This window comes from Cryptomeria japonica, chromosome 2, assembly GCF_030272615.1.
Source record: "Cryptomeria japonica chromosome 2, Sugi_1.0, whole genome shotgun sequence".
Taxonomy (NCBI): Eukaryota; Viridiplantae; Streptophyta; class Pinopsida; order Cupressales; family Cupressaceae; genus Cryptomeria; species Cryptomeria japonica.
The window spans coordinates 2989808-3121297 of record NC_081406.1 but is presented as its reverse complement, the minus strand read 5'-3'; the positions used below and the strand labels follow the sequence as shown (position 1 = coordinate 3121297).

At 39.3% G+C, this 131490-nt stretch overlaps 1 protein-coding gene across 2 annotated transcripts; it reads right to left on the bottom strand.

Annotated features, from left to right (window-relative positions):
- Positions 1-19672: 19672 nt before the first annotated feature.
- On the bottom strand, positions 19673-121614 carry LOC131058621 (gamma-glutamyl peptidase 5). Of its 2 annotated transcripts, none has more exons than XM_057992356.2 (4): positions 121011-121614; positions 72309-72464; positions 50401-50568; positions 19673-19951 (listed from the first exon to the last, which is right to left on the bottom strand). In XM_057992356.2, the coding sequence occupies exons 1-4, from the start codon at positions 121323-121325 to the stop codon at positions 19844-19846; spliced, it is 747 nt and encodes a 248-aa protein (XP_057848339.2). In that variant the 5' UTR covers positions 121326-121614; the 3' UTR covers positions 19673-19843. The 2 variants fall into 2 exon arrangements, with proteins under 2 accessions (XP_057848339.2, XP_057848340.2); XM_057992357.2 differs by lacking the exon at positions 121011-121614 and adding an exon at positions 120264-120533.
- Positions 121615-131490: the final 9876 nt, after the last annotated feature.

The window sequence follows — 131490 nt, the reverse complement described above, 5'->3', positions numbered from 1 at the left end:
AGAACTATGGAGACACTGGTAAAAGAAATTCAATAATAATATGTTATTGTTGTTCAAATTGAAAAAACAAATTATATGATTCGAAAGTTCAAAAGATGGGTGAAAATATGGTGGCAATTTAGAAATACCCACTTGATGAAGTGTAAACCTGATGATGACAAAGTCGATAAACTAAGTTGATAAAATAAAACACGTCAAAAATGAGAGGAATGGAGGGAAATCAAACTTCCAAACCGTAGCTTTGTCATCCAGACCTATTTCCAAGCCTAAACAGTCAAAAGCGCGTACGTGCTATTGTATAATATGATATTGTATATATAATATGTGTATATACATATAATATATAATATTTATATATATATTTGTATATAATAATATATAATATATTAAGTATATATATACATATAAGTGTATTGTCTCCCCCTCTCAAACGCATACAAGGTCTCTCCTCTCTCTCCCTACCTCTCTCCCCTTCTCCCTTCCTCCATACCCCATCCCTCCCTCTCTCCCCTTCTCCCTTCCTCCATACCCCATCCCTCTCTCTCTCTCTCGCTCTCTCCTCTTCTCCCTTCCTCCATACCCCATCACTCTTTCTCTTCTTCAATACCTCCCTCCCTCCATACCCCATTGCAATTGTGTATGCACTTCTATAGAAGTAAGTGAATTTAGTTCTTGTCTGCAACTTCCTCTTTGATTTTTATCATGTATGGTCTCCTAAGAAAATTGACTGATGTATTTGTGTGTGTGTATTGAATAGGAGGAATAGGGTTTGAAATTGAACCACGGGTGCATTACAGTGACAAACAAGGAAACCTACAACAATATTCTTCTCGAATGTGTTTTTAATGAGCATAGCAGATGTGTAAAATAGTGTCAACAAAGCAACATGATGAGTCAGAGTACCTGCAATATGTTCTTCAGAAGGAAACAACCGATAGGAAGAGAAAGAGGGAGAGTAACACATATGATGTCCTGGAGAATGATAGTGGTGGGTATGAGAGAGTTCCCATGTTGTTACACAATGCCTATCACCTAAAGAAATTAAAGTTTGTTGTATGCATGGCAGTGGTAGTATATGATGATCATCACTTGTCAAATGGCTTGGAACGATACATACCCATGAAAGAAATCAAGTGTGTAATTCCTATAGTCACAATCGAGATCAGTCATATAACCTTGTGAATTTAATAGCATCATATATTTTAGAACTCAGGCATTACTCTTAGGGTTAGGTCAAGCTCTTACACTTGCTTTTTAGTGAAGCCTCGTTGTTTGTTCGCTTGGAGTCTCTCTTATGCTGACAATGGTCTAACTTAGCTATATCAAAACTCAAACTACTGATGTTCTATTGTATGATGTTCTATTCATAACTATAAATTTAATATATCACTTTATTAGCCCACCATATGACCCCTTATGTGTCATTAGAGGTCGTATTGTTTCCTAAGAGGTCATATGGTGTCATGTGACCCCTTCAGACGCCATATGACCCCTTAAGACACTATACGACCCATAACAACACCATATGGTGTTCTAAAGGGTCATATGGTGTTCTATAACCCCTTAGGACACTATTTGGTGTCGTTATAGGTCCTATGGTGTGCTAAGGGATAATATAATGTCATATGACCCCTTAGATGTTGTTAGGGGTCATATTGTGCTCTAAGGGTCATATTGTGTCTTGGATTCGATCTCTCTTCCTCTCCCTTCTTCTCTCCCTCTCTCACTCTCTCCCTCTCCCCCTCTCTCTCTCCCCTTCTCTCTTCATCCATACCCCATCCCTCTCTCTTCCCTCTTTCTCTTCTTCTCTCCCTCCCTCTTTCTCTTCTTTTGTAATTCCTATAGTCACAATCGAGATCAGTCCTATAACCTTGCAAATTTAATAGCATCATATGTTTTAGAACTTAGTCAGTACTCTTAGGGTTAGGTCAAGCTCCTACACTTGCTTTTTAGAGAAGCCTCATTGTTTGTTCACTTGGAGTCTCTCTTATGCTGACAATGGTCTAACTTAGCTATATCAAAACTAAACTACTAATGTTCTATTGTATGATGTTCTATTCATAACTTTAAATTTAATATAGCATTTTATTAGCCCACCATATGACCCCTTAGGTGTCATTATAGGTCGTATTATTTCCTAAGAGGTCATATGGTGTCCTATGACCCCTTAGAAAACCATATGACCCCTTAAGATACCATACGACACATAACAACACCATATGGTGTCCTAAGGGGTAATATGGTGTTCTATGACCCCTTAGGACACTATTTGGTGTCGTTATAGGTCCTATGGTGTGCTATTTTGTGTCGTTATGGGTCCCTCCCTTCTTCTCTCTCTCCCTCTACCTCTCTCCCTCTCTTTATCTTCCCTCTCCCCTCTCTCTCTCTCTCTCTCTCTCTCTCTCTCTCTCTCTCTCTCTCTCTCTCTCTCTCTCTCTCCCTCTCCCTCTCGCTTCCTCCGTACCCCTTCTCTCGCTTCCTCCGTACCCCTTCTTCTCTCCCACCCCCCCTCTTCTCTCCCTCCCTCTACCTCTCTCCCTCTCTCTACCTTCCCTCCCCTCCTCTCTCTCTCTCTCTCTCTCTCTCTCTCTCTCTCTCTCTCTCTCTCTCTCTCTCTCCCCCTCCTCCCATCCTTTCTCTCTCCCTCTCTCTCTCTTCCTCCCTCCCCCCTCCCTCCCCCCTCCTTCTTCTCTCCCTCTCTCCCTCCTTCCCTTCCGCCGCCACCCCTCTCTCCCTCCCCCCTACTCTCTCTCTCTCTCTCTCTCTCTCTCTCTCTCTCTCTCCCTCTCTCTCCCTTTTCATTCACATTTTTTCTACTACCAATAGTGCGTACGGGGTACTGAACCTATTTTTCGTTGCCTTGCGGTACTTATTACTTGTAAGCGCGTACGGGGTACTGATCCCATTTTTCGCTACCTTGCGATAACATTTTTTAGGCTTAGGAGCATGTACACACTACTTATTAATACAAAATGGGGAAAAAAATATTGTTGGGCTTGCCAACATTTTATGGACTAACAGCGCATACGCGGTTATTAATGTAGTGCGTACACGGTACATAGACATAGTTTTAGTTGCCCAAGAGCCTCAATCGTTGAAGGCCCCATTGGAACTGTGTCTACACTTCTATCACTGTTTTATACATAGAAGTAAGTGAATTTTTTGTTTTTGCATGATTTCAAATAATTGAATTGTTGTTCTTATTAGTTTTGTCAATAGTATTGTGATTGTTTAATAGTTTGATTCCAAAAAATAATGATAAGATGCATATTTATGGTTATTTGTTTGTTTATAAACTTTTGTTTACATATATATGAAATATGATTCTATTTAGGATGATCGATATCAACCATGGGAAAGAACAAGCGAGGAATGATAGAACAACGAGAGGTTGAAAAGGAAAGACAAAGGCGGCGTATGAAGAAATTACGTGACATAAGAACAATCGGAGAAGAAGGTATGTCATCCTCAACATCTCAATTCGATTTACCAAATAAACATAATGCACCTAATGCAATTGAAAAAGAGACATTTGATTTACCGTATGAACCTAATGCACTATGATATATTTCAAGTGTGCTATGTAATAGACATGATGGTTGCATTTATTATAAGATGCCTTGTTTGGAAGGTTCTTGTGCTATATGTGGTGGTTTGCAACGTTTACCAAGATGCATACATGTGGAGAGCACACATGAAATTGGTACGTAACTAGTTTCTTTCAGAAAATACAAGACAATCACATATGGAGTTAAAGATGGAAAAGATTTGAAGAGATGTGAGCTACTGAAAAATGATATATGTGTAGCTGAATTTATGAAAATGTTTCAAGAGAAACTAGTTTATGAGTACATAATGCATACATATAGAGCTCGATGGTTAGATAAGCAATTCAAGTTATGTAAGGACACATTTCCTCTTGGCACCATTGTCTCTATTGTTTATTTCTCTGAAAATTATACACTACAACCTCAAAATGAAGTGCAATCTATGTATTATCACTCTACACAAGTTTCTATTTTTGTACACATAGCATTCATGCATGCAGATGATAGCACAAAGGAGGATAGAAAGGTTGTAAGAGAGTATCACTTCTACATAAGTGATGATCGTACTCATTCATCGAAGTTTGTACAAGGATGATTTAAAGTTTTTTTATGATAGTTTAAGGGAAAGGAACATACGATACAACTGACACTTAATATGGTCAAATAATTACACCACACAATTCAAGAATGTAAGGATGTTTTATTGGTTGGCTAGGATGCATATGACAAGCGATGAACAACATTTTTGGAATTTCACTGAGGATAGACATGGTAAGGGAGAGCATGATGGTGCAGAAGCATGTGTAAAAAGAGCCATAACTAGAGAAGAATTAAAGTACGAAGGTCATGTTGAGTTGATAGATGCAGAAACAATTATGTGATGGTGTAAGTCTACGATGGGTCCAGGTAATCCAGGTACGTCAATGGGTCGTAGATATTTTTGGTTGATCACTGAATCTAACATTGAAAACTATCTAGATTGTTGTACAGTTGTAGGATCGAGTGACAAGCACTCATTTATGAGTTCAAATTCAAGCTCACTAGTAATTTATACGAGACAGATGGTATGTTTTTTCTCTTCATGCATGTATTGTTTGTGGGAACAATGTGAATCACAAAAGTGGGTTGACAAATGGTCTTGTAGACCATTGGTTCCCATTGATTCATATCAAATTCCCAAAGCACTACAATTGAGCTAGATGGAGACATCAGTGGATTTTGACCATGTATCCGACCTAGTAGATTCAGGTGATTTTTTTAGTTAATTTTTTTGCAAGTATTCTTTTTGGTTAATTTTGTTGTACATCATACTTTATTTTGGGTATTAATTAACACTTTATAAAATGCATGTTGTGTATGTAGTTGTTGCAGAAGAGAACAATGAAGAAGGAACAGATTACTATTTGTGTCATTGTGTTGAGCCAAAAAGAAAATTGACAACCACAATCATTGACGGAGAGGGTATTGAGTACCCAATAGGGTCTGTTGTCATGACAGGAACATGGCTTCGAAGATACCCTATCAAGAATTCTGATGTTTGGTTGTTCGAGGACTTTGAAACACACAGACATATTCTTCATTTCTCTAACCTTGTTGTTGCAACAAATATTCATTTGATGAAGTATCGTGGTAGACCTCATAACAAGATTTTATGGAAAGTTTGTGAATCTGACCACGAGGCAATACTTGACACAATACGAGTTAGAGCCAATCCTGAAGGCTCACTTGATTGATTCTACGGTTCAGAGGAATGATTTTGAGAATTTTGTATAAATCGTTGACAAATTGTTCTATATTCTTTTTTTGTATATATAAATGTCTATGAGCTGATTTTTACATGTTTAGGGGCATAATTTTGTATATTTAAATGGCAATGAGCTGATTTGTACATATGTACATGCCAAATTTTGTATATTAAAATGGCGATTAGCTAAATCGCACATATTGTAATGCCAAATTTTGTATAAAAAGCCCATGAGATGATTTGTAAGACATTTTTTTGTATAATCAAATAGCCAAGAGTTGATTTGACTATATTTAGAGGCAATTTTTTTAATAATATGTGACAATATTTTGTGACTATTTTGTGTGTCAATGTTTTGTGACTATGTTTTGAGTATATGTGATGTGTCTCTGGTTAATCATCAGCATTCTTAATTCTTGTATAATCATGAAGAATTATTTGAGTCATTATCGGGTCATAGGGGTCATATATTGAGACTAGAAACAATTTGAGCAAAAATTATCATTGTTGTCAAAAAAGTTGTCAAACAACTTCTACATTGCGTCGATAGGGTATGACTCTCGACGTTTTGGCGCTTTGGGATGCATGACAGTGGCATACCTAGCGTAAAAGTTCCCACTCGGACGAGCTCGTGACGTCGATTTGTGCACACGATGAACCAAATCAATTCTAGCCAATCCTGCAACTTTGCATTGCATGCAACTTACGACTTTTGCAACAGGCGAAAAAATGCTACCAATTAAAAATGGCTCTAAGTCATCAAAAACCAAGATAGGACATTGTAGAGGAGCCTCACACGACCCCACAGGTTCAAATGGATTGACCATATGTGTCCTGGATTTGAAGAAATAGTCCGTCAAAGTTTGATAAGTTTTTGGACTCAGGGCACTTGAGAGATCACACCAGTATGATATGACTCTCGACGTTCCAGTGCTTTGGGATGCATGACAGGGATATGCCTAGCATAAACCTACCCACCCGGATGCACTTGCGACATCAATTTGTGCACATGACGAACCAAATCAATTGTAGCCAATCCTGCAACTTTGCATTGCATGCAACTAATGGTTTTTGAAGCAAGAAAAAAAATGCTACCAATTGAAAATGGCTTTAAGTCATCAAAAACCGAGATAGGCCATTGTAGAGGAGCCTCACGTGACCCCACATGTTCAAACAAATCAACCATATATGTCCGAGATTTGAAGAAACAGTCCGTCAAATTTTGACAATGTTTTGGACTCATGGCACTTGAGAGATCGCCCCGGTACGATATGACTCTCAACGTTCTGGTGCTTTGGGATGCATGAGAGGGACATGCCTAGCGTAAACATGCCCATCCGAACATTCTTGTGACGTCAGTTTGTGCACACGACAAACCAAATCAATTCTAGCCAATCTTGCAACATTGCATTGCATGCAACTGACGGTTTTCGCAGCAGGCGAAAAAATGCTATCAATTGAAAATGGCTCCGAGTCGTCAAAAACTGAGATAGGCCATTGTAGAGGAGCCTCATGCAACCCCATAGGTTCAAATGAATTGACCGTATGTGTCCTGAATGTGAAGAAATAGTTTGTCAAATTTTGATAATTTTTTGGACTCGGGGCACTTGAGAGATCGCACCGATATGGTATGACTCTCGATGTTCCAACACTTTGGGATGCACGATAAGGGCATGCCTAGCGTAAACCTATCCACCCGGATGCTCTTGCAACATTGGTTTGTGCACACGACAAACCGAATCAATTCTAGCCAATCTTGCAACTTTGTATTGCATGCAACTGACGATTTTTGCAGCAGGCGAAAAAATGCTAGCAATTGAAAATGGCTCCAAGTCGTCAAAAAATGAGATAGGCCATTGTAAAGGAGCCTCACACGACCCCACGAGTTCAAATGGATCGACCATATGTGTCCTAGATTTGAAGAAACAGTCCATCAAATTTTGACAATTTGTTGGACTCATGGCACTTGAGAGATCGCCTCCGGTACGGTATGACTCTCGATGTTCCAACGCTTTGGGATGCACAACAGAAGCATGCCTAGCGTAAACCTACCCACCTGGACACGTTCGTGACGTCAGTTTGTGCACATGACGAACCGAATCAATTCTACCAGTCTTGCAACTTTGCATTGCATGCAATTGACGGTTTTTGCAGCAGGAGAAAAAATGCTACCAATTGAAAATGGCCCTGAGTCGACAAAAACCGAGATAGGCCATTGTAGAGAAGCCTCACACGACCCCATGGGTTCAATGGATTGACCATATGTGTCCTGGATTTGAAGAAACAGTCCATCAAATTTTGACAATTTTTGGACTCAGGGCACTTGAGAGATCGCACCGATATGGTATGACTCCCGACGTTACAACGCTTTGGGATGCACGACAGGAGCATTCTTAGCGTAAACCTGCCCATCCAGACGCGCTCACAATGTTGGTTTTTGCACACGACGAACCGAATCAATTCTAGCCAATCTTGCAACTTTGCATTGCATGCAACTGACGGTTTTTGCAGGAGGCGAAAAAATGCTACCAATTGAAAATGGCCTCGAGTCGTCAAAAACCGAGATAGGCCATTGTAGAGGAGCCTCAAGAGACCCCACGGGTTCAAACGGATCGACCATATGTGTCTTGGATTTGAAGAAACAACCCGTCAAATTTTGACAATTTTTGGACTCAGGGCACTTGAGAGATCGCACCGATATGGTATGACTCTCGACGTTACGACGCTTTGGGATGCACGACAGGGGCATGCCTAGCGTAAACCTGCCCACCTAGACGCGCTCGTGACGTCAGTTCGTGCACACGGCGAACAAAATTTGACCATTGCGAGCGTGAGGGTGCTCTCGCACCAAACACATATTGTTGTTTATATTCATATTGTCGATTTTTGTTGTTTATATTCATATTGTTGATTACATATGCAAATATTCATTTAAATTTATAAAAGGGAAACCATCAAATAGAGAGAATACACAATAATGAACTGAATACAAGGAGTTTTGTAAGGTTAATTCAACATTTTAGAAATTTTATCAAATCATATTCCACGATTGCAATGTTTTATATCATATATTTTTGTTGTCTATATTCATATTGTTGATTACATAGGCAAATGATCAATTAAATTTATAAAAGGACAACCACAAAATACAACAAATACAAAATAATGAACTCAGTACACATTTATTGGATCGAATATCGACATTTATATATATTAAAAAAAGCAATGTCTGCCAAGTCAATACAAGTATTACAAAAATGTGGCATATGCCATGTCCAAATCAGTATACAATAAAAATGTAGAATATATCTACATGTATTGGTCATTCTATGACCAAAACTAATACTATATGATCCTAAACTTGTGGTGGATCATCAAAATCAAGCATCTTCGATGCAGTACATGGCTCTGTAGATGGCTGCAAAACCACAATTCAAAAGCCAAGTTAGAATTCTTTTGTAGAAAATAGTTCACAATTAACAACATAACTATGCATTTAACTATAATTCATTTGCAATTGAAATGTAGATTACCTCATCGGTTGATCTAGGAGCTAATGTCTTTGCTCTCCTCTCCTTATCACTCTTAGGAGTTTTCTTGAAGACATACTTAAATGGATCCACATTATGGCCATACCGCAAAGGGGTCTATTGTAGATTAAATGTACAATTAATACAATGTACTAACATAAATATATCAAAAAACACTTAAAAGCTATAATATAGAGAACAATGACGTACCTGTGCTTGAGATGCTTCTCCAAGGGACTGAGGATGGCTCACCATCGATGGAGAAACTGTCGCTATTACCTATACAAAAAATGTTCAAAGATTAAATATAATTAATATAATGATAATTATTGTAGGTAAAAATAATTAATTTTACATATCAAACAAAAGTGTATCAAATCCTGAGATGCTTCTCCAGTGCATGGAGGAGGGTTTGCCATTGATGAAATAGGTATGGATATTTCCTATATGAAAAAATTATAAGATTATAATATATCACAAGTTCACATGTACGCGTGCATATAATCATGAAATCAAGAAAATAAAGTAGAGATACATACCTCCACCCTCTCTTGATCCACAAGCGAATCAAGTGCATTCAACAAATCCACATAGCTCAATGGTCGTTGTACATATAAAATAGACAAAAAACACTAATCAATCTCCAAACCCCAACTGATACTTGATTTCAACATTTTCAAACAATTGTACAACTAAAAATGTGTGCAATTATCTTCTTCCCACGTTTTGGCGTCTTCGAGGAATTCTTTTTCTTAGGACGAGCCCTAGACACGGAGGAGGTACCCTAAAAAAATAAAATTAACATAAGATATTAGTATAGATAATAAATTAAACATAATTTTAAACATCTAAAATGATATGACTTGCATATTCCATCAAAAACAATACATAAAAAGGGTTGTACAAAATATGATACCGTCTAGCCTTGTAGGCCAAAATCGATCGCTGAGAGCGTGATGTCATCAATCTGGAACATTTGGTCCCCTGTCAACACCAACAAACCAAATATGGGACCAAGCATTATAGATAGTTAGTATATCTTGTATTTTTTTTAATCCAAAGTGTACTATTCTATTTTAACATGTTACAAAATTTATACCTCAGGCATCGAAGTTGTAGCTATAGTAACTGGGGGAGGAGTATGGTATACCGTTGCTGCATCCTGAAATGCATATTATTTGTCTCAATTTAAATCGATGTATAAATGAAAAATTAATTTATGTAATTACAAATTTAAAGTGACTGATAAATAAAATGCTATGAATTCAAATCAACACACCTATGTCTGTTGCTCATGGGCAAACACCACGTCCATCAACTCATCTGTCAGTGTGAAATCCTCAGTCGTGCGGGCCTGACATCTACTCCTGCAAATCATGCACAGATGAGATGAGGATCCATCTGCACCGTCTTCATCATCTATCCCCGAGCATATCCCCGAGCAACTAACACACATATGTTGGATGGGCTCTCTGTCGCCACCTAATGGCTCATCATCCAATACAATAGGGTGTGCTAACAACGTCCCATGTTGGATGATGGCACCAGCCAATGTTGTGGTCGTCTGAAGAGTCTGTAGCTCCATCGACTCTTTCAACTCTACTGGGACAGCTTGATGCACCTTAGGTTTGGGTGCTAGGGGGCGGCAACTCTCCATGGGTAATCGTCTATGGGCTCCAGGTCTATCTTGGGCAAAGCCACCACCTCTACCATGGAACTCTCTCATGTCAAAATAGTTTGGGTGCACATTGAGCACAAACTCACAATATACTTTTCTCAAAAAATACAATGGCACCTCATAATTATTACAAGGTGGATCATCAAAGACCATCCACCACCTCTGCCCAAAAAGATTCTTCATCTGCACATTGGTTCACCAATGTATGGGAAACCTCTTTGCATTAAGAGGTAATGACTAACCAATTTTGGGATCAACGAAAAGGGCACATATTTGTTATTTACTAATATTTTTGTTTTTTACTCCCTTGTATGATAGCCCGTTGGCATAGAATTGATGACACCTATCCCTAAAGCTTCCCCATTTGGTAATTTGTGTGGAAACAGTTATGACACCACTAGCTAATGTTTCTAGGCTAGTGGCAAGGGATTGATGATGCTCAAGTTCGGATGTTTTCAATTTAACAATCAGTCTATTGATTTTAGACGTATTTTGTCCTAAATGATTAATTAATTGCTCCTCTACTTCGGGTGTGCGGTCAAAAGGAAGAATTGGGGGTGTATCTTGTGGGTTTTTCAGGAGCTGCATTTGGTTGTTCTTGTGGGTTTTCAAGAGGTGCATTTGGTTGTTCTTGTTGTGGATTAGAAGAATCTGGTTTTTGAAATAAAAAATGAAAAAACCTAATCAAAATTAATGAAATTAAATTCAAAATGTAAAACAAATTGATCAAACGAAAAAGAAAGAAAAAAATAAACAAAAACTAACCTTGATCCATAGTCTGGAGGAGATATCTTGCACACCATTCGCGGTTTAGGAGAGAAAATGAAGAAAAAACAAAGTAAAAACATGCTATTCACAGGAAAATAAGACCCAGTTTTTTTTAACTTTTTTTTACAGGCACCGAGTATGCAGTTCTCTTGGGATTATTAGCACGTACATGCTCTTTTTCCTATAAGTAGTACATACGCGCTCATTTTCCTAGAGGTAGCACGTACGCGCTCATTTTCCTAAAAGCGGCGCATACACGCTACCTTCTCTAGGCTCGGGGACAACAAACCTAAGCGCATACACGGTGAATTCAAATTTTAGAACCGTGTATGCACTGCTTATTTTTCCATGTTTTTTTGAGTGGTGTCCACTTTTCTGACCACCATCTTTGTGCACATACCCTTGCATTTCTTTAGTTCTCCTAATTTTACCATTAGGGTTTGTACCTAGGATTTGATTGGCCTAGATATGTTTTAGACAATCTCCAATTCCATATTGATTCATGCACCACTACTAGGGCTATGTAGCTCAAATTTGAGTAATTTTTTGGGGGTATTAATGAGTTTCATGCACTTCAACTTCAGACAAATTTGACATCATTAACACTTGATTCATTTGCTTCCATTGAGGAATTTCTTAAGAAGTTCAAATCCATCAAACCACATTTTCAAGGTTGTGGCAAGAAGAGGATTAACAAGGAGTGCATTTCTTGATTCGATGCAAGCTTTGAAGCCAATTTTAGTTCTTTTCTTCATCATTTAATTCCACCATGGATACTTTGGGTACCTCATACAATATGCCTTCATTTGATGCATTTTGTGAGCACTTGACATGGGAGTGGGCCAATCTATCACAACTTGATTCAATTTCTTGTTCTAAATCTCAAGCCTTGGTTGCTCAAACTCCTACATCTACAAGCAAACAAAAAAAGAAGCAATAGAACAAGGGTACACAATCTACTCCTCCAACTTCAAAATCACATGGACATGATTCAAATTCTTTCACTTATTCCAAGAGGTCTTCATTTGAGAAGGACAAGAAAAAGTGTTCTTATTGCACCAAGCCAAGACATGATGAGCATCGATGTAAAGAAAAGCAGATTGATGAGTTGAACTAACTTCAAAAGAATAATATTCATTCACCTTCATCTAGCGCATCCTCTTCCACCACTTCAGGACTTGGACATTTTGGGTCTTCATCTATGGTATGTGGTGAAGACAAGATGAAAGGCCATTCTCTCTTTGCATCGACACATTCTCAGTCCTCCAAGTGGCTTCTAGATTCAAGAGCCTCACATCATATGGCATCATCAGAGGGTATGTACTCTTATTATGAGCATCATGCATTTCCATAAATATCGATGGGTAATAACACTTACATGAGTGTTATTGGGAGTGGTTCTATTAAGGTTGGTGGTACATTCAATAATGTTCTTTGTGTCCTTGGATTATCTTCTGGTCTCCTTTTCATTTACCAGTATCTCGCAATGGGACATGCAAGACAATTGAATTCACCCTTGATTCAATGCTCATCAAATATATGCATAATAGAGAGCTTGTTACAGTTAGTAGTGTTGATCATGCATCACAGTTGTATGAGTTCTCTCATTTTGCTCCTATTGAGCATGCATTTGTTCCTAGCTCTCATGCATCGAGAGTGGACCACAAATATGAGGATATTTTTGGTCACTTGAACTTATGTGTGCTTTAGTCATCCACAGTGGTTCCTAAGACTTGTTTTGATCTTCCTCCACCTCCTACTTCTTCAAAGATGAATTTAGTCCAACAAGTTGATTGTTCCCTTCCAATTTTAGTAGAGCGCTTGAGATGAGTACTTGACAGATATTGGAGCATTATTTAATACTTCACACACTGCAAACATTGGGACATGATTGAGGATATTTTATTCCTCCTTGATGACAATTTGAGCATTCCTTTCATTCCAACTTCAATGCCTTTAGAGGTTGTTCAACAAGTATCTTCACAGTAGTTTGGATTTGCTTCATTTGATTTGGCATCTTTTGATTCAGACAGTTAGACACTTGAGCAGTATTCCATGGCACACATCATGAGAATTATCCTTGCATCTCCTTTCATGGAGTTGTTTCAGCCTTGGCCACTTGATTTGTTTCTTCCTAAGGGGAGGAACATGGCTTGCCACTCTTGGATCTTCATTAGCATTTGTCCTCGAGCCATCATCTTTAACATTGGAGCTTCTTCATTATGGGGGGGATACATTGTCTCTTCTTTTCTCTCTTGTGGGGGGATGGATATTCAGTGTACTTCTTAAATCGATCAAGTACTTGAGGGAACATCTTGAGTCCTTCATCTTAGTCACATTTAGTATCTTTTCATTGCATCTCTCGCTTTTGGAGAGGGAATTTTTCCCATGTGGTTTTTCTCCTTTTCTCTGTTTAGAGAGACCTCATTGGTGTGAGTTGCATTGTTTTGCATTGGTTTGTACATGAGTACCTAATCAGGCCTTTGTTGTTGGGACTCATTCATGCATTCTTTTTGCATTCATATTATCTCTTTAGCTTATCCTTAAGTTAATCTTAATCAAAATTTATCTTTAGAATTATTTATTAATTAGGTCTTTTATTACTTTTTTATTTAATCTAAACTTAGGTGCATTTTATTATCTAGAGTTTTATATTTTAGCAGTAGTTCTAGTTGTAGTTGAACTTAATTTAGCTCCTACTTTGCATTGCTTTAATTCTCCTAATTTTAGCATTAGGATTTCCACCTAGGGTTTGATTCATCCTTTATAAGGATCCATTCATTCATTGTAACAATATCTCCAAAATCGTATCTCCAACATTGCTTGTGCAATATTACAAAATTTTCTAATTGTTGTAGAGCATACAAGCTTTGCTTGATCTCTTTTATGTGGCATGCAGATGATTCTTGGCTCCTATAATTTATGATGAACTTTTACAATGGGGAAGTTGTGTTTCTCACCCTCGTTTGGCTTTATGTGCTACCTTTCATTACTCCATTTTTCTCTTCATCTAAGGAGGTTATGCCACATGTTTTAGCATTTACCCAATAGGTAAAACCTCCCACCTTCTATGAGTGGTAGGAGTTAATGCACCTCTTGGATATGCCCTTAAATTTTTTATATATGCCACACTCTCCTCTCACCTTTCGATTTTAGTGATGGTTTAGTGAGAGTATTGAGAATATTCTCAAAATTCTCTTGCTTTGTCTCTATTTTCTCTCATTTCAAATTTTCTCTTTGTTCCACTATTTTGATCTTCAATATTAGTCGAGTGCAGTCACATGTGATCTAGACCGACATCAAGTCCTAGCTCACTTCTCGCTTCTCGCTTCTCACATAATCTAACATGGTGTTATAGCATAGAGTCAATAGTATTTAATTTTCCTTTTCTCTATTGGGATTTTTTTAATTTCTTCATATGCCTATGCGACTATATGACTAAGGTTTCAAGGGCTAAAAATTTTGATTTTTTTCAATTTCTCCAAAATAGGTCAAATTTTATGTCAAAATGTTTAGCTAACCTAGATCTAATGGTGAGGTTTGTTTCGTCTCAAGAGGTCTTTTGAAAAAATTACCCCATAAAACCCTCATATGAAAGCCCATTCTATGAAACCCTTGACCCATTTTTCTGAAACTCCAAATCTGCAGACAACTCATCATAATAGAAAACCTAATACCCTTAAACCTATAAATGTGTTCCATACCTTGTAATATCTCAAATCTTTCATGCATAGCCATGGCTTCAACTTTGCATCTCATTTACTCAAGCTAAGATTATAACTTAAAATCCAACCATGAAAGCTTTGATACCACTTGTTAGAAAATAATGCATCAATACTCCGTTCATGTAATTAATTTACTACATAACCATGAGAGAAAAGCATGCATACAAGCTTACAAAAAAACCATAATACATATATCAAATAGACAAGTCATAAGATAACATGATATATTATGGAAAAACCTTCATGCGGGGAAAACCTAGCCTCCAAAAGCATCCATACTCCATCTTATTATTCAACAATAAAGAAATACAAAGCACTTACAAAGTTATAATGAATACTTTTGAAACAAGAAGCCTCTCCCATGCATCCTCCATGTGTCCAAGCATGAATCCACACATCCCATGCCATGCTTCACTTATCACTCCTTAGAAAGGCTCAATAATGATAACCCACTCAACCAACCAACCTTAACCACTAAACATGTACTTGCTTATATAGAATTGAGCTCACACAAATACAATCAAAATAACCTTTCTTTTTCTCTTTTCATAATTTCTTTATTTTAAATTTCAAAATTTCTATACAAAACAATACCATTTTCAATCATTATAAGATAATATATACCAAAACGATTATATCAAATGTAAAATACAAATTTCCACCCTAGGAATTTTCTAAAATTAATTAACTATAATTTCCTAATTTTAAAGAGAATAACACATTAAGTATAAAACAATATTTTAACTCATTGGATACATTTATGATTAGAAGATAATCTAGGCTATCATTTAAATGTTTATCTTAATCTAATTTCAATTTAATTATGACAAAAACACATATATGCAATCATTTAAAATGTACAATTAAATTAAATATACACGGGCATTCATAATCCAAGGACTTCTCAAAAATACAATAACTTAACTTTATATTTAACCCTCATTTTACCCAAGCCAAATAAAATATTTAAATACACACTAATCATTAATCTATATTTAAACTACAATTAAATTCATATACATACACCTTTCCATTTATTTTTTGAAAACATAAAATTAAACAGAGCATTAAATTAGACATTTACTAGTAATTCACAACATAAAGGAACTCGAAAATCACTTATGATTTATATGAATTTACGTAGGGTCAACAAGACACATACCAAACTCTAATAGAGTATGACGAGGTATAACAATAGGATAACCTAGTGTGCCATCTCAAAATTAACTGCCATTGGGAAATAACTCAAACCCACCAATTTAGGTGGAGAAATTTCTTGTACCTGCGTACACACTTTCCACATTAAAAGTACCTATTACATGTATATAATAGTTGAAGCGCAAGATAACATCTCAATGGGTACAACATCATACATCAAATAATTAAGACCTGCATAATGTCATATCACTATCATATATAAATCACAATCCAAACATAATCATCTAGTCCAATTCTCAATATAACATCTTAGGGAAAGGAATAGGTAGGCTTTACACTTGAGGTGGCACATCTTTATGTGCTCTTAGATCATTGAAGTGATTCCTTATGCATTATTACTAATGTCCCTCCACCTCCTTCCTATAATTGAGGTCATTTTCTCCTCATAGGTGTTGTGGTGAATAAGACACATTCTCATGCTTCCCAACCTCTTACATGAAGAGCTAATGACTAGCCTCAAAGAGGATAGTCCCAACCCATCCACTACCACTCTACTTCTCCCCAAGCTGCTAGCTATGTGTTTGGTGGTTGACTAGATGCTAGCAATTTTCCTCGCCTTGCTCTTGCTAAATCACATGTTCATGACACTCAGCATCCTAATGAATAGAAAAAACATGATGATGATGGTTGATAGGCTCGTGTTGACACTTTGGATCCCACTAATGTATAGGGTAAATCAAATGATACAGACCTTCATCCTCCTACTAGTGCATTAGCTCTTGTCACATAATGACTTATTTTTATGTTTTGTTCCAAGATTTTCCCTATTTGAACTTTAATGTGTGACTTCTTCAACCCACCTTTTTGTGTAAATATGTGTAATATTATTCTATAAATAGTTATAAAGATATCTATTCATTAAAAAATGTCTATCTTTGAGATTTATAATATGTTTAGATAGTTAATTTTAATAGTTATTTCATATTTCATTTATTATACTTAGGATTTATATGAAATAATTTCTACTACAATGGATAATTTTTAAAATAAAAAAGTACAAATGTATTCTATACATTATAGTATATATCTTTAAAAAGATGATTTTATGGAGTTTTCTATTATGTCTTACTTAAAAAAAAAGGCCATTTATATTTCAATGTTAAACTAAAAAAATTATAAAATAGTTTATGTATTAAAATTTTGATTTCAAAATTCAATGTAAGCACTTCAACATGTCTTTTAAAAATATTTTAAAAATAATTTTTATTTTATTTTTTAGAATAACTAATTTTAACCATTTTCACCTAAAAAATAATCTAAATAAAAAATCAATTGATAATTGAGTAAATATATTAGAGATTTTACAATTTTCTCTTACACTATGATAACACAAGTCCCCTATGTTATCATTCCAAATTTAATTGTCCCTGTTTACAAAGATTTTCATTGCTACTTAAAAGCTTCACTTTTGTCCTCTCATTTACTTGCATAGTTTTTAATTAATATAAAGAATGTTTGAAGTATATTTTTCTTACCTAAACCTCTTATTTAATGATTATCTGTTTTATTGTCCCTTTTGGTGTGTGTCGTGGTGTGTTAAGTTGTGACATTTTTAGATCAGCCACTAAGATTCAAAGATTCAAATTCCTCTTGGGCAATTATTCTACTTAAACATCAGTTGGTTCAATGATCAAACAGTCAATAATAACTTACACATCATCCACACCAATAAGTGGTATATACTGGCCAATGGCCAAATTTAACTTTTGATGTTGAACTGGGTGATGTTTAAGAACAGCCTTGAGCCATTGTACTCATAAGTATAAAACTTTTATTGGACTGTTGAACTTGCAGACGTCGAATGCATGATGGAATTGGACTGCATTGATGTTTGGAAAATGAAACCCTCCATTTGTAATCTCACTGACTGGTGTGCTGACCAACAAATAAAAAGTTTCAAGTCCACTAAATAAATTCTTGAAAGAAGGTAAAATGAATCAGATGCTGCCATAAAAGCTAAAATTGAAGTAGTGTCACGAGATCTGTATAAAAAACAAATTATAAAAGTTACATTTGGGAAAGATTGGATTCATACCAATAAGAGAATCTTTCAAAATCTAGTGAAAATGGGCAAAACGTCATTCTTTCGAATCAAAGTTGCAGTCTCTAAAATTGTCAAAACATGTTTAACCTCCCAACGAGATTAATCGTGTTGCAAAAAAGAAAAACAAGGGTAAAATAAATCAAACCTAGTAGTTGGTTGTGCTGACGAAAAAGTAAAGAGGGAACAAAGTTCAGTAAAAAAAATCGTGTTTCCCATGTTAAGGGTGCTGAGAATTCCGAGCAAGAAAAAAAAATACAAACTCAAATTCAAATTAACAGAAGTTGCACAGAAAAACAAATATACATAACAACGTATTTACATCGTTCACCTTTAAATGATACATCCACAGTAAAGCAGGACAAACTCTGTTTTATTAATTTTTGCACCAGCTTACAAAGTTACATGCTTATTGCATAATCCTCAAGTTTATCAAGTCTCCAAAATATGCAACAGGATAATCTAGCAAGTGGTGAAATCCTTCACTATGGAGATTTACAGGCTTGAATCCTGGTTTATCCATACTGAGTTCTCGATATCCTACAGCAAAAATGATTGGCATTTGTTTCTACTTATTATATCCTACCCCAACATATTATACTTGATACATTGGACTCCAATAAGCTGCTAAAATCTCAAATTATGTTAAGGCATCTCTGATTTTGAACTTTACAAACAACTAAGTAATCATAATTTCTTTCCCACCTTTTAGTTTAGGTTTTTAAATAACCAGATTCCTAAGGCATTCAATGTCAAGCTTACAAATCATCTGCTAGAATGGACTTCCAACTAGATTTTTAGACTTAGCAGCCCTTCAGCATCTTTCAGTTGATTATGAATTCCTTTGAAAGTTTGATTAAGCATGTATTCAGAGTTAACATTCCTAATCCCAAAGCTCAGCAGGTTTAGTTAACTCTGGCATGGGACCTTGACACCTCTAGCTAATAAAGAAAAAACGGTCCATGGAATATTTGGGTTTCGCTTAACTCAACGATTTAAGAGTCACACATGACACGTTTCTACTTTTATATGCCCATTTTGGCTGTGACTTGTGTTTAGTTTTCTCAAGGATAGTATTAGGTTAAAATACTCTCCGTGTATCTTATAACAGGTTCCATTTTCCTTTCTCTAGTTTGTTCTTAAAACCTAATAAAAACATTGGCAATGTTGGGAACTTTAACTCTTTGTCTGTGGTTCTATAGCCACACAAGCAGAATTCCACAAAACCAAGTATGAACAGTGTTTTATCCATGTCCGACATAGAAAGTAATCTTTACAAATACATGAATTTTAAAATATTTTGAGGTCTTTTGAATTATAAATAATTAAAATGATCTAGCAATACAAAACAATTTTCAGCATGGATTCACATAAGCTGCTTAATAAAATAATCTATGCTAAAATGCTTAGCAAAGGCTCCTGAAACATAAAAAAGTTTAATATTGTATAGCAACAATACCAGATGAATGCATGTCCATATTAATCCATGTTAAATAGAAGATTATGGCCTCGACAATGCTCAAGGGGCCCCAGCTTGTACATTTCCTTGGAAAAAATAATAAAAGAACACTGAAGAAAAAACTATAATTCATCATATCACTTCTCTACTTTTAAGGAAAGCCTTGCACAAGCCTGTAAGGGCTTCTTCGTCAGGTTGACCATCTTTGAAACTCAATTCTCCTTCCTTGTAAAGCTCCTCCTGTATAATAAGTAAAATGTCAATCCCGACTTGATATTAGAACTTAGCATATAAACAACAAAATTATAGTTCCTCTTAACACGCATTTATGTTGAGCTACTTATCCATCACAACTCTTGCATTCCAATACAAAATGCTCACTTTTGAAAGACTAGAACTTCAAATGGAACATCTGACATGATATGATCGCTAATAACAATGTTCATAAATTCTTTTATGATAATTTTTTAATATACTTACAGTACAATTTTTCAACAATTTTAAAATGTATAATTGGATCTACTTTTACAGTTGACAGTCATCTATTTTTGGCCTTTTTAATAACAATTTTACAATGGATACTTGGATCTACTTTCAAATTCTTTTATTATCAACAGCATTTAGAAGTACAAACAAAAGTATTCTAGTTACAAGCCTATAGCCGCCTTCTTTCTATAATGATCTTCCCACCACAATTCTCCAAACACTAAAACTTCTATGGATGGTAGTTTAACTGTTGTTCATGGAAGTTCAATTGTCATCATAAATGGTCAATCACATTCTGCCATGTTCCAACATGTAGCCAACGTTTCCAAGTATCTACATGTTTTTCTCTATTTTCTTTCCTATTGAGGGTTCCTGTTCTTATGGGAATTACAAATTGAACTCTATGTCAGTGGTTCCTGCCTTCTTGGAAACTTAGTATTTTCTCCTTGATTGAGATTCCAACCCCATCCGACACCAAGCTTTTTATTGAAGATTCCTACCTTCTTAGGAACTCTTGAATTTTTTGTATTTTCACAATTCTTGTTGGGGTTCCAACCTTATTACGAACCAAGAATTGTTGGAGGCTCCTACCTCCTTTAGGAACTCTTGAATGTCTGTTCATTGTAGCTTTTTGTTGTGGGTTCTAACTTCATCAGGAACCAAACACTTTATTAGAAGCTCCTACCTCCTTAGGAACACTCAAAACTCAAGATTACTCTTACAAAACATTAGGTCTTCAGATATGTCAGCAATGCAACTAGGAAATGGAACTATTGGGAGTTCCAATGGTCCCCGAAATTTCTATGAATTACAACTTGTGAAGCTTCGTAGAAAATCAAATTCTTTATTAGCAATCCCAGCAAAAACTGTAACTGCTGACAATTCTAATGGCTCCTAGAACTTCTGTGAGCTCTGACTTATGAAGCTTTGCAGAAAACTTAAGTCTTAGAGACTTGTTGGTGATCACGTCAAGAACTAGAACTTTTAGTGGTTGTGATGGTTCCGAAACTCCTAAAATCTCTGATTTGTTTTAGATTTAGGTCAAACCTATGATTTGTCCTAACTTAGCCAAACTTACTCCAAATCTCACCGAATTTGAATCCTAGGTACCATTGAGCTCTTTAACAAGATGAAGTCCTTACTTGACCAAAAATTAAACTTGAGAATGTCTCCCTAAACAAATCAAAAACCAATTGTTGTAAAACCAAAAATAAGGCAAAGATTGAAAATAAAGTGAGAAAATATTTTTGGGCAATGCAACAAGCTCGTGAGCCCGGATGCTCTTGCATCGAAGTTTGAGTTTCCAAAGATGTTAGAATGGACCAAAGAAAGGGACATTACAAATTCTCCCTCCCAAAAATTTCTTGACCTTGAGCGATACCAACTCAATCTTCCAACTCCTTCCAATTGAACCCTTCTACAAATACCGAATCCCAAATGATTGTTTCATCAATGAAAACATCCCAAAGAGATCTTTACTTGAAAGTAACTTTAAAGTAGAATTCTTCTCAATCCCAAATAAAGAAAGAAAATTGGCGTGACCAACTATTTAAATTTTCAATTTTATTGAAGAGACTGTTTAATGTACTAGATGAGATCACCATCATGCTCACATTGTGCTTTTCTAATAATACTGGAAGTCAAAAATATTCTACCCTCATTAATGCTACTAAGCAATGCTCTCCTTAAAGTGCCAAGCTTCCATCATCTTGGGGGTCTCTATCTCAAGACATCCTCAAGAAGTGAAGCATCAAGTGAACTCCCCTTCACACGCTATTTGCATAAATGCCAAAATACATTCGACTTCTCCTTCCACAAATGTAGAGTTCCCTACATCCAATCACCGAGAGATTTCTCCAACCTCCTACATGACTATGGCCAAAGGCTATATATCCTATAAATATCTCTGAATCCTGCCAAGCTGGTCCTCCTCATCAGGCTTAGCAATTTCTATAATTACTCCTAAGTCACTTGAATCCTCTTCTTGATCCTCATCAGGTGGATCATCCCTAGGTAACTCTTATGAAGCCAAAGGTGGATGTGGTGCAATCTCCTAAACATTCTCCACACTTGGTGGAGTTGCTTGTGTAGGACCACGTTGGGGATTGTCAACAACCATGACCAATTTTGTTTCTTGCTACTCAAGTCTATCAACCATGAGCCCTAGAGAACTTGGTGAGGGAAAAATGTAACCTCTACCAAAATCCCAAGTAGGTGCAACCAATGATCAATCTATTTCGCTTCCTTAGCCAAAGTTGTGTTTGCAAGCAAAGTGGTGTCCCCAAGCAAAGTGCCTTCAACTAATAAAATGGGCTTTGCTAATAGTGTGGCCTCGATGGGTGACGCGGATTCCACTGGCGATGTGGGCGATGTGGCTAGCAATGTGACTAGCAATGTAACTTGCAGTGTGGCTAGTAGTGTGGTTGGTAGTGTGGCTAGCAATGTGGTTGGCAATGTCGTTGTGGTATTTCTAACAAGGATAGCCTCTTCTATCTCAATCTCCAACAAAGATTGTGCATTGGCAGCAAATGGCACCCCATCTATTGGTGTAGTGGCTAATGTGGACAAAGACAATTCTATAGGCTCATAGTTGTCCTCTATGTTGTCTCCACTATTGCCTAACACATCTCGCTACTTTCTTTTCTTCTTGGCCGATTGTACTTCTTCCCTAGCTGGTGCATGTATATCCAAGGTAGTCTAGTAAAATATTGTCAGCCAAGAGGGATCAAGATGAGATACAAGCTAAAAATTGCCCCATTCATTAAGGAACCTGGGTATAAAGAGTATCCAGGATGAAAGCTATGGCATGCTTTGTCATGTAAAATGCCTTGTGTTTCTATGAAAGGAATTCCCTGATTCTCTTAGACAACATACACCCATGCTTAAGTCAATCATGTAGTATATCATCCATATCACCACATCTAACGCTTAGTTGACTCTTGTTAGTCAACATTTCACCAATTCCAGTATGCACCTCCACTTGACAGTAGTTGAGAATTTTTTTTGCAATCCCCTATTTTTGACATTCTGTATGTTGTCCTTTTCTTGTTATGTTAAGTTTGGCTGGCATATTATGCGAAAGGAAGCATCTTTATGTTGTGGATTTATCTTTCCTATGGGCTTGCACATAGCTACGCCTATAGTACGCCAAATACCCTCGTAAAATCAACTGGCCAAAATGAAATGGTAACTTGGAAAACTTTGTAATCAATTACTGATTTATGAGACTGCCTTCTATAAATCGCCACCATTGTCTTCAGATATGGTTCAAACTCATGAGCATTGAAAACTAGGAGTTGCACAACTTCATCTACATATGCATGTTGTAGTACCACCTTCAACACATGGTCATCCCAATTGTTTTGCTACCACATTTGACACTCACTGCTAGTGAGACTCACCCAAGTCATTGAATCAACTCTAGTCTAGTAACCAAATCAACTTTTTAACTTCGCCATTTTGATAATTTTTTGCTTTTTCTTTTCTCTTTCTTCCCCATTTTCTCTTTTTCTCTTCTGATTTTATTTATATTTTTCTTTTATTTCTTTGTTGTGTTGCCACATACATAAGTCATAAGGTCTCCTATAACATTCATTTTCACAACAGGTACCCATATATTCTAAATCAAAAAATGTATCAAAATGGGGAATGATGTCATACCTTTTTCTAATTTTTGTTGATCATCAATAAACCTTCCCCCACACCACTAGCATCACTTCACCGTCTCCCCATGTATTGTCAAGTTGCTTACTAGGTTATTTACCACTTGCCACAATTTGTTTGTGTAGGGTAATGGAGGTGGCAGCATCTCATGTTTCTTTGCATGTTCAATCACAGCCTCATTGTATCCTAACCTCTTTGCCACCATATAGAATTCCTCCATTAATTTAGGTCACAACTTTGGGCCTTCTCCATCCTCATCTAAAGACTTGGGCCATACTACTTGCTTCACACTTTCTTCTTCTAATGTGTCTTCATCCAATTCATGGCTTATGTTACCATTTTTGCCAAAATAGGGAGCATGCATTATCCAAGAGCCTTCATAAAGCCTCATCTGTGTAATCAATGGCCCAAAAAGATGTAGTTAAATGTGGGCCTACCCTTGGTATAGCAATTCATTCAATCTCCTTAGTGATAGGCTGCTCTTCCATTATTGCTCTAGAATGGTTGATAGGTTCCTCTATATAAGTTGGTCCAATCCACCATGTTCGTTGCGACTAGAGTCTCAATTCTCTCCTTATATGGCTTTAGTTTTGACCTGTTAATAGTATCTATTATTGAAGGGCTATCTAAATTCTATAACTTGATAGCCCCATTATCACAAACTTCTTGAATTTCAAAGGGACCAAGCCATCTCACTTTGAATTTTCTTGGTTTAATTTCATTATGGCTGTCGTATTTTAGAACTGACTATCCAAATTGGAAGTTCATCTTTGAAGATGATTTTCATGCCAATAATTCCTTCGTTTTTGCATCGATTTGGTTGCGCACTAGGCAAGCACCCTTTGTTCGTCAAGTTTATTCAACCGGAAGAGTCGTTCCTTTAAACAGTTTGCATCACCCAGTCGATTCTCCATGGAAATCCTTAAACTTAGTACCATTATTCTAAGAGGACCACTACTACCTAATCATACATCAATTGAAATGGTGTGTCTTGTTGTCACCTTGTAAGTTGTTCAGTATGCCCACAGTATGATTGGCAGCTTCTCTTCCTACTCTACTTCTTCGATGGCATACCACTTGTGAATGAGTGAGACAAGAACTTTGTTTGTGGACTGTCTGTCCATTTTTCCTCGGGTAGTACGGACTTGATAGGTTATTAAAAATATAGAACTTTGTTATCATTCGACATATGACGTGGTTCATGAAGTCTCCTCCCCATTCGCTAGTAATTTGTATGGGGATGCTACACCTAGTGACAATTTGCTCATAGATGAACCTCATTGTATTGACCATCATGTTGTCTGGAAGTGCTCTAGCCTCTACCCATTTAGTCAAGTACTTTATGGCTACGACAATGTATCTACATCAGTGTAGTTAGCTCACTTTGAGCGGACCAATGAAATACAATCCCCACCTCTCAAAGAGTTCATGTGTTTATCATGGGAACAATGGCATATAGTCTATTTTTAGTGTTTTGCCAGCTCTCTAACATGTATCACATCCCACCACGCACTCTTAGGCATTCGTGTGCACTATCAATCATCACAAACCTGCCAGTAGAATTTTTTGGGCTGTGGCATTCAATCCCATATGTCCTCCAACAAGCCCTTCATGTGCTTCCTTAAGTACTCTAGGTATCTCTTCCTACATGACACATCGCCTTAGGACATGGTCAAACCCCATTTTATATAATAACCTATTAATGAGCTAGAAGGTTTTACTTTCCAAAACTAGCTTCCTGCTCTCTCTTGGTGCATCTCTTTCAAAAAGGTGGATTTAGATAGATATTCTCCAACATTCTTGTACCACAGAGGTAGCATCTGGGAAATCTCCATTCACTCCCTAAGGTAGTTCACCTAACTTGATCCTTGATAGTTGGTTGGCTATGACATGGATTTTCTTGGGCCAGACAATAATGGTAAATGTAAATTCTTGCAATAATAAAAGCTACCTACTTGCCCAACCTTGGATGATTGGCTTGTTCACCAAGTACATGAGGGCTTGTTGATTAATGTGGAAGGTGAATGGAGTTTCCAACAAGTAGTGCCTAAACTAATGCACTAAATATACCATCCCCAATACTTCCCTCTTCATGTTATTGTAATTCTTTTTCGCCTTCGACAACAACTAATTGTCGAAGAAGATTGGATGGTCCAATCCTTGGGGTCCACCGATTTGAGTGTTGCATAGTTCAATGCATCGACAAGTACATGGAACTTCTTGCTCCAATTTGGATATGCAAGAATTGAACTTATTAATCGTACCTTCAGTTCATCGAAGTCCTTCTCCTAGTCCTTAGCCGATATGAATGGTTGGCCCTTCATTGTCAGTATGTCTAGAAGGTAAGATATTTAAGCAAAATTTATGATATCATAAATTTCTAAAATAGCCAACACAATCCAAGAATGATTTTACTCCTATAGTGTTTTGAGGTGCTTCCATTTGTATGATCACTCTTGTTTTATTAGGGTCGGTCTTTACTCTGGATTTACAGACTATGTGGCCCAATAGTTTGCCCTCTGGTGCCATGAATTGCCACTTCTTTGCATTTGATGCCAATCGTATAACTTTGCACCATTCCATTCATTCCCCGAGAACTTTCAATTGGATGTCTTGATCACTGTAGATCGACCAATCATCTAGGAACAACTGACATTTTATCAAAGATGTGCAAGATGATCCTTTGAAAAGTTGAGAAAGCATTGCACAAACTAAACAGCATCTAGTTGTATGCATGCACCCTATCTTCAACCACAAACGTGGTCTTCATCTTGTCCTCCTCGACTATGCCTATTTAGTTGTGCTCGAAGAATCCCTCCATGAATGAAAGGATGTCGTGACCCATGACCTATTCAAGAATTGAGTCATTGAAGGAAATTGGGAATGGGTCTTTAATGGTTACTACATTCAAACTTCTAAATTCCACACATATTCATATTTGTTCGGATTCCTCCCTCAAGGAGACGACTATCGGGGAGACCCGCTTGTAAGTCTCAACCTTCAAAATTATGCCAAATTCCAACATTTTTTCTATCTCCTCCTGAAATTTGGCAATATAATTCTTATTCATCCTGTAAGGTTTCTTCTGCACAAGTTGCGTTCCTAGTACCAAAGGATCCTATGTACACAGTTCTTGCGGTTTTCCCTTGAGGTCCTTATTCATCTAAGAAAAAGTGTCCTTGTATTCCATGAAGATTTTGAACATTTCTATCTTTAACACTAGATCCCAATCATCTTCGACTGTAATTGTCTGTGGATTACCCCCATCTACCAAGCTCACTTTCTTCATTCTTAGCTCCTCATACTTGATCAATTTGTCCTACTCAAAGCTATGGGTTGGCATGTCACCCAACCAAGATACTCCCTCATTGTATTCTTTGTACTCCAGAGGAAATTTCGACTTCTTGTGGCTTTATCATATTCTTCTTCAATCTCTCAGATCTGAAATATGTTGCAATCGGGCTGGAACACTTCGTAGTCTTCCATTACCAATGAAAACTCCATTGAGCGAGCTTGTTTTTTCCTCGAAGCAATGCTAAAGGTCAAGAACTCCTCCATCATTCGATTCCATGAATCTTCTTTCTTCTTTTCTTGATTATCCTCCTTTTGACTTCAAATCAAAAGATGCCATCTCTTTGCTCACCACCTAATTCCTCAATTCAATAACATACTTCCTCCCAGTTTTTTCTATGGAGAGTGTTCCATTTCCAATTACGCTCCACATTAGCTGCAATAATCCATCCTCTCCTCAACGGTGAATTGTACGCTTTCTTCTACAATGGAATGACCGCAAAGTCCAAGAGGAATTGTTGGGTCCCAATTGTCACCTTTTGCACCATTGGCATACCTAATGGCTTCATTCCATGCTATTCGATGCCTACTAGCTGGAATGTTAGTGGCCAAAGGGTTAGCTTCTTGAGGAATTTCCATGTCTCTTCAAGCAGTACATTCACTATCAATCCTCCACCGACAATGGTGTTCATCAGACTCTTTCGCATGATTTGCATTTGAATGACAGATAGCTTTTTCCCTATGTTCACCATTAGCAGTGTTGTGATGTTTTCACACATCCGCCCATTGCAAATGGGGACCCCCACTTTTTGCTTGTAGATTAGTTGTCTTAGTTTAGTCGTCTGGCTTGGCAATAGTTTCTTTAGCTGTTAACCTCTTTCTTGAGAAGGGATGTAGTGCAACTTCTAGTTCAGGTCGAGATATGGGTCTTAGGTGTGATAGGTAGTTAAGTGAACAGGTGAACTTCCTCGATAGAGCATAGAAGTGATGAACAATCAATTGAAGTGAAGTGATGATGAAGATGCCTTGATGAAAGAGGATAGAGATATTTTTAAATAAATTGAACAAGAATCAACATGATAGTACGGGCTAATTGATAGGCTTGGTTCAGGTTAGTAAATCTAGCCAAAGTGGCAAGACATTCGTCATGCCTCCAAATCCACGACCTTCCTAGGCAAGACATTCCTTATGCACCCAAATCCACACCCAGGTAGGAAGTAATCATTTTGTCCTTATGATCCAAGACATGGGAAAGGAAGGAGCAATATTGATATTTGATCAAGCAAGTGAAGAAGTTAATGAAGGGTAGAGGTGGTTGAAGCAAGCATGACTTGGAAGAGTCCTAGTGAAGGACATTCCTCACTGCCTCAAAAGCCTGACCTAATCTTGAAGACATTTTTCACTACCTCAAAAGCCCGACCTGATCTTGAGGACATTCCTCACTGCCTCAAAAATCCAGCATGTTCCTCATCATCCTAAATACCTGACATAGCAAGGTGACTTGAAATTTTTTGAGAACAAAAGTGTGATTGCCTTGGTGAATCAAAATGAAGTGTTTTGAGGAAAGTTGAATGAGGAACTCAGACAATTGAAGGAGAGAAACAGTGAAAGAAGCACATGCCTTGGTCACAATAATGTTCCTTACACTCCAAAAACCCCGACCATTCCTTAGGAACATTCGTCACTCATCCTTACCCATGGCACATGCCTGACCTCCCTAAATCCCCGACCACATGCTCCACACCTTCAAATCCATGGCAGTACAAATGGAAAATCAGACCTGATCTGAATGATAGCAGACAGACTTGAAGTGAGCAAACTCAGACCTCAATGGTTGACCAATCAGACCTTAAAAGTTGCATATCAGACCTGCATCAAATAAAACTCAGAAGTTAGACCTTACCTTAAAATATCATTTAAACCAACCTGAAAATCAAAATCAGAGCATAGAGGTGAAAGGAGTTGTAAAATTAGTATATATCATATATGTTTGATAATGTCTTGTTTGTCTTGCAGGTATGATTAAGGAAAAGGATGAAGGTGCAGGCCATAGACAGTATCAAGGAGTTTACCATTGCAAAGGAGGCTTGTGGATTGATGAATGAGTGAAGGGGAAGGATATCCCACTGATTGCAAGTGAATTAAGGATCAAGCTCAAAGGCATTCAATCAAGATGGTCAAGACACGAAGATCAAATGCAATGAACATGAGGGAGGGAACCTCACCAGGAATGGAAGGTGGATGAAGGTGCAAATTGCTAGCATCATTGAGGAATTCATCAACAGATGAAGCTGGTATCACGATCATCTAGCTAAGCAGGGAGGCAGATTGTTATACATGAGGAACAACCCAACATTCATCAACATTGCAAAGGAAGCGTAAGGATTCATTGTCACTAAGTTTAGATCAATGTCATGAAAGAGCAAGAAAGTGTAGAGATCAAGGAAGGAATTTTACAAATATCTTGAATCTAATCTGGAAATCCAAAAATCATTGCCAGCATAACAAGAGAGTAATCAAAGACAAAGGCTTCAAGTGAAGGTGGGTCAAAAAGGATGATGCAATTTGGGAATATCCCCCAGCATCATCTCATTCCCTCCATCATCATTGCAGACGCTTGGAAATGTTGAGTATCAAGAGATATGCCTCAATTACCTACACTTGTGATGAGTTACAAGAAGAATAAGATGAGGTGGCGCCCAGTCATCTTCAAGCCAATCAAGTCATTCCAAGTCAAGGCGTCCAAACTCGATGCACTTGACTCATCCAACGAGGAGGATAACTACCACATGTGGGCACAAACTTTGATGTACCTAACCTCATCATTCATTAATCAATGATTTAAATAAGTAAATGTGTCCTATTTATTCTAATTTATCATTGGTCAAGCATTAAATGCTATGTAATGGGCATAACAAACCCTAATTAGGGTTTCTATCTTTCTATCTTGGCCATTGATGTGGATTTAATCTTGGCCATTCAATTATATTGAGAGCACTATATAACGCTGCACTTCCTCATTTGTAAAGGTTAATAGTTCAATAGTAGAAGCAAGTAGTTAGAAGTTAGCAGTAGAGTAGGAGGAGAAGGCAGAATTGTTGCCAAGCTTGTAAACAAACATCCTTTTCATTGAAAATATGTTGGAATGTGTTGTTTCTTCTACATATTGCATGGTTTACTGTTGTATCTTCATGTTAGATGAAGTTCATCAATTGCGGTGGAAAAAAGTGTGGATGTTGATAATTCCTTGTTCATGCTATTTGTAGTTGGATGATTTTCAATTGTAGTGCATAGTTAGCCTAAACATTAAAATGTGCTAAGTTCAATTATGGATGCATTTGTTCAAGTTGCACCAATGTATTGGATATTTGAGTGACCGAGTCATGATATGAAAACCTTTCATTTCCTTGGAAGATCACATCGGTTTTGTGAAGTTGTCGGTAGCATGGTGAAGCAAAGCTCGTTTGAAGGAATGTGTCCATCCAAGCATGATCCATTACTATCATTGATCTTAGGAGTAGATTAGATCTTTCTAAACCCTTCATCTCTTTTATCCTTTCTTTTTTCAAAGTCAAGTAAATTTTCACATTCCAGCAACATTCAAACATTCAAGTTCAACGTAAGTCCCCCTTGTGATTCCAGCAAATCACATCACAAACATTGAGTATATCCAAATATAAAGTCAAGACCTGACTATCGGAACCTTGGAGTCGTCTCGTTTGATCACATTGTTTAGCATCTGAGAGGTCTTTGTTCAAGAGAAGAAAAGATACCTTGGTATTTTATTGTTTGGTCACATTGTTTAGCATCTGAGAGGTCTTTGTTCAAGAGAAGAAAAGATACCTTGGTATTTTATTGTGTATGAAGTGCATAAAAAACATATCAACAAGCAAACATCAGGTCAAAGACTTGTTTTCCCTCAGGTGGCAGCTCTATTATCATCTTTACTTGTGTCTTCCTGTCGCTGACTTTGGTCATCATGGACCAAGTTGCTGATTACCACTCTTAGTAGTGGCATGGAATGAAGAAGATTTATCACCTTGATTGGTATGCTTTTTGTAGCACCTGCCATTATTATGTTCTTCTGTGACTCGGACCACAATGAGGTACTTGTCATTGCTTTAGAGGTTCTCTCTTTTTCCATTGCTTGTTCTACTTCTGCTTTGGCTTCTCAAAGTCATTCCTTCTCTAAACAAGGTTCTAGCCTTCTAGGTATACTTCCTTCTTTGTTAGTGCTTTGATGATTGCTAGAACTCCCTCGTCATGATCCTCCATGTCCAACATGCTAATACGTTTTTCTTGTGACAGTCAATGTCTTTATGGTCACCCAATCCACACCATTTGCACAACATTCCTCCTTTATTTTTGCTTTGACAATCCCTAGTGAAGTGACGTCATTAGCTACATTTTTGGCACTAGATCATCAGTCTTCCCTTGGTGTCATACTAAAGTCTGCTTCTTGGCCCACTATTGTTGAGTCAATTGTTATTTCCCTATCTATTATAGTATTTGCCAAGAGATGCATTAGTATTATTGTTTTGTAGTATTGGAGGTGTGGTTGGTGGGATTGATTGTTCCCCTTGAGTGGAGCACTTGTGTGCTTCTTGCCTTCAAATTATATGGGCATTCCTTGATGAAATGTCCCATCACTAGTCAAATGTTACAAAAGATATTTTTGAGTATTTTACATTGGTGTAACCTACAACCTTGCACTTACTAAACCAAAATTTATTAGTTTCTTTTGAAATCTCTTTCTCGGCTTTGAGCTCTTTTATCACTCTCACATGTCTCACTGTAGAACTTGAACTATCTTTGATTCTTTGTCGCTACTGTCTTTTGTGCGCTCATCGTCATCTGCCTTCTTCTTCCCTTGGGAGGATGTCTTGTTCTCACTCTCAATGTCCATTTCCTGATTGTAGGCATCAGCATATGAGGACGGAGGCACCACTTTCGTCTTTTTATGCTAAGAGGGGATCAATCCCTCAATGAACCATCGTTTCTTTAGTCCATTGGCCAAATAGTTCTCGAACTTCAACAATTCTTTGAGCCTGCAATTATAAGCTTGTACGTTCTCCTGCTTTCCTTGATTGGTGTTGTAGATCTCTGCAATGATCTCATTGTCATCTTGCAGTAATTTGAACTCTACTTGGAGCACTTCCTTCAATGCATCCCATGAGGTTGTTGGCTATGCTTCAAGTTTCATGAACTAATCTATGGCTATACCTTGTAGCATTGCTAGAAATGCTCTTAGCCAATAATCTTTGTCCTCCTGGCCACTGGCTATCCATACTATCTCACATGTATTACAATGTCTCACAAGATTTCTCGAACCCATTCCCCATGAACTTCAAGAGTTATTGTCTTTCAACATTTAACCTCACTAGGGTAGTCAACATTTTCCTAGCCTAAAATTGTCCTTGTGCCTTGGACTTGGTTGGATTGTTTTGACCTCTACATTTTAGTGCCTTCCTCGCACTCTTGGTCACATATGATTCCTCTACACGTCCTCCTTTAGCATCCATTGCAGTCTAGCTATCTTCAAACTCATTCCTGCACTCCCTTTGTCCAAGGTCTTTAACTCAATTCCTCCCATTCTCACTTCCTCTTAAATGAATAGCTCCTAGATGTGGCATATGTTATTCTTCAACGTTTTGGTTAATTCATTTTTGGGGTTTCTTTCTTCCTCCTCTTCATCTAACGTTGATTGTAAACACGTATTGCTTGCTTCATCAGCGAGTTCTTGATATACATTGTTAGAGAGTGGCAGGTGTCTAGCTATCTCCTCCCACTCTAGCTTCGTATGTTCATCAATGAAAGTCTTCCTTTGTTTTTTCCTATGACTTCAGCTGAAGCTTCAGCTTTTCCTTCTTGGCGGCCTTGGGCTTTTTGTTAGGAATCCTTTAGTTTCTTCAACAATTCTTCTCGGTCACCTTCGTAATTCTCCTTGTTTCTTAGCCAGAGGGATCTTCTCACCAATTCTTTTATCACTTCGTGATCGCTTGGAATATGTGTCCTATCTTTGCTAGGTTGGACAAGCATTAATTCCTCAGAATACATATCCTGTTGGTGTCAAGTTTCTCCTCTTCTCATTGGTTCCTCTCTTCATACCGTTGTAGTATTTTTTGCCTTCACTACTCCTAATCCTTTTTGGCTAGAAGGTCTTGTAGGAAGATAAAATGGCATGCAATAAACCTTGGCAATCTATGCAATTGAAAATCAACCTCTTCGTTGACTGTTAGATTGTCCCAAATGGCATCCCGAGGAACCTCTCTACTGAGAGCTTCCCTCCAAACATGTTCCTTTAACGAGATGTCCCACAACTTCACCAAGCCCTATGTAAGTTGGTCTTCTTGTTCCTCATTGGCTTGTACAAGTTCATCTACAAGCTATCCCATTACATCGCCATGATTCGTGTCTATGAGTTATTCTTTGCTAGAGTTTGAATCGACAATGGCACCAAATGTTTACTCAAGTATTCTACTTCAATGGTTCAATGAGAGTAAATGGAAATAATTGAATAAAAGAATATAACAATAAAAATTACTTGGAACAAATTTCTAGCAAGATGTCTTTTTTATTACTCATTCTTAGATGTGCAATAGATACAAGAACTTCATGTATGTAGTCCCCAACTACAAGTACAATAAGAAATATGTTCGCGGTAAATTGCCCACATATGAATAATAATTTGTTATGTTTAGTTAATAAATGGCAATGTAATGTTTCTGTAGGGGTTAGTTGGTAGTTGTCGAAAGTTGGTATCTCGGTCGAAAGTTGGTATCTCGGCCAACCGTAGGTATATATATATATATATATATATATATATATATATATGTCATTGTATCGGGAACGGGATCACTGTTGTATCCATTTACATGTTGGAACAAAAATTATATCTTTCTGCCATAATTGTCTCTATGAATTATATATATTGTTACTGTTGTTAATGTTCATGTACCTATTCCTTTTTGTTTACTTTTGGTAGTCTGAGAACCCACACCGTAGGGAGTAAACATTTTGGCGCCATTGCCAATACAAACTCAGAGATCAATATGGCGGCAGGCGATAGGCACGTATAATGGGCTGACCATTCCAACAACAATTACTAGTAATTGAAAGTGACACCCAAGAAGAAGTGACATAGGTGGAAGTACAGGAAGATCAATTGATGAAAGACTTGGTAGAATTGTGGGGGGTTTCGGTCACCCAGTACATGCGGAGGAAAGCTCGGGAGAGAGGTCCATGAAGGCACGGTGCGTGACGAACTCACAATGAACATTACCATCTTCGATCTTCTCGGAAGTCTTCCAAGGCTGTTGGCACAGAATTTGATCGAACTGCAAGACCAACGGGAGGAAAGCAATCGTGAACGACGTCAACAGCAAATATTGCAACAATACGAAGAACCAAACCGTAGGGAAAAAGAGGAGAGGGATACGAGTAGACAATGTACCCCTGGCAATTAATGCCCCTACAACCGAACAAAGACTAACAACGTACTAGAAAAACCCGAGAGGTAAGGAGGGATTAGCACATAGATCTCTCTGTCTGAGGGAACAAAGTGAGCAGAGACGGCGGTTACAAGAACTTGTTGAAGGCTCGGAGAGTCCGGAAAGAAGAAGCAGGAGTCGGAGTGTGAGTCGAAGCCATAGCCAGAAGTGGTAGAGACCGTGTATGTCAAACCAATTGGTAGAGGTTGCCAAGAACCTACCACTTCCAAACGTAGCGGAGGAAGATCTCGCCAACTAGGGCGCACACTTGACATCGAGTGAAGAGTTTGGAATTGAGTCTGAGAGCAGTCTATCTGTACAGTAGTACATGATGAAGGAGAAGAGTAGAACCTCTAGACTGAGGTTGTCGAAATTTTGGAAATCAATCTATAGAGAATTGAAAATTTATCCCTCACAGAAGAACCATCAAGAATAGGGGGCTTGAGCCAAAGACACCAGGGAGAAGGGAGTCCAGAAACGAGGAAAGTAACCAAGGTGCGGAGGACGTAGACGGTGGACACATGGAGGGCTTGCACGTGGCCGACAATGCAAGTGGAGCATCGGAATGTGGAGAGCAAAACAGTCCAATCTAGTCTTGGGCAGACAGTACGCTTCCCTTTGGGAGGATGGTGACTCCCTTGACAAGTCCAGGAGTGGAGAGGCAGAAACTCCCAAAGTTCATGAGAGACGGATCACAAGATCCTGTAAGGCATTGCAAGAATTGTGAAACCATATATGGCTGTCGATGAGACAAGATGACAAGTACTATTGGCTAAGATCATTCCCGACCACATTGAGAGGAGCGGCCATTGACTGATTCACAAACTTGGAGACGGGGCAAACAAATTCATGGGAAAAATTGAAGGCCTTCCAAGAAGAATTCAAACTCTTGAAGGATGACAATGAAATCATAGCAGAAATATATAATACTAAACAAGGAAAGAACGAAGCTATGATCGTAGGCTCAAGTAACTACTGAACAAAATAGAAAACCAGCCAGCAAATAGATTGAATAATCGATGGATTGTCAAGGGATTGGTCCCCTCTCTTGGGAAGAAGATGAAAGTTGTCCCTTCGTCACCATACATCAACGCTTACAATCAGGCGATGGACATCGAAAGTGATAACAAGACATCAAGGGGGAAGAAAAAGGCCAGTGATGATGACAGTACGGATGGAATCAATGACGGAGAGTCAAAAACCGTACAAGCCCTACAGAGGGCTATGCTATGAATGATGGAGTTGAAGGCAGGGAAGGAAAGTGCCAAGGAGAGCAAGGAATTATGTTGTACTGACTACAAGGTAGGTCATACCAAGGGTACATGCTCGAAAAAATCATTTCGTGACATCTGTCAGGTATTGAGCCATTCCATCAAGGAATGCTCGTGCAAATTGAAAACAAGGAGCACATAAGTGCTCTTCGCCCATGGAGAACAGGCTACCCCGCCAACCACACCACCCAAACAACCGACAAACTCGGGTGCCTCGCCAGGAGGGTACTGCAACAATCGGCGAGGGAACAACCAGTCTAACAACAACACGCTGAGAAGCAAAATCCAGTATGACGCGAAGGGGAGACCCATGATCCAATGCCAAAAGTGCAACAAGTAGGGTCATTTTTCTCGTGAATGCCAAAGCGGTAACAATAATGGGTAGTTGTGTAAGTGGTATGGATCGGGAAACAATGAGGATGAGGATGCAGAACAATGGGATAGCTTGTGGGTGAGTAGCAGGGATCCCATTCCTGATTGTCTCCTTCCTCTCCTTCATTTTCATGCCTATCTTTGCCACCTTCTCCCCTCTATTGGGGATGCCAAATACCTGCTAGAATTACACCAACTTGAAGGACACTGTGATGGTGGAGCCTTGGTATTGCACAATGGATTTGTGTGAATGGTAATCATATCCTGCTACAATGGTTTGAAGAACCAGCTCAAACTCCTTCACATTAAAAACTGGCATTTGTATGGCATGATCCACTTCTTCTCTCCCGAGGGAATTTTTGTGATGATGGTGTGGTGAGTTTTCTTCCCACTAGTTACGAATGCCAGTTATAGTTTCAAAGGTTAGGTTCTCCACAGTTACCCTCTCGTCGCATTGTATCCTCGGTCGCACCTTCTTTGTGCCACTGCCACTGGCTCTTGCTTTGGTCATCATGAGTCTATGTGTGGAGGGTTGGCTCTTGTTTATTTTATTATTGTTGCTAGCATAACCATCATAACAGTCGCTCCCCTTTTTACTAGGGTTGCCTTGACACGCGCATGCCATCTATCCCTCTAGCTGCCACTGTCACATGTGAGCCAGACACCCCTCATACGGTAGTATGTGTTTGCTTGATATCTTGTATGACTTCCCTCTCAACTCGTACGGTCTCTTTGCAATCCCGTACGGATTTGAAATCTCTTGTGTACAACCACCTACGCACTGCACCGAGATTCTATGTGCTTTGTACTGCCTTGCTCTTGCCACAAGTATGGCTCTCTTTACCCGTATAGCATACGCACTACCACACTCTTGCCACCCATTCATATGGCCTACAACATACTACAATAACTTTGTCATGTGCAATCAATCCCTTCTACTGTACAAAACAACAATGTCGTGTGTCTATCCAGCTAGGCTTCCCTTCTATATCCATACAACTGTGCTTTGCTATCTCATACGAAATTGTACGATTAGAACTCAACACCCATACGGCCTCTTCATCACCCCCGTACGGCCTTCTTCTCACACCCCATACAGCCTTTGCACAATCCTCGTACGGTCCTTTGTCTTCCATACGGTGATTCCTTGCCTCCATACTGTGGGCTACCTCTTTGTCATTCGGCCTCTTCTATCTGTCTCACTTCGCCCTTCTCTAGCGTGTGCTACTACACTGAATGATTAATGGATGGATACCAAGTAACTTACAAAGGTTTTAGACTTTCTGGGTTAGGATTAGGAGCATATAACTTATCAACTTTTTAGAAAACATTTTTCTTTTTATTTTATTTAATTCCTCCTTCCTCAATTTTATTATTTTTTCCAACCCATTACTAATTCCCTTTTACTTTTTGACCCTTCCCTTTTAATTTTTTCTAACTTTAATATTTTCCTTGGAACATTTTTTTTCAAATGTGATTTTTCGTACCTTCATCATTCTCCGATAACTTCTAGCTTTTAATTCCTTTCAAGTGCTCTTTCAACATGCTTTTGTTTATACCGCCACCTCTATCCTTGCAGTTGTGTAATTACGCAACTTAATTTTCCTTGCGGATTGTTTTGTCGCCCTTTTTGGCTTTGTCAACTTGCTCCCTGCCCGCTTTTGCTTTTTGTTCGACCCTTCTGTATTGTTGTCAGCCTCTATCTCCCATTTTGTTTCGTGAGGTTCTTCCTATGGTCTCATCTAAACTTCGGACGATTACCTCCACCAACATATTCCAGGAGGTTTTTTTGTAGCACTCATTCTCACAACATGTTCCAAGGTATTCCAAGTCAAAAAATTTATCGCGTAAGGGTGCTGCCCCTACCCCCTTGTACCTTCCATCCACATACCAGCCTCCATACTATTGGTACCATGTCACTTCTTCATCAACCTTCGAAGGTTGTATCACACTCCAAAGTAAGTTCGAGACCAGTAGGGGTGGGGGCTCCTTCCCCTTCACTAAAAAACTCTTCAATGTATCCATCCCTCTCGGCGATGAACATATCATCAACTTTTATGATCATCTTCAACCATGGGCCCAAGGTTTTACTGTACTCCAAGTCAATTTCCTCTTCCAATTCGAGTGGCTCCTCTTCTTTTCTAGCCTCCTCTTCCTTTCATCACGCCTTAGCCTCTTCATCAATTCCATAGGCCATGTACCCTTGGCGGGTCCCTTCATACGGAGCCTTCTGCATCAATGCCCATTGTACCTCACCCACAAGGCTGGGGTATCAAAATATGCATTTGTAAGATGTTTGTGAATGCGTGGTATGCAATACCCTCATTGTACTTCGGCACCAACCTTTCCTCCATAAAGGTTACTGGATCAACCCAATTTTCCTCCGGTTGATAAGGTTGCTCGTGAACCATCGAGTCTTCTTTGAGCACTTTGTTCCTCCCAATTGTCTAGTCGCTGCAGGTTGAATAGCCCAACATGTTGATTCCAATCACAGGATTCTCTCTTTGCTTATATATCTTCAGCTTCGATCCGTTCACAGGGTCTCTTGTTGGACTATCGTCCAAGGTTGATAGCTTTACCGAGCCATTCTAGCCAACTACCCTTACTTTATAGGGTCCCAACTAACAGATTTGAAATTTTCCAAGCTTCAGTTCATTATGGCCATTATACTTGAGGACCAACTGTACTGGCTGGAAATTCATCTGTTGAAGGTGCTTGTCATGCCAAAATTTCCTCTGGCATTCAGCAACCTCCATCACCCATTGTGCCAATACCCACCACTCATCCAATTTTGTCAAGTTTATCCTTCAAGCTCTCTGCCTCCCCCAGGCATTTTCCACTGCCACCCTCAAGCTAGGTATGATATATTCTACCAAAACTACCGCTTCTTGTCCATACATAAGCTGGAGCAAGGTATGCCCCATTGTCACCTTGTAGGTCGTACGGTATGCCCAAAGTACCACCGGAAGCCTCTCCTCCCATTCTTCCTATTCTACTCCACAAGATTTGTCTATTATCAACACCAGGACTTTGTTTATTGATTCGGCCTGCTCATTGGCTCGGGGGTAGTGTTGTGACGATTTCACACATCGCCCCATTGCAAATGGGGACCCCTGCTTTTTTGCTTTCTAGGGTTTGTTTTCTAGGTCTTTTAGGGTTTTGTTAGTTGGCCTTTGCATTTTGAGTGTCGCCAAGGGGATCACCTGGATAGCAGGTCCTACTGGAGTGAAAGTCCTGATCTTGAAATTTGGCTAAGTCTGAAAGTCCTGATCCTCAAATTTGACTAAGTCTGGAAACTGAAAAAAGCTCCAAAAACTAGATTTTGCAATATAACTCCCGGAGGTCTGAAACCACTCTCAAACATCCTGAAAGTATATATGGAATATAACTTAAATGTTATATTCCATAAAATTATCCTGACAGAGAGTTTAAAAAGTCAAATTTCGCTCCCGACCCTCAGAGAAGGCCCACTGCGAAAAATCGCTCCTGACCCTCAGAGAGGGCCCACTGCGAAAAATCGCTCCTGACCCTCAGAGAGGGCCCACAGCGATTTTCTTTGTGTGCACATTTTTGGACCTTTCTTGGACATGAATTTTTATTCATAGCAAAGAACAAGATGACATCTCCCTTGGCAAAGTGATTTTTAGATGAAAAGTGAAGCATTTTGGTCCAGGTAGCAAAAATCGCTCCTGACCCTCAGAGAGGGTCCACAGCGAGATTTTCAAATATGCATTATTCTTGCAAGATCAAAGTGATTTTATGATTGGAGGGGATGAAGGAAAGCATGTTCTATCCGTTGAATATAATTTGGAGGATCAACACATGATGAAATCAACCTAAAATTCAAAAATCGCTCCTGACCCTCACTAAAGGCCCACAACGAGAAATCGTTACGAACCCTCAGAGAGGGCCCACAGCGAGAAACCTAAAATGGGAGATTTTCATCCAAGTTTGAGGAAAGCTAAGGTTAGGCATGGGTTAGAAACGATGTTTGAAAAGCCTTGAAGTAAAAAGAAATCGTTGAGAATCAATATTTTGAAGGCAATTACAAAAATCGCTACGGACCCTCAAAGAGGGCCCATAGCGATTTTCCAGTTTTCTCTCCTTTGTTTGAAGAATTGAGATAAAAACTTGCTTGGACGGGAGGAGAACGTGATGTGTTATGCCTTGGAGGTGATTTGAAGATTAAAAGATGAAGGAATTTGCCTAGAACTAAAAAATCGCTACGGACCCTCACTGAAGGCCCACAGCAAGATTTTCAAAAAATGCATGTTTTCTTCAAAATGGTGCAAAGGCAAGGTTTGGACAAGGAGAAAAGACCTCCAACAACATGATGAATATTATTTTGCATTTAAAACTTGATGATTTTGGTCAGAAAACGAAAAATCGTTACGGACCCTCAGAGAGGGCCCATAGCGATATTGTTGAAAATCCTCATTTTACCTTGCAACAACAAAACGAATTTGGTTGAAGTGGATTAAGGGAAGGCATGGCCAAATGATGAATGAAGTTTGAATGAAAAATGATGAAGAATCAAGCCTAAATTGCAAAAATCGCTCCTGACCCTCAAAGAGGGCCCACAGCGAGAAACTTCAAAATCACACCTTTTCTCCAAAATTGGATTGAGCTAAGTTTGCAATTCAATGAGAGGACCTAATTGAAATATCTTGAAGAGATTTTGGAGGTGGAAAGGTGCTAAACTTGAGCAAAAAATGAAAAATCACTCCTGACCCTCAGAGAGGGCCCATAGCGAAATTTGCATTTTCACCTATTTTTCCTCATAAAAAATGTCAAATTTGAAGTGCAACACGTTAACGGGATATCAATTTACCCTCCAGGAGATTTTCAAGTTGAAATGTGGAAAATTAAGATTAAATTGACATTAAATTTTGGCATTTAATAAATTGATTTTAAGCCTAAAAAAAAATCGAACTTTTATTTTGGAGGCATTTAAAATTAATTTTTATTAAATTAAAATTAAATGTAGAGCGCACAAGGCCTTATTTTCACTTATTTTGCCAAGTCGGCCCCCCTTTTTTGGAAATTTATTTATTTTTAACCTTTTTTTTTGCCAAGTCGGCCTAGAGGGAGCAAAGGGGTGAGCGCTCTATATATTGGAGGTGTTTTTCCACAATTCAAATCATTCAATCATTGCCTTAAGAGCGAATTTGGAGAGCTAATTGGAGGTGCGAAATCTGGTTTGCTTGGAGCGAATTTATTTCAAGTGTTGGAGACTAGAGGAAAGTGGAGTTGATTCTTTTGAAGGCTAAAGGAGGCGCATTTTATCCAAGGGAGAACTTTGATCTACATTTTGCCTAGCGAAATTCATCTATTTTTGCATCATTTCTTAGAGTTTAATACTCAAGAGGAGGTATGGCAAAATCATCTTAACACTCTTGTTGAAGATTTGAATTTTGAACATTTGTTTTGGAAAAATCTAAATATTGCATGGTTAATTAGGAAATGATAACTCTAGATTTATCATGGGGTTTCCTAATTAAAATCTTAAATCTTCCTTTTGAATCCTAATTTCTACACTTCAAGATATATTACTAATTGTGAAATGTTGTGTAGGTATCAAGATGGCGACTCCAAAGCCTGGAGGATCTACAAGTCAGCAGGTTCTCATCAAAGACGATCAAGCAAGGATAAGGGCGACCTCCTCCAGTCTAGCATTGACAAAGACAGCCTTCTTTGGACTAACGTCATCAAGGGCGACCTCTTCCAATCCAACATTCCAAGGCGAGGTACATCAATCATCCTGCACATCAAAGACAAGAGAAGTCAGAGCAAGGGTTCGTTGAAGAAGCAGATAGTTTCAAAAAAGTTAACTAAAGCTAGCTTCTTAGCAACGTCAAGTTGAATATCTACCAAATTACAAGTGTCAGACTAGGTGGCATCCTAGTCATCACTTCTCCAGTCGGTGTGGTCCACCTCAGCATGTCCAGATTCAATGTACCTAACTCATGGGAGGTGGCACAAACTTCGATGTACCTACCCCAGCTATCTATTGGTCGAATTTTCTAGAGAAGACATGTGTCCTTAAAATGTAATTTTATCATTGGTCAAGCATTAAATGTTATGTAATGTTTGTAACAAACCCTAATTAGGGTTTTCATTGTTGAATCTTGGCCATTGATCTCAAATTGATCTTAGCCATCGAATTGTATTATGGGCACTATATAAGCCCCGACTCTTCATTTTGTAAAGGCAGTTAGAGAGGAGTTAAAAAGGAGTTAGTGAATAGAGAATAGTTTGAAGGTGATTAGCCAGTTGATAGAATAGCAATTAGAGTAGAGTAGAGAGAGAAGGCAAAGATTGTTGCCAAGATGTTGTTGTAAAAGACTTGTAAAACTTCATTGAAGAAATGGTGAAATTTATGGGTCGATTCGACAATTTGCATGGTCTCTATACTTCTCATATTTGATTTCATGTTATTAGATGAGTGGAAGAAATGTGCTTGATTGATGGTGAAATTCGTATATCCATACTACTAGCAATTTGTTGATTGCAGACTTGCCTTGTGTAGTCAACTGGAATCATTCAGCTTAAGCTTAACTTCAATTGTCGCTTCTTCATTGATATGCATCAGCCTGATGGTGTCTATCCTGTAGTGATGATTTGAACATCATAAAGCTTTCCTTCGAAGATTGCACTAACCTTGTGGAGATGGTCCTGTGATGTCAAAACAAGACTTAGTTAGAATTTCATCAAAGGTCATTCATTGCTCTTACATTCTTAGTATCAGAATTAGATCCTTTCCTCGCCCTCGTCTTTTTTCCTTTTTTCAAATCAAAGCTAGTAAAATCCTATGTTCCAACAATATTCAAAGCAAATCAGACGTTCAGTCATCAAGTGTAAGTCCCCTTGTGATTCCAGCAAATCACATCATACCACAAAGAGCTTATCCACACATAGAGATCCTAGAACGAAGAACCTTGAAGTCACCCTGATTGATCCTTTTTGCGATATCTTCAACATTCAGAGGCTTTACTCAAGAGAGGATAAGGTACCTTTAGGTATTTTATTCTGTGTTCGCATGTGCGTAAAAAACACATCAACAGGTAGTAAGGATTTGACAGGTTATGGAATATCTTGAATTATGTCATCATTGCCCAGATTACATGGTTTACATTTACAAAGTGCACCCCCTGATTACTTGTGATTTGTATAGAGATGTCGAACCGTGTCACAATCTACTCATACAGAAACCTTACCGTGTTGATGGCAATGGTCTGGTAGAGCTCTTGCCTCTGCCCATTTTGTAAGATATTTCATCGTCGCAACGATGTATTGGCACCGATGCATACTACTTGCCTTCAGTAGCCCTACAAAGTCCAGACCCCATCTTTCAAATAATTCTTGTGGCTACAATGGTTTACCCGCCTTTTGGCAGGTGTCACATCCCAATACCCACTCTCAGGAGTCAATATGTAGAGTTGGCCACCACAATCCTACCAATAGCACCTTTTGTGCCATGGCATCGGGTCCCATGTGTCCTCTAGCCAACCCCTCATGAGATTCCTTCAGTACCCCTAGAATTTCTTCTTGCATCACACACCTTCATAGGAGCTAGTTGGGCCCCATTTTGCACAATAGCCCATTTATTAACTGCTCTCGTACCATGGTGGCAGTGCTCCTATTGGGAAAAGATGAGCATCCGGAAAGTCTTCATTCACTCCCTCTACTAGCTCTCTAGACTTGACTCTCAACAACTAGTCCACGATCTCATGGTTCTTCCTCGGCTGTAATATAATGGTGAAAGTGAATTCTTGAAGCAACAACAGCCATCTACTCACTTGCCCCTGAATGATTGGTTTGTTCACCAGGTACATGAGGGCTTGATGGTCCACATAGAATGTGAACGGTGTCTCCAGGAGGTAATGTCAAAACTTTTGTATGGAGTACACCATGCCTAGTGCCTCCCTCTCGGTCAAACTATTGTTGTGTTTTGCATTCGAGAGTAGGCGATTGGCAAAAAATATTGGATTATCTAGTCCCTGCATCCCTACTTGTGCCAGTGTAGCGCCAATTGCATAATTTGATGCGTCAACGTGCACATGGAATTCTTTATCCCAATCCGGGTATGCTAGGATCGGCAGACTCACCAGCCTAGACTTGATTTCACTTAACGCTTTTTCCTGCTCATCTCCCCATGTGAACGGTTCCCCTTTCCTTATTAGTAGGTCCAATAGGGAGGAAATGTGTGTGAAGCCCTTGATAAACCTTTTGTAATAGTCCTCGTGCCCTAGGAAGGACTTCACCCCTATGACATCTTTCGGGCTCTCCATCCTGACAATGATGCTTATCTTATTTGGGTCGGTCTTCAGTCCTTCCCTGCATACTATATGACCAAGCAATTTCCCTTGTGGCACCATAAATCTACACTTCTTCGAGTTCAGTGCCAGTCGTGCCCTTCGACACCTTTCCATACACACCCTCAGTGCAGTGAGGTGGGTTTCCTGCCCACTGTATATTGACCAACATCCAAGAAGGCTTTAAAATTTCCCACTGACATTTCATCAAAAATATGTAGAATGATCCTCTGGAAGGTCGTTGGGGCGTTACACAAGTCGAACAGCATTATGTTGTATGCATACACCCTGCCCTCCACCACGAACGTAGTCTTCAACTTGTCCTCCTTTGCTATACTTATATGGTTGTACCCCGAAAATCCATCCGTAAAGGAGTACATTTTGTGGCCTGCCACTTCTTCCAGGATATTGTCAGTGAACGGAATCGGGAAGGGGTCCTTGATTGTGATTGCATTGAGGCACCTGAAATCTACACAAATCCTTATTTAATAGACTTCCTTCTTCAAAGATATCATTATTGGCGAGACCCACTTGCTCGTTTCCACTTTCAAATTATTCCTGCCTCCAACATCTTGTCTATTTCTTCGTTCACCTTGGCAGCATAACTCTTGTTCATTCGGTACAGTGCCTTCCGTATAGATTAAGCACCCAATACGAGAGGGATTCGATGCACACAAAGTTTCAGAGGGATCCCCTTCAATTCCTTGTACATCCAAGCGAACACATCCTTGTACTCCATGAAAATTTTAAACGTCGCCGCCTTCACTACGGGGTTCCAATCATCTCCGACCAAAATAATCTTTAGCTTATCTTCGTCACCAAGGTTCACTTTCTATATACTTAGTTCCTCATATTTTATTGCTTTGTCCCTTTCAAACCGATGGGTTGGTGTGTCATCCACCCGTGCCACTCCTTCCCGGTATTCTCTGTACTCCAGGGGGAAAGCAACTCTCTTTGTACCTTCACCAACCTCTTCGATCTCCCTGATTTCCAACATGTTACACTCCGGTTGGAAGACCTCATAATCCTTCATCTGCTAGTGGAATAGCCCATTAAGAGAGTTAGTTTCATCCTCCGAGCAGCCTTCCAGTTCCAACACCCCTTCGTTGTTGGGTTCCATCTTTTCCCTTTCACTCTCGAGGTCCCACTCATTCATTTGAATCATACGAGTCTGAATCTAAGGAGGCCAATTCCTCACTCACTGGCTGGTTCTTGAGATCAATGACGTACTTCTGCCCTTCACTCTCGATGCAGAGTGTGTTCTTCTTCCAGTTATGGTTCGTCTGGGCAGCGATTAGCCAACCCCTTCCAAGGAGGGCATCGTATGCCTTCTTTTCCAATGGGATGAACACAAAGTCCACGAAGAAGGGTTGAGTGCCAATAATGACCTTCAATGCCATGAGCATCCCGAGCGGTTTGATGTCGTGTTGGTTGGCACCTACTAGTTGTAAGGTTGGTGACTAAAGTGTTGGCTTGTTGAGGCCCTCCCAAGTCTCTTAGGGCAATACATTCACTCCGGAGCCTCCGTCAACGATTGTATCGATCAACTTTCGTCCCATGATTTCCATTTCTACCACCGTCGACTTCCTTCCAACCCCTACTGTGAGTAGCATGGGATCAGTAGGTAGGTTGCGGAGTGATTTTGTTGTTGGTTTACAGTGTTCTTGGCTAACTGGTTCAACCTCAACTGCATTGTTGAGGGCCACCTTTAATTGTGACATAGTTTGTAGGAGGTCTACCACCCATACAAGTACAGTGGCTTGCATCATCTGCCTCATTATAGTTTTCTCAAACTCCACCCATAGAGTACTGGCGACTTCATGTGAGACCCTTCTTGCTTCCATCATTGCTCGTTCAACATGTGCCTTTGGCTCTTGGAGTCTTTCCTTCTCCGTACGTAGATCAAGGTACAATGCCTTTTTTGTTTGGAGCCTGGTGATCACCAGTACTTCCTCGCCTGGCCCTTTTATGTCCAGAATGTTTACTCCTTTTTGCTTGGGGCAGTCCACATCGTCATAGTTTCTCGGTCCACACCACTTACACAGCAACCCATTATTGTTACCACTCTGGCATTCACGAGTGAAGGACCCCACTTGTTGCACTTCCGGCACTGGATCATGGGTCTCTCCTTCACGTTTTACTAGATCTTGCTTTGCGACGTGTTGTTGTTAGATCGGTTGTTCCCTCGTCGATTGTTGCGGTACCCTCTTGGCGAGGCATCTGGGTTTGTCAAGGGTTTGAGTGGTGTGGTTGGTGAAGTAGCTTGTTCCCCTGGGGCGAGAGCACTTGTGTTCTCCTTGTTTTCAAGTTGTATGGGCATTCCTTGATGGAATAGCCCAGTACCTGACAGATGTCATGGAATGATTTTTTCGAGCAAGTGCCCTTGGTATGACTTTTTGCCTTGTAGTCGATAGACTCGGTATACCATACTTCCTTGCTCTCCTTGGCACTCTCCTTCCCTGCCTTCAACTCCATCATTCATATCATATCCCTATGTAGGGATTGTACACTTTTTGACTCCCCATCGCTACTTCCATCTGTATTGTCATCATCACTAGCCTTTTTCTTCCCCCTTGATGTCTTGTTCTAATTTCAATGTACATCGCCCGATTGCAAGCATCGGTGTACGATGACAGAGGGACAACTTTCATCTTCTTCCTGAGAGGGGACTAATCCCTCGACAAACCACCGCTTCTTTAATCCATTTGTCGGCTAGTTTTCCATTTTGTTTAGCAGTTCCTTGAACCTACAATTGTAAGCTCGCACGGTTTCATTCTTCCATTGTTTGGTATTATATATTCCTGCTACGATTTCATTGTCATCCCTCAGGAGTTTGAATTCTTCTTGGAAGGCCTTTTTCAAGTATTCCCATGAACTTGTTTGCCCCATCTCCAAGTCTGGGAACCAATCAATGTTGCTCCTCTCAATGTGGTCGGGAATGATCTCAGCCAATAGTACTTGTCATCTTGTCTCATCGATAGCCATATGGTTTCACAGGTCTTGCGATGCCTTACAAGATCTTCGGATCCATCTCCCATGAACTTTGGGAGTTTTTGCATCTCCACTCCTGGACTTGTCATGGGAGTCACCATCCTTCGGAAGGGAAGCGTACTATGTGCCCAAGACCAGATTGGACAGTTTTGCTCTCCGCGTTCCGATGCTCCACTTGTAATGTCAGCCACGTGCGAGCCCTCTACGTGTTCACCGTCTGTGTCCTCCACACCTTGGTTACTTTCCTCATTTCTGGACTTCTCCTTGGGGTCTTTGGCTCAGGGCCCCCTATTCTAAGTGGTCCATCTGTGACGGATAAATTTTCAATTGTTTGCAAATTGATTTCCAAAATTTCGACAACCTCAATTTGGAGATTCTGGTCTTCTCCTTCATCACATACCGACTATACAGACAAACTGCTCTCAAACTTGGTTCTGAACTCTTCACTTGATGTCGAGTGTGTGGCCGGGTCGACGAGATTTCCCTCCGCTACGTCTGGAAGTGGTAGGTTCCTCGCAACCTCTACCAATTGGTTCCACATACATAGTATGTGCCTCTCCCAACTACGGCTTCGACTCCTACTTCCTCTTTCCGGACTCTCCGAGCCTTCAGCAAGTTCGCGTAACCGCTGTCTCCACTCACTTTGTTCCCTCACACGGAGAGATCTTTGTACTGATCCCTCCCCTACCTCTCGGGTGTTTCTAGTACGTCATTGGTCTTTGTTCGGTCATAGGGGCATTAATTGTCATGGGTACGACGTCTGCTCGTATCCCTCTCCTCTTCTTCCCTATGGTTCCATTCTTCATACCATTGCAATATTTGCTACTGATGTTGATGGTTGCTTTCCTCCCATCGGTCTTGCAGTTTGGTCGGATTTTGTGCCAACGGCCTTGGAAGACTTCTGAGAAGATCAAAAACAGTTCTCCTGAGCTTCCCTCTGCACGTACTGGGTGACTAAAACCTCCCATAGGTCTACCAAGTCTTCTATCAATTGATCCTCCTGTACTTTTGCCTGTGTCACTTCTTCTTGGGTCTCACTTTCAGTTACTAGTAATTGTTGCTGAAATGGTTGGCCCATTATATGTGCCTACCGCCTGCTGCCATATTGATCTCCGAGTTTGTATCGGCAATGGCACCAAAATGTTTACTCCCTATGGTGTGGGTTTTTAGACTACAAAAAGTAAACAGAAAGTAATAGGTACATGAATAGTAACAACATATATAATTCACAAAAGACAATTATGGCAAAAAGATATCTTTTATTCCAACATGTAAAGCAGTTGGCGAGATACCAACCATTGGCAACTACCAACTAACCCCTACGGGAACATTACATTGCCATTTATTAACTAAACATAACCAAGTATTATTCATATGTGGGCAATTTACCGCCAACAATAGGAGTCCAACAAAATGCAGCTCTAGTTATTCAATTTCTGAAATCTAGTGTTAACTATGTGTTAAGGTAGCTTATTCCTGAAACTTTTGTATATACTGACTTGCTGGTTTCTGCTTTTAGCCAGAAGGATAAGTGACCGTTGTGTTTAGAATAGCTACTGCTTCATGCAATTTGGAGTCAAAAAAATATTAAATCTTCTCACTGAAAGAAGAGTTGATTTAAGTTTTGTGCTTGTACCCGAGGCCAAAAAGATAGGCCAGGTTTGGTTTGATTTGTTTCACTTTGCAACAAAAACCCCAAATAATTATTGTAATTGTAGATTTTGTCCTCTAGATTCAAGGGTTAGTTTTAGTTACAAAGAAGCTTCCTCTTCCAACTTGACAAGAAATTTTAGCGCATAAACTATTCCATTTTCTGTTGTCTTGCAAAATACAAATGAAATTGCTAAGAACATTCAACAATGGGAAGCTAAACACTTCCCGCCTGCATTTTCTTTTTTATTATCATCCTTGTTTTAGGTTACTCTTTTTAGTTTCATGCTGATGTTTTGGCTATTCTCGCAGTTTTGTTCTTTTTGCCTTGTGGATCTATTTTTTATCATTCGTGGACATTTATATAATTCCTTTCTTTTCTTCCTTTCTTTCTAGTGGAACTGATCCCTATCTCAGATGTAATAGACAATACAACTCTCATTTACTTTCTTTATTTGGTCCAAATCCATCAATAAACACGTCTTATGAAGAATTTAAGCAATCCACAAGTACATCATCTTCATGAAAACTTTTGATTTGGAATTATATAGTTTTATACTTGAACATTTTTCTTCATTCTAATTATAAATTTTACTGATCACTTCATTGTCATCCCTCAACAACTTAATTATTCTTACATTCATTTATTGGATCTTAGTATATCTTCCATCTACTCTAAGTGACTGGGAAGAATTTCATGTACCAATCATTACCAATGTTTCTAATGTAGCAAGAGAAAGCCTCACCCAAAGATTCTTTCTCACTCTAGCCAGTTATGTCTGTCTGATTTTATTATTGCATTGTACTAATACACAATTGAATTGAATCATACTCGATTTTTGTAAAACAGAGTAGCTTCTATGTGCCCAAAATGCAATCCAATACTGGCTGCTAGCTACTTCAGGCATTGAACCATCACTTTTAATATTTAACATTGATGACAGCAATTACAGGCTAAATCTATAGCCATATCTATAATATTAGCAGTCCTGTTCAAAAAACCTACTAAGAATTTTAATGTTATTAGAATATTAAAAAGAAATGTGGCTCAGTTAATTTTTTGATGTGTTAGGCTAATATATTACCAATGCATACAAATGTAACAATGCTTTCTTCTTATGCTTGATAGTTGATACACAAACACAAGTTAGGGCACATACGCTAATGGTCCCTCGAGCAAGACGAGACTTTAGTAAGTCTAGCATGACATCCTCAGAAAATTCTGGATGGCCTTGAATACCAAGGACCGAGTTTCCAACTGCAAAGATTTCAATAGCTGTTCTGGCTGAGTAACCCAAAACAACACCACTTGGAGGAATACAAGAAACCTGTATCAAAGAAAAATTTAGCTAACACAGATATAAATGCATTCCTAACATGTTATAAGAAATATTATCTCAGTTAATTTTGATCTAGAATAGAATCTCTTGTGAGATAAATTTCTGTTTCTTCATTGCATAAAAATCTATTATTATAAAATACCAGCCTAGAACACAGCCAACTAATGTATTGTTGAGATTGAATGAGCCAAGAGACATAGACTAGCTGGTAGACAGCCCTCAACCATGTACATATACTGATTCCATTGAGGGGTACATCTTTATGCCTGTAAGTGTTCTTTGTATATATAATTTAATTTGTAACACATGGAAAAAACAATCATTAAGCAGTGTTCAATTTCACAATTCTTCTTTTCTTAATAGATTTCTATCCACAACAAGAAGATGCAATGCTGATTGTAGATCAAAAAGTATGGTAGTGACTCTTATAGCACCATCAAATGACAGAACCTTGCAATGTTGCTCAAGGAATTATTCCTTCTCTCAGACAAGGATTTTAAAGTGAACCATGCTTATTTGTAGCTTATCAACTTAGTTGAAATTTTCCAATGATTTTAATTCACTGTAAGCAAGTCATTGAGTTGCATGCTAGGTTCCAATATTCGTTGTTATTTTACCAATATATTAGAAGTTCAAGAGTTGTTCATGTAAATCACTGAAATGAAAAATATCTTATCTGATTATCTTATATTATCTAATAATTAATAAAATGTGCAACACGATCCTTTTCAAAATGCTCCATATCAAAGACAGATAATGGTGTCAAGTAGCTGGGCAAGTCCTAGAATTTCTTTCTCCATTGAGAATCACCAAACAGTAGGTTGTCACCAATTACAATAATTTAGTTTTAGACATCACTAAAAGTCAGTAAATTATATTTTGAGATCAACGAAAACCCAAAAAAGGCACTAAAAGCAGCAAAGAGTCCTTTGCAAGCCCATCACGGCATCATTAATGATATTACAATATAGTGACATCATATGACTGTTAATTATCAATCTTGCATCATCTAATCAAATTGATATATTTTGATAGAATACAATGTAATAACCCTACCTGGGAATTTGCTCATACAGCATACACTTGCAATATTTCTGATTTTTGACTCGCAAACATTTCATCAAACAGTTTCCAAATGCAAATGTTTAGAATAGCTGTTTTCTCTTTTGAATAAAGGCTTTTCTTGTGTTTGTGAAAAGCTCTTCTTTTTCTCATTTTTTCCCTATTTATAATCCTTCTTCTGTTGATGATGTTTGCTATCTTTCTTCATGTTATGCTCTTCCTCATCATTACTACTTTTATTTTCCTATAGACATTTGGCAGAAAAATGTCCTACCTTTCCACAATTATGACATTTAAAGGGAAACTTACCTTTGTACTTGCCACATCCTTTCTTGAGCCTCCTACCAAAATGAGCTTCCTCTTTTTCTGATTCATTATTGGAGCTATCGCTTGGCATGGGATCCTTATTCTTCACCTTCTTGGAGGATTTCAAGCCTGCCTCTTGCTTAGATGATTTCTCCTCTTTGGTGTTCATTTCATATGACATTAGGATCCCATGCAATTCATCCATTGTGAGTTTATCTAGATTCTTTATCTCTTCAATTGCAGAGAATTTTGCATCAAAACTTTCATTGAGTCTTCAACCGTCTTACCAAGACCTCAAATTAGAGAAGAGACCATAACCGTCTCACTTAGATGATTTCTCCTCTTTGGTTTTCATTTCATATGCCATTAGGATCCCATGCAATTCATCCATTGGGAGTTTATCTAGATTCTTTATCTCTTCAATTGCAGAAAATTTCACATCAAATCTCAAGGGAAGAGACCTCAACACTTTTTACACAATCATTGAGTCTTCAACCGTCACACCAAGACCTCTTATGCTGTTGACAATTTCATCAATGCGATGTAGATAGGCTGCAATGTTTTCTTCGTCATTCATTTTCAAACTCTCAAATTGTCTTCTATGTGTTCAAACTTCAAAGCTTAGCTCTCTTCACCTTTTCATCTCCTTCATGAATTTTTTTTAGTTTATCTCAGATTTCTTTTGCCGTTGCACATTGCATCACCTTCACAAACTCTTATTCTAATAGACCAAACAAAATAGCATTCATCATGGCTTTTGCATTCTTTTCACTAGCCCTCTTTCTAGCTTGATCCAACAATTGGTGGAGAAGTAAGAGCAACATAACCAACCACTACTGATTGCCAAATGTCAAAGCCAAGAGCCATTAGGTAAGTGTGCATCCTTATGCTCCAAAAGGCATAGTTTGTTCCATCAAACAAAGTGTAATGTCCCTACTATTTAGAGATCATTATCCTGCAAAACAGATTGTAAGAACATAACAAACATATATATATATAAGGAATCTAAATTGCAATTCTAACTTTAATGCTTAATTAACATAATCATAATTTTTATCTAATAAAAAGGATACGAATACCATACAAGGTATGTCCTTAGGCGGCCATGAAGCTCGCCCTCTTGGAACCCCTTGGTTCCAAGATGTCCTTAGGCGGTCATGAAGCTCGCCCTCTTGGAACCCCTTGGTTCCAAGCCCTCTTAGAAATCAAAGATGAGTGTGAATCCTGTCTTGGGTGTAACCTCTTACACCCAAGCCCTCCAAGGAAGACCCTTGTCAATTCCTTGCCTTGGGTGATGCCTTCATCACCCAAGTCCTCAAAGGGGACCGGCCCGACCTTTGAGTCTTGTCTTGGGTATAACCTCTTACGCCCAAGCCAGCCAAGGAAGACCCTTGCCTTTCCTTGTCTCGAATGATGCCTCCATCATCCAAGTCCTCAAGGGAATTGACCAGATCCTTCTCTTCTTGGTTGAGTTTTAGTCAACCAAGCCATACATTTGCATAACATTTTCAGTTTATAAACTATCCCTTGTGTTAACATGAATTCTCAATGTATTCTTTAATTAACATATATATCAATATAATCTTCCATCTTTTACATATGCATTACATTTCTTAAAATACCTTTGTATTCCTAATCTTTCTTAATATGCAAACTTATGTATACAACAATTAACAAATTATATCTTTTACCTACGTTTAGTGACTAGTGAATACTACACATTGATTAATATATGTACATTCACTAGACTACAATTAATATCCACACATTAATGAACATTACACATTACCAATATGTATGAACATTACACATTAATTAATATTAATGAACATTACATTTATTAATTTATATCCCTACTGTTCATTGATACGTATTCCTTAACCTACGTTTATACATATCCATTAATATTTCACATCATTCATTAATATCTGTATTAGACTGTTTATTACTGTATTCATTAATATGTATACTAATTTACTATATCCATTTAATATATGTACTTAAATATTCAGTATTCATTAACATAAGTACTATCGTTTTCATTTTATATATCTATTAACATATATAATAACATGTTCATACTACTTACCTGCAGTTTGCTGTCGTAGTTTCAGACCTTCCCTGCCACGCAATAGTCTTCCTATCCTCCATGCCCCCTACCTTTTTTTTTCCTCCCTTGTTTGGTCTGTCCTAGTATGGGTTTATACCCGTGGAGAGGGATAGGCGTGACCCTCCACGGGGCCCCTTCCATGGGAAGGGGTGTGACGGGGGGTCCACGTGACGTTCCCTTAATCAACTATATCTACGTGCTTTTAAATATTTCATTGCTCATTTAATATATTAACGTATCTACATATTTTTCCAAATTAAAATAATTTATTCTATTTAAATAATATATTAATATTATTTAATGTTTTAATTCCTTCATTTTGCTAATTGTTTTACATTATTTTATTTCCATAATATAACATTGCCTAATTAATATATCCACGTAATTTTCCCAATTAAAATATAATAATTTATTCTGTGTAAATAATATATTAATATTATTTAATGTTTTAATTTCATAATATATTAATATATTACAATTGTCTTATATCATTTTACTTTCCTAATATATTAATATATTACATTATCTTAATACTTGTCTTTTAATTACATTCGCCATTTTGTCTCTTTTAGAGACTTCACAAAATTGAGGACTACTAGTGATGTAATGTCCAATCAATTGTTAATGTCAGTTAGTCCAAATGCTATTTTTGTTTGTTGGAGAAAATGCATATGATTACTTTGTACGTATTCTTTTTACCCATCCTTATCTTTTAAGGAATATTATTAGTTATAACTTTTAATTAAACAATAATATTTAATAAAGAAATAACTTTCAAATATTCCTTCGTTGGTAATTATTATATAAATTCATTTAGGGTCTCCCTCTCTTTCTCTCTGTATATGTATAACGATCCCAGAGGGGACATGACACAAAGGAGCCCTATTTGAGGAGAATCCTTCTTGACACGCCATGTGTGCTATTGAGGTCTACCTTCTAGTGGTTAGCATTACTTGAAAGTTGAAGGAACCTACTTTAATACCAATTGATGATGACACGCTTGCAGGGGTGAATCAGTATAAGGTTTCTTTTACTTTTTCAGATTTGTAATCAATAATATCAATCACACAATATCAACAATTAAGAACACAAGATTTATATGGAAACCCTTTTAAGAGAAAACCATGGCAAAATATTGCTTATATAAAATTCTTTTACAAACTTTGTAGGCACCAACCTAATAGAGACACCAATCCCCACTACTAAATATCAACCCAGCAAGAGACACCAATCTTTTCTATTGATAGGCACTGATGCAGAGCCACAGGGAAACTAGGTAGTATTGTTTGTAACTAGGAAAGGGGGTTCGGATTGCCTAAGGCAACATCCTGTAAAATTCCTTAATTATCTATTAGATATATGTCCAGTTCATCAGCAACATGTTTTTCAACATAGCCAATGAGTTATTGGCAGAACAATCAATAACGTTCAAACAGTGATATTTTCATTCACACAAACTCAATTTTCCTTCCACTTGCTGGTATTTCATTTATTGACAGAACAAAGCATTCATTATTCACGAAGTATATATAATAGTGCACGGGATAACCGTGCTATAACAGTTGATGCTATTCACGTGTTGTTGGTCACCGGAAGATCTCCATGGATTCATCGTGAAGCCTAATAGAAAATGGGATGAATCTGGGACACGACTCCTTCAAGAAGAAATCCCCTTCCACTAAACCACGGGTAATGATACTTCCGATATTCCATTTCTGCCGCACCACGGGTAATAATACTTCGGCTACACTGCTCAATACGATACTTCTGCTACACCATTGGTGACGTTGTAGTCCTTCGTGACTGCACGAACCAGTAGGGAATACCCCCGATATCGGGTGTCTTTGTCTCTCGTGAACCGGAAAAGAGTTTGTATTAATTGCTACACCCGATATCGAGTATCTAGGAAACGATGAAAGAGTTGATTTTGTGTGCCTCTCCGCTATGTTTCTGATAGTCTTCGTGAGGAATGGAGTTCGCGTGCCTCCCCGCCAAACTTTTGATTGTCTCCTCCAGTTGGTGTGAATGAACATGCATATCAGTAATATCGACCAATACTCATGCCATAGATCACTCCTTGGTTCACAGTTCCAATAGGCCAGTTATGGCTGGCAAAAGGAAATCATTAATATGCTTTGATATCTCACAGATAATCAAACTTCTCTTCAAGCATTGTTTGTATAAAAATCCGACGCCTCTCATTATTTGCCAATCCTTATTTAAAAGACAAATAGCAGGTAAAATTCCCGTAGGAAAACCAACTTCCGCAAGATTAAATAATCAAATAATAGTTAGGCAAAGTAATTAAGAAAAACTAATATTTAACTTCTAATCTTTATTGAAAAATCAAATATTGAGCTCTTATTATAATATATTAGTCAACATTCGAACTAATATAAAATAACGAGAGTTCATTTTATTCACAATTAATACCACCAAATGGTATTAATTTGATGGGGACATCACACATCCGAACTCCTAAAGGGTTGGGCCTTCCCTTTCCAAGGTTAACATGTAGGGCTGGACCCTTCACGCTAAAGAGGGTAGTGTGCCCCTAGACAGGGCCAGCCCTATAATGTCACACCACACCAAAAACCTAAGTCACTAGGTTCAGCTGAATTTGAACCTTGAAGTTTGAAATTCGCCGAACTTGAAAAATTATGCAAAAATTCGATTAAATTCGAATTAAAGTTTAGGGTTTGCGATAAAGTTTTTTTTGGCTTGCGTTTTAGGGTTTTGTCGTGGATTTTATAAATAGGGCGGCCGCAAGAGTTACAGTCACGCCACGCGAGTTGCCAACGCCCACGGGAGTCACCCAATCCGCCCAGCCGCCACGCGAGTTGCCAACACCCACGGGAGTCACCCAATCCGCCCGGCCGCCACACGAGTTGCCAACGCCCACGGGAGTCACCCAGTCCGCCCGGCCGCCACGCGAGTTGCTAATGCCCACGGGAGTCACACCAGTCACGCCCACGGGAGTCGCCCAATCCGCTCGACTGCCACCAGTCCGCGACGCCACCACCAGTCCGCGACGCCACCAGTCCGCGTCGCCACCTGTCCGCGACACCACCAGTCCGTGACGCCACCAGTCTACGACCTATCCTCGACATGCACAGGTAGGCCGCCATTTTTTTTAGGTTTATTATTTCTTTATTTATTTATAATGTTTATAATGTTTATAATGTTTATAAATTTATAATTTTATATTAATAGTTTGTAATTTTATATTATATATTTTATATTTTTTTAATTTTTTTTTAGGTTTAATATTTTTATAAACAATTTAATAATGTTTATTATAAATTTCATTATTATTTATTTAATAATGTTGTTTATTTAATATTTTTTTAGGTTTATTATTTATTTATAATGTTTATAATGTTGTTTATTTAATGTTTATAATGTTGTTTATTTAATGTTTATAATGTTGTTTATTTAATATTTTTTTAGGTTTATTATTTAATAATGTTGTTTATTTAATATTTTTTTAGGTTAATTAATAGTTTATACTTTATAATGTTTATTTATAAATTTATAATGTTTATTTTTTATAATGTGAAATTGTTAAAACTTAAAAGTATTTCTATTTTGAAAGGTTGAAATAAATGTAGTGTGTTTTTTAATTTTTCTTTCCAAACATGCAGATTTTCATTTAATGGCTCCTCCCAAATCAACTTCTGAGGCATGGAAGCATGTGACCCGAAATGGACCTCACATCAAATGTAACATATGTCAGGCAAATATTATTGGAACTTTAACAAGGCTTAGGGACCACTTCCTTGCTAATAGAGGGGGTCCAGGTGGAGGTGTTCAAACATGCATAGGTGCGACTCCAGAACTTAAAGCTATTCTAGAGAAAGAGTTGGATGCTTCAACGGTAGGCAAAATGAAGAAGGCACAAAGAAACAAAGAATTGAAGGAGATATATCTAGATTCACATCTGTCATGTCTTCCTCTTCTGTGCAATCCGAAGCAGTGAGTGTATCAAAACAGAGTGGAACACTGAACAACTTTTGGAAACCAGTAGAGAAACAACAGGTGGATGATGCAGTTGCTGATTTGTTTTACACGAGTGCTATTCCATTCAATGTTGCGAGAAATCCTCATTTCCGTAATGCAATTCAGAAAATTGCAGAGTTTGGCAAAGGGTACACACCCCCAGGTTCAAAGGCTATCAAGACAACTCTTTTGCAAAGGTCAAAAGATAGAGTGACTGAAAAATTAGCTGATGTCAAAGCCATTTGGAAGGAAACAGGTTGCACTATATTGAGTGATGGATGGTCACATATGTGTCCAGGCCATTGATTAATGTTTTGGTGTCTTGTCCTGAAGGTGTTGTGTTTTTGAAAGTCGTTGACACCATGAACCACAAGAAAACTTCAGAGTATATTTTTCAAATATTAGAGGAAGACATTTTTGAAGTAGGGGTGGAAAATGTGGTTCAAGTGGTCACTGATAGTGCAGCAAATTGTGTGGGAGCTGGGAGGCTGATTGTAGAGAAGTACCCAAAGATATATTGGAGCCCATGTGCAGCCCATTGTCTCGATTTGTTGCTTCATGACTTGGCTAAATTCCCATGGGTAAATGAAGCTATTCATAGAGGGAGAGCAATTGCAAATTTCACATGGAATCATCGTCTCACATTGAGTATTTATAGGCAGCATGCATCAAAGGAATTGTTGAGGCCTTGTGAAACAAGATTTGCTTCATATTATATCACTTTGAAAAGAGTGGTTGAAGAAAAAGCAGCTTTGAGGTCTGTTATTTGTTCCAATCAGTGGGAAAGTTCAGTGCTTTCTAAAGGCCCCAAGGGGAAGAACATAGAGCAAATCATCCTAAACAGCAATTTCTCAGAAAGTGCAGCAAAAGTTTTGCTTGTATGTGAACCAATTGTTGATGTGCTTCGTATGGTTGATGGTGACACTCCTTGCCTTGGCATGCTTTATGAAAGCATGGACCGGTGTAAGGAATCTATTCAAACAGCACTAAATAATGAAGAAGCAAAATATATGCAGTTATGGGAGACAGTTGATTGCAGATGGAAAATGATGCACACACCTTTACATGCAACAGCTTGCTTTTTGGAGCCTAAGTTGTTTTCTATTGATAGAAGGGGTGATAATGATCATGGCAAGGCTTTACCAAGCCATTAGCAGGTATGTACCAGATCCAAAAATTGCAGCACTAATTAGAGATCAAAGTTGGCAATACAAGAGAGGAGAAGGGATGTTTGGAGGGGCAGAAGCCAAATATGACTTGCCACGTATGCCTGGATATAGATGGTGGATCGCTTGTGGATCATCAGCTCTTGAACTGCAAGAGTTTGCTATTCGAATTTTGAGTCAGGGAGCAAGTTCATCAGCTTGTGAGAGGAACTGGAGTTGCTTTGACCACATCCATTCCAAAAAGAGGAACAAATTGCTAACTGGAAAGTTGGGAGATCTTGTCTATGTTCGCAGCAATTTGAAATTGCTGATGAACAAATCAGCAAAGAACACTTCTTTAGAACAAACTCTTGAAGGCATAGCAATGCCAGATGCAGATGAGCTTGACTTTGCAGATGATGAACTGAGTAGTGATACAGATGATGATGATTTGGCATCCCAGCCAAGTGCTCTTGATGACTTCAAGTTATTTTAAAGTTCTAAAGTTTTTGACTGTTATTGTACCTTTTTGACAAAAGAACATCTTTGCAATAGTGAAAGCATATGTTTCCTATGGTTTATATTTTATAAATGTGTCATCTTTTTGTAATGATTTCAAATCTATTTATCAATGTTAAACTATTTACGCAATTTTATAGATATATTACATATATTTATTAAAAAAATTTAAAAATTACATATGGCGAATTCAATTCAAATTTTATACATTTCAAATTTTTTCCGCATCGAACTTCATTCGAATTTCAAAGTTGTCGAACTTTGAATTCGAATTCGAACCTGGTGACTTAGCCAAAAACCATTTTGGCACCAAACTTAATTATCTAATTAAGGTTGACTTGAAGGTTATCTGCCCATAAAAATAAAGATCATTTGCCAAGATCAAATCAATCATTTTTCACTCCATGCAATCAACGAAATTCTTCTGCTCCTTGGTGTGCGAAATTAAGTGAACTGGGCGAACTTATTCAAGGAAGACGAAGCTATTTTGGTGTTCCTAATTTGTGTTAGAGAGTGCATTAAAGAGCAGACTTAGTGCAGACTTGGTGAATTTAGAAGTGAAGATCTGATATAACTAAAAGGGCAGATTTGATAAGAGGTTGAAGATTCCAGCTAAGTATTGTATTGTTACAACTCAAGATTGAATACATAATCTGACCTATGGGTCTTTAGTGCTGGGTTTTTCCTCCTTGGAGGTTTTCCCAGGGTAATTGTGTCAGTCTCTTGTGCACTTACCTTCTCTCCTTCATTTACTAGTTTATAGTTTACTTAATGTTAACAAATAATTAAATACTGAAAGTCTAATTGCTGGTTTGAGTCACAAAAGTTAACATGGTACCAGAGCTAAGGTTTTACTAACTTCATATTTCAGTAAATTATTTGTTGCATCTAGTTGTTGTTTGTTTTCAGATTAAAATGTCAGGTTTGAGGGTTGAAGATAGACTTGATGGAGCCCTTGACTTTGCTGCTTGGAAAGTCTGTATTTTATTGATTCTTGAAGAGAATGAACTACTTAAATTTGTAGAAGAAGAAAGGTTGTCCCCTCCTGAAGATGCTGAAGAACTGAAGCAGTTCAAGAAAGACTCTCTCAAGGCTAGGAAGATCATAATTGAATCAGTCAAGAATCATCTTGTCACCGTCATATCAAAATTCGCTTCTGCCAGAGAAATGATCAAGCACTTGGAAGGGATGTATGAAGTCAACAACCTCAGCAGGGCTCTTGCTCTAAGGCAGCAGCTACTTCACATCAAAATGAAAGAAGAAGACTCAATCATGGCCTACTTCATGAAGATCAATGAACTGAAGGACAAGTTAAGTACTCTTGATTGCCAAATTTCAGATAAAGATCTTGTCATGATTGCATTAAATGGTCTACCTGATGAATGGGAACCATTCATTTGTAGCATTGGTGGAAGAGCTAAACGTCCCAACTTTGAGCATCTTCAATCTGATTGCATTGAAGAGGAATCTCGAATTGAGGTAAGAGGAAAACTCAAGAACTCTCACAAAGATGATAATCATGTTCTCACAGCTAAGTCTAGGAAAGGTGGGCATTGGAAGAAAGAAAAGAGAAGCAAAGATTTTAGATCCTCTTCCTATGATCCAAGGAAGAAGTCCAGAGATTCCTCCCATATTCGTTGTTTCAGATGTGATAAGTATGGTCACTATGCTAGAGATTGTCAGAATGATCCTAAGGAAAGGGAAGCCAATTTAGATGAAGTCACTAAACAAAATGAGGACTATCTTCTTATCTCTGTTCTATCAAGCAACGTTCCTACGGACAGTGATACTTGGATCATTGACAATGGAGCCTCTAGACACATCTCAGGTTACCGTGAGCATCTTTCAGATCTGATAGAAAAAGATACCAACCTTCATGTGGTAATCGGTGATGATGTTCAATACTCGGTAAAAGGTTCTGGCACTACCTCTTTAAAACTAGATTCTGGTATTTACTTACAACTCAGTGATATTCTTTTTGTATCTAGATTTTTCCATTTCTGCTTTAGAAGATAAGGGTTTGCAAATAGCATTTTCTGAAGGGAAAGTACTTGCTTGGTCTAAGAATCTAGTTTCAAATCTGCTCGTGTTATTGGAAATAGATGTGATAGTTTGTATAAGCTTGCAGCTAACCCAATTCAAGCTCTCATTCATGAGGCTCCTGAATCATGCGAGCTATGGCATAGAAGACTTGGACATCTGCACTTTCAAGCTCTTCCCACTCTTGGTAAAATGGTTAAAGGTATGCCTAAACTTAGTTTATCTCATGATGATGCTTGTAAAGGTTGTGCAATCGGTAAGAATGTGAAGAGCCCATTTCATAAAAGCGATAGTAGGGCCAAAGAAAAGTTAGAGCTTATTCATTCAGATTTATGTGGTCCTATGTCTGTAGCATCTCCTAGTGGTTTCCTTTATTATGTTATCTTCATAGATGATTTTTCTAGGAAAACATGGATTTACTTTCTTAAATCTAAAGAGTCTGAAGAAGTCTTAAATAGGTTTAAAGAATTCAAAGCCTTGGTTGAAAATACTACTGGAAAATGAATTAAATGTTTAAGGTCTGACAATGGAGGTGAGTACACCTCAGGTAATTTTTATGATTTCTGTATTGAGACAGGAATTAAGAAGGAGTTTTGTGTTCCCTACAATCGTCAGCAAAATGGAGTTGCTGAAAGAAAGAACATGACCATTGTTGAAGCTACAAGAGCCATGATTCATGATCAAGACCTGCAACCCTTCCTATGGGTGGAAGCATCCAAAACAGCAGTTTACATTCAGAATAGATGTCCTCATCATGCTCTAAAGAATGTAACCCCTGAAGAAGCCTTTACAGGAATCAAACCTGACATCAACCACTTAAGGATCTTCGGGAGCCCTGTGTATGTTCATGTGCCTAAAGAAAAACGAACCAAGTTGGATCCCTCTGGAAAGAAAGGCATCTTAGTAGGATACAGTGAATCTTCCAAAGCCTTCAGGATCTACATTTCAGGTCGAAGGTATGTTGAGGTAAGTAGAGGTGTAACTTTTGAAGAAGATATTGCATTCAAAAGATCTAAAGGTTCATTATTTGATAATGATGATATTGTGATTGAAAATCAAGAACCAAATGTTGATACTAACCCTGAGATATAGAAAGAGTTCATTGACCTCCCAGATCAGGAAGTTCAGGATGATCCAGCAGAACCCATGGACTCTACAGATATACCTAAGGATATTGTGGTCAGCAAGAAGAGGCCACTTTGGGTTAGAAACATCATTCAAGATGCTGAAGGATTTGTTGCTCCCAAAGGAACCTTCAGAGATAGCAAGAGACCTCAAAATCATGCCAACTACATTTCTATAATGTGTAACATCATTGAGTCTGAACCTCATGATGTCGAAGAAGCTATGACTCGTCATGCTTGGAAATTAGCCATGGATGAATAGTATGAGTCTATCATCAAGAATGATGTTTGGGACATTGTACCCAAACCCAAAGGTAAGTCTATTGTTTCTTCTAAATGGTTATTTAAAATTAAGCATAATGCTGATGGTAGTATTAAAAAATATAAAGCTAGATTTGTAGCTCGTGGTTTTTCTCAAAAGGAAGGAATAGATTATGAGGAAACATTTGCTCATGTTGCTAGATATACTTCTATTAGATCTATAATAGCTATTGCTGCAGCTAAAGGTTGGGAGCTGCATCAAATGGACGTTAAGACAGCCTTCCTCAATGGTGTTATTGAGGAAGAAGTCTATATTGAGCAACCAAAAGGTTATGTAATCCATAAAAGAGATTCTCATGTTTGCAGATTGAAGAAAGCCTTATATGGACTCAAACAGGCTCCTCATGCTTGGTATGAAAGAATTGATAAGTACTTAATAAGCTTAGGATTTCGTAAGAATGATGCCGATGATAACCTTTACTTGAAGATATGTAATGATGATATGCTTATTCTGGTTTTGTATGTGGATGATTTATTTCTCACTGGTGAAAATAAACTAATCATGAGATGTAAGAAAGAATTAGCCTCAAAATTTGAAATGAAGGATTTAGGTCTAATGCATTACTTCCTAGGATTAGAAGTATGGCAAAAATCCAATGAAATTTTTCTTAGTCAAGAAAAGTACACTTGATATTCTGAAAAGATTTAAAATGATGGACTGTAAACCTATGTCTACTCCTATGGAATCTAACTTAAAGAAGTTGAGTGTTTCTGCAGCTAACTCTGATTTTGCAGATCCATCCGAGTACAGGCAGTTGATTGGATCCTTGATGTATCTAGTCAATACTAGACCTGATATCTGTTATGTTGTGAATGCACTCAGTCAATTCATGAGCTTGCCTAAACTTGTTCACCTGGTTGCAGCCAAGCACATTTTGAGATACCTATGAGGTACTATTGGTTATGTGCTGAAGTATTCACTCAATACCTCAATCTTCTTGGAAGGCTATTCAGATTCAGATTGGGCAGAAAGTGTAGAGGACAAGAAAAGTACTTCGGGTATCTGCTTCAACTTGGGTTTTGCAGTAATCTCTTGGGCATGTAGAAAGCAATCTTCGGTAGCATTGAGTACTGCAGAAGCTGAGTACATTGCAGCATCTATTGCATCTAGAGAAGTAGTGTGGCTTCGCAAACTTCTTGTTGGATTATTTGGTCAACCTAGTGGTCCTACCACTATTCATTGTGATAATCAAAGTTGTATAAAGATGTCGGTAAATCCTGTGTTCCATGACAAGTCCAAACATGTGGAAACTCATTATCACTTCATTCGGATATGGTGCAAAGAGGCACCATTCAGCTGAAGTATATTAGCACAGATGAACAAGTTGCAGATATTCTTACCAAACCCTTATCCAGAGTGAAGTTTGAATACTTCAGAGATAGACTTGGTATTGTGGAAAATGAAACCCTGGTTGAGAGGGAGTTTCAATCTCAGTGATTCTCTACTGCAGAGTTTTGGTCCATTCTTCGCTTGTGTGCAAGAATGAAAGGATCCATTCTATGCTTGTGTGCTAGATGGAAAATTGTAATTATGTAAAGACCCACTTGTGTATTACACTTTCTATGCTTGTGTGCTAGAACCATCCTATGCTTGTGTGCTAGGTGGAAGATGTAATTCTATGCTTGTGTGCTAGATCCATTCTATGCTTGTGTGCTAGATGGAACTCTAAAGGTTCAGATTATGTATTCTCTTCTTCCCTAGTTAAGAGGGACTATTGTTTGTAACTAGGAAAGGGGGTTCGGATTGCCTAAGGCAACATCCAAACCCCTAAAGGGTTGGGCCTCCCCTTTCCAAGGTTAACGTGTAGGGCTGGACCCTTCACGCTAAAGAGGGTAGCGTGCCCCTAAACAAGGCCAGCCCTATAATGTCACGCCACACCAAAAACCATTTTGGCGCCAAACTTAATTATCTAATTAAGGCCGACTTGAAGGTTACCTGCCCATATAAATAAAGATCATTTGCCAAGATCAAATCAATCATTTTTCACTCCATGCAATCAGCGAAATTCTTTTGCTCCTTGGTGTGTGAAATTAAGTGAACTGGGCGAACTTATTCAAGGAAGATGAAGCTATTTTGGTGTTCCTAATTTCTGTTAGAGAGTGCATTAAAGAGCAGACTTGGTGCAAACTTGGTGAATTTAGAAGTGCAGATCTGATATGACTAAAAGGGCAGATCTGATAAGAGGTTGAAGATTCCAGCTAAGTATTGTATTGTTACAATTCAAGATTGAATACTTAATCTGACCTGTGGGTCTTTAGTGCTGGGTTTTTCCTCCTAGGAGGTTTTCCCAGGGTAATTGTGTAAGTCTCTTGTGCACTTACCTTCTCTCCTTCATTTACTGGTTTATAATTTACTTAATGTTAACAAATAATTAAATACTGAAAGTCTGATTGCTGGTCTGAGTCATAAAAGTTAACAGGTAGGATTCCCAATCCCAACACACTCACTCAACTTCCTCCAATAGATCAATCAACAAGAGGCTTACTTCCACACATCAACTTCACAACACCAACGGTGAACATCACTCAATGTTAGACAACATATCTCTACCTATGGCCCTTACACTAGGCTATATGCACTCAAAAGGCTCAAACACCAACAAGAAAGAACAGACCCAAAACACCTTCATACCATGTCTTTCACATCCCTCTTGACATGTTTCATGCATTGGAAGTGGTCTACAAACTTCCTAATATCCATGTTCTTCACAAAGGCTTCACAATCCTTGTAGCCCTAGTTTTTGAGTCTTTGGGGAATAACTCACAAACTTCCCAAACCACTTGAAAAACAAATTTCAGTTTTGAGTACCCTTTTGTGCACTCTATAACATATGTCAGATTAAGGTGGGAGTCCTTTGGATCATCCGTACAGAATACTACCTGCCCTAATTGGTCAAGAGCCCCAATTAGGCCTGTTTTACAAAGAAACCCCTCTAGAATGGACTCACAGAAACTTCACAACCATTTGGACACTAAGAAAATGTGTCAAAACCAAGGATTCCACCAGAAGTTTGGGCCTGCACTCAACTGGTTTCCCACAAACCAATCTACCCTTCTTCAATTGCTTGCCATTACACAATGCCAAGCATTTCAGTGCACCTTTCTCTCTCCTCCACTCACGGCCACCTCTATCAACCCTATCATGCTATGATAAACCTGTTGGCCCAACATCCCCTTGAGTTTGAGGAATTTTCACTCTTGAGAATGTCAGAAACCAACCATGTCTTATGAAACCCTCAACAGGCTTTCCTCAGAACCCAGAATTGAAGAAAATCAATCACCTGGCTCCGAACTCTGTTTCAACCCCTGCAACCACTTGGAGATGTTAGATATAACACTATTTCAACCCTCCAAACACATTAGATGCATTCACCAATCGAATACAATAATGAAACAAAGAGAATACACAAATTGAGACACAAATTCCTGCAACAAAGATGGCTTCTCATTCATCAAATCTTCATCAATCATATAAGTTCGGCCTCAGAGGCTTTTATATGCAACATCCAACGTCTCCGAACGTCCACAACTGAAATTTGAACCATAGGACCGTTGGAGACAAACTAACCATAAAAGTGGTTAAGTTGACAACAAAGGTTGTCATGACAATTTGACAACAATGTACAACTTTGCGCTCTTGGCCTTACAACCGACCAAACCAACACAAAACCATTACATAGGAGTCCAATATGCCCACACAACACAAATGACATCTTTCAGGACTCATCTTGGTCCTTTTGAACAAGTGTGACCAAGGTTGACCCCCTGGATCCTATTACATGATTGGATAAACAAGATAGCTATAAAGCCTTACAAACATGATATTGTTCCACTTGGATCTTTAGATCCTTATTACATTCAAAACAAGAAATATTAAATTGCTCATGGATTGGACTCATTATGTCCACTTGGTGCCCCTACACCAGGCACCAACCTCTGACGCAACAAAGTCTTAGTTTACTTGGGAATAATTCTCCTTCAAAAATCTGCAATAAATCTGTTATAAACCTGTTCATCAATCTTCTCTAACTCCACTCACATATCTTCTATAATTCTTCTCAAAGATTGGCTATAACTCTGCTCATAAATCTACTATAATTTTCTTCAAATCAAGTTCATAAATCTGCTGATAAAGTATATACCTCTGCACTAAATCTGAAGGATTTTCATACAATTCTTGCCTTCTTCCCCACTCATCTTGCATATATACCTTCATATACCCCTTCGCCCAAAAGAGGTGACCCATCCACACTTGAAATACAATTATTTTATTTTAATTCCAAAAAGTGGACGATTACATAAGCATGGTTGACAATCAAACAATTCAAATTAAAATATAAAAAATGCTTCTCACGTAGTCGGCCAACATTCACATAGGAATTAAGAAAAGTCTCATGGGTTGGCTCGTTTATGAAATAAATCCAGTGTTGTTATAACCATTGGGTATTAAAATAACAATGTAATGTTTCTAATGGTCATCTTTAGTCAGTCTAGTCTTAGTAGTTAGTTTCTATTTTCGCATTTAGTTAACAATTGTTTCATTTAGAAACTTCGACTTGTACTTTTCTATTTAAGGAGACTTTGTCTCCATTGTTTAATATAACATTGATTTACCATAACATGGTATCAGAGCGGGTCGATGGGATTTTTTAGAGTTTGGTGAATTTTTTAAGAAAAATTCGAACCTCCCTACCTAGAATTCTTTCCAAAAAAAAAATTTCGATCTTTTTTATGAAAAAAATTGTTGGTGCAATTTTTGAAGGTTTTTCTGACTTGCTGAGGGTTGCTTTTATTTGTTTTTGTTTTTTTCAAAGGGTTTGTGTTCCCGTTTGAGAGCTTTTGTTTCTACAAGGTTTGTGTGCACAAATTTGAGCAACCAATGCTTATTTTTCACAGCGCGATTTCATTTTTTTCCTCAACTGCGAGGTAGTGTTCATGGGGATCTCTACGTTTTTTTTTGGTGAGGAGCTCAATATTTTCTACGACTGGAGTTTCGATCCAAAGCGACCCTTATTTCACTTGCGCGTTTCATTTTCCGCGGCCTTCTAGTTTTTTGCGTAACCACAGATGGCCCTGCCAGCGATTTCGAATCATTTTTTGTGTTCGCCGTGAAATTTTAGGCGATGTTTTGTGCGGAGGACATTTTTTTTAACAGCAATCTGGGGTTTTCATCAGTCTTTACGGCCCGCGCTTATTCAGACGCCACTTTATTCACGTTTTTTGCCATTCTCTTTTAGTGGCAACAACAGAAAACCTGCGTTTTTCTTCTCAGGATCCATGGAAGTTTTTTTCGGCATGCTAGGGTTTGGGGGGATTAAAAAATTATATCTAGGTTTTTATAATTTTTTTCCTTAAAAAATTATTCATTGGGTGTATAATTTTTTTCCCTTAAAAAATTATTCTAGGGTTTATATTTTTTTCCCCTTAAAAAATTATTTTGGGGTTATAATTTTTCTATCATTTAAAATTCACAAAGTTAGCGTGGGCTTTTGGTTGTCTAGGTTTATAATTTTTTAGTGGTAGGTTTTTCTAATTTTTTGTCCTAAAAAAAATTATCTATAAAAATTTATAATTTTTTCCTCAAAATTTATGACATGAGTTCTTGTTTTAGGTTTTTTACAATTTTTTTCCACAAAAAATGATGATTTGTAAATCCAAGTTTTAGGGTTTGTCGATTTTGTCCTTGAAAATCGTGAATTCTCTTTTGGAGGGTTCCAATTTTAGGGGTTGACAGTGTTTTCCACAAAAATCGTGCTTTGTTGTACTATGTTTGGGTCGCACCTGGAGTTGTTGGGGCGAACATCTGCAAACGCGGTATCTTGCAATCTGTTTTGGAGTTGCTGGAGCGAACGGTGCTCAGTGCTCATCTGCAAAAGTTTTTGCAGTTTTTGACAAAATTGTGTTTGTTCCTCTTTGGAGGGTTTGTCGTTTTTTCCTCAAAATCGTGGTTTCAGTTTGAGAAGTTGTTCTCGGTGTCTCTGGCTACAGGGAGGAACAGTTTTTTGTTTTCCCAACATCAGGTTGGAAGGTTTCCGGTTATGTTGATCATTAACATTCTGCAGAACCAAGGAGAGTCTAGCAATTGCCAAGTGTTCTGAAGAGAAAGGGCAGCCTTCCTTGTGTTTGTGATCAAAACACCTACAAATTGTCTTCTATAGGGTTATTAGGACGATGACCATTAAGGGAGGGTATTGAACTAATAATGTAATGTTTCTTATGGTCATCTTTAGTGAGTCTAGTCTTAGTAGTAAGTTTTTATTTTCGCATTCAGTTAACGATTGTTTCATTTAGAAACATCATCTTGTACTTTTCTATTTACAAAGAATTCGTCTCCATTGTTTAATATAACATCGATTTACCATCACATTGGAATGGTGCAGTTTAGTGGCCTTTCACCTTAACAATTTCTCATCGCTATGTATGATTTCTTCTTTGATAGCAGCATTGTGGTGGCAGCAATTACGCTCTTTGACATCAATGACAACATTTTCAACAGGACTTAAGTTGTTTTTAAATGTTAAAGAGGCCTTTTTGAGGAAATGAATTAATTTTAATTTTAAATCCGCCTTTTTCCCTCCAACTCTATATAAATTGGTTTTAGCTCTCATTTTCATTATTCAAAGTTGCACATATATAGAGATGTTGTCAGAGTGAACATTGAGTTCTTCCAAGAGTTGATAGAGGATGAAAAATATCATCAATATTTACTAGTTTCAATGGTGAGAGACCCATCCTAGCTGGATCGGTGTTTTCACACAAAACCACACTTATTTTCATGGAATTTTGAGGTTTCAGAAAAAATGAAGATTTTCAGTGTAAATTGATTGTATTTCTAAGAGATTGTTGTTTGTTGGTTTTCGGGCATTTTAAGGGTGGAATGCAGGAGTTATTTGTTCTGGCCATACATTTCCCTGTGCAAGGCTGTACCCTCATTTTTCCATGCCAAGGCTGGAGGGTTTGATAAAATTTCATGGGCATATTCCAATGGCTTTCTAATGGTTGGGCAATAACATTTCCGGTAGTCAGGAGGATCCTTTTGAAAAGTCTAATTTTTCTAGGGGTGGCCTTCCATATTGTCAGGCCGTACTTGTTCCCTAGCTGGGTGTGAGTCCTATCTGCACCAATCACTTCCATTTGAAGTCAAAAAAAGCTTGCTGGATAGGAGCGTTTGGACGTGGAGCTCAATGTTTGATTCCTTTGGCGATAGTTTTTTTTGGTGTTTGGGGTCCCTTTGTGAGACTCTACCACTTTGGGACAGTCTTTAATAGCTGTTCCAGACCTGAAAACCAACTCAGTTTGATGTTGCATACCTAACTGCATATTATCAGTCCATTTCCTAGGGGTTTGAAGGTGATATTTCAGTGGGACAACCTCAGAACAGTCTATTGGCGGATGTGGTTGGTGAGTTGGAAGAGTGTTGGGTGGTGTTGATTGGCTCCATTGCATTGAGCAGCCCTTAGAAGATTTGTATCAGACCTGCAACCTTCAGATTTGTCGTCATTATGAGGTATTTTTCATATTGTTTTCATGTATTTCTCAACCCATGTGTTGAATGTACCTTGGGTATTGTTCATCCACCAAAAGAGCATGTAATAATGTGTATGTGACCTGAAAAACATTCAATATCAGAACTATTAGAGCCAGGTGTTCTCTTTGCATATTTTGTATGAGTTTCATTTGTATATAATTTTCAAAAACAAATAGGGGTGATATTACATGGACTAAAGAAGATATTGTGGATTGCATTGTTGTAGTGATTTGTTTATTATTAATACAAGCTTGGTATCTCTTTGGTGGTGAAGTATTTTCCCAAAAAGGTTTCTCCACGTAAATTCTATGTTATGTGTTTGTTCTTTTCTATTTGTGGTTACATACTTTCCAAGTTTTATTTCAGATTAAAATGGTCAATCAGATGTTCTATTAATCAGAGTTGTACACACTATGCATATACTTTCCCTATAATTTTTCACCGGTTTTTCAATAGAATTCATCTTTAATTTTAGTCCATGGAAATATTAAATATACTCAAATTTAAAATATTCTATTCACAATATATAGAAAAACTTTACTTTCTATTCCTTGTTTCCTTTAATTGTGTAATGGGATTCTATAGCTGTTCTTTAAATAATTAAGCAGACTCATCTTATAGCTAGTTTGTGGATTGCTCTCATGAAAAAATTTGGGCTCAACACAGAATAGGTGAGGTACAAATAACTTATATCCATAACATAAACATCTTCCTTGCCACTCCACTTCCCTTCCTTTAAGTTAGGTTGTATTTAAGCTAAGTTGCAGGGTTCGCCCCCTAGCCTGCCAGATCTGGGTCCAGTTTGGACCCAGTTTGGATCCTCGTCTGGTTCACTAGTGGGTGTGGACAGGGTGTGGGAAAAAAGAAGTTGTTTCATCCTGGATGAATCCAGATTGAACCCGTGCATACCAAACAGAATTTGTGACAAATTTCCATTTCTTTTCTTTCTGCCGCAACAAACTATAATATATTATAGTTTAATAATTAATATTATTATTAAACTATAATATATTTAGATTATATATTAAATTTCTTAATACTATATTATATATTAATATTATTATTTATTAATATTAATTTTATTTTATAGTTTTAATGTGATATTATATATTATATATATTAATTTTTATTATTCATTAATATTACAGTTTTTATAATTTCATTACTATATTATATATTAGTTTTGTTAATCTTATAAAATATATTAACTAAGCTTATAAATATTAATATATTTTTATACACTTTCTATATATATATATGGATTTTACATGTTTTTTGTACTAACGAACCCAAACTCCCAGAAAAAAATTTAGTCAAACCAGATCCCCGAATCTAAACCCGAACCAGCAACTTAGTCTTTAAGGTACAAATAACTTATCCCCGTAAGATAAACACCCTCCTCCCCATTCCTCACAAAACTAAAACGATATGTGCATATTAATGTCCATCACTTCATCCTTCTTGATATATAGAATGTTTATGAGAGATATAGCATCAATTTCAGATTTGAAAAATCTAACATCTGCTGGCAGTTAATTACAGAATCACTTATTTAAGTGATGGAACAAACGCACCTGATCTTGATGTGACTCAATAACTTTCAAAACTGAAGGAATCTTCAGACCATATAATTTCCACACCAAATCAGTATTCAATGTAATATCTTTCAACCCAAGCTCCCATCCTACTGAAGCTCTTCCAGTTTTACCACCTAAAGCACGACAAAGAACCTGTTCAAAAATCACAATTGTCCAATATCATCAATATCTAATGTCCACCCTGATAAGAATGGCTTGATCAACAATGCATTTATTTCACAATGGCATGTTATAATTGAAATTATCTATGCAAACTATCAATTTTGATTTACACATCGAATTCTTGTCATGGTGTGTCACCTTTAAGTCTGCAGCTAAAATCAATTTATATAGTTCAAGCTTCAATTAAAAACATTTTTGGTCTTTGGGATAACTGCCTACTTGGAGATGACAGATCATATTATTTCTTTATCACAATTAACAACATTGAACTAAGAAAATCAACTTTGGTAAATATTCAAATCGAGCATGTTGTCTCTCAGCTGCTCTATTGAGATGATAAGAATCAATCAATAAAGAAAGGGTAATTAGAAAACCTGTTTACCATTACCTTTACCACTTGGCATCCAATTACAATGATTCACAATGAAGCAAGGATCTTATTTATCTTCATATCAGCAAGCAATTTTCTTTTAAATCTATGTTGAAATTTTTGTGACAACCCTCCTATTTGTTGCTTCAACTCAGGGTTTATATATTTCTGTATAACCTCCATGTTTATTTAGTGTATAAACACTTCACCATAGGGCATGAGCTTCAATTTTATATTTTTATAAGGATTTACCTTGGATGTCCAAATACTGTTTCCTACACATAAATTGGCAAACTCTGCCTTGATCAAGATCTGGAATAATGCCAACCAATGATTTCGTTTGATCCTATGAATAGTCAGCCTTAATGATAATAACAAATGGAAAGTGCATTAATTGACTTCTCATTGATTGCATTTGATCCTACAGTTGGCAGGTCCTCAATGATGATTCAATGTGTTGTTTATTGCAAAGGTAGATCAAATCCGAAGGCTCTTGCCACATGTTTAACAATTGGAGATTTGAGAAAGAAACGAGATTTGACACCTCCTACATTTCCCTGATGTTGATTAGTCTGCATTGAAAAGGTAGATCAAGCAGCCCTTGCTAAAGTTCCAATTGAAGATTTGAAAAAGAAATGAGGTTTGACCCCTCCTAAAGTTCCAATTGATTTGTTTTGATCAAAAATTGAGGATGTTAAGAGTAGTAATCTTAAATCTTCTACAATAAAAGGTTTTATAATAAATGAAGTATCTTGTGTACCGCAACAACTTAAAATGGAAGGAAAAATATATTGATAAAATGATAGCGTGTACACATGCTGGCCTATTGTTGCTTTAAGAAATATGTGAAGTTGTTAGCCTCCAGGATTTATTACCACCATCAATTATTTAGAGTGTTGATATTACAGCCAAAGAGCCACAATGAACAAAATGGAAGTAACAAATGCAAAAAAAAGTTAATGCCATGTAGCAGCCAATCGTTGCTTTAAGGAGATTTGAAGCTGTCAACATCTAAGATCCAAGCCCATTGTTGATTATCCAGAAGATCTGATCCTATGGCCAGTGGGCCATGAATCATGATACACGAAGGGAAGGAACAATTGGGAAACCAAGTTAATACCATGTGGTGTCCAATCATAGAATGGGAAGGAAAGAAGTTGAAGACTGTCTCAACTGCCAAGATTGTTACTCATGTCCGATGGCTATTTGTTGTTGGATCATATTGAAACTTAGGCTGTAAATGAATGATAATGGGCTCTTGATTCTTAAAGATATTTTTGGTATATGATGCTCAAGAAAATATCTTAAATATGTAGCATTATAAAAACATCTACAGGTTTGTTTAGAGCAGTAAGATTTTTCAAATCCTAAGTTGATGAATGAAAAGTGAGGAAAATACAAAGTCAAACGAGAGGTAAAGAATAAAATCAAATAATAAAATGGTTATTACGGAAAAAGACTAAAATAAGATGAATGGGCATGAAACTAAAGTGTTGTTGTCGCACCACCAAGAGAAGTTAAAGAGACACTGTAACAGTCTAGTCCCAAAATTCTTGTTGTAATCTGAGCTATAAGAGAAAAAAACGAAAGTAAGGAGCCTCCTCTCCAAAGCCTTGGAAGGCAGAAATTTTTGTCTCTTTGTAGCATGCTTGTATGTTTTCATCTTTTTTGTTAATGGAATGCACACAAGTTTCATGAGAAATAGCATTTTTCTTTTAATGGGAAATGTATGGTTTACTTCATAAAATGAATGTGTTTTACTATCTGTTAGAAGAAAAAAACTATTTTTTTTCTTGCATTATTTGTTGTTGCATGCAATCATTCTCATCCTTATGATACTTTATGCTATATGAGAGTTTGAACAAAGAACTATGGATCACTTGTGTGCAATCAGATTTGATCAAAAAACTTTCAGCTTCTTTTGAGTTGCATCTATTTTTCTATGTATACACAATATAATCACTCATTCCTTTTCCAACCAATCATTGGAGGCTGATTTGTTAACTTTGTTGAACAGATTTGTCACTTTGATATTTTGCTGCAAAACAGCCTTGACTCGCTCAACAGGCAGCAACAAATTTCCCAACTGTTGGAGGCATCACTCTTGAGTTAACAATCTTCCTCTACATTTCAGAGGGGCAGCTCCCTTGTATAATAGAATTAGGTTTTTTTAGGGGTATGCTTTTAACCAAAAGCAGAAAAGGCATCTCAATCAAAATGGAAACAAGAAAGAATAATGGGAAATATAGAAAAGAGGAGGGATAAACACAAAAATACATTCCCCAGAAAAAGGATCACTAGTTTTTCATGACAATTGTTGTGCCTACCCTATCTAATAATCTTTTGCCACCTGCGTGCAAGCCTGTGAATTTTCCATAATGCTTATAATGGGGCAGTTCCCTGTCTATTCTGGGTCACTACCTAATTTATTGTGTTTTTACAAAACTGCCTTGCCCTTACCCATCTCAGAAACAGGGAAAATGCTTATGTCTTGTGTTTATAATTCAGCACATTTCATTGATTATGTCCAAATTTAAAGAAGATAAAGAGTAAATTTGTAATGTTATCAGTTATGGAGAAATTTGTGACGATGCAAATGTCAAATCTGATTTTTGAATACTGGATTCCAAGAGCATTGGGTCATCCTTTACTAGAATACTTTCTTCTTTAATCATGAGGATTTCAGAAAATTCTTTCTCCATGAAATATGAAAATGAAGAAAATAGCACATTTCTGTCTTGGGAATTATTTGTAGAAACACATTCGTCTGAAAATAAAGGATTGTGGTGAGACACCTTGACCACAGAGAGAATCATTGTTTGAATCTTTTGAGCACCAACTCAGGCTATAGGCATCATGAGAATACAAATCATTACTAACCACATTGAACTCCTTTATTACATCACCAATTACCTCATTCCTTGTTTGATTATTGCTACAATTCCCAAAAATATCCTCCAAGATAGGGTTGTATTCTTGATCCAAAGATTCAAAAAGAGGATTGCTTTGAACCTTGAATGATCCATAAGGCACAGATTGCAGTTCCATTGAGACAGGGATATTCGTTGATATGTCTTCATAGCTTTCATCTTCAGCAAGTTCATCAACAGTCGCATAACCTTTTATGTCCTCTTGTCCCAATGATTCCTCTTCATCATGCCCTTCATGAAATTTGTAATATTTGTACTCAGGTTATATGTGTGATAAAGAGTTGATGTTTGATGATTCTTCTTTCCCTTGGAGCTGATCTCTAACTTTCTTATCAATTGCACAACTCACTGAAAGTTCATTGATATCTTCAAGAGTAATTGTCTCTGTTTTTGACAGAGAAGAAGATACTTGCAAGAGTTCACTTGGGGTTGCTTCACCATCTGTTATAGTTGTACAAGATTGTCCAATAGTTATCATAACTCTCACTTCATCAATGAATCTTTCCTCTTCATTGATGGGCAATGGATGAACAGGAATGTCTTCTCCGCAAAGGAGATCATCGTCTAAAGCATTGAGACACCAACACGGAATGAAAACTGTAGGAGATTCATCATCTCTTCTTCATTCTCTTCGAGCTTGGGTTGCACGTTGTTAGGGGTAAAAACGTATGTTAGTACGAAAAATAATTATAAGTGTGTTATGTGTGTTTATGTTTTGCTATTGCCGAGAGGTTCCCGTCAGGTAGTTGGGAGTTGGTGACGGTTGGCAACTTGGCCAACCGTCGGGTCTATATATTGTTTGGTTGGAACCTCAGCAGGGGGATCATGTATGGACAATTGGAGACATTGGAATAAAGATATAACTTTCTAGTCTGATTATTATCATCTATCATTCGTGTTGTGATGTACAATTATTCTGTTCTATGAATGCTTAGTATATGCAGGTACTACTGGGTTATTGATTATCCACCACCATACCTTTAGGGCTAAACATTTTGGCGCCGCTGCCTGAACGAACCTGGAGATAACTATGGCGGCAGGAGGAAGCAATTAATGGATCGGCCGTTCGACCAGCAATTAATTGTCGTGGACAGCGACACATACGAGGAAAATACCGCGGAAGAGGTACAAGAGGATCAGTTGACGGCGGACTTGCTAGAGTTGTGGGACGTGTCGGTCACACAGTACGGAAGGCACGGTACGTGGTGAACTCACCGTCAGCACCCCCGTCTTTGACCTCCTCGGGAGCATTCCAAGGTTACTTGCCAGAAACTTGATTGCACGACAAAACCAAAGAGAAGAAACAGCAAAGGAACTTCGGCGGCAACAAGTTCTCCGACGGTACGAGGAACGGAGTCGTAGGGAGGAAGAGGAGAGGGAGGCCAGTCAGCGCCATAATTCTGGCACTTGATGCCCCTACGGCCGAACAAAGACAGACGTACCACTGCTACCGAAGGAGTAAACGAGGGAACTGTACGGTGATCCCTCCGCATAAAAGAACAGGCCAACAGGAGACGGCGACTAAGAGAGGTTGCCGACTCAAGGAGTCCGGAGAAACACAACAAAAGTCGGAGTGTGAGTCGGAGTCGTAGTCGGGAGAGGCAAAAACCGTGTATGTGGAAGGAGTTGGCCGAGGTCGCCAAGAACTTGCCACTTCCAGATGTAGCGGAGGAAGATCTCGCCGACCAGGCCCCACACTCGATGTCAAGTGAAGAAGACTCTGGAACCAAATCACAAAGCACCCAATCGGAATTTTCCGAACAAGGAGAGGAGGCGGTATGAGACCTGCACAAGGAAATCGCCACTACTTTCGAAGCAACATTGTCCAGCATTAAAAACTTGTCGTTGTCAGAAGGCATCAAAATAGGAACATCGGACTCGGAAACCCCAGGAAGGAGGGACTATAGAAGTGAAGGTGACCAAAGCTCAGTTGGCAGGGACCCAACCAGACCAGGAGCGTACGGCACCACCCGGACACATAGTACCTTCTCGGCATATAGCCATTTCCAGGCACTACATAAAACCGCACAGAAAAGAACGATGGCACACACCCCGGAGAAACAAAAACTTCCAAAATTCATGGGCAACGGATCAAAAGATCCCGTACGGCATTGCAAGACATGCATTACCATTTGGGAAGCAAATGGCCAAGACGACCGAGACTACTGGGTGAAGGCATTTCCAGCCACCTTGCGAGGAATAGCGATTGACTGGTACACAGACCTTGATGCGCAGCATAAAACATCTTGGAGCAATCTGAAGAAGGCCTTCGAGGGAGAATTCAAACTCCTACGGGACGACAACGAGATTGTGGCGGAAATTTACAACACCAAACAAGGAAAAAACGAAAGTGTACGCACATATAACAGACGACTGAGGGAACTACTGAACAAAATGGAGAACCAGCCGGTGGATGGCCTCAAGAAGCGATGGTTCATGGAAGGATTGGTACCATCCCTGAGAAGGATGATGAAAGTAGTACCTCCGCCATCGTACGATGAAGCATACAATCGTGCCATGGATATTGAAAGTGAAAACAAGACATCCCGAGGGGAGCGACTGAGCAGCGATAGTGACAGTACGGACAACGACAGCGACGGAGGATCAAAAACAATGCAAGCACTCCACAAAGATATGATGAGGATGATGAAGGAGTTAAAAGGTGACAAAGAAAGTGGTAGGGAAGGAAAAGAACCATGGTGTACTGACTGCAAGACCGAAGGGCACACTAAAGGAGGTTGTCCCCAAAAAATCTTCTGTGACATCTGTCAAATAACAGGACATTCCACCAAGGAATGCCCGTACAACTTGAAGGCATGGAGCACACAAGTGCTCTATGCCCAACTCGACCAAACCACACCACTAGCAACACCTCCAAGGCCAACAACAAACCCTGATACCTCACCTAGAGGATACAAAAACAATCGACGGGGGAACAACAGATCCAATAATAACACACCAAGGAGTAGAATTCAATACGATGAGAAGGGGCGACCCATGATTCAGTGCAGGAAGTGCAATGAATGGGGTCACTTTGCCCGAGAATGCCAAAACGGAGGTGATGTAGGAAGTTTGTTGTGCAGATGGTGCGGTCCAGGGAATCACGAGGACATAGATTGCCCAAAGCAAAAAGGGGTGAACATGCTCGATGTAGAGGGATCAAAGGAAGACGTATTGGCAATCACAAGGTTGCAAAATAAGAAAGCCATGTACGCGGACCCTCGCACAGAAAAAGAAAGACTTCGGGAGGCAAGGGCAGATATCCAGTAGGCGATGGCTGGAGAACGGAGGGCCTCGCACCTGGCCGCCGATACGTCGGTCCGGTCGGAACCAGAAAAAATTATCATCAAGCAGATGTTACAAACCACAATACCTGTACGGGTGTACGACCTTCTGCAGACCATGCCACAGACAAGGATGGCTTTGACAAATATAACCATGGACACTACCCCTAGACAGGAACACCAAACGGTGGCGGACCCATGTAGTACGGACCCAAGGAAGGAACCTGGTACGGATGCCATGAATCCTATGCTACTCGCGGTGGGCGCTGGGCGGAAACCAGCAGTAGTAGAGATGGATATAATGGGGCAGCAGCTTACTAACACCATCGTTAATGGAGGGTCCGGAGTCAACGTACTACCGGAGGGAACTTGGCGAAGCCTTGGCAAGCCTACCCTCTAGCCACCAACCTTCCACCTGGTCGGTGCCGACCAACACGGTATCAAACCCCTCGGCACCCCCATGGCACAAAAGGTGGTAATTGGGACGCAGCAGTTCATCCTGGATTTTGTAGTCATTCCGATGGAAAGGAAAGCGTACGACGCTCTTCTAGGAAGGGGGTGGTTGATCGTGGCCAAAGCTAATCACAACTGGAAAAGGAATACGCTCTCAATCGAGAGTGACGGTCATAAGTATGTAATTGATCTCAGGAACCAGTCCATCAGTGAAGAGCTTGCGTCATCAGACTCCGATTCAGAAGATTCCAATCGATGGGAGTGGGGCTCTAAAGGAGGCAGAGGCAGGAAAGAACCCGACGAAGGAGTACTGGAGTTAGACGGGTGTTCGGAGGATGGAGCCAGTTCGATGGTAGGACTTTTTCATTGGCAAATGGAGGACTATGAGGTCTTCCACCCGGAATGTCACATGCTGCAAATATGTGAGTTAGGAGAATCAAGCGGGGAGACGGAGGAACAATCCTTTCCCCCAGAGTATGGTAGATATCACGAAGGAATGGCAAGAGTGGATGGCATGCCAGCACACCAGTTTGACAGGGATAAACCCATCAAGTATGAGGAACAAGATGTGGAGAAGATTAATCTAGGCAACGAAGCAGTACCTCAGATGATACTGGTAGGAGATGACTGGAACCCAGTACTGAAGGTAGCAGCCTTCAACATATTTCTGGAATATAAGATGTTTTCGCCTGGACCTACAAAGACTTGAAAGGAGTACCGCAAGAGCTGTGCGTACATTGCATAACCCTTGTACCAGGAGCCCAACCGGTACGAAGGAGGCTGTATAGGATGAACAAAAACTACGCAGCCAGAGTCAATGAGGAGATCAACAAAATGCTAGAAGCAAGGATCATATTCAAAGTGGAGACAAGTGACTGGGTTTCCCCAATAGTCATCTCCCTTAAAAAAGAAGCTAATCAGATAAGGATATGTGTGGACTTCAGGTACCTAAATGCAGTAACCATAAAGGATCCATTCCCAATCCCATTCACTGACAGTATTCTAGAAGAAGTCATCAGGCACGAGATGTACACATTCCTAGATGGATTCTCCGGGTACAACCAGATAAGTATCGCGGAAGAAGATAAGCTGAAGACCACATTTGTGGTGGAGGAAGGAGTGTACGCCTATAACCAGATGCCCTTCGGGCTATGCAACACGCCCGCAACCTTCCAGCGAATAATTCTGCACATTTTTGACAAGATGTCAATAGGAAATTTCAGAGCATTCCTGGATGACTGGTCGATTTTCAGCGATCGGGACACTCATTTGAAGGCCTTGGGAGAGTGCATGGAGAGATGTCGGAAGGCTAGGCTAGCTCTGAACCCAAAGAAGTGCAGATTTATGGTACAACAAGGGAAACTCCTGGGCCACATCGTCTATAAGGAAGGATTGAAGACAGACCCAGACAAGATAGGAGTAATTGTCAACATAGAAAGTCCAACGAGCGTAACAAGGGTGAAATCATTCCTCGGCCACGTAGGCTACTACCGGAGGTTCATCAAGGGCTTTGCGCAGGTGTCATGGCCATTAGACAAGTTGACAAGGGAGAGCCGTTTGTATGGGGTACGGAGCAAGAAGAAGCCTTCACGCAATTAAAAGACCGACTAGTGAGTGCACCGATATTGGTATACCCAGACTGGAACAAAGAATTTCACATGCACGTGGACGCCTCCAACTTTGCCATTGGTGCTACCCTCGCCCAGGTAGGGGCACAAGGACTAGACCATTCTGTTTTCTTCGCAAGTCGACTACTGTCAAAAGCAGAAAGAAACTATAGCACAACGAAACGAGAGGCACTAGGGATGGTGTATGCAGTTCAGAAGTTCTGACACTACTTGTTGGCCACACCGTTCACATTTTATGTGGACCACAAGGTGCTAATGTACCTAGTGAATAAACCAATCATCCAAGGGAGGGGAAGTCGGTGGCTACTGCTTTTACAAGAATTCACCTTCACCATTGTCGTACGGCCAGGAAAATCCCACGTGATAGCAGATCAGCTATCAAGGATCAGATCAGGAGAACCGACCGAGGGAGTGAACGAAGATTTCCCAGATGCCCACTTGTTCCAAATTGCAATACTGCCAACCTGGTATGAAAAGATAGGGCAGTACCTATCTACTTCCACATTTCCAAGTGAGATGCCTCCAGGGGAAAGAAGGAAATTGGCACTAAAGAGCAAAACCTTCCAACTAATTAATGGACTCCTATACAAGATGGGCCCCGACCAAATCCTGAGGAGGTGTGTCATGGAGGAGGAAGTTCACGATGTACTAAAGGAGGCACACAACGGATTGGCAGGTGGACATATGGGACCAGATGCAACCGCCAGGAAAGTGCTCCTGGTAGGGCTATGGTGGCCAACTCTACACATAGACGCCCAAGAGTGGGTGATCAGATGCGACACCTATCAACGAGCCGGAAAACCTCTCAAGAGGGACTTCATGCCTCTCTTTCCTTCCCAGCCGCAAGAACTATTCGAACGATGGGGTCTGGACTTTGTGGGACCTTTGAAACCAAGTAGCCTGCACCGGTGCAAGTACATTGTGGTAGCCACAGAATACCTCACTAAGTGGGGAGAAGCAAAGGCCTTGCCCGATAACACAGCTTTGAGTACGACACGGTTCTTGTACGAACATATTGTCACCAAGTACGGGATACCACTTTGAATCACTAGTGACAGAGGAGTGCACTTCATCAATCAGGTAATCCGTACCATGACCGTGGAATTTAAAATATTCCATAACCTATCCAGCCCGTACTATCCCCGTGCTAATGGCCAGGCAGAGGCAACCAACAAAGTGTTGGTATCAATAATTTACAAGTCATGTGGGGTGGAACAAGAGGATTGGGAGGAAAGACTACCAGCCGTGCTATGGGCCTACCATACAACATACAAAGTCACTACCGAGCATACACCGTTCCAACTCATGTACGGCCAGGAGGCAGTGGTACCAGCCGAGTACACCATGCCAAGCCTTCGGGTGGTGGTAGAAAATCGATTAGGGGACACCGAAAGCATGAATGCAAGGCTGGATGGGTTGGTAAAGCTGGATGAACGGAGACTGATGGCACAATGGGCGACTGAGGTGGCACAACATCGGTGGAAGCATTGGCACGACCAGCATCTACGGAAAGCCAATTTCCGACTGGGACAATTAGTTTTGAAGTATAACGGTCGGAATGAACTTCGACCAGGGAAGTTCAAGGTCTGGTGGCTCGTGCCCTATAAAATCAGAGAGGTCGGCAGTAACAGATCAATGAAACTAGCAACTCTGGATAACAATCCGATCAGGGACCCCGTGAACGGTTCCAAGTTAAAATCTACAAGGAAAGAAATAAACCTGTGATTGGGATCAACATGCTAGGATATGCCACGAGAGGACATTGGACCATTGGTCAAGACAAGGAGATCCAGGAAGACCCAGTAGTACAAGAGGTACCCTACAGGAGGGATGACGATTGGGCAAAGCCCTTAACGACCATAGAAGAACGACTTGTACCAAAAAGGGTGGAAGGTGTAGCAGTCCCCAAGATTCACAAACATCTCACGAATGCGTATTTCGGAGACCCAGCTGTGTGGGTACGGGTCTCGGGATATTGGAAAAAACGGGCGCCATACGAAGGAGCTCAGGAAGGGTACATCGCATATGACATCGACGAAGAAGCAGAAGCTCGGAGGAAAACTGGGAACCCACTTACAGAAGTGGAGCCGAGAGACCTAGAGGACAAACTTAACCTGGAAGAATATGGGGCAACCCTGGGACCATGTTTAAAAATGGTACTAAAGACAGAGGATCTATTTGTCATCGCGTCTGGGGCAGGCGAGATGGAGGCTGGACCTAACTCATTATATCGGGTGATTCCTAACCCGGCTGGACCACCGGAGATCGACGGAGAAAAAGTAAAATGGTACCACCAATATGGGGACCGGTACATTGACGGCTGCTACAAGGATGTGGGACCCGCACCACTGGTGGACAAAATATGGGACCTAGAATACGTAGGGACCTGCTGCGCCCAAGAATGCTACAGAAGACTACCACATGTGTGTACTTGGTTGCATGACTCAGAAATGAAAATGAGGACACCCAACAATACACCAGGAGTGAAGAGGAGGAACAATGAGGAGGGAGATTCCGAATGGGAACTAAACAAGAAATGGAAGAAGGATAAGACGAGGAATGTCAAACCAAGGAAGGAAGGGAGGAAAGAGCAAAGTAATAGTCCAACCAGATGGAAACAAAGGAGACAGGGGAACTTTGCAACCGAAAAAACAAATATAGTCAACTGGCCAGGGACTTGCAAGAGGCCAGCCAGAGAGCACAATCAAGCCAAAAGGTACCTAGGCAAATTAAAGGTGTGGAAGCTAATATTGAAAAAGCCGTGTCAGATGAAAGAAACAAGACGAAAAAAAAAACTAGGGGCTTGGAAGGGTGAGGAAGAAAGGTACTGGAAAAAAGCAAGTAAGTTTGAAACTCAATCAGCAGGTAGGAACAAATTAAAAAATCAGGCAAGTAGAAGTAAAAATAATAGGGAAAAAGTAAGACTGCTGAAGAAACAATTATTTTATATTAAATTGATAAGGCATTTTTACCTAACCCTAATTCTGGCAAAGGGAAAAGCTTATAAAAACCCCCACAAAGCCTCATTAGACACAACGCAGGATGATGGACCTGACAGACAGACAAGACTGGGTGTACGAAGGGAAGTAGTACACCGTACGGATCAAGGGAATACTTCAAGGACAAAGACAACAATCAGGAGTACGTGTACGGATGCACAAGAGGGGACAATTCCGCATAGTGCACGGGGTGAACGATCAAGAGGGCACGAAAATCGGAAGGTTGTACCGTACGACGTACGGCATGCAAGAAAGATTCCACAGTGCAACACAGAGGTCATACCGTACGGTATACAAAACTCATCGGAAGGGGAGCACAGGCACGACACACAAGCTCCGTACGGTGTACGGCATATAGGGACTGGAATTGGCCCAGGAAAAGCAGACCAATTGTCATACAAGTACAGCTTAGGAGAAGCAAGGCATTACCAACTAGTAGTACCGTATGGCGTATGGAGCTACCATACGTCCATAACCTCTGAAGGCAGTCCCCCAGCGTACGATGTACGGCCCATTTCCGCCAATACGTACAGAGCAAAGATATCCGTACGGCAATCAACAGCGACAACAGAGATATCCGTACGGCAACAAGCAGTGACAGTTGCCAAACAGACAGACGCATTCGTACGGCCAATAGCATCCGTACGACCAGCAACATCCGTACGGCAATCAACATCAACCCCACCCATAAGGCAAAGTTCGTACGGCATACGGCATCAGTCATGCAAATAGGGAGATCCATACGGCGTAAGGTACCAGGTGGACAGGCAAAGATATTCGTACAGTAGGCATTCAGCAAGACAAATAAGGAGGCCGTACAACAAGGAAGCGAAAAGTGACACAATGGGCCGCACCAACTGGCGAGACAATCTATCAAGTGGTTATAATACCGACTCTGGAAGGGGTATGGGCAGAAGGGCAGAGAAAGGTAGTTGCAGTACAACCATGACTGCCACAGAGCCTGCCAGCAACAGGAAAACCAGGAGCAGACTGAAGGCAACAAAGGACTCAGAGGAACTCAGCCGCAAATGCAGCATTCGAAAGTGTGACTGGCAGTGAATGCCGTACCTGGTGGGAGGAAAACCCTCCAAACCATGTGATGAAGGAATCGCTTAAAAAAGTACAGGTCGACCACACTGTGCAGATGCCCATATTTAACATTAAAGAGTTCGAGCCAGTCCTACGGACCATGGTATCCGGGTATAACCCTCACAAACGAGCTTCAGTCATCCAGTTTCAAGGGCACACAGTGTGGGTTTCATTCAAACCTGAGGATTTTAAGCGTGTATTTGGCATACCAGATAAAGGAGCAGCTGCTGCCAAACCAACCAAAAACCTTACCAGAGAGAAGAAAAAATGGTTGATAGACTTGGTGTGCCAAGACGACCTCACAGAAGAATAGTGGAAGAGCGTCTGGATCGACAGCAGAGGAATGAAGCGTAGTTTTATCGCACCAAGAGAGTGGAGGATGTTGATGGACCTGGTTAAAAGCTGCCTAACGGGCCAGCCGGGCCTCAAATATCGCCATATGGATGATTGGGTTAATGAACGGGATCAGATGCGGGAAAGTGTACAACTGGGGGCAACTCCTGCAGAACGCATTCACGACTTCTTGAGATTAGAGCACAAAGCATTCTACATGTGCCATCATGCCATCAGTTTGTTCTTAGATGCAGTACGCCTACAAGTACCGCCAGAGGATTGGGGGACGTTCGAACCTCACAGATGGGTAGAACCAAATAAACCCACTATGTACTACTACATTCACCTGGACACCCTTGGCGACACAGTGCAGCCCACACGGAAGAGGAGGAAGCTAAACACATCTGTGGAAGTGGAAGAGGTTAGCAGTGCTTAGGAGTCCGAGGAAGCAGAAGAAACGGAAGAACTGGAAAGTGGGGATGAAGGGTTCCATCTATCGGAACACACCACCGTAGAGGAGGAGGAAACAGAGTCGTGCCAGCAGGAAGAAGATGAAGAAGAGGAGCAACAGGGGGGATTGCGAGCACAATGGAAGAGCACAAGGGTGAAGTTTACGCCCTCAAAATTAGCCTCGGCACACCTGGTACCTCAGGAGGCGCTTGCAGTCGCCAGCCCCGTAGGAGATGTACGACCCGTGGGGGTATTATTCCAGAAGATTGGGGAAGGGAGCCGCCGGCACAACGACGAGTATCATTGCCACAGATCAGTTTAGCCGTACTGGCAGCAGGAACTAGTACGGCGGCAGCAAGAACTGGTATGACGGAAGTAGGAACTGGTACGATGACAGCAGAGACCGGTACAGCGGCAGCAAGAACTAGTACGGCGGGAACGGGGACTAGTACAATAGCAGCAGAGACTGGTACGGCATCAATTAACTTAGAGGCAGCCCTGGGTACTATGACAGATGAGGATATAGACGCGTCGCCGGATGGGTGGCTAGGACAGTTCGCGCTCGCCCCACCTTGATGAGTTCACGCAGCACCTTGAGCAGCAGGGATGGCTGGATAATAGTACACCTGAGGTGATCCAGAACTGGACCCACAGGCGCGTGATAGGAGGCTCAGGCACCTTAGGCACCACTTTCCGCAGTATGGAGGAAACTTTTCGCGAGGTGTACTTACAGATGCAGCAACATCAAGTGGAGAAAGAGGCCCAACAGATCTACATAGTAACCCTGGAAAAAGAGAGTAGGAAGCAGATGAAGTTGGCCACAATTGAAAAGAGCTTGAGGAAGGAGATGGAAATGAAGATGACTACATATGAGGCCCGCTGCAGTATGCAGAAGAAGGAGGCACAAGGATTGGCAACTTAGGTCGCGACGTTCACTTCACAGCTGGAGCAAAAAGAGGGAAAGTTGATGGAAGCTATTCACATGGTAAAGAAAGCACGGGAACAGCAGTTAATGGCAGAAAAGAATCTGAAAACTCAGGCCGAGCAGCTACCTCAGCCTACTACCACTACAGGGACACCTCCATCTTCTCAGTCTTAGCCATGTTTTATTTCAGTTTCTCTTGTCTGAGTCGTCTGGAAGACAACTACGTTTTTGGGGGGGGATAATGTTAGGGGTAAAAACGTATGTTAGTACGAATAATAATTATAAGTGTGATATATGTGTTTATGTTTTGCTATTGCCGAGAGGTTCCCGTCGGGTAGTTGGGAGTTGGTGACGGTTGGCAACTTGGCCAACCGTCGGGTCTATATATTGTTTGGTTGGAACCTCAGCAGGGGGATCATGTATGGACAATTGGAGACATTGGAATAAGGATATAACTTTCTGGTCTAATTATTATCATCTGTCATTCGTGTTATGATGTACAATTATTTTGTTCTATGAATGCTTAGTATATGCAGGTACTACTGGGTTATTGATTATCCACCACTATACCTTTAGGGCTAAACACACACATGTGTGGAAAGCATTTGATACATCATCTTCAAGCTCCCTGTTTTCAGGTTGATGGAAGACTTCTTTGCTATGACAATCTTCATAATGCTCATGACATGTCCCGATACAATCTTCTTTCTCTATCTTTCTCACTTCTTTTTGGTCTTTCTCTTGACATGCATCCTTATGAGAAAATATAACTTCATCTTGTTTGGCACATACATTTTGTGATGAACCCTTTTCAAAACTTGGATTGGAAGATATCTCATCAAAAACACATTCATCACCAAGAAAACAATTATTTTCCTCGTCTTTTTGTTCAATCTTTTGCAATGCAAGCTTTTCAAAAACTCCATCTATTTAGAATCATTGAGAATCTGACTTTCTTGAGCAACAGGTGTAGGACATATATTGCTATTGTTGTCTATCATCGATTCTAAATCTTCTTCACCTTCGAATGTAGGACCTCTTTTTGATAAAGATTGTTGATCATGAACAAGAAACTGGTTCTCTCTTCGATCTTTCTCTTCAATCTTTTGCAAAGCTTGGAGTAGAGAAGGATGAATTTTATCGAGATCAAGTTGCTTTCCACTGTAGAAACTCTTCAAGAAGTTGAATTATCCAGGATCATCAAGAGTTTGATTCTGTTGAGCAACAAGTACAAGAGAAGGATCACTTTTCTCTTCATCATTGTTTCTTGTTATTGATTCGAGCAAATGTTCAGAAGCAAGAAAATTGATCTCCTTTCCATCATTTTCTTCAATGTCTTGCAACACTTGATGTAAGGAAGGGTGAATCTTATCGGAAGTAAATTGCATGCCACCATAGAAGCTCTTCAAGAATTCAACTTGTGTGGGCTCATCAATAACCTGCTTCTTTTGATATGGAAAATCTTCATCATCACATTCACTGTCACTTTCCAATTTTTCTTTGTACCAAACCATTGTTTTGAATTCAATCTTTTAGAAAGAGTCACCAACCTTCATTCTGAAGAAGGTACCTTGTAATTTCTGAGTAACAAAAGACACTGGTTTTTCGAATCCCCAACAGAGTCGCCAAAAATCTGTCGGTAAACATATTTGCCACCGTGATTGTTTCTCTGAAACTGACCCTATTTGCCCGAAGAGTAATGACAACCGTGCAACAATTGGAGAGATTGCAGTTTCTTCCTCTGTATTTGAGAGGGGCAGCTCCCTCATATGATGGGGGTTTTTAGGATTTTTGTGTACTTTTAACCTGAAAGTACAAAAAGGAGACAAGACAAAACTAAAGGAAGACTAGTAACAGAAAGCCTACTGGAAGACATACGAGAACCACATAGGATTCCATAACTAATAACTTTACAAAGCGGTTATAAGCACATATGTTTAGATGCACAATGACAATGAACAAAAGATGATGAATCTTGACATATGAAGAGATCAACTACTTCAACACACTCAAACTGAGATACCAAAATTTGTTTGCATATCATTACATCAATTGCACAAATTATCAATGGTTTGCACATATGCATAAAGAGATCACCAATTTGACATATGAGAAATTAGCAATAATAACAAATGAACACGTTTAGAACACATGAACCAAAATGCATTCTTCGTTATTTTCTTGAAATGTTACAATTCCAAAAGCCCATCTATACATATTGTGAAACCCAAAAGTTATCATAAATTTCTCTAAAAAATCTCCAGAGTTTCCCCTCTGTAAGAGTCTCCCCCCTTTCAATAGAAATAGCCTTGTATTTATAGGCTTCTTTAGGTAACCACCTTCTAACTACCTGATGACTATTTTCTAATTACCTTTTTGAAATACGATGGTTTTAAAAGTAATAAACCTTATTTAGTAATGACTTTTATGCAGTTTTTTTTATGATCAGAAATAGATTAAGCAGAAATAAATTAATTTGAACAATTAACACAACAATATACCCTGGGAAAACCATTCTTCTCAAGGGAGAAAAACCCAGCAACAATATCTCTTATATATTGAATAGGATCAATTACAATGTGGCCAAAGACAATGCCAATAATGGGGCCAAATACAAGGCCAATCTGCAACTATGATAAGAGCACCTCTTTATCAACAAAGACAAGTATTAATCTCCTTGATCAAGTACACAAACTGCTGTGTGAATGGAGCGAACTGAAGGTGACTATATTTGATGCCAAGAAGGAGATCTTCAATCTCTATATATATATGATCGAAGACCCTTCCTCAGGAGTCGTCCCTCTTCACAAGAGGAACGACTTTACAAAGTGAGTCATGCCTCTTCAAGGGTAACGTCTATATAAATAGACATGACTCTTTAGTAAAGTCGGCCCACTTAAAAATAATAAATCGGCGATCAATTGAAAGAAATAAATAAATAATAAATGCAATTATTGTTCATTTATTTAAATCGTGGGGAAGAAGTATCTCCCGCCGCTAACAACAACACTCCCTCTTAGCTAGGGAGATATCTTCTTAGATACTCATGTCATGGAGTCTCTCAACATGACACACACAATGGCTACACCAATTGGTGAAGGGGTTTATCACGGAGTCGCTCAACGTGATATCATCATGGAGTCATGTTGATGTGTTTTTTTTGACAGCATCAAACATAGAATAAAGTCACCAACGACCATCTTATCCTCTCTTAATCAAGATCAGTCGGTATGATAAGATTGCTTAAAGTTCAAACGGCTAATTCCAAGGTTCCTTTAGTGCATGGATGTGACTCAGTTGTTTGATAGGTTTGTTGTCAACCCAAGGGGCCTTACGTGTGTTCAATTGAAGAAAAACTCATGCAAGCTCAAGGATTTCTACACAGATGATTTGCAATGAAAGCCCTAGTTTTAGATTTTTTTGTGATTTTTGAATTATGCAGAAAGTAAATGAGAGTAGGGTAGAGAGAACTATGCTAAAGCTAATCTAATCCTAAGAACAGGAGACGGGATCACTCATGCAAAATCAAATCACGCTTCGTTTCGCCAGCAGAGCACAACTACACGAAGGCGGTGCAATCTTCAAAGGGTGCGTGGAGGTTTTTCAGATCACCAATATGGACCATCGGATCGAACAATCTTTACTGATGATCGAAGTTAAGCGTATACACATAACAAAAGGCTCACGCTAACTTTGCATGGTATACAACAATCAGCTGCACACCAAAAGTATAAGCTCGGATTCTGCAACAAGTACTCCTATCAAATCCGGTTCTCCTAACAACATGCAAGCAAATCTAATCTAACTGAAGAGAGCAAGCCGATGCAGATTGCTAAAATAAAACAAGAATACACCATCAAAATCAAACAATGTATTAAGTTGGCTACTTCAACAATTCTGATGCAACAATTTCACATAATAATCTCTCCTCCCTTTACAAATGAGGGGGGGTCAGCCCTTTATAAAGGCCTCAGGTCATGCAAACCCTAATTGGGGTTTCAACCCAGAAGATTCTCCACTCAAGATGCAACAAGGTGGGAATCGGCAATAAATACCCCATAAAGCCCATATACAATTATTCCAAGAGCCTAAAATAGCACCCACTGGTGCATTAAATGCACCCCACTATATCGATCGCGCCCAGAATATAATAAACATATCCATGCAAGGAATAAATGCCCATCACCCTTCATGCGACGACGACATGCATTGACCGGACCCACACTCAGTCAAAATACCCTCAACAATAAATACACCACCATTATTCAATTAAAAGATTCTAGTCCAAGAATGGACGACCATTATCCCGCTCATTTATGGCATATGCAATGAATTTGTTGATGACGGCTTCCAGCTCTCCGATGGAGACACTTGGCACATTTTCAATGTAGAATTCCATCAAGGCAATTTCTTCCTCGCTCTTGGAAAAGAAACTCTCCCACTCCATCATGATTTCCTGTGTCTTCTTCATTATACTGGAAAATGAAGAAACATTTGCAAAATGTTCCTTAGAGAATGAACCTACGAAGAAGAACTCGTGCAACTGAGATTTCAGGGTGTTCATTGTTATTCCATCGTCATTGAGTTTCCTTATGAACAATGCGTCAATTGCACTGATGATTTCCTCTTGCACCTCTCTGATGGAATCTTTCAAAGTAAAGGACCTACACTAAATTTATCGAAGATGTTCTTTCCTAAGCAAACGACGTAGAACCATCGGGGAAAGTCATAAGCTTCATTCTCCTGAATTACTTTCCCATCAATCAGAATTTGCCTTGGAGTATTCATCAGAGCCCTGAGTCGCGGAATGGTTAAGTCCTGGTATATGTGCACATCCTCCCACAATCCTTCTGTTGTCTCCAATTTGCTCAAGAGGGCCACGAACTTTGAATGAAGTTGAGCCAGGTCCTCGATGAATTTCCTGCTTCAGTGTAAACATCTTCTATCCATTCCCTGGAATTTTGTGCCATTGCTCTAATAACTTTTGCATCATCAACAACTTCCTTAGGAAGGGAGGAAGGAGGAGTAAATGAAGGACTTGCCTCCCTGAGGGGTCTTTTGAAACTCTTGATGTACTCGCATAGGGCTTTATTTTCTTCCCTTAGCCGCTTACATTTCGCCTTTGATTTCGGCATCTTTTCCCTCATGGCTAAGGAGGATTCTTCAAAGTCTCCCATTACTTGACCTGTGGAAGCATGGCCAAGACCAATCTGTCTGATAACATAATCCTCCTGTCTTTATCTACTACAGGCTCAGCAATGTGCAGGGTCCGGGATCCAGACTCTTCCCTGAAAACCTTGGAAAATTTCCAGGGAGCCTTCCTTTCTGTTGGCTAATCCATCTTTTTTAACAATTCTTCCAACTCTCGGGCTACATCAATTTCTTTTTTTGGTTCCCTTCTCTGCCTTCCTACCAACCAATCTGGAGTAGGGATGGAGTGACTATGAACCTCTACGTGCTCCTGATCCTGTGACTCTTCTTCCATTTCGCCAAGGATAACTTCCACAAAGCTATCCTGACGAGCCTCTTCCTGGTGTGAGGGACTTTCTGGTCTTTGACTTCTTGGTTGATGGTGTCCTTGTGAAGCGTTAATGCTGAGTATGTCTGGTGCTGGAATGTTCTCTAGAGGTGGACCTGCTGGATGTGGAAACATCTCTACTTCCTGCACACTCGAGGAACTCGCCGGTGAATGCTCCCTCTCTGTCCTTGCTCTCTTTTGTGGAGGTTCTTCCTGCTGGACTTCTTGTTGAACCTCCTGTGGAACTTCCTGCTAGATATCCTTCTTCCTTGATGTCCTTGGCCTTGTTGTGACCTAATCACACATCACCCCATCCCAGATAGGGGCCCCCTAGCTTTTTAGGTCCTTCTAGTCGTTTGGTCTTGATTTTTGTGTGTGTGTGTTGGTGGCAGTCTCTTCAATCACTCCGCTTTGCGGATGTTCGAGGGTCAGTTAGAGTTAATCTGCTTCTCTATCGAGCAAATTCTATGAAGTCTAGGGCATGTTTTGTCCCTTTTTAGGGTTTCTGCCTTTTGCCCTAGATTTCAGGGGTTCCTATTAGGGTTTTTGGAAAAATGAACATACAACTGGAATCAGGACCCTTCAAGGGACCTCCCAGTAAAATTTGAGCCCAAACGGAGCAACTTTCTATTTTTAGAAAGTCCCTATTTTTTAGGGATTTTTTCGAGTCCCAAAATGTCGTTATTTTGCCAAAAATCAAACTTACTATTTTTAGTAATTTCTATTTTTAGTAAGTTTCTATTTATAGTAAGTCATTCCTGCACCCTATCTAGGGATCTAACGCTGACACCTGGAAGATTTCTATTTTGGAAAGTCAATACTGGCAGGGTCAGTCAAACAAGGCGATAAGGATCAGACGTCCGCAGACATTTCTAATTCCGGAAAGTTAGACAGCAGACAAAGAAAGCCAGAAATGGGTCAAGTGCTGGAAATCCATGCCTAAAATGGAAAGCTCAGGAAAACATTTCAAAATCACAGGAGGTCAAAATATTCTAAGTCTGAGAGATTAAATGATGGAAAAATCCATGAATCCATGGCATAATGGAAATTGCGCCCAAATATGCAGTCAGGCGCCAAAATGGAGAAGCCAAGGACAGATGGAAAAATCCATGAATCCATGGCATAAGCAAAAATCCGCCCAAAAGTGGACTTGGGTGCCAAAATGGAAGAAGCAAGGAGAGAAGGAAATTTCCACGAATCCTTCTCCTAGTCAAAATTGCGCCCAGGTATGAGCTTGGGCGCCAAAATGAAGATCCCAGGGATTCACAAAGAATTTCATGAATCCTTCTCCTGGTGAAAATTTCGCCCAAGTAAGGTGGAGGGCGCCAAAATAGGATGTCCAAGGATAACAAAGAAAAAATGAAATTCCTTGGCCAAGTGTGATTTGCGCCCAGTCATGGGGGAGGGAGCCAAACTGACATACCCAAGGAGGGAAGGACAATCCCATGAATTCCTTCCCCTAGTCAAAATTGCGCCAGGACATGTAGTTGGGCGTTGAACAAAGGAAGTCAGGGATGGATGGATAAGATTCATGAATCCTTCACACAAGCAAAATTCCACCCAACTATGCAATCAAGCGCCAAACTTGGAGAAGGAAAGGACAAGAAAAATTCCATGAATCCTTGGCCAGAGCAAAATTGCGCCCAACAATGCAGTCGGGCGCCAAAATGGAGAAGCCAAGGAGAGATGGAAAAATCCATGAATCCTTGGCATAAGCAAAATTCCGCCCAACTATGCAGTCAGGCGCCAAACTGGAGAAGGCAAGGACAGATTGAAAAATCCACGAATCCTTGGCCAGAGGAAAATTGTGCCCAACCTAAAAGTGGAAATTTTGCCTAAGGCATGGAATCCAGGGAGTCAAGGAGAAATAAAAAGCAAAATTCCCCTTGGGTAAATTTTTTGAATTTGCTATTTTTAGACGCCAAATCTCGACGGAGTATGGCAAAATTTTATAGATTCGGAATCGAGATGAAATTCTCCATCCAATGAACCTGACTCCTAAATTTTAGGAGGATCACTAAAAAATAGGGATGTTGAAAAAAGGACATGGAAATTCCTTCAAAAGTAGGAGACGACTAGATTAAAGTAGAATCAAGCAAATCCTGAGAGAATCCTTCAAATTCCCTCCAAATTTGGAAAGAATGAAAATCAATGAGTTGGCGGAAGGAATCTTCCAAGTATGGCGCATGACTTGGAGTATTTAAGGAAAATTCTAAATTTGAACTCTTTCGCATGGGAAGTTGCCTTTGCATGGCGTAGTGATTAGGGAAAGTATGACACGTCATGAATGCAATCACTAATTAAATGCCTCCTAACTTAGCAAGACATTTCGAAGAATTCTATATAAGTTTCGAAAGGCATTTCATTTCTCACGTGCAAGATTCGGGAAAGAAGAAGTGGAGAAGTGAGGAATATTCATACTTAGTCTCTGTTTTCATCATTTCCAAGGTGCTTCCAGGATGGCGGAATCAAACAAGGTAGCGACTATCTCCAGGTAGGCATTGATCAAGGCTGAAATGAAAAGTTTTCTTCCTAATCCTCAGTTGAATTCAAGATGGGATGAAATCAACGATACCAACCTGGCTGCATTCAAGATCTGAATGTTCGGAACAGCAGGGCACAATCCATCCCCGACAGCTGTCAGAATTGTGAGAAGTGGAATAGTTGCAGCAGTTGGTTTTCCTCCCGCTATTCAATTCCCAGACCTAGTCCTGGAATGTGCAACAGATTATAATCTGGAGCGAAAAACAATCTCAATGCCAGATGGCAAGTTACTGGCAACATTGACTCCGGAGTCAATTGGTGAAGCTTTCGGAATCCCTTCAAATTATTCCATGACGTACAAAACCAGCAGCGGAGCTCAGGCAGTATATGAAGCAGGCCCTGCCAGGTGCGCTGATTTGATCAATAAGCAGTGGTTGCTGAAGCCTAGAGTGCACGCTTCCAAGATGCCCAAAACTCTCACAATCTTCGAGTTCAAGCAGGAGTATGTAGACTTGATAAAAATGCTAAGCAGAGTAATGGGATGCCCACATTCGGTGAACTTTGAGGCCTGGATGTTCTTCTACATAGGCGAGATCATGAATTCAAATACGTTGATCGACTAGGCTAGATTGATCAGTCACTACTTGCATGAACAATTGAAGAACCTAAAAGAGAAAAGGTCCCAGTCCTTTTTCATGAGCGCCTACCTGTTCTATATGCTTGCACGAAGGGGAGGATTTGATGGGCTGCTAGCAAGAGGAATCATGGAATGCGGACCAGCTCAGTTGAAAGTACATGAGTGTTATCCCCAGTTGCATCTCCACAATATGAATTCTTACAGGTTGACGAACAACACTTTCACCATGTACTTGACACGGCTTATGCAGAATAAGTTGCACGTGAGGTTGTCGCCACAAGCAAGTGCCTTGGTCTAGAAGTATGGAGCTGCGTTCTTGCAATTTCCTAAATTCACATACATCAGGACGCAAGGATTCTCCTTCCAGTCATACAAATTGCCCAGATATCCGTCAGACAAGCTTGTATTGCTTGAGCTCATGAGGCAGTTAACTGCCTATGATCAACTGCAGAAGAAAAAGAAGAAGAAGCAATCAATTGAATTTCCAATTGTCTTGGGTGACTTCATGGAAATATGCCCAGGTTTGGAAGCCGCTGAAAGTGCGGCAGGGGAATTGGCATTCTATTGCCTGCCATTTTATACATCCAGGACCCAATATGATCCTTACAGCCAAATTAGGAAGGTTGTCGGCATCAAATTCATACACAGATTTCACTTGGAGGATTACTGGGCAAGTGTCGAGGACGACCTTGAGGTCCGAACGAGAATGCATTCCAAATTGCCCCTCGACACCATCAGAATAAAAGAAATTTATCAAGTGCCAAATCAAGTGAAGGAAGATGCAGATTTGACACAACCTGAATTCGAGAAAGTAAAGGATCAACCTATTCAGTTGCCAGATTGGTCAGAGCCCGAGATGGAAGATTTGAATATCTTAGCTAGACCAGTGCTGAAATTCACTAAGCACTGGATTGACAGGCATATAAGAAAGTTGGTGGAAGAAAATGTCCATCTAACATACCAACTAATGGGAAGTCTGGATTCCCACAGTGAGGCAACTGAAAGCTCTTCACAGGTTCAGGCAGGAAAGGAAGCCCAGATAGATAAAGGGAAAAATGCCCCAAAGAGACCAAGGACAACAAGAAAGAAGGATATCCAGCAGGAAATCCCACAAGAGGTTCAACAAGAAGCCCAACAAGAAGAACCTCCACAAAAGAGAGCAAGGACAGAAAAGGAGCATTCACCAGTTAGTTCCTCGAGCGTGCGGGAAGTGGAGATGTTTCCACATTCCACAGGTCCACTTCCAGGGAACATTCCAGCACCCGATATACTCAACATCAATGCTTCACAAGGCCACCATCGACCGAGAAGTCAAAGGCAAGAAAGACCCCCACACCAGGAAGAAGCTCACCAGGATAGCTTCGTGGAGACTATCCTTGGTGAAATGGAGGAAAAATCTCAGGAACAGGAGCATGTAGAAGATCATAGCCATTCCATCCCCACTCCAGACTGGTTGATAGGCACGCTAGGGAATAAAGCAGAAGGAGGAACCGATCCTGCTCAGGAGTTAGAAGAATTATTGAAGAGGATGGATCGGCCAGCGGAAAGAAAGGCCCCCCAGAAGTTTTCCAAGGTGGTCAGGGAAGAATCTGGATCCTGGACCTTGCACATTGCTGAACCTGCGATGGATAAAGATAGGAGTGAAATTAGGCAGGAGGATTACGTCATCGGACAAGTTGATCTTGGCCATGCTTCCACAAGTCAAGTAGTGGGAGACTTTGAAGATTCCTCCTTAGCCATAAAGCAGAAGTTGCTGAAATCAAAGGCAAAATGTAAGCAGTTGAGGGAAGAAAATAGAGTCCTATGTGAATACGTCAAGAGTTTCAAAAGACCCCTCAGGGAGGCAAGACCTTCATTCACTCCTCCTCCCTCCCTTCCCAAGGAAGTGGTTGATGATGCAAAACTTATTAGAGCAATGGCTCAAAATTCCCGGGAATGGGTAGAGGATATTTATGCTGAGGCAGGAAAATTCATTGAGGATCTAGCTCAGCTTCATTCGAAGTTCGTGGCCCTCCTAAATAGATTAGAGACAGTAGAAGGACTATGGGAGGATGTAGACGTTTACCAAGACCTAACCATTTCGCGACTCAAGGCTCTGACGAAGACACCAAGGCAAACTCTAGTGGATGGGAAAGTGATCCAAGAAAACGAAGCTTATGACTTTTCCCGATGGTTCTACGCCATCTGTTCAGGAAAGAACACCCTTGACAAATTCAGCATTGACTCTGTCGCCTTGAAGGAGTCTATCAGAGGGATACAAGAAGAAATCCTTAGTGCAATAGAAGCTTTGTTTGCAAGGAAACTTAGTGACGGAGGAATAACGGTGAACTCCCTGAAATCCCAATTGCACGATTTCTTCTTCGCAGGTTCGCTCCCTAAGGAACATTTTGCAAATGTTTCTTCATTCTCCGGTATAATGAAGAAGACGCAGGAAGTCATGATAGAGTGGGAAAGCTTCTTTTCCAGGACCGAAGAAGAAATTGCCTTGATGGAGTTTAACATTGAAAATGTGCCAAGTGTCTCTATCAAAGAACTAGAAGTTGTCGTTGGCAGATTCATTGCATACGCCATAAATGAACGAGATAATGGTCATCCATTTTTGGACAAAAGTCTTTTGGTTGAATAGTAGTGGCGTACTTATTGCTAAAGGAAGGTTGACTCGACGTGGGTCCAGTCAATGCATGTCATCATCAGATTGGGAACCTTCTTGCATGTCGCTTTCTCATTATGGTTTTATGATAGATTCTCTGTGCATGTCGCCGTCACTAGCAGAATGATGGGCATTTATGATGGTGTCGGTTATATTCTGGGCATAATCAACATCATGGGGCACATTTAATGTGCTAGTGGGTGCTATTTTAGGCTCTTTTAAATTAATTGTACATGGCCATAATGGGTTATTCATTGTCGATTCCCACCTTGTTGCACCTTGAGTGGGGAATCTTTAGGGCAAACCCTAATTAGGGTTTTGCATGTAATCATGGCTTGAGGCCTATATAAGGGGGTGACACCCTCATTTGTACAGAGGAGAGACTATCGTCAGAGATTGTTGCTAAGAGTTTTTGAAGCAAACACTTAATACATTGTTCCATTGTTGGTGTGTTCTTGTGTTGTTTTGGAGCTCGCATGGTCTCATTCTCTTCATAAATTAGATTTGCTTTCATGTTGTTAGACGAACTGGATCTGATAGGATCGCTTGATGCAAAATTCGTGCTCATACTTTTGGTGTGCAGCTGATTGTTGCATACTGTGCAATGTTAGCCTGAGCCTTCGTTATATGTGTATGTTTAACTTCGATTATCAGAAAAGATTGTTCGATTTGATGGTTTCTCTTGATGATTTGAAAATCTTTAACACACCCTCTGAAGATTGCACCGCCTTCATGTAGTTGTGCATTGCTGGCAAAGCGAAGCGTGGTTGGATTTTGCACAAGTTATCCCGTCTCCTTGTTCATAGGATTAGATTACTTTTAGTCTAGTTTTTCTCTACCCTATTCCTATTTACTTTCCACATAATTCAAAATCCAAAAGATCCAAAACTAGAGCTTTCATTGCAAATCACCCATACAAAAATCATTGAGCTTGCATAAGTTTCTTCAACATACGTAAGGCCCCCTTAGGTTATCAGCAAACCCATCAAATAACTGAGTCACGTCCACGCACTGAAGGAACCTTGGAATTAGCCGTTTGAACTTTAAGCAATCCTAGCATATGGACTAATCTTGATCAAGAGAGGATAAGGTGACCGTTGGTGACTTTATTCTGTGTTAGACGCGGTCATAAAAAACACGTCAATAGGTCTCTTTGGGGTATTTTTTCCCTTATCAATCCGGACTTCCCCTCCTGCATGGGCCTGTGAAGAGCCTTTAGTCGCCTCACTATGGGAATCTAGACGTCCCATTAGCTGATATGTCAGATGAACATTTCCTTCTACCAACTTCCTTATCTGTCAGTCAATCCAATGCTTTGTGAATTTCAACACTGGTCTAGCTAGGACATTCAAATCATCCATTTCGGGTTCTGACCAATCTGGCAACTAAATGGGTTGATCTTTTTCTTTCTCAAATTCAGGTTGCAACAAATCTGAATCCTCCTTCACTTGGTCCAACACCTAATAAATTTCACTTAACCTGATGGTGTCGAGGGGCAATCCAGAATGCATTTTCTTCCGAACCTCAAGGTCATCCTCAGCACCTGCCCAATAATCTTCTAAGTGAAACTTGTGTATGAATTTGACACCAACAACCTTCCTGATTTGGTGATAAGGATCATACTGGGCCCTGGATGTATAAAATGGCAGGCAATAGAATGCCAATTCCCTTGCTGCACTCTCAGTGGCCTCCAAGCCTGAGCATATTTCCACGAAGTCACCCAAGACAACTGGAAATTCAATTGATTGCTTCTTCTTCTTCTTCTGCAATTGATCATAGGCAGTCAACTATCTTATGAGCTCCAGCAATATGAGCTTGTCTTATGGATATCTTGGCATTTTGTATGACTGGAATGAGAATCCTTGCATCCTGATGTAGGTGAATTTAGGAAATTGCAAGAATGTAGCTCCATACTTCTGGACCAGGGCACTTGCTTGCGGCGACACCTTTACGTGCAACTTCTTCTGCATAAGCCGTGTCAAGTACATAGTGAATGTGTCATTCGCCAACCTGTAAGAACTAACATTGTGAAGATGCAGCTAGGGATAACACTCATGTAGTTTCAGCTATGCTGGTCCGCAACCCATGATTCCTCTTGCTGGCAAACCATCAAATCCTCCCCTTCGCGCAAGCATATAGAACAGGGACGAGCTCATGAAAAAGGACTGGGACCTTTTTTCTTTTAAGTTTTTCAACTGCTCGTGCAAGTAATGACTGATAAATCTAGCCCAGTCAACTAGCCCACTTGCATTCATGATCTCGAATATGTAGAAGAACATCCAAGTTTCAAAGTTTGCAAAATGTGAACACCCCATTACTTTGCTCAGCATCTTTATCAGGTCCCCATACTCCTGCTTGAACTCAAAGATAGTGAGAGTCTTTGGCATCTTGGAGGCATGCATCCTAGGCTTCAGCAACCACTGCTTATTAATCAAATCAGTACACCTGGCAGGACCTGCTTCATATACCGCCTTAGCTTCACTGCTGGTCCTTTATGTCATGGAATAATGCGAAGGGATTCCGAAAGCCTCACCAATTGACTCTGAAGTCAATGTTGCCAGCAACTTGCCATCCAATGTTGAGATTGTCTTCCGCTCCAAATTATAATGTTTGTACACTCCAGGATCAAGTCTCGACACTGAATAGCAGGAGGAAAACCAGCTGCCACAACAATTCCGCTCTTGACAATTTTGACAGTTGTTGGGGATGGACTATGCCCTACTGTCCCAAACATTCTGATCTTGAATGCAACCAGATTGAATGTGCCCAAATTAGTATCGTTGATTTCTTCCCATCTAGAATTCAACCAGGAATGAGGAAGGAAACCTTTCATTTCTACCTTGATCAATGCCTTCCTGGAGAGGGTAGCCGCCTTGCTTGATTCTGCCCTGAAAAGCACCTTGGAAATGATGAAAATAAAGACTAAGTATGACCACTCTTCACTTCTCCAATTCTTCTTTCCTGAATCCTACACGTGAGAAATGAAATGCCTCTCTGTGCTTATGTAGAACCCTTCAAAACGTCCTGCTAAGTTAGAAGGCATCAAATTAGCAATTGAATTTATGATGAGTCATACTTTCCCAATCCCTGCGCCATGCAATAGAAACTTCCCTTGTGAGTGAGTTAGAATTTAGAAGTTTCATTAAATGCACTAAGTCATGCGTCATACTTGGAAGATTCTCTTCGCCAACTCATTAACTTCCACTCTTTCAAATTTCGGAGGGAAATTGAAGGATTTTTTCAAGATTTGCTTGATTTCATTCTAACTTGTTGCCTTCTACTTCTGAAGAAATTTTCATGCCCTTTTCAACATCCCCTATTTTTTAGGGATTCCCCCCAAAATTTAGGAGCCAAGTTCATTGGATAGAGAAATTCACCACGATTCCGAATCTATAAAAATTTCCACATTTTGACAAGATTCAGTATCTAAAAATAGAAATTTCAAAAAATTTGCCCAAGGGGATTTTACTTTTGATTCCTCCTTGACTCTTTGGCTTTCATGCCTTAGACAAATTTTCAATCTTCAAGCTTAAGTATGGATTTTTTCACTGGAGAGGGAATTTCATCAATTTTGTGAATCCTCCATGACTGCTTGGTTTTGGTGCCCAGTTGGGGAGTAGGGCAGAATTTTGACTTGGTGGAGGATTTAGTGAATTTGTGAATCCTCCATGCCTCCTTGGTTTTGGTGCCTATCCTTCATCTTGGGCGGAATTTTGACTTGATGGAGGATTTAGTGAAATTTGTGAATCCTCCATGCCCCCTTGGTTTTGGCGCATGTCCTTCATCTTGGGCAGAATTTTGACTTAGTGGAGGATTCAGTGAATTTGTGAATCCTCCATGCCTCCTTGGTTTTGGCGCCTGTCCTTCATCTTGGGCGGAATTTTGACTTGGAGGATTCAATGAAATTTGTGAATCCTCCATGCCTCCTTCATTTTGGCGCCTAGCTGGAGAGTAGGTCGGAATTTTGACTTGGTGGAGGATTCAATGAAATTTGTGAATCCTCCATGCCTCCTTCATTTTGGCGCCATGTACGAATTTGGGATGATTTTTCCAGACTTTGAGAATTTTCCCAAGCTTTCCGTTCCAGGAGTGGGCTTCCAGCACTCAACCATCTTTTGCCTTTCTCTGCCTGCTTTCTAAATTTCCGAAATTAGAAATAGTTGCAAATGCCTAATCTTTGTCACCTTGCCCGAATGGTCCTGTCAGAACAAACTTTCCAAAAATAGAAACCTTCAAAGTGTCAACGTTAGACCCCTAGACAGGATACAGGAATGACTTATTATAAATAGAACTTACTAAAAATAGTAAGTTTGATTTTTGGCAAAATGACAACATTCCGGGACTCAGTAAAATCCCTCAAAAATAGGAACTTTCTAAAAATAGAAAGTTGCTCCGTTTTGGCTCAAATTTTACTAGGAGGCTCCTTGAAGGGTCCTGATTCCAGTCGTATGTTCAATTTTTCCAAAACCCTAACAAAAACCCCTAAAATCTAGAACAAAAGACAGAAACCCTAAAAAGAACAAAACAGGCCCTGGACCTCACCAAACTCACTCGAACGAAAAGCAAACTAAATCCAAATGACCCTCGAACACCTGCAAAGCGGAGAGACTGATGAGACTGCCACCAAAACTCACCAAAAACCAAAACCAAACGACCAAAAAGGGCCTAAAAGTTAGGGGGGTCCCTATCTGGAATGGGGTGATGTGTGATTAGGTCACAAGAAGTCACTCAACATGATGTCCATCATGGCTACTCCCATGTGGAAAGAATATGTATACAAGTGTCCATCACGGAGTCACTCAACGTGATATCATCATGGACTCACTCAACATGATGTCCACCATGGCTGCTCCCAAAGGGTGGATAAACACAAGTACAAGATAATCATCACGGAATCTCGCAACATGACATCCACCATGGCTACTCCTAGAGGGTGGAAAGAACCACATCTCCATCTTAGAGATGGACAAGGGATTTCACCTCAAATTTCTCTGTCTCAAAGAAAAATGGATTATAGTAAGTCAAAAAAAGATCATTGAAGTTGAGTCTCCCTCTTAGCAAGGGCTTCATTCTCCACAACTCCAAGCTTGTCTCGAAAATGCACAAACTTCACTCTGGAGAGAGGCTTGGTGAGAATGTCAGTCGTCTGTTCATCAATGCAAATATATCTCAACTAAATAGCTTTCCTCTGTACCATATCTCTGATGTAATGGTATATGATCTCAACATATTTTGTTTTGTCGTGAAACACTAGATTGACAAATAGCTTCACAAAGCTTTGATTGTCACAATGAATAACAATCGGCTCCACTGATTGTCCAAACAATCTTGCAAGGAGCTTTCAAAGCCACACTGCTTCTCAAGTTGCTACACATGTTGCAATGTACTCAGCCTTTGCAGTACTAAGTGCTACAGAAGTCCGCTTCCTGCTGCACCAAGAAATCATGGCAGACCCCAAACTGAAGCAACAACCAGATGTCTTTCTGTCAATTACACTCCCGGGCCAATCAGAATCAGTGTAATCTTGTAACTTCAGATCTGCACTAGAAGTATATCTCAAACCATATCCTATTGTGCCACGCAAGTACCTCAAATATGTTTTGCTACAACTAGATGAATATGTCTTGGCTCACACATAAACTCACTGAGAGCACTTACTGCATAACAAATGCCAGGTCTAGTATTGACTAGATACATCAATGAACCAATCAACTATTTGTACATGGTAGGATCTACCAAATCTAAACTAGCTGCAGACTCACTCAATTTCTTCAAATTTGTTTCCATAGGTGTAGACATGGACTTGTAATCCATCATCCCAAATCTCTTTAAGATATCAATGGTGTATTTCCCTTGACTTAAAATAATTCCATTGGGTCTTTGCCATACCTCCAATCCTAGAAAGTAATGCATAAGAACTAAATCCTTCATCTCAAACTCAGAAGCTAGCTCCTTCTTACATTTGTCAATGAGATGATCTTCTCCAGTAATAAATAAGTCATCAACATAAAGAACCAATATTAGAGCCTCACCATTAATTATTTTGAAGTGGAGATTTGAATTTGCATCATTCTTTGAGAAGCTCAAGCTCATTAAGTACTGATCAATCCTCTCATACCAAGCACGAGGAGCCTACTTAAGGCCATACAAAGCCTTCTTTAGTCTGCAAACATAAGACTCCTTCCCATGAATCACAAAGCCATCAAGTTGCTCAATGTATACATCCTCTTCAATCACGCCATTAAGAAATGTTGTCTTCACGTCCATCTGATGAAGCTTCCATTTATTTGTTGTTGCTATGGCAATAATAGTTTTGATGGATGTATAACGAGCAATTGGAGCAAATGTCTCCTCATAATCTATTCTCTCTTTTTGAGAGAATCCTCTAGCCACAAATCTTGCTTTCTACTTCTCAATACTTCCATCAGTTGCATGCTTGATCTTGAAAAGCCATTTGGAAGATACAACTAATTTTCCTTCAAGTCTCGAAGCAATGTCCCAAACATCATTCTTGATAATAGATTGATATTCTTCATTCATAGCATCTCTCCATACATGCTAACTTGAAGCTTCCTCAACAGTGGAAGGCTCAGAATCAATGAAGTGACTCATCAATGCCACATAGCCTAGAAACCTCTGTGGTCTCTTGCTTTCTCTAAAGGTGCCTCGAGGAGCTGCATACTTTTTTGCCTCTTGCATAGTCTGTCTAGCCCATAGAGGTCTCTTCCAACCTATAACAATGTCTATTGGACCATCAATAGGTTCCAAGGGCTCAACTGGATCAATAGCCTCTACTGGTTTAGTAGACTCCCTCTGAATCTCAGGAGTATGATCAATGTCCATGTCCTGAGAAGTCTCCTTTTCTTCATAATCTATCTGTAATGTCCCCTTCTCCGCAATGATTAGTTTAGTTGGTCGTTAGCCTATTTCGGAGGCCCGTAGGCTAGTCGGGAGCAAAAATTAGGCTTTCCTATTTTCTAGGAGGATTCTTTGGTGTTTTCAAGGGGTGTATGTGGGAGTTTGACAGTTTGGATTTTGGATTCCTTCTAGGTTTTCAGAGAGCTTCAAGATGGTTCAACATGCATCTACATCGGGTGACATTTTCCAAACTTACTATTTTTAGTAAGTGCGACGGCTGCTCATAATGTGGTTAAAATCACTTTGGAAACACTTACTATTTTTAGTAGTATTCTATTTTTAGTAAGTACTATTTTTAGTAGTTCTATTTTTAGCAGGATGTCAACAAGCCTATTCAGATGGCTATTTCCGGCAGATTAGTTTGAGCAGTTGGTCTTCCAAGCATTTTTTGGTGCTATTCTTGGCAAGGGTTCTTCAGCTCAGTTCAGTGACTATTTCTAGTAGGGCAATTCTCTCAGCTTGTTTCCCCATATCCTTGGAGCTTGTTTTCGTAGGTTCAATATTTGATGAAAAATGGTGTTTTAAATTAAATTATAACTTAAGGCAAAGGTTGGACGATTTATTTTAAAGGGATTGCTTAAGTTATATTGATATCTAAGTCATTTCCTTAATTATATATTGGGCGATTTATTGTTGAGGAAAAATAATTTATAAAGTAAAATATTAATAAGGCAAGATGTGGCCTTATAGAGAAATAAGTTAATTTTATAATATATTTCACTTATCTATCTTGGATGCCACATTATGATTATATTGTCATTTTTATAAAGTATATTTGCTCCTATGAGAAGGTCGATTTGGAGAAAGGAGAAATGAAATGTAATTTCAAAATAATGTGAAGTGAATGTGCATTTGGGTTTGGCGTTCATTTGGAGGGAATGTGAATTTGAATTTGGAGACAAAGTCTATAAATAAGACTGTTGGGCTCTTGTTTTTTGATCCAAGAATTTTTATAATGAAATGTTGCCGAAATGCAGAGTGAAAGTTTCGGGGAATGCTTACCTCCTAGCCATAGCTTGATTTCTTGCTTGCAATACAGCAACTAGTTGAGCCAGAGACTGCTCTTCATTCAGAGGAGTGGATTGAAGATAATGTTGCAGATTTATATATTAGATTTCTGATTTTTGGGAGTGTTGTAGTGTGTTCTTGTTGCTAGTCGCGAAGTGTGCTAAAGAGGATTTTGGGTCGTAGGTCTTAATGTGTCATTCTCCTCGTTCTGGGTATTTCATCTATCTTTCTTTATGGTTTAGGCGATTCATTTTGCAAGTTTATAGAGCTTAAAATGGTGTGTTGGATTTTATTTTTACAAAATCGTACCTTAGCTGGCCATACCATGTGGCTGAGCGCTTTGGAATGCGTACATAAATTATTGGGCTTGGTTTGCCATGTTTTGTTGTCCTAGGAATGATTGCCTACCTCCTAGTGATCATTTGCTTTTAGTTTCATGTCATTTGGTTAAGAATTGGGTGAGTTGTGAGTGTTTTAGTGGGATTTGGTGTTGCTGGTCTGTGTGTTTTCAGCGTGCTGGGAGTATATCAGAATTAGAGTTTTTGGAGCTTGGAGTTGGTTTTTGGTTGTGTGAGTTCATTGGTGTGAAGAGAAAGGACTTGGTTTCATTTGCAGATGTTCGTCATGTTATTGCACTTGGTTCATCACTCTTATATGCTATGATTCATATTGTAATGTTGGTAGTAGTACCAACAATAGTTTATATTGTTCTGTCTTGTCCCACTGCATAAGTGGAAGAGGTTGGCCTTGCCGCCTATCTTTGGAATAGTGATTTCCCTTAAATTGTAATCCATATTGTGCATTGTAAAGATGGTTAGTAGTACTAACAGCTATCTAATTGGATTATTGCTCTTAGTCCCATTGCATAAGTGGAAGAGGTTGGCTTTGCCGCCTATTTTGAATATTGTAATACTGTCCTCCCGCTACATAATCGGTAGAGTTGATTGTAATTTCATTTCTAGTCCTCCCATTGAACAAGCGGTTGAGTGATTGCATTCTTTAGTTCTTTAGCTTGTCCTTGGCTGGTTTACCGCCAAGTGATTACATTGTTTTCATTATCCCGCTGTATAAGCGGAAGGGGTTGGCTTGCCACCCGAAGATTGTAATCATTTTCAGTTATTGGCATCTAACGATCCCCTTGACACTATATGCTCTCACCCTCCCAGATTGAGCTCTCGGTGATCAGAAAGTGGAGAGTTACTTTCAACAGCATTTGGTTTTTCATTTCCTAACCATAACAAGTGTTGTGTTGAATGTAATTGTGGAAAAAAATTGGGAAAAATTAAGGGGAATATTACACTATCTCCATGTGTGAACCTTTGGATCTTTTGAATGCAACATCTTCTTCAAAAGAGACATCCTTGCTGATCTCTATTTGTTTCTATCCTAGAATAAAAATCCTGTAGGCTTTTTAAGATTCACTATAACCCACAAATATTCCTTTCTTGCCAGATGGTTCTAACTTAGTTCTTTTGTCTTTAGGCACATGAATATAAATAGGAACCTCAGGTTTCACACTTGTACATGCTTCTTCAGGAGTCATATTTTCTAATATTCGATGAGGGCTTCGATTTTGAACATACACTGCAGTTTTGGATGCTTCTGCCCAAAGAAAAGTTTGTAGATCTTGATCATGGATAATGGCTTTGGCTGCCTCAACTATAGATCTATTCTTCCTTTTCGCAACTCCGTTTTGCTGAGGATTGTAGGAAACACAAAACTCCCTCTTAATCCCTGCCTCAATACAAAAGTTACGGAAACCTCTTTAGGTGTGTTCTCCTTTGTTATAAGATCTCAAAACCTTGATCCTTTTCCCGGACACATTTTCTACTTGTGCCTTGAATTCTTTGAATTTCTCAAGCACTTATTCAGATTCTTTAGATTTCAAAAAATAAATCCAAGTCTTTTTAGAGTAGTCATCAATGAAAATTACATAATACCATTAAAAACTCAAGGATGCCACAGACATTGGTCCACACAAATCAAAATGAACAAGATCTAAGATACATTTTGATCTACTTTCACTACTATGAAAAGGACCTTTAGAATTCTTACACATTGCGCATCCTTTACAAATACCATCATGCTCCGGACTGAGTTTCGGAAGGCCTGTAACCATCTTCTGCATGGATGGAAGAGCTTTGAAGTGAAGGTGAACAAGTATCCTATGCCATAGCTCACACGAACTTGAAGAATCATGCAGTAATGCTTGAACTGGGCTGGTGGAAAATTTATAAAGACTCTCTTGGCAAACACCAATCACCTTAGTTGTTTTGATGCTAGAGTTCTTCGACCAGGCAAGAACTTTCCCTTCTGAGAAGGCAACTTGATAACCTTTATCCTCTAAAGCTGAAATTGATATAAGGTTCCTCTTGATGTCTGGTACAAACAAGACATCACTCAAGTGGAGAGGAATGTCGGAATCTAGGTGAAGGGCGGTGGCTCCAGTGCCTTTAACTGAATAGCAAGCATCATCTCTGATTATGACTTGAAGGTTGGTTTCTCTTTCCACCAAATCTGAAAGATGCTCTCTATATCCAGTAATGTGTCGAGAAGCGCCACTATCAATCAACCATGAGCTGCTATCAATTGGAACATTGCTGGATAGTGCAGAGATGAATAGAAACCCTTCTTTGATGTCCCTAGATTCCCTTTGAGGAGATACTTTACCAACATCTGCCATAGAATCATATTGTTTTGGTCTTGTAGGTCAATCTCGAGCATAGTGACCATATTTGTCACATCTGAAGCACTGAATTTGGGAGAGCTTTCTCTTCTTCTTTGAATCAGGAGTAGCATCTGATTTCCTGTCTCTATTCCTCTTGAAATTTCTTTTTCTCCCTTCTCTTCCTTTCTTCTTTGAAGTTTGAGCAGCGAGAACATGAGTGTCTTCATTGAGAGAGCTTTGACCAATCCCTCTTGTAGCCAATCTGAATTCTTCTTGAATATAGTTAGCCCTAAGGCAATCAAACTTTGGTAGCTTAGATATTCCACTGATACCTTGGATAAAGGGTTCCCAAGATTGAGGAAGACCATTGAGAGCCAACATCACTAAGTCTCTATCTTCAACTATATCTCCAATAGCATATAGTTGGTCCTTCAACTCAGTGATCTTCATGAAGAAGGAGATGACTGAATCTTCTTTAGCCATCTTGATTTGATGTGGTTGTTGTCTTAAGGCAAGAGCTTTGCTGGTATTATGGATCTCATATAATCCTTCCAAGGTCTTGAACATCTCTCTTGCCGTCTTCAACTTGGATATAATAGGCACAAGGTGATCCTTTACGGAATCAATTAAAATCTTCTTGGCCTTTGTGCCATTCTTTCTCCATTGAGTTTTCTCATTCTCATCATCAGGTTCGCGCACTTCCTTCTCCACGAATTCGAGAATATCATTCTCTTCTAATGTAATTAGAACTTTAAACTTCCAAGAGGTGAAGTTAGAGGCATCATCAAGCCTATCTTCGACCTTGAGTCCGTTCACCATTTTGATGCAAGGATTGACACACTAAGAATGAGAAGAACAAATTAGGATTTGATTTTGATGCTTAATCAGTTCTAATCACGATCTTTCTCAAACCCGCTCTAATACCATGCGGTTTTTTTAATGATCAGAAGTAAATTAGGCAGAAACAAATTAATTTGAACAATTTACACAACAATATACCCTAGGAAAACCCTCCTTCTCGAGGGGGAAAAACCCAGCAACAATATCTCTTATATATTGAATAGGATCAATTACAATGTGGCCAAACACAATGCCAATAATGGGGCCAATTACAAGGCCAATCTGCAACTATGATAAGAGCACCTCTTTATCAACAAAGACGAGTATTAATCTCCTTGATCAAGTACACAAACTGCTGTGTGAATGGAGCAAACTGAAGGTGATTATATTCAATGCCAAGAAGGAGATCTTCAATCTCTATATATATTTGATCGAAGACCCTTCCTCAAGAGTTGTCCCTCTTCACAAGAGGAACGACTTTACAAAGTGAATCGTGCCTCTTCAAGGGTAACGTCTATATAAATAGATGTGACTATTTAGTAAAGTCAACCCATTTAGAAATAATAAATCGACGATCCATTGAAAGAAATAAATAAATAATAAATGCACTTATTGTTTATTTATTTAAATCGTGGGGAAGATGTATCTCCCACCGCTAACAACAACATTTTATATATTTTCACAAAATAAGGCTTATTTTATAAGTTTTAGTTACATTGACATAAGTCGCTTTTACAAAAAAAAGGTAACTAGTAACCCGTAACATTTAAGAAAGACCATATTATTGACTTCACCAAGGTAGCTTCCCACCCTTGTCTACTTCATTTTGATAACTTTTGAAGTCAATCCTAGCATTGAGAATTGCCTCTCTTACCTTCTCCATCACATAATGACGAGGTGCAAAATGTTCAAACATATGAATTTGAATGTCGACACCCATCACTATCATATCATGAATTGCAAATAGAACTTTGAAGGTATTAGCACGCTTTAATATCTTTTACCAATTAACTATAAACCTTTTTCTTCAACATATTTGGCAAAATATCATCTACAACTGACATGAACATGAAGTGGTCTATTTAGCCATATAGTGAGGAGGTGAAATCTACCATGTCCTCTCTGTCTTCACATTTTAATGCTTATGGTATGGTACTTTCACTAGCTATGTAACCCAAACTTGAAATAAAGGTAAGCATTTCAAAAGCCTCTTTAACAAACTCCATTGTGTAATTGTGGCATCGGATGAAAATATATTTCTTCAAGAGAATGTTGCAAAAGAACCTATGCATGGTTTCCAATTCCTTAATAGGAATTAGTATCTTTGTCCATCAATAACGATAACATGATATGGTTGCCATCCGTTTTCTAAAATCCCCATTACAACATCAACCTCCATAGCCCAACACTATTGAGAGAGAACTTGAGAGAATGTGCCAAGTATGAATGTCATGATAAATGTAGTCAATGTGAGCATTACATTTTTCACAATTGTTGACATGTGTAATTAATTTTTCTTTCATTAAAAGTATTGTACTTGGATAAATAAATTCTCTCATTTCCAATATCAACATCATTCTACCCTCTCAAAGCATAAGGATTCCATGATTCAAACATGTCGAGAAGAGAAGCTTCATCCACTTCTTATGTTCAAATGGGTCTTCTTCACTTTCCTTTGACTCTATTCTTGCTTCTTCAGCATGGAACTTTCACTCTCATGTTTTGCATGCATGATTATGAGCACATTTATAATCGTAACTCTTGCGTTGAAGAAATCAAAATCTTTTAAAACAGATCCATTTTGTGCATAGGTTATGATCATGGTATTGCTTGAAATGAATTCTTTGATATAATTACCAAACAACTCAATGCCTTGCTCACACTCTTGCATCTTTAGTATGTATAATAGGGAGTGACAACACATTCAATATTTAACAAAATTCCTTATGCTCTGATGGATGTTTGTACCATGCATAATGTGCACCTCTGTTTTGCATGCACGCCAATCATAGCACTGGGTGAGACCATATTATTGTGAGGCATTTGTCAAACAATCAGGTTCTTTGTCCATGATCCCACGTTTTGTGTCTTCAGTGCTTTGAGGGATTCTGCCAAAACTGTTCATGCATCTTATCTGCCAAGGTAGCCATTTTGGTGGAAAAAGAATAATAAAAAAAAAATGACAGCTTTATAGCTGCAAATTGCATTTGATTCAAAATTTCCAAAGCTGGCTTAACAATTCTATTGGCACAAATCCTGCAATCATTTCACTTCATTCTTTTAGATGATATCTCTTCAGCACATTTTGTCAAACATTTAGTGTTCTATCTTCGATTCCACATTTGGCATGTATGTCTTTGAGAGCATTTCCAACTATATGATCTGAGAAAATCGCCTTACCAATATGCCTGTGATGGACATCTATTCGCTGTCCAAGGCTCTCGTTTTGGTTCAGGCGGGAAGGATGGTAGTGATGGTTGTGGAATTTGAATTTACACCCGCCAATTGCATTTTCTTCAGAGTTTCCAAGGCCTTTCAATATATTCATTTAATGTATGTTCTACAACCATTTAATTCCATGAGATAGAATCTCTTTGAGACGTTTTACCAAACAGTCATGTGGCACTTTGTGTATGAATTTCACATTTTACAAGCATCTCGACAAGATCAATTCCAACAATGGTTTTCAATAACAAACTCGCACCATCGCATTCCTAGGACAATGCCTCTTCAAGGCATTCCGTTAAGAGTTCATGTGCCTTATCTATCCTCTATGGGCTGCGGATTGCATTATCGAGGGATTTTGTCAAACGGTTCACTTGCCTTATCTCTACTTCCAGATTTATTTGAGAAACAATTCGGGTATGCTGCCTTTAGTATCGCATAACTACGAGAGCACTTCCAATTATAATACCTGACGAAAATCTCTTTACCACTATGCTTTGATGGACCTCCATTCACTGTTCCAAAGCTCTCGTTGCGCACATGAAGGAGAAATGGCAATAAGTTTGGAATTGGTCTTATACTTGCCAATTGCATTAGCTTGAAATTTTCAATAGCCTTCTCAACACATCTATTCTTCTTATATCTCTGTAACACTGCATTCCATTAAGTAACACTTATTTGAGGTATTCTGTCAAAGGCACGTATGTGCTTTGTCTGCCCTTCCATGCTGCAAGCAGGTTCACAAGAGCATTTTCAACTAAAATATATGACAAAAATCAGTATGCTTATACATCTCATGAGATGCCATTTCTATGACATATTCTCTGCCAGCTCACTTTGCATGCATGTGGAGAGGGCTGGCTGCAACTAAACCCCTTTCAACACTTATTTTGCGCACAACATCACTGGCTATTTGAAAGCTTCTGAAGCCTTTACAGCAAATCTATTACGTGCAGATTCTGCATTTAGAAAGTACTGCATTGCACTCTGTGAAGCAATATCCTGTGAGGGATTCTGTCAAAGATTTCATTTTTGCACCATATTCACCAGAGCATTATCAACACCAGAGAGGATGCCTGGAAAGTTTGGAGAAATTAACTTTGCAATGAGTAATTTATTTTACAAGTGCTTAATGTGAAGTAGTTAAAATAACTACTGTTGGTTGTGTTTTCAGAATTCACAATTCACAACTAGTTGTGAGTTGTGAATTTGCATTTGAAAAGTCATAATTCATTTACTTTCAGTTTTCACAATTCATAACACGTTGCATTCACTTTTCACCTTTCACAACCTCTGTGATTGACTTTTTAAAATCACAACCTTTTGCATTTGACTAGTTGTGATTTTGGATTTTGCATTTCACAAATCAAAACCCCTTCCACATTCACAATTCACAACTCCTTAGCATTTGACTTTTCAAAATCACAACTAGTTGTGAGTTGTGATTTTGGATTACACAATTTTTTATTTTTTTTTAAATTTTAAGAAGTGAATTTCTTAATTTTAATTTTAATTTAATTTTACTCACTTCTTTTTGCCCTCTTTCTGAAACTTGTCATAACTTTTGACTGAAGCAAAGGGGCCGAGACAATCATAAGCCGAGAGAATTTGTCCATGATGGGGCATTAAATAATGAGATTTTAATATTTTTTTAAAATAAGTATATGGAAATGCAAACATTAAAATCTCATGAATGGTGAGGTGGGTAGTTGTTAAATTTGGTCTCATGAATCAAAATGATAAGAGAGACATTAGATTCAATACAAAAGCTCAAAATTTGAGTGTTTAAAATTTGGAGCAACATGTTCCAATTGTTTGACTATAGGGTGATTTTGGAGGACCTTTCTACAGGTTGTACCAATGCTTTACTTGCTAACCGTACCTCCTAAACAGACCTTACCTCTTGAAATTGCAATCATGATCAAATCTATAAGGTTTATGCTGATATTCATCGACTCCTTCATGTTTCCTTGCTGATCTGTACAGTTTTGATGAATTTTTTGAGCTTAAGGAGGCCATACAATGCACTAGAGAGGCATGTGAAATGATGAATGAAGTAATTCTTTTTGGGAGAGTCTTTCAAGTTATTTGGTGGCACAGTCTCTTGAAGTTCAACTCAATCCACTTCAGGTGGAATTGTGTGGTTTTCTTGAGATTTTATGACTTGTTTTTTTATGTTCCTATTGTATTAGCAATAAATAAACCCATTTTGGAACCAAAAATAGATCTGCCATGAATCTCAGTTTGGTAAAAAAAAATTTGGTGTCTTTTGGGTGTTGATTTGAGTAGTTTGGCACAGAGAAACAAAATTCATCAAGACTCGCACAGACTCGGTGAGCCAAGAGTCGAGTCACCCTCAGCAAGTTCCAGGGGCTCGGACTTGAACTCGATCGAGTCTCGTGGACTCACCAGACTTGCCGAGTCTAGTGAGTCCCTAAGCTGGATTCAGCTGGCAGAATCAAGGTGAAAAGTCAAAAGAAAATATAAAAAAATGTTTTCTGTTGCTTTTTTTTCATTTATGTTTGCTCTACAACCCTAAAAGCATTGTCATTTCATTTTGTCGGCCTTTAAACTTCATTCACGCTGTTGCCTAGAAATTATAATTCTAAGTCGGCCTCTAAATGATATTTATGTTGTCACCTGGGATTAATACTGAATTCAGGTTGTGACTTGTTTGGTGTGCAATGTCTTATATTAAGTATTATCCTAAATCACAAAAATTGGGTGTTTTGTAACCTGTAAATAAGTGCTTTACGCACAATATTCTTCAATGATAGTTCATGCCACACTTATGCTGCTGAAATTATTGTTCAAGTGAATGTTTTTATGTTCATGGGTTTGTGTTATTTCCATGCTACATTTTAAGGGTTAGATTGAAGGTAGATAATAAAATCAAATTGTATATCGATATCATCTATCTATCTAAGTTGCGGCTTTGTATTTACCCTAGCAGTTTTATCCTTGGATTTGCCCATGCATTGTTGTGCTGGGACTTATTCTTTTGAACTTTTGTGTGTGCTAGTTTACTGGTCTCTACTTTCAGCTAGTAGAAAGGTGTCATTATATTCACTGTTAGTTGTTTTCATTCTTAGTATAGAATCTTGAATACTATAAGATCTTGCTTGTCAGACAGGAGTTGTTATCAATCTCATGATCATACCTGATGCAAAAAGAAAGTTAGTACATTATTTAATTATTGCAAAATACCCCAAAGAATATTGTAATGTGTTGATAACTATCTATTTTATCTATTGCTTACTATCTAAGGTTAGTTTAGTTTCTCAACGAGCTTTCCCTCATAATTCAAAGAGAGGTTCCTCACAGATCGTTCCATTTGTGTTGGCTTGAAAAATGCAAATTAAAAGATAACTTACAATTACATGGCTGCATGGCTATGTTGGAAAATGAGTGTCCCATAACTTTATATTAACATTTAATATTACTATTATAGTTTTTTTTCTAGAAGTGAAATTATAATCCTAAAATAATATATATTACTATAATTTTATATGAAAATTTAACATTATAATTGTGTATAGGTATAATTTTATATAAACATAGAATAACGATAATTTATATTTAAGTTTATAGTAAGTATAACAATAATTTTATACCTCGTTCCTATTTTTAGGCTACAGACGTGCACACAAGTTTTTATAAATAGATTTTCCCATAATAAATCCAGCCCTCCAAAATATTGTCATAATAGCACACTTAACAATGTACACACATTCCCCCCATGCCTACTCCTCAGCAGCTTGCCACCCTGTCCATGGCATTCCCCAGATTTTTCTAGTATCCTCATGAGGGCCTTGCTACGGCCACCATGTCTCTGCCCGCTTATGCCTCGGTTGTTTCCTTATCGGCGGTCTCCCCCAGTTTGACTCTATCAGCCTCTCCCAGTGCTTCCCGCTCCCTATCCAAGGGCAAAGGCAAAATTAAACACAAACGTATTGTCTTTGATGAGAATTCTTCCTCTGAGGATGCTGAGAATGACAATCCTTCCCCTGACTCTAAGGTTAAAAGGAGATCCTCCAGACTGGCTTCCAAAAGCCGCAAGAAGAAGACCCCGGTGATCGAAAATGTTGACTCGGAGGAGGACCCAATTGGGAATAAGGAGGGAGAGGACCCTAATACCACTATGGGGACCCCTGATGGGAATGTTGTGGATGTGGATATGACCAAGGACCCCATGGTTCTGACCACTGTTGGTGCCACTAACATGGGTAAATCTGAAATGCAAACCCAGGACCCTATTAATGTTAAGGATACGGCCCCTATGAACATGGGCACTGAGAGTGTCATGGGCGAGGAAATCTCTATTAACAATGCCTTGGACTCTTGTAACCTGGACCCGGATTTAAAGATGGTTGAACAGGTGATGCAATCTCTCCCCCTGATGGGCCTGGGTAATGACATTGACAACTCCCTTGCTGAAGTTGTGCCCAAGGAGATGGAAAAGACTACGGATGACATGGCTACTGTGAACCCCCAGGGTGTCCCCACTCTGCAGCAAATGGAAAAGATGAGCAAGGATGTGTTGGACATGACGCAGAGGATTGAGAACCTCGGCCTTGTGCTTGAATTGCAGGCTATCATGGACGATGTCAAATGGCTCAAGAGCAAGATGGAGGCTTGGGATGCCCAAATGGCGGGCCTTAACAAATTTCATTTGCAGGTGTTACACAGCTCAGCGCTCACCCTCTCTCTGCTGAGGGAACGTACTACGGACACGGAGGAGGATAAGCAAGAGGCTAGGGACCTTTACAAGTTCTTGTCCAATGAATGGAACAGTGCCATAGATGCCACTAGGGTGCGCAAGGCACCCCTGTAGTTTGTTTTTGTGTTTTTGCTGTTGTTTCTGATTTTTAAAGACTTGGTCTCTTTTTGCTGATAGTTGTTGTTAATGTTGTTATAGTGTTGTTTTTGCACTATAATTTTCAATAGTTTTGCTATGTAAAGGATCAGTGCCCTTGTTCTCACTACTTTTTTAATCAAAAACAATGTACACATAGAGAGAAGGGGTGGGAGGGTAGGGGAGAGGAGAGAGATTATATATGACATCCTATACCCTCTTATTATGATTCTCAAAATGTTGTCTCCATAACTATACCCATACCTATACACATACCCAAAGACAAGGAGTTAATGAATGTTTTTCATATGTAGCGAAAATATCCAACATGAGGAAAACAGATGGGCCTCTATATCTAGAGACACAAAATCCTATCATTTCATAGTAGTTCATATTTATTGTTCTTGCCTTTGAGTAAGGAAAAGGGTCTAAAGTTCTAAACAACACACAAGGATGGACCCTTGTATGAATCACCACCATAACATGGGATAGAGATGAACATAAATAGTATGAAGGAAACCCTTAGGAAGGTTTGTGTTGATCGCAACTCTTTCCTTGCTAAGGTGATTTAGCAAGCATGCCAAATGATGTATCACATTCTACTAGGTTCATATCTGAATATGTTTAAATTAAATCGCATCAACCTAAGAGGGAGGAACGCCTTTGGAAAGCAAGTTGCTTTTAACTCTTTCCTACTAGGATGATTTTACAGACACATCAGCTACTGGATTGCATACTAGTAGATCTACATTGAAGAATGTCTTTTCCTAGGAGATTAGTTTCTTCTTTATCAATTTAGCTTCGAGAGACTGGTGTTGTCATAGTAGTGCTAAGGCTAATAGCAGTAGTAAATTATTGTACAAGTTTTGAGAATAAAAACCCAAAACGTAAATGCAAAAGAAAACTAAGACAATATAGTCAGAGATGTTTGATCCAAATCTTAGTTCAAAGCAATGAAAATGATTTTGGTCAATGGGAGAAAATTTAAACCAATACAGTTTGAAAAAAATTCTACATTTTTACTTAACGAAAAGGTTAAGTATTTCAGTTTTTTGAACAGTTCTACGAATCGCAAGTATGTGCAAAAGATTGATTTCCATAGATTTAATCAAAAAGGTACAAGGAGTACTTATTGTCAGTTGATTTCCATAAATTTGATTGAAACGGTGGAAGGACTCCTTTATTGTCATAGATATGTTATTTGAAAATTATTCTAAAGCATGTGGAGAAGAGGATTAAGATGAAACGACTGCAGCATTAACATTTTTCTTTAAATGTTTTGGTAAAAAACAGTGAAATTGCTTGTGCAGGCTCAACCAAAGAATAGCAGTCCTAATACTACCAAAAGAAATTAAAGGACGTACAAATCAAAAACTTTCGTCCATAAAATGATAAGCTATAATCTTTTAAGAAAATGATCCACAAGAAGCAGATTAAAAATTTAAAGAACTACTCACAACCCACATTGACAACATTTCTAATAAATATCATCATTAATTACTTATTTGGCTTCATGCCATGTGTTTGAAATTTAAAAAACAGCTAAAAACAGCAACCATAGCACCCAATAAAGAAACAACTGAGCAGGTGGTAAGAAGTCCTTGCCATCATAGTGTGAAATCCAAGGCTATTATTTTATTTATATTATTTACATTAACGTATTCCTGTTCCAAAAATCATAATTTTGAAACGAAGAAAATGGGAACTGAGTATGGTTTGAATGTGAAGAACAACACTCAAAGAAAGACTTGTTCAAGTCACAACAAGACTTTAGGAAAGCAGATTTTTTAGTTAGAAAAACTCCATTATCCCCTGCAAAACCATTATGATTCTTAAAAACACAATTTTGAAAAGGAAATGGGGAGCTGAGAATGGCTTGAATATGAAGCCCTTAAAATCTAAACCAGACTTTCCCAAGTTACAGCAACTCTCTGGGCAAGCCAAACTCGCTAAACTTTTTAAATCATATTGAGTGGATTATCCCATGGAATCACCATTTCTCATAAAAAATCCCATTTTCAACATCAATCTGGAACCATGTACCTGGGTCAGATTTTTTCTTGGGTAACGTCTTGTTAAGAAACATCATAGTCCCTCTTCAAAAAGGCATGATGAAAAAGAGATTTTACTGTTTAATAAAGTCAACCCAAAAATCATTGACAGATATGGTAAAACTCCTTTCATGAATTGGTCAAAATTTTGTTTCACCTAATTTATCTATTATTTGGAATGACTTAAGACGTTTGTGTTATGTCTCCATACAAGGAAAAGATAAAGTAATATATGGTAAAGTTTGAAAGTCAAATTATATTTTCAAATTTCAGATCCAAACCAAAGGGTTGCAGCTTAATTGGTTGAGAAGAATTGGTGAGTCTTATGGTGCACTCCTTGGTTATACCATCCACCAAGGTTCAAATTCTTAGAGATTTAGTAAATAAGGGATAAGGCTAGTATCATGTCTCAGATGACTTTGATAAAAAGGATACCCTCAAGTCCTTGGCTCTCAGCGAAAGAGGTATCAATTCAGACTCGTTCTCCCAAATCAGGTTGCAAAAACAATTTGGGTTTGACACAAGGCCAAGAAAAATCCCAGTTTAAACGACTTCTGACAGAAAAAATTAGAAAGTGTGTATCAACACAAGGAAATTTGAGCAAATTAGTTAGCAACAATGATCTAGTGGTTTGGCAGAGAGATTTTCATGGTGATTACCCAGAATCAAGCCTTGCAGTACATGCTGCCCATGTATAAGGTCACCAATCCCATGCCTTAAGAAAGCAGGGTGACAAATTTAGCAGAATGAAATAATACCCACATATGAATCCCAACCTTTCATAGCTTAGTTCACACAACATGGAGCACACAATACCCTACCGGACTGGAAACCACTATATGTGTCCTATTTCAGAAGCCGTCAACCAAAACAAAAAGAAGATGACATTATGGCTTCTGAGAAGTATTACAGATTCTGTAAGCATGCAGTGATTTTTTTGCAAATCAGATAGGTAAGCTATGGTCTGATGGTAACATGGAATGATCCTCATAACACCTAGGTTCAACCCTTGCAGGGCATGCTGCATGTCTTAAAGCATCACATAGTTACCGGTCACCCTCAATGAGATTGGTGGTAACCCTTAAAAAAGAGATTCCTACAAACCAACTATTACAGCTCAATCTTGCAAATCAATAATTAAAATTTACCAAATTTTTACAAATCAAAAATTACATATTTCCTCTTAAGATATATTTTTTAACAAAACAAATAGTTCTCAATTCTCTTTACATACACAGTCAGAGTCGGGAACATAATGCATCTCCGGTTCCAAACTCCTCCATCCAACTGAGACGAACATAATTCCACTAGACGTATTGTGAGGTTTCCATGGCCGTGATCGAAGCACTATGGGATATACTCTCAAAATAAGGTGACCCATAATTGCAGCAGACAAGAGACCACGTTGGCCGGGCTGTGGTTAATTAAAGAACTACATTGCACATTCAAATCAAGTTGCCCAACAACTCTAGCAACATTCTTTTGGGCAGGAAGGGTTGTGATATGACAGTCTATGCGGCACAGAAAAGAATAGCCCACATTTAGAAATATCAACAGTATTGTCCATGCATACCCCACACCGAGTCATAGGAAGAAACATGCATTATAAGACACGACAAGGTTGATCGTGGTTGTGATCAAAGCAATATGGGATATACTCCCACAATAAGTTGACCCATAATTGCAGCAGACAAGAGACCAGGTTGGCCGGGCTGTGGTTAAAGGACTGCATGGCACATTCAAAACAAGGTGCTCAACAACTCTAGCAACATACTTTAAGGTAAGGGTTGTGATATGACAGGCTATGCGGCACAGATAAGAGTAGCCCACATTTGGAAATCTCAACATTGTTGTCCATGCATGCCCCACACCGAGTCATAGAAAGAAACATGCGTTATAAGACACGACAAGGTTGATCCTAATAACTAGAACAAATCTATCATTGGAAAATCGGACATGAAAAAGTACTCAAATAGCGTACCTGATGGCCAAAACAAATCCCCAAAAGCTTCTTGTTCTTGTCATACAAACACCTGAGCACATCACAGAGCTTCAGGATCCAATCTTCATTGCCATGAGCATCATAGCTGCTACCAGTTAACACAAATCCATCATACTTGTGAAGCTCCTCTTGTGAAGGAAATTCACCTTCCATCACACGAAAAATGTCCCAAACTTCTCCCGTGTCCTTGCACAGATTCTGCACCATTTTTCCATACCCACCATATTTCATCTGTGTGTACTCGGAAGAGTAACCTGTCTCCAACACTGCAAAACACTGTTGGATGGCGGCCATATTCTCTGAATTCTTATTACCTCAGACACCTCTCGTATCGTATGGAATTGAGGTGTCGGACTGGCATTAGATTAATTAAACTTCCTAATTGATTAGACTACCTATAAAAAAACTCAACTTCGTTATTCGTTTGTGTCCTTGCTTTTTTTTCTAAATTTATCATTCGAGCATTTGGTGCATGTCCCTTGGACAGGAAATTGTGAATCTCAATGTTTTGCTGCATACCTAGTTGTCAAAAGGGGTTAAATTTCTCAGGGCTCTTGAAAACTTGTCTTCCACCTAAAGGGAGGACAAGTTGCAAACTGACAACCGACCAATTCTTTTCCGACCAATTCTTTTCCGACCGATTCTTTTTTTGGAATTGTTCGTTATATGTTAAGAAAGAAGACCTATTTAATTTGAGTCTAAAAAAAAGTTTTAAATAAGAGATGGGAAGAGTCAAAGTCATGTCATTAGTATGATTAGTTTAGAGTAGATGAAAGTAGGGATGAAGATAGAGGGGAATAGGAAGAGATGGAGAGAGAAATAGATAGAGAGATAGAAAGGTAGAGAGATTAAAAAAAAAGAGATAGAAAGGTAGAGAGATTGATAGATAGAGAGGAAGCGCTTGAGAGAGATACACGTAGAGAGATAAAGTGATGAAGAGAAAGATGTGTGTATAGAGAGAGAGATATATGTGACACTACGATAGAGGAATAGAGAGATAGAGATAAGTATATGTGTTGTTTGTTTTTATGTTAATGATAACTGTGGAGGAAGCCCATTTGATTAGACATAAGTATATATGTGGTTTACTTTTATTTTATCAATAAAATTATATATGAACGGTTGTTGGATATGAGGAGTTTTTTAATATTTATGAGAAGTCATAGTTATGTTTTATGTTTAATTTTTTTTAAAATAATTCAACTATATATTTACTTAATATATTTTATGGATATTAAGATAATTTTCTAGTTTTATTTTATAAGAAAAAAAGTTATTTGTATAAATCTAGATATAAAAATAAAATAAAAATAATTTTCTAAGAATTGAGGTATGATTTATAATAGAAATTGTAGTATGTAAAATATGACCTAGCAAGGCATGTGATTGATTTGTATTGATTTCCAAGATAGTAAAATTTTCATAAAGCATAATAGACATAAATAGTTGATTATCTAGCAATAGTAAACATTTATTTCTAAATTACTTATTTTTTAATTTATTATTTTTATTTACTTAACCAAAATATTCAAAAAAATAATAAAGAACCTTACTTTTTTTAATTAAATTTTTAATAATTATTAAAGAATGTTAGATTTCTAGATTAAATACCAATATTTTGATGAAATTCTACTTGTATATTTTTTTTATTTTATTTTTTAAATTCTTTAAATGATTGAATCATAAATTCCTTAACTAATAAATATTTACATAATATTTAAGTAAAACAATTCCACTCTCATACTGATACAAATACTAGCTAAGTAGTCTTAAATTTAGAAAAAAGGTTTCTTCATTGGACCCACATAACAAATTAAAGATAGCTATGATAAAATACACATTGACAATAGTATATTTTTTAAGGAAGTTTTGCATAATGTTAAGGAAAGAATGTCATACAGACAATAGATAATGGTATACGATTCATACGTTAGTATGTGTATTAAATTTCATTTAAACGTTGTTTGTCCTTTATTTTGATAATATTCTCAAACATTTGTACGGAAGGAGTTAATGACAGCTACCTCATCACTATCAATGCACTTGGCAATGTAATTTCATTGATTGTTGGAAGCAAGACGCGTCTATTCTGGCTCCAAAATGGCACTTTCGTACAAACGACATGCATCTGGAGCCCATTGACATACATCCCTCCCATGTCCACTTGCTAGGATGGCGTGGAGGTAACAGACCCACATGACCTATGACATGGAGACATCTGAGGTCGAGAAGTGTTGACCACACTGTTTCCGTGCGGTTAGACTTAACGGGCAGCGTGTCATAGGCCTTCCGTGCACCGGTTTCTATGTGTTTGTCGTTGTTGGTTTTTGTGCGTTTGCAGGGTAACGTAAACGTCTTGTCCCATAACCTGCCTTTTTTTCATTTGGGTTCTGGGGTCCCTCAACTCCCAGCCCTTTATTGTTTTTAATTAAAAAACTTAACTAAACCTATTTAATAAATTTATAATTTAAATTTAAAGTAAATTAAAATAATATAATATTATATTTAATTAAAATGAATAAAAATATGTATAACCTGAGTGGCCTAGTGGTGGAAGACTTGTACTCTTGGAAGAGAGGTCACAAGTTCAAATCCCACAAAGGGGCGTGTATATTCTCGCTCCAAAAGGGACCTATCATACCAATGACGTGCATATCTGAGACATGCATACCATGCCAATTTGCCGCAGTGGCCAGACCCACGGTATGTGACGTGGAGTTGTTGTGGACTCGTCGGTTTCAATCGTCAGGCCCCACGCGAAATTACGTGGACATGTTGGAGGATGGCCACGGCTAGCTTAGTGGTTAGCGGCGGTATTTTGTGCATGACACGCACATTAAAAGCCAGAAGAAAAAAAAACAACCGTTAGCAATTGAAGAAACCGTGTTCAGATGACATATCGACAGGAAAAAGAGGGCACAAGCTTTAAAAAAGCCATAAAATTAAAAAAAATCGTCGGTGATTTAAGAAACCACATTCGGACGGCATACCGACGAGAAAAAGAGGGCATCGCTTTCAAAAATGAAATGGTCATTTCGTGGGGCAAAAAGAAATGGTGGCCACGCAATCCGCGAATCAGCGAAAGTGACTAACACGCCATGTTAGTCGAATTCGTTGTTTCGCGTGGCAAAAGGAAATGGCGGCCACGCAGTCCGCGAATCAACGAAATCGACTAACATGCTATTTAGTCCAATTCGCTATTTCGCGAGGCAAAAGGAAATGGCAGCCACACAGTCCGTGAATCAGCGAAAGCGACTAACACGCCATGCTAGTTGAATTCATCATTTTGCGGGGCAAAAGGAAATGGCGGCCATGCAGCCCACGAATCAGCGAAAGTGACTAACACGCTATGTTAATTGAATTCGTTGTTTTGCGAGGCAAAAGGAAATGGCAGCCACGCAGTCCACGAATCAACAAAAGCGACTAACACGCTATGTTAGTCGAATTCGTTGTTTCACAGTCCAAAAGGAAATGGCGGCCACGTAGTCCGTGAATCAGCGAAAGCGACTAACACACCATGTTAGTCAAATTCATCATTTCACGGTCCAAAAAGAAATGGCGGCCACGCAGCTCGCGAAAGTGACTAATACGCTATGTTAGTTGAATTCATTATTTCATGGTCCAAAAGGAAATGGCGGTCACGCAGTCCGCAAATTGGCGAAATCTACTAACACGCTATGTTAGTCAAATTCATTGTTTCGTGAGGCAAAAGGAAATGGCGGCCACGCAATCTGCGAATCAGCAAAAGTGACTAACACGCTATGTTAGTTGAATCCATCGTTTCGCGGTCCAAAAGGAAATGGTGGCCACGCAGTACGCGAATCAGCGAAATCGACTAACACGTTATGTTAGTCAAATTGGCTATTTCGCGAGGCAAAAGGAAATGGCGGCCACGTAGTCTGTGAATCAAGGAAAGCGACTAACACACCATGTTAGTCAAATTCGTCATTTCATGGGGCAAAAGGAAATGGGGGCCACGCAGTCTGCGAATCAGCGAAACCTACTAACACGCTATGTTAGTCAAATTTGTTGTTTCATGGGGCAAAAGGAAATGGCAGCCACGTAGTCCGCAAATTGGCGAAAGCAACTAACACGCTATGTTAGTCAAATCTTCCATCAACATGCTATGTGCCTAACAATGTTCCATCAATCTTCTCTCTCTCTTTCCCTCTCTCTCTCATTATTTCTCCCTTAAGTCTCTCTCCCTCCCTACCTCTATCTCTCTATCTCACTCTCCTCCTCTGTCAAGTGCATCTCTCTCTCTCTCTCTCTCTCTCTCTCTCTCTCTCTCTCTCTCTCTCTCTCTCTCTCTCTCTCTCTCTCTCTCTCTCTCTCTCTCTCTCTCTCTCTCTCTCCCATTCTTTATCTCTAAAGTATCTCCTTCTCATCCTCTCTCTATCTCACTCTCCCTTTCTCTCAAGTGTACTTCTCTCTTATTCTCTCCCTCTCTCCTCCCCCTCCCTCTCTCCCTTTCTCATTACCTCTCTTTCTCACTCTCTCCCTCTCTCCCTCTCTTCTCACCTCTCTCTCTAGTCTCCTATACTCTCCTTCCATCCCTTCCTCCCTCTCACTCAGACTCTCTCTATCTCTCACCCTCTCTTTCTCTCTCTCTCTCACCTTCCCTCCCTCCATCTCTTCGGTCTCTCTTTCTCTCCTAATCCCTCTATCCACCTCTTAGATCTCTCTATATCTCCCCCACTCCCCCCCCCCCTCTCTCTCTCTCTCTCTCTCTCTCTCTCTCTCTCTCTCTCTCTCTCTCTCTCTCTCTCTCATTTATCTCTTGTCTCTCTATCTCACTCTCCTCCTCTCTTAGGTGTGTCTCTCTCCCATTCCCTCCTCTCCTCCCCCTCTCTCCCTCTCTAGGGCCATATGGTATTCTTAAGGTTCATATGGTATCCTAGGGATCCATGCATGTGTCTTACAGGGTCATAGGACACCATATGACCCGTAACAACACATAAGATGTCATATGGAGTCCTAAGGGGTCATAGGACACCATATGATCCCTCAGCACACCATACGACCCATAATGATACCAAATGGTGTCCTAAGGGGTCATAGAATACTATATGACCTCTTACAACACCATATAACCCATAACGACACCATATGGAGTCCTAAGGGGTCAAATGGTGTTGTAAGGAGTCGTAGGAGACCATATGACCCCTTAGGACACCATACGACCCTAACAACACCATATGGTGTTTTAAGGGGTCGTAGGACAACATAAGAGACATAATGACACCATATGGTGTCCTAGGGTTCATAGGATACCATATGACCCTTAGGACACAATATGACCCCTAATGACATCTAAGGGGTCATAGGACACTATATGATCCCTTAGCACACCATAGGACCTATAACGACACCAAATAGTGTCCTGAGGGGTCATAGAACACCATATCATGTTGTTATGGGTCGTATGGTGTCTTGAGGGGTCATATGGCATCCTATGGCCCCTTTTGACAGCATATGGTGTCGTTATGGGTCATATGGTGTCTTAAGGGGTCATATGGTGTCATAAGGGGTCATATGGTGTCCTAAGGGATCATAAAACACCATAAGACCCCTTAGGACACCATACAACCCATAACGACACCATATGACCCATAACGATACCTAAGGGGTCATATGGAGTCCTAAGGGGACATAAGACACCATATGACCCCTTAGTACACCATACGACCCATAACGACACCAAATGGTGTGCAAAGGGATCATAGAACACCATATGACCTCTTAGGACACCATACAACTCATAATGACACCATATGGAGTCCTCATGGGTCATAGGAGACCATATGACCCTAGTGACACATAAGCGGTCATATGGTGTCCCAAGGGGTCACGGGACATCATATGAACCCTTAAGACACCATATGAACCCTAACGACACCATATGGTGTCCTAAGGGGTCATATGGTCTCCTAAGAGGTCATAAAACACCATATGACCCCTTAAGAGACCATATAATGACACAAAATGGTGTCCTAAGGGGTCATAGAACACCATATGACCTCTTAGGACACCATACGACCCATAACGACACCATATGGAGTCCTAAGGGGTCATATGATGTCCTGAGAGTTCATAGGACACCATATGACCCTTTAGGACACCATATGATCCCTAACAACGCCATATGGTGTCCTAAGAGGTCATAGGACCCCACATGACCCCTTAGGACACCATATGACACATAACAACACCATTTGGTGTCCTAAGGGGTCATAAGACACCATCTGACCCCTTAGGACACAATATGACCCCTAACGACACCTAAGTGGTTACATGGTGTACTAAGGGATCATAGAACACCATATGACCCCTTAGGACATAATACGACCAATAATGGCACCATATGGTGTCCCGAGGAGTCATATGGTGTCTTGAGGGGTCGTAGAACACCATATGACCCCTTAGGATACCATATGGTCTCTATCTCTTTCCCTCTAACTCTTTTTACCTCTCTCCCTCCCAAACCCCTTCTCCCTCTCCCCCTCTATCTCTATCTCTCTCACTCCCTCTAACATAGGGAGGGGAGAAAGAGGTGACAGAGAAGAGAGAGAGAGAGGTGATATAGAAGAAAGAGAGAGGAAGATGGATAGATAGAGAGAAGTATCAATACCATCGTGCTACCCTCAACCGTGTTAGTTAGAATCTTCGTTTGCAGCTTTTGGATTTGTTGCTTGCACACAAAAAGAGGGGAAATGGTGTTGTTGATAGGGGTTTGCCTAATTCAAACCCCAAGTTTAAATTAACCCTTAAATTGAATTAAAATTATAAATGGGAATAATGAAGTAAATGTGGAATGATATACCTCAAATCTGTTGCAATTGATTATGGTTGATGATGCAATAACACAACATAACACAAGAGACTCAATCATAAATACATGCTTGCAGAAAGATTGATTTAGTTTGCTGCTCCATGATGCCTAAAAATATTGGAAGGATATGGTGGTATCAAATGCTTCCTTGAAAGATTGAAGATGCCTGATGTTGCTTGTAGATGGATGTGGAATGGATGATGTGATGTGAAAATGAATTGATAGGATGCTCCTATATAGGGTTCTAAAGGTAATTTACCAATTAGGGTGACCTCCAATGGTTAAATTGAGACACCAAGATCCAAAAACACCAAGAAGGGGAAGTGCACTGGCATATTTAAATCTGTCTTTTTTAAGGAAGGCAAGGATGCCCTGGGCACCCCTATACAGACAAGGGTGCCTCAAGTGCACCTGTTCGTCGAAAATAGGGAAAACAAATGAGAAATGAAGAGCAAACAACTCAATGTTAGAGTTTAGATTACCGTGCAGAAAGATGATATTAGTTTTGAGGTAAAAAGGCTTGAAATGGACTTGGGTGAGAGCTAAGATGGGACACATGAAAGTAGGGGCACATAAAGTTGTGTAAATTGTGCAAGGTTAAAAATTACAACACTTTGCTATCTCTCCCACTCATACACACACTCCTTGTTTCTATCTCTCTATAAATCTCCTTTGTACCTCTCTCTATCTCTTTGTTCCTCTCTTTGTTACTTGTCTTCATCACCTTTCTCTCTCATTATTGATCCCTCTATCTGTATCTCCCTATCCCTCTTTATCTATATCTCATTATCTATACCTCTCTTATTCACCCCATCTCTCTTGCTCTATATCTTTATCTCTCTATTACTCTCTTTATCTCCCTCTTACTCCTCTCTCTATCTCTTTCTATCCATATCTCTCTACCTCTATCTCACCATCTCTCTCTTATTCACTCCATCTCTCCTACTCAAAATTCCTCTCCATATCCCTCTCTATCTCTCTATATCTCCCTCTATCTATATCACTCTTTCCCCGCTCTATCTATTATATCTCCCTCTCCCTCCCCTCCCTTTCTATCTCTTTCCATCCATATCTTTCTCTACCTCTATCTCCCTCTCTATATATTGGGCTATAATTCCCTCTCCCCCCTATTCTTTATCTCCCTCCTCTATGTTTATCTCCCTTCTCTCTATCCCTCTTTATATCCCCCCACTCTATCTTTCCCCATCTCTCACTCTCTTTATCCCTTACCTATATCTTGATTTCTACCTCTCTCTCTCATTCTCTTCCAATATATCTCTATACATCCTTTCTCTCTTAATTTCTCTATCTCCCTCTATTTCTCTCCATCTCTATTTTCTATCTCTACTTCTCTATGTTTTTTTCCCTCTATCTAGATCTCATTGTATCTCTCTTTCTCTCCATCCCTGTATTTCTATATCTACTTCTCTATGTTTGTATGTCCCTCTATCAATCTTATTGTATCTCTTTCTCTCATCCACTCTATATCTCCTTATATCTCCTTATATCTTTGTTTGTCTCTCTCTCTCAGTCTACCTCACCATTTATTTCTTTGTCTATCTCTCCCTCTTCATCTCTATGCATTGGTCCATCTCTTCCTCTCCTCTATTATTTCTCTCAAATACCTATCTCTCTAACTCTCTCCCTCCCTCTCTCTTTATCTCCACCTCTATCTATCTCTCCCCATCTCTAGCTCCCTCACTCCCTCCCTATCCCTTATCTATACCTCTATCTCCACCTCTATCTTTCTATTTCTCTCACAATGCCTCTCTGCATCTATTTTTGTCCCTCTTCCTCTCCCCCTCTATCTTTGTTTCTATCTCAATCTTCATCCATCCCTCTATCTCTAAACATGCCTCCCCCTCTCTATCCATCCATCTCTCTCTCCACTCTCCCTCATATACCTCTATCTTCTTATCTCTTTATCTCTCTATAGCCATCTCTCTCTCTCTCTCTCTCTCTCTCTCTCTCTCTCTCTCTCTCTCTCTCTCTCTCTCTCTCTCTCTCTCTCTCTCCATATATATTTTCCATGTCCATGAAGATAGAGTTTGAGACGTCCATGTTGGGTGAGTTGTCCTATTTTCTTGGTTTGCAGATCTCTCAGAAGGAAAAAGGAATTTTCATCTCCCAAACCAGGCATGCGAAAGACATGGTGAAGAAATTTCAAATGGAGGACAACAAACCGGTAAGAACTCCCATGGTTACCAGTTGTAAGTTGAGCAAAATAGATGAATCACCAGAAGTTGAGCAAACTAGATGAATCACCGCAAGTTGAGAAAACACTGTATAGGTCTATGATTGGTAGTCTGTTGTATTTAACAACATCTAGAGCGAATATTGTACAAGTTGTTTGCATGGTAGCAAGATTCCAAGTTGCTCCTAAACATCTTCACTTAAATGCAGTCAGAAGAATTTTCAAGTATCTGCAAGGGACCATTAGCTATGGTCTGTGGTATCCAAAGAAAGGAGACTTCTCTTTGCAGGCTTATACTGATGCATATTGGGCAAGAAGTATTGATGACCGAAAAAAGTACAAGTGGAGGTGCTTTCTACTTAGTAGACCGATTAGTATCATGGCACAGTAAGAAGCAAGATTCGGTGTCATTATCTACTGTTGAGGCAGAATACATAGCAACTGCTACATGTTGTTCACAAGTTTTATGGATGAAGCAGACACTGAAAGACATATAGGTGGAGATACTGAAACCTATTCCAATCTGGTGTGATAACTCAAGTGCAATCAAAATCTCCAAGAATCCAGTAATGCACTCAAGAACAAAACACATTGCAATCAAGTATCACTTCTCGAGGGAGAAGGTAGCAGACAAGGAGGTTCTAGTAGAATATGTTCCCACCAGTGAGCAGATTGCTGACATATTTATCAAGCCACTTCCATTCGATCCTTTTGAGTACCTGAGACAAAAAATGGGAGTTGTCCCACCATCTGGTAGCACTTAAATGCACGAGAGGATGCATGATTTAGGGGGAGTCTTGAATCATGAAGCATGGACACAGGGGGAGAGAATGTCTTAACCGAAAGTTGTCAAGGGAGAGATTATTGGTGTCAAACTAAAGTTCCCTTTGCCATTGTTGTCAAAGGGGGAGTGAAACTAGAAAAGGAATGTTGACGTCAATGCCAAAGGGGGAGATTGTTGGCATTGAGTTGTCATTGATGTCAACCGGTATTGCAGGCAGGCTACCGGTAGAGGTATGTCATCCAGGATGAAGAAGAGTATACCGGTATGGTGAAAGACGAGTAGTTGTTGAGACTATCGATGACTTCACTGGTATGAGGTGAGATGCATGTGAGTGTGAGCATGTTAAGTGATAATCGGTAGAGATTATACCAGTCTGGAGTTTGGCTGCCTATTTATAATGAAGAGGCATAATGTTAAAGTAATCATATCCACCGGAGGTGAAGATGTGCTACCGGTGTAGTGTGCACTGTCGGTTAGCAGAAGAAGAAGGTCTCACCGGTAAAGGGGTGTATCGGTATGAGTTTGTTGAATGATCAAGTATGAACCAACCGGGTGTCGGTGAGCTGAGTGATTAACCATGGTGATTCCATGTGGAGTTGAGGTGGCAAATATGCAGAGGTCGGTGAAGCCTCCATCAACATGGTTGGTG

What these genes read in the sequence shown, in the direction of transcription:
- LOC131058621 (XM_057992356.2), bottom strand. Translation starts at nt 121,325, where the DNA reads ATGGCCGCCATCCAACAGTGTTTTGCAGTGTTGGAGACAGGTTACTCT. An exon ending in GGATTTGTTTTGGCCATCAG is followed by an intron (nt 72,465 to 121,010) that starts GTACGCTATTTG and finishes ATTTTTGAACAG; the next exon opens with GTTCTTTGTCGTGCTTTAGG. An exon ending in TTGAGTCACATCAAGATCAG is followed by an intron (nt 50,569 to 72,308) that starts GTGCGTTTGTTC and finishes TCTTTGATACAG; the next exon opens with GTTTCTTGTATTCCTCCAAG.